We start from the raw sequence: 142544 nt of genomic DNA on the forward strand, positions 1-142544 counted from the left end.
CAGTATCTCGGGAACACCTTCAGAGAATTTCTTCAAATTTGACAGCGTGAGCGTGGTTGTTTTTGCAGAAAGAGGTCAGGAGATGTTCTGTCTTCAGTTAAGGATATTTATTAACACACTGATAAAATAGAGAACATGTACATGTATCTCAATCTTTTGGGAAATCGCAGTCTGCAAGCAGTTAGCTGCAACCACCCGCCAGAATGAGAATACCTGATTTACGATTATAAGATTATAAGAAATGTGCAGCTATCTGATTGGTCAAAACAGGTGGTGATCATCGTGGTTTAGACTTTAGTGCTCCCTCCTTGGTCCACAGGCTGGTCCCAGCCTGTTGGCATACGACCCATCCAATCCATAGGAGACAGCACCCTGAAAGAGAAGATAGCTAGACCCCCCCATATGTAAATTATGTGTTACCTGACACGAGATATGTTAAGTTGTGTTTTCTGTGTTTTCTGAGGTTACTAAAGGTCATATTGTCTGTGTGGCTTTGTGTGCGCAGCTTACAGTTACTGTAGGGCACGTTGGTTGTGTTACCATGTGTATGTAGCTTATTAAGAGATGAGAGTAAATATGTAACAACAGAAATGTTCACTTTGTCTCAAAGATGAACTGAGTAGATTTTGGTGCTCAAAGGTCACTGTGACCACACAAAACACACACCACTTGGGTTGTAATTCAAGAATTTACCAGCCTCAAATGATAAAATGATGAATGAATACAATGAATTTGTATCTTCTTTGCAGCAGCATCCATATTTGAAGCATTGTCGTCCACCACAAGCTCACTGGTTTTGCTGATATTGAGCTTCAGGTGATTGTCAGTGATGAAGCTCTCTGTGAAGTGAAGTGAAGACAGCATGTTTCTCACTGGAGTCATACATATCGACATAGTGATGACTTCCATGTGAGGCAGTGATTCTAGTTTCTATATGTTACTAAGTATCACCTCTTTACAGACAGACAGACAGACAGACAGACAGACAGACAGACAGACAGACAGACAGACAGACAGACAGACAGACAGACAGACAGACAGACAGACAGACAGACAGACAGACAGACAGACAGACAGATAGATCGTACTTATTGATCTGTGTGTTATTGAATTTACACCAAAGAGTGAAAGTTACCCACCCTGACTTCCTGTATTTTGATCCTGACCTACCCGTGATACATCCTATTTTTCAAGTATGAAGCTCTGGAATGGATTCTGTCATCTGATTCATTGTGGTGTATAACCTCTCGTAAAGGTCATCCTTAAACATTTTTAATTGAAAATATAACTGTCTGCTGTCAATTAGAAGCTTACTACCTCTTCCTACCACATCACACCTTTTTAGCATTTAGGGGGTGCTTTGCTTTCAGTAGTTTCTTAGTTCACACCAGCAGGACAAGCTGTCAATATGGCAGCATCAAAGCTTTAAATGTACATCAGCAGACGTGGAGAAACCAGTTTACATAGACACATCTTTGTCTTATGACGGCACAATTCATCTAACCTTTCTTAAAAGGCCTTTTGCACAGCAGATGTTTATTAATAACATGAATGGAGCATAGTCATTGTAAATGATATTAGCTCCACCTGTGATTTTCCTGCTATGACAAGCCAACATGTCTGCTGTGAAAGACGTGTGACAGAAAAAGTTTGGAAACCACCGAACTAAGCTTTTATCAGGACATGATACAAAACTGCAAAGCACTTCAGTTTCAGTCCATCAAGCAGATTCTGGTCAGACTATCTGGCAAAGCGAACGGCCGATCACCTGCTTCATTTCTGTACACACACGCAGTCACACTGATACACGGCTGCTTGCATTTGGAGGGAGATCAGTTGTCGTAGTTGTTAGGCATTCCACTCAAAGGTGTTTATTTTTAGACCGCAGCCATGATCCCCCTTTATCTGGACCTGTGCAATTGTTGCAGAGACAGATTGTATTACTGCTTTACTGTAGTAAACCAAAGTACACAGCACATCGAACAACAGAAGGACCACATCGATGGGAAATTACAAATCAAGACCATCTCAGACGTGTACAGGTAATGTCTTGTTTGTGATTGTGTGAGAATATTTTAATGCACAGCACTGAGAGTGGGGCTGGCATTGAAGAAGGAAAGCCTGGAGGGGTGGGTTTTACTGTTGGCTGCCACCACTCTCAATCTCACACACTGAAAGGTTGTGCACGCCTTTTTAAAACTCAGTGACCGACCAATAGTTCTGCTCAATTATAGTGTAATATAAAGTTGTTTGGACTCACTTTTATGCAACTTTAACGTTAGAATATGTGGGCAATAACAAGCAGTGGAAATGATTAAATTGTTGTGGTTCACCCTGATGATGGGGCTGTGAAGATGAGTGGAAGAAGAAGGTTGGCGAGTCGTACTCTGTGATCCTGGAGAAGTTGGAGGACGACCTCCAGGTCAAAGACAGCGAGCTTGTGGATCTCAGACTTGCTTTCAGGTGATTTTTTTTGTGTGTGTGAGTCACAGTATAAACCACACTTAATTCAAGCTGTGTTCTCGTCAGGCTGCTCACCTTTCCTTTCTGAGTCAGCCGGGTTTGATTTGTCACAAGCGGGCGATGTTGATTTTCTGTTTCTCAGCTCTGATGAGGCTTTTCAGAAGGTGAACGTGAGCTACCGAACAGAGAAGGGGCTGTCTCTGCTGCATCTCTGCTGCGTATGTGGAGGTATGCATGACTTTTACAGTCTATTTATAACTCCTCAACAAAGTGTGACAGTGGAAGGAAGGATTACTGTGGACTGACCGACATTATTGTCTGAAGATGACCTCAAACGCACATGAAGCAGTCAACAGATTCCCTGCTTCTTAGATTTAGTGGATTATTCTGCCTTGTTCTTTCATTCACAATAAACATGATGTTTTGTTGAGTGAAATATTTTACCAGCTCATAATGTTTTATATTTGTGACCAGGTAACAAGGCTCATATCCGCACCCTGATGCTCAAAGGCCTGCGTCCTTCCAGACTGTCCAGGAATGGATTCACTGCGCTCCACCTTGCTGCTTACAAGGTAAAACGTCCTTCATACATTTCCAGCCGCAATCTATATCATTGTGCTGTGTGGTAAAGAGCTGTCCAAGTTTTACCACATGGTGGAGTGCAAGCACTCACAGAGCCAGCATGATTAGCTGCATCTCTTTATTGTGACGTCAATGCCGGCCTGTGGTAAAGGCAGAACAATCACGGCTGTGTAAAGTTAAAGTGAGGCTTTGAATCAGCAGTTATGGTTTGCGTGTTTGTTTCTGTACCACAGGATAATGCTGAGCTGTTGACTGCACTTCTTCATGGAGGGTCAGACGTGCAGCAGGTGGGCTATGGTGCCCTCACCGCCCTGCATGTGGCCACGCTGGCCGGGCACCATGAGGTGAGAGCTGGGCTATTTTTTGTTGTCTTTTAAATGATCAACAGATTTGGACTTTTCATTGCTTTTGCACATTCAGAAGTTGCATTTTTTCCCATCAGGCAGCAGATATACTCCTGCAGCATGGAGCTTATGTGAATGTTCAGGATGCTGTGTTTTTCACCCCACTGCATATCGCGTCTTATAACGGCCACGAGCAGGTAAGTTGCTCATCACCTCTGCATCCTTAACTGATCGCGGAAAAACTGATCGGAAAAGTGACTGAAGTTTTTTATTTTTTTGTCGCTCTCTCCTTTTCAGGTGGCAAAGCTGCTGCTGAAGTTTGGGGCAGATGTGAATGCGGGCGGTGAAGTGGGCGACCGGCCGCTGCACCTGGCTGCAGCCAGAGGTTTCCTCAGCATCATCAAACTGCTGATGGGAGAGGGGAGCAAAGCTAACAGTGAGACCACCTGAGACATCAAGAGTGCTTCCCCACATTTATCTCAGATTCACTTGAATCAAAGAAATGAAACATAAGAGCATAGATTACATACTTTATTTGCCCGTGGTTGTAAAACAGCCCTATTACTTCAACACATCCACTGGCTGAACTGACTCCCTTCTTAGTAAGATAATTCAATCTGCATTAAAGATGAACTTTTCTGCTCGTCTCTCTCAGTAAACACCCAGGACAACGAGGATCATGTTCCTCTCCACTTCTGTGCTCGCTTCGGTCACCACGAGCTTGTTCGCTTCCTCCTGCAGGCCAACTCTGATGTGCAGCCTCACTCTGTCAACATCTATGGGGACACGCCATTACACTTGTAAATGGTTTGCAGTGTCAGTCGCCTTTTATACCGTAAGTGTTTGGTAGGTGACATGAAGTGGACCTGAAGTGCTGTATTGAATGTTTCATCAGGGCCTGCTATAATGGAAAATATGAGGCAGTGAGGGAGATTATACAGCTGTCTGGCACAGAGAGTCTGTCAAAGGAGAACATATTCAGCGAGACAGCGCTTCACAGGTATAGTCCCACACTGTATTAATAATCTGTGAAACACATACAGAGCACATACTGCACATTGGCACGTTTAATTTCTGAGCGTTGCTTTTCTTTGAACTTGTGCTCTGAGGTGATAATGAGTCTTGTGTCACAGTGCGTGCACTTATGGTAAAGACCTGGAGATGGTGAAGTTCTTGTTGAGCCAGAACGCCATGAGCATCAACCATCAGGGCAGAGATGGACACACAGGTGACTTCAACACCCGTGGTGGAATGTAACTAAGTACATTTAGTCAAGTACTGTGCTTGAGTATGAATTTGAGGAATTTTACTTGAGCAGTCCTACATCATAACTTTATATACTTCTGTGCCACTACTTTTACAGCATGGTATTAGTACTTTTACTGAAGTAAAGTATCTGAATACTTCCTCCACCACTGTGTAAAACTCCTCTCCTCACATGTGCTGTTAAATATAGTGCAGGAGCAGTTTTTAATGCTTCCATATTTAATGTTTGTGTGTTTGCTGTCATTCTCTTCAGCACTTCACAGCGCCTGTTTTCACGGCCACATCCGCCTGGTGCAGTTCCTGCTGGACAGCGGGGCAGACATGAACCTGGTTGCCTGTGACCCCAGCAGGTCCAGCGGGGAGAAGGACGAGCAGACCTGCCTGATGTGGGCTTATGAAAAAGGTCTGTTTGTGTGAGGATGAGCTTAGCTGTCAGGAAAGATCTGATGAACACTAATACTGTCACTTTCTGCCTCAGGTCACGATGCCATCGTCACTTTACTGAAACACTACAAACGTCCAGATGAGTTCCCTTGCAATGAGTACTCCCAGCCAGGAGGGGGTGAGCCACCCCTCTAGATATGTTTATCTGAACTAAAAATCACACAGTTCCTCCCATTAATGAGTCTGAACTTGCCGGCTCTCTTCCAGATGGGTCCTATGTTTCTGTCCCGTCTCCTCTGGGAAAGATCAAAAGCATGACTAAAGGTAGTGAAGTGCAGTGAAGCACGGCAGATTCTCCCACACTTCACATCACTGTCAGCTCACATGACAGCACACACTGTCAGTGACACCGGGGGTGGCACGAACAGCAGATCTGTCTCTGGCTGTGTGATATCCGTACTTAATATCTTCAAAATGTGAAAGCCTCCAAGACCTGAAATTGTCTGTGGAGCTACTGTATGTGCTAAAAAGGCGCCTATGAACAGTCAATATAGCTTTAGTTATTCAGTTGTAGTGCCTTATTTCTATTTATGCACTTGATGGCTCCTTAAGTCTTGGCAGAAAAATAGAATATCTTTAGCTCCTTCAATCAGCCACATCTAGCAAAGATTTTGACAAATAAACAGCTTTAAACAGATTTTAGTTGGCAAACATGCAGTAGTATACCCACATTTCATTTATACTTTCTACTCTGACCATCATCTGCATGTCCTTTGATCTGAGCATGAACCATGTTTTTACCATGTACCTGATGCAGATTCACCTGTAAAGACAGGCTAAATTAAAAAGAGGTGACCTTTCTTTGGGGGTAATGATGCATTAATCAGATAAAGTTTTCTAAAAATGTTATTTTCAGAGAAAGCAGAGGTTCTCCTCCTCAGGGCCAGCCTCCCATCTCATTTCCATCTTCAGCTTTCCGAGCTGGAGTTCAACGAGATTATTGGATCAGGTAACTCTCCTTATATTTTCTGTTCAATTAAAGGTCCAGTGAGTAGGATTAATTGGGATCTATATGCAGAGATGGAATGTAATATTCATAAGTATGTTTCCATTACTGTAAAATCACCTGAAAATAAGAATTGATGTGTTTTTGCTAGCTTAGAATGAGCTCTTTATATCTTCAGAGGGAGTCCGCTTCCACTGGTCCGCCATGTTTCTACAGAGGCTCAGAAGGGACAAATCAAACACTGGCTCTAGAGCGAGGTTTTTACATTTTTCGCGATTGGTAGTCAGTTGGCTGCAGTATGTAAACTCACCACTAGATGCCACTAAATCCCACACACTGGTCCATCAATGTGCTTCAGATAATCAAATAATATTATTGAGCATCACATGTGTTTCACACTCAGGCTCCTTTGGAAGAGTCTACAAAGGCAAATGCCGAAACAAAATTGTTGCCATAAAACGGTACTTTAATTTGACGACCCTCGAAATTTGACATTTTGCATCCCACCTTTGGTAAGAGGAGTTCTTCAATGGTTGCTGTCGTTTGCAGCTATCGAGCCAACACGTACTGCTCGAAGTCAGACGTGGACATGTTCTGCAGAGAGGTCTCCATCCTCTGTCGCCTCAACCACCCCTGCATCATCCAGTTTGTGGGGGCGTGTCTGGATGACCCCAGCCAGTTTGCCATTGTGACCCAGTATGTGTCTGGAGGCTCTCTGTTCTCTCTGCTGCACGAGCAGAAGAGGTGAGGAAGTGTGTGTTTACTCACTGGAGTTTATTATACCACCGTTAACAGCCCTCATCCAATGCCCTTTGAACCACAAAAGCTCTGAAACTAACAACCGTACACATGTGCAACCACACAAAGAGCAGCATCATTTAAGATTTGCTTGGTTAAAGTCATGGCGGGCTAACATCAGCTTTAAAACAAAACCGCTGCAGTCATCCAACACAACAGTCTCATAATGAATTAGGCCTGAAACGAGACGTCGATCAGTCAAGCTGTCAACTGACAGAAAATTAAATCAGTTCAATCAACAGCAATTTTGATAATCCACTTATCATTTAAGTCATTAATCAAGCATGAATGTCAAACATTATGTTTCCTGTTTCTCATGTGAGTATGTGCTACTTCATTTCATGTAATTAAAAAGAAAAAAAGGTCCATAGAGGTCAAAAACTCAGGAAAAGCTCAACATTTTAATTAAGTTATTATTCACTGAAGGGCCCTTGTATTACATCTCATTCCATTTTCAAGGTATTTCTGTTAAACTAGTGTTAAAATAATCAAAGGAAGCTTCAAAACCCAAGAAGAAGTTTTAGTTAAGTCCTGAGCGGTGAAGTGTGTTGACATCAGTTCACTAGATGTTCGATTCCTCACACATTTAGATCTAAAAAGAGCTCAAACCGCCTTCAGGAGTGACTCTGTGTCTGTTTGCACAGCACAGCCGGCTGTTTCAGGTCTCACTATCCTCCTTGGAAGTGTCCCCTCACCCCTCAGCCGTGATCATCATTGATCCAGATGAAGTGTTCCTCTAACTGTGTGGCCAGGTGCTGTCTTTATAGACTGTCCTATTGATCTGTGTAAAGTGGTGTGTGTGATTGGCAGGGACCATTGATCTGGAGCTAAGTGGCTGCTGCTTTAATGATGTGTCAATGGACAGGCTTATCGACCTGCAGTCCAAGCTCATCATTGCCATCGACGTGGCCAAGGGCATGGAGTACCTGCACAATCTCACCCAGCCTATCATCCACAGGGACCTCAACAGGTGGGCGCCACAGTAGCAGCGCATGTGTTGGGATGGAAATGGCAGGCTGAAGTAACTGTTGTCATTACTAATAACACACGTGTTCCCTCCAGCCACAATATTCTGCTGTATGAGGACGGACACGCAGTGGTGGCTGATTTTGGAGGTAAGGGACATTTTGCAGTTTTTTTATTTGCTGTTCAAGAAAATTAAAGCTGCATTAAGTATTCTCTTAAAAAAACTAAATCAAATGACTTGAGAGTGAAACTGCACCTCTCAAGAGAAGAAATAACTTCTCTTTTGCAAGAGAATCTGTTGATATTATCAGGAGTAAATCTCACCCCTGCTCACTTTAATCCTCTACAGCCTCACCTTATCTGGTATGACCAGGAGCTTATGGATGCTAATGTTAGCTAATTTTAACCAACTTTCAATATATATTGGAGTGCAACACCAATTCCAAAAAAGTTTGCCACACTTTGTAAAACATGACTAAAAACAGAAGGCAGTCATTTGCAAATAAACTGTGTTAACAGACAACAGTTTAACAAAGTGTTCCTGAGCTCATGTACTATCATATGTTCACAAAGTGGTGAACTTCTCTTCATCCTCGCTTGTGAGCGACTGAGCCTTTCCAGGATGCCCCTTTCATACCCAATCATGATACTATCACCTGTTACCAATGATTACCTGTGGAATGATCTAAAAAGGTGTTTTTGGAGGAATTCAACAACTTTCCCAGTCTTTAGTTGCTCCTGTCCCAGCTTGTTATTCAGAATTAGCATTTATTTACAAAAATCAATGAAGCTGATGGTCAAACATGAAATATATTGTCTTTGTGCTGTGTTCTGTTGAGTATATGTCACAAAGTTACACGCAAGTTATCATATTCTGTTTTATTTATGTTTCACACAGCGTGCAAGCTTTTTGAAATCAAGGTTTTATAGCTCACATTACTAAGTCAGTGTATTTACTTTATGAATCTTCTCCACTTGTCTAGAGAAGTTTTTTATAGCCTAACTTTGAAGTCATGGACCAGCACTGTTTGCAGCTCATCGTAAACAGCATCAACCAGTTTAATCTTTTGCTGTTTCTTAGCCAATATCGTGTTATTTTAAAATCATTGTTGCTATATGAAATATATTTGCTGTCATCCATCTTTAAATTCATGGGTAACATGAAGTCTGGCAGCCATATTTCTGTTAGTTTCTTGAAAGAATGGCAATCAAAGGTTTATTCACTGGCTCTGCTCAGCGTGACTGAGTCTAGATGAAAGTCCAGATGAATGACCCAGTGTGGATGTACATTGGTCAACTGTGCTTCACCCCCCCTGCAGAATCTAGATTTCTACAATCTGTGGACGAAGATAACATGACCAAGCAGCCGGGGGTCAGTGCCGTTTCCTCCTTTTGATTTATTTGATGATGCTCATAAAACCTTTTGAAAAGAGTTTTTCTCCCTGAATTTGGCCAGAAACGCTCACACCATCTGCATCTTCCGTGGAAGAATAAGCCACTTTGGATTAAAGTGTGTGCTGTTGTGCTGCTGGCTTCTGCCATCAATTACCCACCAAAAAAAAAAACAAAAAACTGCCTTCATGCAGATTTTGTCTCCATGTGCTGACTCATCACTACCCAGAGTGCCTGGCATGCAGTTTGATGTTAAGTGTGTTACGTCTCTTGGGAACTGCCTGTTGTGAGGAACTACTTGCCCTTGCTGGGACACAGTGTTTATGTCAGTAATTGGGCCTCATTTATGTGAGTGTGTGTGTGTTCATGATGGCCTGATGTCTTGAAATACCACACTGCCATGATGCTTTTTGAATGTCAGGATATTTTTCTGTTTGCATGTTTGTGTGTCTGTGCAGAACCTGCGGTGGATGGCTCCTGAGGTGTTCACCCAGTGCACTCGCTACTCGGTGAAGGCCGACATGTTTAGCTACGCCCTCTGTCTCTGGGAGCTGCTGACTGGAGAAATTCCTTTCGCTCACTTGAAACCTGGTATTTTTTCTTTCACTGAAGAGGTTTTGAATTCGCACTAAACACAAAGTACAGCTGAGGCTGTAAGGAGTGTCCTAAGTGTTGTGGGTATTTGGTCATAAATATAATATATTGGCCAAAACACAAACTATTAGATTATAAGACAAATAAAAAAATTGACCTGATGGTGGCGCTAGAGAAGTTAAAGAATCACCAAATTAATCCAATGGGAGAGATGAACGTCTGCACCAGATTTTCTTGGCAATCCACTCAACAGTTTTTGAGAAACTTCACTCAAAACCACAAATGTCAACCTCAAGTCAGGGAGTTTGATGCATCATCTGCTGACCACGAATGTCTGTTTGATAAAATATGTTGTAAATCCAAACAAGAAAGCTACTTTAGTCCACAAACACAGAACAGAAAGGCCGTCAGACGTCAAGACGTGTCCTTCTGTCTTCAGCTGCTGCAGCAGCAGACATGGCCTACCATCACATCCGGCCTCCTATTGGCTACTCCATCCCCAAGCCCATCTCTGCACTGCTGATGAGAGGCTGGTACGCCTGTCCAGAGGTAACTGACCCCATTTCACCTCTTTCTGAATTTCATTTGAGCTCTGATTGTCTGAAATAGTCACTGAAATAATAACTTGTTCTCAGTGAATTTCCATTTTATACAATAGTGCACAGTGTCGCTGACTGTCAAGCATGCACTCAAACTACTTGCTTTGTGGTTTCAAACTAAAATGATCTCACCACAATCCTTCCATGTCATTAGCTGTTTAGACATGCTGAAGCTCGGAGAGGCAATTGACGCTGAGTCAGCAGCTCCTGAAAAACCGTGCAGCAGTAATGAACGGCACCGCCGCGTCCCCAGATGATACATTATTGCACAGCTGTTCACATTCAGGAGCAACACACGACCGGGATGATCCTCCCTCAGCACTGTGATGTTCTCAATTAGCCAGGCGTTGTTTTTTTTCCCGGCCTCATTAAAAGACATTATAACACGGCCGAGCGTGTTGGCACATTTCTCCCTCTGTGGTACACCTCCTTCCTGTTTGCCAACCAGTTGCTCGCTCTCTCAGCGATCACCTCGTCCCCGTACAGCTCGGAGTGTGATCTCCATAGGCCGCCACAAAGTTTCATGTGCATGCATCTCTCGTGGTGCCTCACCTGTGCAGTACAGCAGCTCCTGTGGGGTTTGGAGTAGGACACAATGTGCCGTGTTTGCACTGTATAATGTATTTGTAAAAGCCTGAGACCATGAATGCAGCAGGGTAAGCTGATTTTGCATCATTGCTCTCAGGTGAGCACTTTTTTTCTGGGACTTTGTGTCATTTGAAATGTTTTCCACAACAGACAGGTCTTACATGAGTGTTGTCAAAACTGTCAAGATCAAAAACATACAGAAAAGTCTTTTTTTAAAGGAGCAGAAAGTGTTTGATTACTGTCAAAAACTACCTTTCCAGCCATGGTGTCATGTTAGGTTTTCACTGCGCTGTCTTCATTTCCCCGTTCTGCATTGAAGCTGTATGCAGACAGACGTTGGCCTCTATCTGAGGATGTGATGTATAATTGAACAGCTCCAGGGTGGCAGTGTTTGTTCTTTTACAGTGAGGCAAGAGATCTAAGAGAGCTGCTTTTGAAGCAGAGTTCACCTTTGCTTCATGTGTGGGTGGACCAAAATGAGCTCAACGTACGGGACAGTGTTTGACGCGTGTCCTTGTCTGATGCATCTGACTGAAATCATTATAATCAGCTTTCTCCACTTCAGGACAGGCCCGAGTTCTCTGAAGTGGTTTCCAACCTGGAGGAATGTTTATGCAATGTTGAGGTATATATTATTCCCCATATTCCTAAATGTATATAAGTTCTGATAATTAAATTCTCTAACTTGGGACGATATTTCTGTTATTTCAGCTGATGTCTCCAGCCTCCAGTAACAGCAGCGGCTCCCTGTCGCCCTCCTCCTCCTCTGACTGTCTGCTGGGGCGAGGAGGACCCGGCCGGAGCCACGTGGCCGCCCTGCGCTCCCGTTTTGAACTCGAGTACGCTCTCAACACGCGCGCCTACGCCTTCTGGACTCAGAGGTAAGAGAGCTCAAGCACCTCCACGGGCCCAGAGGAGGATCATTGAGTGCACAATGGCCACATTCACACCAAATAACTCAGCTACTGGTTGCGGCCGAGCCAAGTTATAGCTTTAATCATCAATCATTTAATCTTTAGCTGATTTCATGAAGCTTTGATATACTTTATGTTTCTTGATTGCCTCACAATTTAACAACAGCTGGAGCCTCTCATGTCTAATCAGGGCTGTTTTGTAAATGCAGAAATAAAGCAATAAGACTTCCTTCCTCTAAATATTGTCACCAATTGATGAAATCTCCACAAGCTTGCCATGTCACGCTAGGTTTAGGAGAGTAGATGCACACTTCCTTCTGTGCAGTGATACAGTTGGCAGGTGTAGTTTGGTAGAAAGGAAATAGTTCCTACTTGAAGCTGCCTACTGAGCTCTGTGGATTGATTTTGGGGTGAACTGCCTCTTTAAAATTAAATTCCCCTGTCATTTTGGTGTATGGTTTGGGAGGAATTTGACAAAGTTTCAGGAACAGATGCCACGGCGTTGCCCTGCCAGATTTACTGGATATTATTTATATTGGATTTGTCGTACGACCCTGATTCCAAAAATTTTTGCACGCTGTGTAAAGCATAAATATACAGAACGTGATAACTTGCGAATTGTTTTTGACATTTACTAAATTTAAAACAGCACGAAGACAATATATTTAATGTTTGACCTCATCCGCTTCATTGATTTTTGTAAATATCTGCTTATTCTGAATTTGATGCTGCAACACATTTCACACAAGTTTGGACATGAGCAACAAAAGACTGAGAGAGTTGATGAATGCTCCAAAAATACCTGTTTGGATCATTCCACAGGTGAACAGGCTCATTGGTAACAGGTGGTAATATCATGATTGGGTCTGAAAGGGGCATCCTGGAAAGGCTCAGTCTTTCACAAGCGAGGATGGAGTGAAGGATATTACTACATGGGCTCAGGAACGCTTCGTAAAACACAGTTTGAATATGGTTGTATTCTGTTGGGATTGTACACTCAAACAAGCAATCAGCCTAATTTGGAAATGCTGGAATCCACTGGAGTGTTTACAGCACGACAACATCTGTGACAGTTTCCTTCCACAAATACAACGTCACTGCAGTCGACTAAATTCTCCTTCCAAGACCTTGATTAGTTGAAAATGTTTGTGTGTTTTGTCTCTGCAGCCAAATAAATCAAGCATAGATGTTGTTTTTACGGTCATCACAGTAGAGGGAACACAGATGTTCAAATTTCTTAGTCATTTATGTGGTTAATTACCTCTGAAGTTAGCGTGTGGATAAGCCTCAAAAAGTAGTTAAAAAAAGCTTAAATTTGTTTTTCACTGAAGGTAGCTCAATTAAATATTTTTGGCTAAATCCTCTAACAGGAATTCCACAGATATCGTGCCTGGGCTTGCTCTAATTTGTACAAACGACCCTCTCTGAACAACTGTTATGCCGGTAACACGCAGACCAGTTAAGATACTTACTGTGACAGTGTGGAGAGGAGTTGCTTGGATACTGAACGGGAAACAAAGCAAAGCAAATGCAATAAAACATGCATGGCATTCTGACCGAGGAGGAAGGCCTCCATTAGACGCCTGGCTTTGAGTCTGAACTCTGTGTGTGTGTGTGTGTGTGTGTCGGAGGACTTGGAGCCTGGTAACAGTGTGTCGGAGGACTTGGAGCCTGGTAACAGTCGCTATGAACCCAGGTGGGCTTATTGTGGCGTGGCAGTGACTTGTCAGTATTTCCCTGGTGCTCCATCAAAAGTTAGACAAGACCTTTCTGGATGTTCATATCTCAGAGAATCAATGATCATGACTACAAATATATTTTATTTCATGAAGTGTGCAGAGAGTGTGTGTGTGTGTGTTAGCGTGTGTGTGTGTGTTCATCCCATCAAACCTGTCATCAATTTTGTATACTGTACTCCTGCAGAGAAAGTGAGAGCAGCCGGCATTAGGTCGGACATTACATATTGAATTTCTTCTGCTTCCATCTGGATCCATCTCATCTGTCTCCCTCCATGTAAATGAGGCAGTATATATTTCCACACTCGTGGATTCACGTGTTGGGTTTGTGTTTATTGTATTTTTCAGCGAGCAGCGCCGTGCGTCCGGAGGCCTTTCGCTGGAGGAACTCCGAAAGAACATGCAGTTTTCTCCCATCGATCGAAACGGTTTGTTACTGTGCAGTGACTGACTGTGGTTCAGAGTGAAGCTGGAGCAGTTTAACTTTTCAGGGCCGTGTCGGGATTGATCGTTGCTTCTGCAAAGACTCGTTCTTATGCAGTGTTGATTTCGTTTTGTTTGAGTTTTTTTTTTTATACTGATGTTTATGTTTCAGTCTTTTTTTAATGTAGTTCTTCATATTGTTCACTTGTTGCAAAAACAAACTAAGTGCTGCTCTTCAGTCATACATAGTAAGTTAAAACATAAGGTTTTGCTCAACAAATCCCATGAAAAAGACCAAAACCAACACATTTTTAGGCTTCTCTGCTCTGTCTGAAGCACTCAAATATATGGATTCATTTTAAAAAAAGACTCAGTAATTTCCTTTAACAGCTGGGAACTGTAGTTTTTTTAGCAAACATGACTCAAACAGGAATAAAAGGTGCACTGGTTGGGGACTATTTTCAGCAGCGGATGAATACACATTTGGTGCTCTAGTGAGTATTTCTAGCAGCAGGATGATTCATGTGGGACTTTCATCTTCTTAGTAGGAGCAAGTCATTATTTTGGGTATTTTCACAGAATTTATTTCAGTAAGAATAATACCCAACTTCACTTGCCTTTGTCTCTTTTTCAGGGTACGTGTCTGATCCCATGAGCACCATGAGATTCTGTTCGTCTTTCAGCAGCAGTGGCAGCTTCGAGGACAGTAACTAAACCTGCGTGGAGCTCCTAGCCCTCTTTATTATTAGCGTATTAAGTGATTTGATTCATTTTAACTGTATAAACTGATGGTAGAAGCAGTAGATTTTGCTGATTTAACTGTACTTAGGTGTCATATATTGTATATGGATGAGTTGTTTTGTGGGTTTACAGTTCACTCTCAGTCTGCAATGTCTAGTTTGTGTTGATTTATTTGCTACGAACAGTTTTTTAAGGGGCTTTTAGATCTTGTAAATACTGTGTGTGTGTCAAGAAAAATGTGTTGTTTGCATAAATTTGACATACAAGCTTGGAATTTCAGTCAGTGTGTGCGTTAATTCAATGTACACACATGTTCATTTAAGGAAAAAACCAGCAGAAAGTCACGATCCGTCTCACTGCTTTTATTTTTTGAGCGCCAAATCACACAAGCGTCCGGTCACTGACAGATATCAAATGAACAGATGAAGCCACACGAGCCATAAAATCGGATGAAAAGGCAATACAAATAAATATTAAGTGTATGTTTTCTTTAACGAGAGGTAGTGTTAGCAGCATGACACAAATCAGTGCCTAGATGTGACATTTCACGACATTACCACTGTTTCGTTGAACTAATAAGCAGCCTAATGACGAGTGAATCATCCACGTTAGCGTTCCTGCTGCACGTTCGGCGGGAAGTCATTCAAACAGACGATTTGAAAGCACTGAAAGACTAAAGCTGTCATTGCTGCAGACACAGTGCGACTACAGATCTCTGATCAGTCCTGCACCGTCGCGCTTGTGCCCTGTCTGTGGAAATGTAAAGTGTGCTAAGCCGTGGGAGTCCAACAACTATGAATTATTCAATCATTTGTGAGTGTGAGTGGAGGAGTATCTGTTTACAGGTAATGGGTGATAGCAGCTGTACTCGATACCGCACACAAACTATGACTCTTTGTAAGCAACAATAGAAGGAGATGGCCTATTGTAAACTTTTTGTACAGCAGTCAAAACTCATTATCTTCTGTTTGGTGACTGAAGGATGAAGACTATCGAAGAGGTCCTTATAAACACAAACCACAAGACACTTGAGGGCCAAAACTAGAATCATCTTGTACTCACTGTTTCTATTTCTTGATGCAGACGTCTGATTGTCTAATCGCTGTGCAAAAGCACTTTCTATTGAATGCAATTTCAACTTCTTTTCTGCTGCTTTTATGTGTTTTTCTTATAAGATGAATGATGAAATAACGCTTAAGTACCTTAATGCCACTCTGAGGTGTGCGGCTCTAATGTCCGCTCTCTGTTCTCGCAGCAGCCAACAGAGGATATGAGCTTGGGCCGAACAATGTTTCATCCACTAAGAAAGTGCTCAGCCGCTCTTTACTGAGCGTGTGCTGGATGTCTCGGATCAGCTGCACGTCTCTTCTGTCTCCGTTGATGCTCTCGTCTGACGGTTTGGGCTCAGTCTCTCTATGGTGGGACTCCTCCTGGCTTCCGTCGTCTGACCTGGACGCCGTAAACGCAGTTATTTCTGTAACTTCGCGACTTTTCTCGCAGGGTTCTGAGAGCCCCTCTGGACTCGTCGAATGCTCAGGACGCTCTTCTTTTTCAGATGGAGGTAGAGGATCTGTCGCCTCTTCAACTGTTGCTGGTATTTCATTCACGCCTGGACCGTTTTCAACAGTTTGGTTCTCAGAGATGCTCTCAGGTCTGCCGCTGGTTACTGAGCGATGAGTGCCTGCAATGCTTTCCACCTCAGTTTTAGACACAACAGTTTTCTCAGCGGTATCCTGCATTAAACCCTCTTGAACAGCGTCTTCTTCCAGCGATGCCCTGCTTCCTTTGTGCTCTTCTGATCGCCCTTTCACAGACTCTTTATCGTGTTGTTCACTCTCTGCTTCTGGTATTAAGTCCTGTACCTCTGTCTCCTCCTCCTGCGGTGTGTCTTTGTTGGGATTCTTCTCACATGGTTCACCGTCCGCAGACTGATTGCTCCCTGGTTCAGACTCCACAGCTACCTCTTTGCTTTTCTCCCTTGACTCATTTACATCTTTTGCCGTTTGCTCTTGTTCTGCATTTTCAGACATCTTCAGTGGACTGGCTGATCTCGGCAGCTCTGTAGATGGCGTCGCTTCTTCGCTTGAGTTGGACGCTTGAGCGTTTGGTTCCTTCAAGTCTTCCAAAGGCTCCACAAACGTCTCAAAAAACTTGGATGTTTGATGCTTGGTCACCCAGTTTGAAACCAGATCCGTGCTGTCTTCTCTCGTTAAGGCCTCCGGGGTTTCTTTCCCGGCTGTGTTTTCAGCCTCGTTGTTTTGTGATGGCTGCGCTGGAGGTTTGAGCAGCACACTCGCTCCTTCCTCCGAGGCCTTGCTCGCCTCCTCTGTGTCTCCGTGCTCTCCGTCTGCACCAGAGAGGTCGACGGCGGCTGCGTTTTCATCAGCATGTGGATGCTTGTCCATCTCTACGTCAGACAGTGCAGGCGACCCGTCTAACTTGTGAGCTGTACCGTCTAAATCCACAGCGATGGGTGTTGAGGATTGCACCTGATCTCCTGATGAAGCAGCTATCACTTCGTTGACGTCACTCTGGACGTTATCTCTGGTTTCATCATCGCCATCAGATATTTTGCCATTTTCACCCTGTTTTGTTTCTGATTTGGACTCCTCTTGTATTTCCTCTCCAGGTGTCTCTGGCTCACAGTTGCTTTCAGGAGATTCATCTCGCTTTTCCTCCTTCTCCTTAGCCCCACTTTCTCCAACATCGCCCTCAGCAGCTTGATCAACCTCAGCATCTTCGTGTCTTTCAGCACCGTCTCCAGACTCCACAGTTTCTTCTTGTACCTCAGTGCTCTCGTCTTCTGTAGGTTCCTCCATTTTTATCTCTTCTTCTGCTGTTTTCTCATCATTTTTGCCCTCAGATTGAGCCTCAACCTCGCAAATTTTGTTCTCCGCTCCGTTAGAGATTTCTCCATTTTCAGCATCAATTTCTCCATTTTCACTGGCCCTGCTTCCTCTTTCACTTTCTTTCTTTGCATCTTCAGCCTGCACCTCGTTGTTTAGCGTCTCCTCAGTTGTTAAAGTGTCCTCTGCTACATTTGCTGCCTCGCTGTCACCGACATCCTCTGACTCAACAGTATTTTCATCAGATATTTTCACATCATCTTTGTCTGAGTCTGCATGTGCAGCTTTCTCAGGTTCTTCCGCAGTCTCAGATTTTCCCTCTCCCTCTATAGTCTCTGTGTCTTTTTTCTCCTCACGTCCTTCATCGTCTTTACTCATCGCAGCTTCATTTTGCTCAGCTTTGTTCTCATCCTGATCTTTTCCTCCCTCATCATCCTTTTCTTCATCAGCGGCTGTGTTTGTCTCATCGATCTTTTCACCCTCGTTAGCTTTATCAACTACCTTTTCTTCAGATTCTTCCACGTCATTTTCATTCTTGGGACATTCGCTGTCTTCGTCTTTCTCTGTCTTTTCTGGCTCGTCTGCCTTCTCCGCTTTGTCTTCGCTGTGGGTTTTCTCAGCTTGTTCTTCTGCCTTTCCTTCAGTGTTTGAGTCTGTTTTAATCAACTCTGAAATGTTTTCCTTGCTTTCGACCCTCTCCTCTGTCTTATTCTTGTTATTGTCTTCCTCTTCTGTCTCATCGTCCACTTCTCTGTCCCCGCTCTTGTCACCTTCTGCTATCTCATCTGGATTTATTTGCTTTTCTTCCTCTTTATCTTCCTCTGCGTTATCGTCTCTCTCCACTGATTTTTCTGTCTCCTCTTCTCCCAGATCACACCTTTCCTGTTGATTTTCATCCTTCCTGGCATCTACTGCTGACACTTCCTCTTTTTTAATATCACCCTTATTGCTCTCATCTTTTACATTGTCCTCACTTGTTTCTGCTGTTTTTTCGACTGTGGTGTCTCCGCTCCCCTCCAGCGAGCTGCCTGAATTCTCCGCTGTTTCTGATTCTGCGGCTGTGTCTTCGCTGTCTCCCCGCTGCCTCTTCTCTGTGTTGGTTACAGGTCCCTCTTCACAGCTGAGGGCCTCTCGCTCCTCTGAGGGATCTGCTTTCATCTCCATTGTCTCGCTCGCTGTCATCGCCTCCGCCTCTGCATTACCTGCCGCTGCTGTCTCATCAGTCTTTTTATTCGGCTCTGATGCCAATGACTCATCCTCCTCGCTGCTTTTTGCCCCTTGCCCCGTCTCGTCGGGGTGCGTGTCAGCCTCCACTGCAGTTTTCTCCTCGTCTTCCTCTGCACCATCAGTGGGTTTCGCTGCTGCTTCTTCTTGAGGCTCTGAGGTCTTGTCATCCTCAGCCATTTCCTCTTCAGATACAGTCTGCAGACCCGGATCTGCAGAGTCATCTAATTTATCGTTCTCTGCTGTGTCTTCTCCTGCTGCAGCCTTTTCATCTTCCTCATCTTTAGTACTATCTCTGCTCTGGCGGGGCTCTTGTTCAGTTTCATCCTCTCGTTCTTTTGGATCAGATGTCTCGCCCTGATTTTGTACCACCGCTTCAGCTTCACCAACAGGACCTTCCTCACACATTGTCTCCCCTGTGAGTTTGTGCTGCTGTTCTGTAAATGTCACTGATTTCTCTGGAACTGCATCTGCAAAAGCAATTGAGAGATCATTCAGGAAAATATGTTTTTTACTGCAAGAGTTGTCTGGAAATGAAAATGTGGTACCTTTGTTGTCCTGTTCAGGGCTTTTATCTGTGGACTCCTCCTCAGTACTGGTGTTGCTCAGCTGGGACTCCTTCGGTACATCCTCTGCCAGCTTCTCTTGCACAGATTTGGCTTAGGAAACAAAAAGGGGCATTAAGCAAACATTTAAGCAAGCACACGATGAACTGCTGAGCCACTCAAGGCCCGAACGTTAAATGAAAGAGGCAGAATTTGAACAATGCAAATGCAATGAGAGACCTGAGCCAATGAAGAAACATACAGCCAATAACAACAAAAAGTCTTTAATTTTTACAGGTGCAAACATAAGGGAGCAACACAACATGCAAACTGATAACGTGCAAAGAAAGAAACACATAAAGAAGCGCGATTTAGTGCACAGCCAAACCAGAAGCACAACGCAAACCTAGAAGCCTGTTTTAGACCGGCTTTGTGTTCGATGTGACTCTGAAATTCTAGATGATGAAACATTTAAAGAAAGGAAATGACTTCAATTTGGCACTGGAGTGTTTTATACAAACACAGTCCAGGAGCACAGTTTGAATGCAGAAATAGTTTTGGTTGAGGAAACTGGTTTTATTAATAATACATTTTCTAAACACATCTGAGTTGTACACCCTATACCTGAATATGAAGTAGTTTTTTAAATTCTGGGACTTGTACAGATGAAAATGTATGTAATTTTAGATCAGTGGCAGCTTCCTCTTCCAACTGCATTTTCACCCCCTTCAGATGTTTCCCTTTGTTTTCCGAGCTATATTTTGAAATGTTGAAATTTCATTCGTTTCACATCATTTTTGATTCAACCAGAACTTCACAGCGCAACGTTAAGACAGATAAACTGAATGAAAAGCAAACATTAATTGGAAGGTTTTCGAAGGCCAAAAACATTGCCAGGAGTGACAAAAAATACAATCAAAATGTTGTTATAGGCAAGAATTTGTTATTAATATTCAAACATCTCAAAACCCATTTGGAGAATAGAACTAACCTTTGACATAAAAAGTGCACTGGAAAGAAAATCACACAAAAACAAAAGAAAATGAAAATAAAATGCCAAAAAACAACAACACACAAGTAATTTTTCCACTATTAGATTTTACATAATGTTACTTTAAATTTAACAAACTGACAGTTGAACTGCTGTCAGGGTTGAACACACCTGCTCCTGGCACTGACTCACATAAAGTGATGTACTCGACAGCACCTGGATGTTATAATAGTGGAAAAACCTCCATTCAAGATGGATTTTCTCACTCAGGCGAAAGCTCCAGAGCTGTATTTGTTGGTTTATACTCACCCCTCTCCTCCTCCTCTTCCTCCTCTTCCTCATCCTGTTTGCGCTCATCTACCGTTTTCTCAGCCTCTCTGTCTCCTGAGGTGTCGGCACTCGGTTTATTCTCGTTCCCTGCAGGGACGCTGGTGTCAGAGATGTCTGTCTCTTTGCCGTCCCCACCATTGTTCTGTACGTCAGAGTCTTTAGCCGCAGCAGACTCGGCCTCAGTGGCTGCAGCTTCTTCTGGGATTGCTTCGTCCTTCTCATCTGGTGGAACAACAGTTTCCTCCTCATCGACCTCTTCAGCTTGCTTTGCTTTCTCGTCCTCTCTGGGGTCTTCGGCATCACTGTCCTCTCGGTCGCTGCCTGAGGAGCTGGAGCCTGAACGAGACCTGATGTCTTCTGTTGAAGAAAGATGAAGCATTTTAAAAACACTCTCCAAACTTCCAATTTAAACTGTAAATAAACGAAGATGACATAGATGACACACTGTAATTGATGTATTTAAAGTTCAGCTCCATAGATCAGCAGAAAATATATTGAGTGAGTCTGTTTTGCTGTATTTGCTGCAGTTGTCAGATGAATAAACGATGCCTTTAACTCACAGTCATTTATTCAGACGAGATATTTCACCCACCGTCCTTCTCGTCCTCTTCAGTCTCAGACGTCTCTCTCTCTTTAACCTGCCTTTGCTTTTCACGGGATGGAGACGGGGATTTCTTTTCCTCATCTTCCACAGGGCCTTCATCGTCTGCTTCAAAGTCTTCCTCATAATCTGAAGAGGAAGACGTGGAGAAAAATCACTGTATGGAAAAGATGTGTGAAGTCTGGCATCTATTCGTTTCTTACTGACGCAGGTCTTATACCATCTCTGACTCTGTCGTCCTCGGCTGCTGTTTCTTCTTTGACTTGAGTCTCCATGGTTTCATTTTCTGAATGGGATGCAGCCTCATCTCCAGTCCTCTCGGCCTTCATCTCAAGAGCATCCTTTGGGCTGATGACTGGCCCCTCTCTTCTTCCATCCTCTTTGACCCTCTTTGGTGGAGGAGTGGGCTTTTTGTCCAATCCCACTGCTATGATGCACCTGAGAAATGAGTATTATGTACTGTAAGAACACAGTTTGCAGTGGTACTCCCCAAGACCCGTAAACAGACTTTTATGTGTAAAATCTGGGGAGTTCCCCTTTAAACACACAGTGTGAGACCTTACTTGTAGCAGGGAGAGGCCCCCTCTACGCTGGAGAAGCCAAAGTGTCCGTGCCTGCCGCCGAGTCTGGAGCCCCTCCTGTGTTTGAACTCGCAGCAGGAACTGAGCCGCTCCACCTGCAGCCCGTTCAGGAAGAAGGTCAGGCTGAACGGGAAACCTCTGTGTCGCCTTGAAATGAACTGGAAAGTCTCTGAGGGAAAGATTGAGGCTGTAGATGAGCGGTGGGAACATTTTCAAACGAAGATCATCAAATCGGCGACCTTGGTGTTGCACGATACGCAGCTCAATTAAAGATAGAAAAATAACTTCATTTTAAAGTTATTGTGTAGACTGTTACGACCTTCCTCCCTGGATTTTCCTTTATTCGTGTGCGCAGTCACACATATCTGACAAACACAATCACATATCCTCACACTGACCTCCCTCACGGAGCAGGCCCTTGTAAACACACAAGTTCTCTCCTCCACAGTGCTGCTGAAACACTTTGACCTCATCCCTCATGTCGGTCAGGTCGTGGGCGAGATGCACCGTTTTGCCGAAGTACATCATGTTCACGCACACTCTGCTCTGGTGCACAGAGCTCCTCAGCATGGGGGAGTCCTGGATGGGAAAAAGGGCAGTTTGGTGTCACATTTACATGGATTCAACCCAGTTTAGGTAATGCCTTTAATTTCTGTGCTCTTCTGTATTTGCATATTGGCAGAGTTTAGACATACAAATTTATCAAAGCCACACAAAAAGACATATAATATCGCCTCCTCCTGCTGAATCTTGCAAAAGTCACTGCATCTCCTGGACATTGTCAGTGTTGTTTTTAATTAATCCTAAAGGGCTGAAGCTTACAAGTTTGTTTTGGAAAGTTTTGTTTCCAGGGAAAACATGAAGAAAGATAAAGACCTCGTTGACGTCAGCTCCGCTGGAGGCGGTGGTAGCACGCAGTCTGCGGCCTCTGAGCGTGCCGCTGAGAGTGACCTTTCCCCCCCTCTCTTTCCTCTTCGTGGCTGGAGGCACTGGGGTGACAAAGTTGTTGATGACTGGGAGGCAGTAGGGTGAGATGCCATGGGAGGCCTCCTTTGTGGTCCAACGGCTGCGGCACTCCTTTTCCATCTGGAAGTTAATGAAGCCATGTTGTGAAAAGACTTCAGTGTGTCTGTAACGTCTGTGCGTGGGCTTGTAAAAACAGTCAGACATAAAAGTTTATATTTATGATACAGTTCAGTATTTTCACACTTGCTTGCAACTATAAAGTTTCTACATCTCTAAAGAGTTTCTAAACAATGTGACCGAAGGTAGATGATCCTGGTCTGATTTAGAAGTAGTGTCACACAGCCAGACCATCTGCACCCTTTGTTTTAATGCTGTATCAGTGCTAGAGAAAGGTCTGAGCCCACTATCATTCTGGTACAGGGGGAATAAAAAAGCGTTGGCTTTTTGCTTCTCTTTAAACCAATCACAATCCCAGGATGCAGCGACAATGCCTTTGCAAAACAGTGCCGGGGGGAACTTGTTTTGGTGGAACATTTGCTCATTGGGAGGCGAGCCTTGGCATTAAAATGGCTCAGGTGACAGCTGCTAGCTTTTTTACATTCGTAATGTTAGGAACCCGGTTAGGGAAGCTAGCCATTTTCAGTGTGAAGATTGCTCGCTCGGAAGCTACTAACCTCCAGGCCTGAAAAATCAAGCCACCGCGCAAGTGTCAAAAACCGCAGTTCCTTGAATGACCACTTGAGGCTGGCTCAAAAAGTGCGTCAGTCCTCATAGACCCCCATATCAAAATCTTTATAGCAGAAATAAACATGTTCACAGCCTGGTACAAAAAGTGCCTTTGGTCGCTAATTTCCCCGTTCATGACGACTGTACTGTAGAATGTTTTGTCTGTATGACCAAAAGTCAACGCTGCCTCATTATTTTAATTTAGTTTTCAGTATTCAGTCTCAGTTTCACTACATTTAGGCACCAAAACTACTTGTTCAGGTTTAGAAAAAGATCATGGTTTGGGTTAAAAGAGCCCCAAATTAATGGGTGAATGAATAAGAAAGTGTCTCACAGTGCAGCTGAACAGCTGGTCGTTGTCATTGGAGGACTCGAGGAGTCTGTAAGGGGAGCTGCGCCTGAGCGACGCCGTGGTGCTGTTGCTGTGGATCGGCTTCAGACGCACCGGCCTCTGCATCTTCCCTGGAGCCGTGTTGGGTCGAGACGAGCCCGGCTGCAGCGTCCGTAACACACATACAGTTAGCATTCATGCTAAGAACAAACATTGTATATGTATTGCTATGGAAAGCAGTAAAGATCAGGGTAAAATTTAATTCAATACAGTGAAAACAAACCAACTTATACAAAGCTGTGAATTCAAATTTCCACTTTTCACCATTTTTCTTACTTACTATCCACAAGCAGTAATTAGAAGATTATTGGGTGAAAATTCTTAGTTAATGGCCCAGTAGTTGTAGAATCTGGTCATGCAAAATAAGGTTTTGCACATCAACTATATGTACGTGCTGCAATATAATGTAATACTAAATATGTTGTGGTATTTCAGTTGAATGTAGTCTGTTATAGTTCTCATTTATAGCACTATACAGATTTCCTTTGCTTTTTTTGGCCGCAGTTCATGCTAAATGACACGACAGGTGTCTGCAAATGCACATTAGTTATCTTCCTTGACATTTTATTCACCATATCGCCGTCGATGTATTTCAAACAAGACGCTGCCTGCTGAAGTGTGAGGTGTTTGCAGACGTGAGAGGAGAGGGATTTCACAGGGTAAACTGAGATCAGGGCCAGGATTACCAGCTCTATATATTCTGGCATCATGCTCTGTGACTTTTTATATTTCAAAGATAACACACTTCTAATCCCACCGCTTCACTTGAAACACTCCTGTTTGCACACAGAGCAAACAGCAGCGGAGGCAGCTCTTCAAACTTAAGTGTCAGTGTAAACACGCACAGATCATCAGCATGCAGGGATAATGATTTTCATTACAGGCTTAAGCTCATCGCCTGAAAGAATATCTTGGATTTAGACACCGTTCAGCTGTGACTGACTTTGGCTGATTAAAGCAGATCTTTATTTTTTGGTCCATTGAAGTGAAATTGTGAGTGTTTGACTGCAGATCAGACTGTGTTTGTTCATCCGTCCATCAAGTTTGTTGAATTTTTTGACATAATTCAGATGGATGATGCAAAGACTACACTGACTGGTCAAATGTACTGCAATTAAAGGAACAGTTCAACATTTTGGGAAATTATTTTCTTAGTCAAGACAAACATGTCTGCGTGAAGATAAATTTGACCTGGAAACCTGATTATTTTCATAATAATTGGTTATCAAAACGGTTGCCAATTAATCTTCTTTGGACCAACTAATCGATAAATCAATGTTAATTTTGACCCTGTTTTTCAGGCAATACAAAAATCTTACTGATGAGGGCGCCGCAATTAAAATTAAACCTCTTTTTTTGTCTCGTAAAACACAAGTCCATCTCAAGCTGATGGGCCTAATAAACTAATTAAGAAAAGGTCAACGCATTTCAAAAAACCTCCTTTGCATGATGAAGATGCTGAAATTAAAGGTCACATTTCAAAGGCGCTTGATTAAGAACTTGGATGAGTGGCGCTCCTGATAGGGTTTCCCGTCTCATTCACAGGTGACAACATCTTAAATGTGACATTACAGACATTACATCCACTGGATGTTTTGACTCACAGACTCGGAGGATTCGGAGTGCTCCCCCTCTGGCCCAGAGTGCTGCTTCTGGATGCCCCTGGCCCCCGTGGGTGGGCGTGGAGACAGGATGCGGATGAGGTCTTCTTCATACCTTTTGGAGCGCTCCAACTTCCAAACAAGACCGTTCATTAATGTTGTTGCCATTTTTTGTGTAGCTATACAACGACTTTTGTTCCAAATTGAGAATAATTTATATAAAATTACTTATTATTAATGACACTGCAAACAATGGTAATGGGGTAATGGGCTGCATTTAGTTAGCGCTTCTCTAGTCTTACCAACCACTAAAAGCCAGCATTCACCCATTCACACACACATTCATACGCTGGCTGCAGAGGCTACTGGGAGCAGTCAGTCAGTATCTTGGCCAAGGACACTTCAACATGGTAATGTAAATGCTAATAACGGAAAATAAAGACTGCACACTGAAGATGATTTCCTGAGTCATTCGTTCACAAAACAGGGCGGCTGAGGAGCGTTTACATGGAAATGATGTACCTTGATCTTATGCACTCTTTCCCTCCTTGCAAACTCCTCCAGCCTCCTTTTGATCTCTATTTGATGCACACGCTGTATGGGAGAGGCACAGAACAAATGACCACCATTTATTATGCAAGTAGAGGCAGAGATTAGCTCAGTGTTTTGACTGCTTTTTCCTCCGGCACATGTGTTCGGCCCACCTCCATCTCCAGCACCTTGTGGAAAATGGCCTGGGCCAGGCATTCTCGAACGTGCCTCTGGTGGGCTCTCTGGATCAGCTTGTGTCTGTACTCCTTGTCTGGAACAATACGCCCACTCCTGGTGATCTGATAACAGTGACAGTGTCAATGGATGTTGGTTTTTGAAGGTGGTTAACAGTGTTTTCAAACTGAGGTCACCGACAGCTGATATTTGTGCAGAAATAAGACATCCTGAAAGGCCCTGAAATGTATTCTCTCACAGTGACTGAACACAATGCCTTGTCAAAGAACAGGTTTTTTTTTACTGCTTTAAACGTGATTTTTCCTACTGGTTTAACTGGCTTGGCTGGGAAAAGGTGAAAAAGCAACAATCACTTTTGCAACTTCTGAATAAGGCACTGATGACAGTTTTTGACTGTTAACTAACCTTAAACTACATTTAAAGGACATTTCCGTGTGACTTTTACACAACGTTTCATGTCGCTGTGCTCAGGGAGGAACTTTGTTCTAATTGAGGTAAACTACCTGACAGCCATATTTAATAAAACATGACCACTCGATCGCAATATCAGCAACTGAACACAATTTCACTCACTGAGTGACGACAGGCTGTAAAATGAGCGATACTGTTTGTGACAATGAAGCTCTCAGAAGTTGGACAGACCCAAGTTTGCAGGCAGTTTTCACTGTCTCACCATCATCAGAGCCACGGCAAAGATTTCATAAAGACTAAATGAGGTCATACTTTCACATCTGCTGGGCATCAACCCAACATCCCTGCTGGTTAAATGTATTATTTTGATGCATTTAACTATCCATTCATCCATCCATTGTCTATACCTGACTATCCCTTTCGGGGTTGCGGGGGGGCTGGAGCCTATCCCAGCTGTCGATGGGCGAGAGGCGGGGTACACCCTGAGCCGGTTGCCAGCCGATCGCAGGGCAACGTATACAAACAAACAACCATTCACGCTCACACTCACACCTAAGGACAATTTAGAGTCACCAATTAACCTAATGAGCATGTTTTTGGTCTGTGGGAGGAAGCCGGAGTACCCAGAGAGAACCCACGCATGCACGGGAAGAACATGCAAACGTCACACAGAAAGGCCTGACCCGGGGATCGACTTGGTGACCTTCTTGCTGTGAGGCACACGCACTACCTGCTGCGCCACCGTGCCACCCTGCATTTAACTATTCAAATATATTTTCTGTACATTTTGTCTCCCTAAATACTGTTTCAAATCGTTCATACTGCCCAGGTAAAATTCTTTAATGTGTCTTAATTTTATTTGACACCTTTAGTTTATAATTATTTAGCTGTAAAAATCAGCCTTCAAGTGTCATTTCACTGCAACTATAGAAAGTAAATAATTTTTCAGGTTATTAAATTCCCAAATAAAATACAGATGACAGGACGTACCAGTCCCGCTCTCTGCAGGTGTCTCCTGATCCGAGTGTTGCTGAAGTATCCAGCGAGGTGTTTGTCCGTGAGACTGTTGTAGGCTGAAATAAGTCTACAGGCCAATAAAAGACACAAAAGAGACACTGGATTAATTAAAAAGACAAAGAAACTAAAACAAAAAGTGTCACTTTGTGAAGAACATCCAGCCTTTAAATTTTCCTCCAGAGTAACTCGAGAAGTCTTGATTACAGTTAACAGAAAACCAGAATCTCAATCAAATGGGACACAACACCATGTTTGTTTGTTTGTTGTCCTCATTAATGGGACATCAGGTCGTCACAGCCGGGCTCGCCTGAGAGCGTTTTTCCAACACAGATTTGATTTCCTGCAGCATTTGTGCGCGACACAACAGGATCTTACAACTATAGGGTCTGTTACCGGAGTCTGATTACCAACAGGAATTAGACGGGACGGCACACTTAACCCTGTCTGCCTCCTCTTTGTGCAGCTGGCTCGTCGGTGTGTGCTGCTCCTCAGCTTTGGCTGCAAACTCTTTTGCAAACTCAAACACTTTCTTTTCTGACACAGTTATGCTTGGAGTCAGAAAACTAGTTCATTATGTCTCTGTGGTGACTACAATGGTGATATATTTTTGGAAAGAAGTTAATCAGGTTCTTCAGCAACTAAATCGAGTGCTTTAAAAAAGTAAAACATACTGTAAGTTCGACTGCTCCTAATACTTAAAGTGGGTTAAATGCAAAGAAAGAATCTCCCTATGAGGATCAATAAGGTTAAATTAACTTAATATTAATATGTGAGCAGCACTTTCTCTCTCTCTCTATGGAGGTGGAGCTCATTTTAATCTTTTATCTTCAGGTTGTGTTTAATAACATTTGCTGTTCAAAGTGAAGCAGTTTCAGAAAACTGCTGTTTGAAACGTTTTTATTGATTAGTAATGGCAGTCTGTTGGAAGACAACCTAACAGTAGCCTCAGCATAGGTTTTAGGCTGGATTAAAAGTACAGAATTAGGCCTCTGTAGTGACTGTTTTTTATATAGTCACATTTTACTCAATTTATTTGTATTATTACATTTATTTTACTGTTTTTTTTAAAGATGGCAGGTTTAAGTAAAACAAACACATCACTCCGACCTGAATGCACTTTGGGTCTAACTTGAAGACAATATAGGCTGGACTAAGTTCACTGCAGTTTAACTAAAACCGGGACCTGGATATTAAAAATGGACGTACCCTGGGTTGAGGTGACTCATGGCTTTCAGCTCGCGCCCTCCTCAGAAACCCCCCCTCGGTGTTTCAGGTATGAAGGGTCGTGGACTCGGTCGTCTCTGGAACGGGTCGAGGCCGGTGTGGAGTCAGGTGCAGCCGGCAGAGTTGCAGTGAGGAGCGGCAGTGAACGCAGCGGAGGCGGACTGAGGCTGCGCTCCTCCCGCAGCGGAACTGATGACACGCGCCGGTTGCCATGGCAGATCACGTGACGATGCTGCCGGTTTGATGAGGCTGGTTTCTGTTTACAGTCCCTCTAACAGAGGAACAGATCCTTTACTTTGGTAAAAATAGCAATACAACACTATGGAAATACTGCTAAGAGCACTGCATCAACACATTTTATTTAAGTGATCAAAAGTAAAAGTACTCATTCTGCAGTGAAAGGGTCCCTGCCTGTGTTTTAGTGTTGGATAAATACTACTGGTGTATTAATGTGTAACTACTTTATATACTGCTGGGTAGTTTAATCTATAAGCAAGTACTTCATTTAAGTACACTTCTGAAGTGCCTTTTGGGGGGAAATATTGCACTTTTTATGTCACTACATTTAGTCACTTTGTGGAATCTGATTGTTAACACAAAATATAATCAACCAATAAATTATGATGTATTATCATATTATAGATTAAGATAAAAATTTTGAATTAAATTTAAAACGAGCTCTGGTTTTACATGTGATGCACACATCGATGTATCAGTATCATAGTGTCATATATATTAATCTGAAATGGGCCATGCTTGTACTGCTTATACTGCTTGTATCATCATATGTTTGTAGCTCTGCTGTCCTGTGAGAACCAGCTTTAGAAAAGTCAGCTTTATATGAGCTCAGCTGCAGCTATATGAGAGTCTGTTTTAAACCTTTGTGATGATGCATTTACAGATAATCCAAGAATGTTTTTAAATTGTTTATTTAGCTTAAGAAGTGGGAGATTTTCAACTCACTAACTAACCAGCACAATACACTCACTGCAAACTACTTGTTTTTCGACTCCTTACTGCACTAACTGTGCTCGACTCCACTCTTGTACTTATAAGGTATGAAAGTGAAAGTACTTGTTCTGCAGACAAATGCTTCATGTCAATGAGATATTATTATGATGCATGAATACATAAGCAGCATTTTAGTCCAGTGGTTCCCAGGCTAGGGGTCGGGCCCCTTCTAACTGGTCACCAGATGATTCATGTACTAGTCTAATCTTTGCCTTTTTGTGAAATATTGGATGATTTTACATTTGTTGCCCTATAACTGTGATTTAAATGAACCTGTCTGAAAAGTTTAGAGGAAAAAAATCTCTTAGACATCTGAAAGGTGACAGGGGGCCCGAACTAAACACTGATATGTTCTAAATAAGGGAATACAAGCCAAAAAAGGGGAACCACTGGATTAATCTTCAACAATGTGTACATGTTTTGTGTGTGTATGTATTTTTGGCAATGCTGGTGCTGTATATTGTCATTATATTGTACCCATCAAGCAAAATATAAAACTGTAGGATCCTGAAACAATCTGCTAAAAAATACATTTTTTGTTTGCTTTCACAGACCAGCTGGTTAAAATCAAATCAAATCAGAGCTCTGACTTCTGATTGATGAAACACATGAATTGCAGACCAACCAGCACACTGATAACGTCACTGACTCAGAGGCAGAGCCGCCTGTCCTCATCTCAGAAAAGACATCCACAGCTGAGCAGGACGAGCTTCAGCTGCAGGTCCTCTGTGGCCCTCTTGTGGAAAAAAGGAAAATTGTTTTTGCCAGGACACGGCATCACTTTCACATTTTCTATTAGTGTATGAAAAACACACCTGAGCCACCTCTTATGTGACACTTATTCAAGCTACATTAAGTCTATGCAACAGATAATCACGATGGTATATTTGGTCAGATCTTCTATATTTCTTAGAACTGCAGCGGCTTTGCTTGCTGCTGTGTATTCCTGTCTCACTGCCTTGATATTGTGTTGAAGTATCATGCAAAACATCAGAGATAGGCTTTGAATTTTGTGGCATAAACTCAGCTCATTTTCATAATTGAAGAGTTTGTCAGTTCCAGAGTTGACCAGTAAGAGGAGCCATGTTTCTGTCTCAAGATGTGACAAAGCCTGGGAGTCTCACTCCTCCAGGATCACTGATGAATACATTTAGGAGGAAGAGGAGAAGATTGTCTTGTGGCTGTGTCCTTTAGGGGCACCTATCCTGTCCAAAGATGCAACAGGAGACACAGATACCCCAAAATGAAAATTTTAAATGAACATGCAACATAATGTAGAGTAAATTTGACATGAAACTTAAAGGAAAGTCAGGTGTTAAAGGTCTTTCACAACTACACTTGACCATGATGCTGGACATAGGAGGCTGGACACAGGGTCTCTGCTGAACAAGCTGTCCAGCCGCTGAGAAATGTCTCAGCTGGCTCAAATGTGATGCCATGTAAACAATCATTATTTTTGACATTTTGGAGACGGTCAACTTTTCTTTAAATTATGTAAAAGTTGGACCACAATGTAATAAAACCAGCACTTCCCTTCTCTCACAAATCCAAAGATACATTTAAGTACATTTTTGTCCTTTTAAATGCATTTTTTATTCAAGCAAGCAAGCTATGGAGGCTTCAAAGTGGATGACATTGATGTAGAATAAATGTATTGTATGCACATTGAAAGGGTATAATATGACAATATAATGGATTTTCTATAAAGCATGCAGGGAAAGAGGCTGTCTGCTACATTTTATTAACTGTTTACCTGCTTTTTAATTCAAAGTGGAGCTAAATGGCTCTGTTTACTTGGTTGTGTACATGTGTACGACTTTAACGGGTCATGACTATTTGCATCTGCAAAGGGTCTTTGACACAGTAACTGTAAAACATGAGGTTGAGGTATTTCTTACTGAAAGAAGAGAGACCTACACAGTTAGGTATTTGGAGCTGTGTGTTAACATGAAGTGACATACGGAGTTTCTGTGGCAGTGCCCTCCACAGAGGTCTTGTTTCACTTTCAACACTGATTTTGATGGTGGTTCATCAAACCATGTGATTCATGTAAACAGACACACAGCTGACCGTTATGCTGCTAAAAAAATAACAGAAGCAAAATTTGTTACTCTGCTTCATGGTTACAAACATCTCCTGAAATATATTTATCCCAAGCATAAATCGACAGTACAAGAAACTAAACAAACTAGAAAGCTTCATTTAATTTGTGATAATATAATATTATTTTTTCTCATTTCTTTGTTTTCTTTTGACGGGCTGAGCTTTGCACGGTGGACGTGAGATGATCAGAAATGTGTTAGTTGCTCGATATCCACCAGCATCTCCGCATTGCTCTCTTTTACTTCTGTTTCACATCAGGACACCAACACACACCTGTGGATGTTTGAGACAGCCATAAAAAAAAAAAAAAAAAACAAACACAAAAACTGAGTGATAACATGGGTCACAGATAGCATCAATGTGCCTGTTTGCATAGTCACAAATCTTCTAGTTATAAGACATTTTAATTGTGCTGAGAGCCCCAGAAGGCACTGTTCAAATGCTTATTTACAATAATAATATTAATATTCTTTAGACATGAGATATGTAACTGTCACTAAAACAGGCAAAGTACAAAATACACACAGTGTGAAACAGTTATTGCAATTTCCTTCCACATGGCATATTCAGAAATATCCATATTACTACAACGACTGCTACTGTCATTAGTGTGATACTGTGAGTACTAATGAAATAAGAGCAGGGTGACAGCGGGTGTGGCCAAATCTAGATACACATGTGGCTCAGTGTGAATGAATGTGACATATGAAATAAACTAAGAGCCTTAAAAATGCTGCTTCAGGACCATCTCATTAAGGAGACTCGAGATGAAACTAAACTTGATTATCGGAGTGTTTCATGAATCATCAGGGCTGCACAGAGCGTGCTTTGCAGAGCTTCATCGCCTCTGCGCTGACAGATGTGCACTGCAGCAGCTCTCTCTCACACTAAGCAGTGGACGAGAACTAAGGTGAGCAGCCAGGTGGATGATAGGCTACCTGTTTAAACATTCACTACCTGTCAAGTCGGTGCAATTGAGATGGATATGCCTTCAATGCTGGCAATGAACACAGTAATCAAGGCAGGCATTTCACCAGCACTAAATGTCTAATACACGACGCAAGTCTTAAAATAACAATTAGGGTAGAAATAGAGGAGGGGTGATTATAAATTCCATTCAGGAAAGGGTCTTGGCTGTAAGCTGGGAGGTGGCGGGGAGATGTCGGGGAGTCATGCGGCTCTGAGATGGGAGGGGGGGAGGGCAGGAGTTTTTGCAATCAGTGTTAAATAGAGCAGTTTTGTGCCTGTGTGATTGTCAAGTGGGCCATTACTCGTTGATAAGAGTACTTTTTCCTTATGCCGCTCTGATTGGGCTGAGCATGCTGCTCCCTCTCACATGCTGTCCCAATGCAATCAGGCCCCTCTTTCACTGCACTGCCATTTTCACTGCTGTGATTTCCACCCAATCCCCCCATTGGCCCCCAGCCAACGCAACTCCCACCCCCCCCCACCCCCGTCCACCAGCACCCCACCTCCCCCTTCAGATTCAATGAGTACCCATTTACAGCAAGGAGAAAAGGTCATGCCAAACTCGTTGTGTCAATTGTAAACCACCCCAATTCGCACTGATTTCAATGAAATAAATGAGTAGGTGCAGCCTCAAAGAAAGCAAAGGTCCATGTGGAAGTGGCAAATTAGGAGATTTTCTCAGAGGCTTGTCAGGGCCAAACGCTCAGCGCTTCTCTTGGAGAGAGTGTCCCACGTTCCTTGTTCTTACTGTATCTGGGTGTCCTGTGTGTCGTCGCAGAGAAAACTTTTTTTAAGTATAAAAAGATCTTTTTGCATACAGAAACAGGCAAAGCAGGACCAATTTTGCATCATGTCAGGATGATAATGGACCAAACAGGTTTCATTATTTCCAGTAATACAATATTTACAGAATCATGTCTTGTCAGTGACGGTCTTTCTGTTTGCAGCACTGGACTCTACTTCTTAAATTTATTAAACTGTTGTGCTCCTTGTTGGAGCAATTACATTCACCTTTGTGCTTTGTTGACATCAGCTTTACCTTTGCTGCAAATGGGGCTTGTGATTAAGGAGACAAAATACAGAAATTATACCAAATAAGGAATTCTTACAAGTTCTATATTTAATATGGATTATGAATAACTAAATACATACATGCAAAAAGTCCTTCACACACAAATAAATGTGCAGTGTGTTATCTTACACAGTGATGTTACTTAAGTTTGGGGTCCTTTAATGCACTACCTTTGGGGAGGGGTTGTGCTGCTATTGTTAAAACCAGTCACAGATAGAAATCCACTGGGTCATTTTCTGTGGCAGTTTTCGGGAATATGTCAGTTCAAAGGCGTGTTTATAAGCAATTAGAGAAATCCATGAAATTTTAAGCTGATAAAACAACACTTTGTATGTTTTTGGAGCTGTTAAAGGGGGGCAGGATCTCCAGGACCCCAAAGTGAACATTAGAGTTAAAAAGAGTTAAGCAGCTTTATTAAGTCTGTTGCTCTAACGCTATAATGTATGGTAACAGTTGCAGCTGAGCTGAGCTCCTCTGTGCCTCTCACACCTGACGATACAGCATCCATGGATGTACAGCAGCAGCCTCACACACGGCCGGCCGCGGAGCTGCACAGCAGCACAGCAAGTTTGCAAGTATGTTGATAGATGAGACATTTGTTTTTGTCTGGTCCACATCACGCAAAACATTTACCAAGTCAGCCATGCAATGTGGAAAATGAAAACATGCAACCGTTACACAGTCAGATTTCCATCTTTCCCAGCTTCATATCAGGTATTCTACAGATTCTACAGCGATAAAGACTTTCATGTCTGAGAAAGGATTTGTCTTCTCATGATAAAACACTCTATAGGTAGCTCTTATTTGTTTTGGTGCTATATTCCACAGTAGCACTCTGGCAGGCATTACGTCTCTCCTCTCACCTTTGACCTCTCTGACTGAACGCATCACCGAGGTCAGAGTGAAGCAGCTTCTCAGGACTTTTGCCTAATTTAAAGTGTGACAGAGTTCTGCAGCATTAAGGGCCGAGGAGTGTTTGTCTCACAGGCTGCTTTAGTGAACTCTGCTCTGCAGCTTGCAACGCTTGAGATGTGTCATCTGATAAAAAAAAAAAAGCATTCATCTCCACCAGGTGGAACAGGACACATCTCAATGGAGGCACGCTAACTCCTTTATCCCTCTGCGATGGTGCGATAAGGATGCAGACTCATGCCGGTGCAGGTCGGACTGTTATCCCATCAGAACAGAAAATGGCCTTTTGCTGCGTGTGTGTGGCGGCTGGGATGGAAGGCTGTGTGTGTGTTTCGGCTGGGATGGAAGGGTGTGTGTGTGTGTGTTTCGGCTGGGATGGAAGGGTGTGTGTGTGTGTGGCGGTTGCGATGGTTGGGTTTGCGTGAGCTACTGGCTTGAATGAGTAAAAAGATAAAAAGAAGCAAGTTGGCAGCTGTGTGTTTTCTGTCACTCCTGTTCCTCCAATCCCTCTAAAGTATCTGCGTTACCTCTTAAAAACCTGTCAGTGCTTGATGTAGACTGGAGGTTGACATGATTTGCATACAGATTTAAAGCAGGTGAGCTGCTGATTTTCTATGCTGTGATGCAGCAGAAGAGGCAAAAACAATGTGAGAGCCAAAGAGCAGTGGTGGAAAGTAATGAAGTACATTTACTCGAGTAGATGAAACCCTCATGTTTGGTTGACGCTGATTTTATTTCCTCAGTTTGGGATCCCATGGACGAACCACGCTGCTGTGTGTGGACAAATAGTAATAATCGCATCAAATATTTTCTTTACTTTTTTTTCCCTTTTCTTCAAACCTTAAAACTTAATATGCAGATAGGTATTGACGTGGTTACTCTTCCTTTTGCTACAAGCATGCAGCAGTGTCATCACACCACAGAAGGAAATCTATTTGATGCTACAGTTCTTTGTGATTCAACTTGATTTCAGAGGGACATGATGTATATTAGAAATTAGACTTGTCTCTACTTTGCTGTATATAATAATACATATCCTGTATCATTAGTACTTTCAATTTTGAGGCTGAAAGTACATTTTGCTTACTTACTTATTGTTTTTAGGTCTACCTGAAGTATTTTCACATGGTGGTATTTAAAGGATCTGAATGCTGCAGTGAGAGGAGATGATGTGAGTGCAGGCTGTGATGTTACCTTAACATCTGTTGAGAGGACGCTGTTCAGATCACACATGACCAGTGTGTGTGTAAGTGAGTGTAGAAATAACGTGGGATCAACTGACTCATTCATTGTAAGGCCACATGCTGCTGTTTTGACAGGAGATCACTTCTAGACGATACATAATCACACTAATGCAACAAAAACTGAACATTATAACCTTGATGAAGGTGAGATTTATTACACATCTGTTGTATTTGGATTACTGACAGGGTCCCAGAGGGGATCCAAAAGTCAGTGTTTCACTGCAGGTAAAATGTTTTTAGCAATTTTAAGATGAGCTTAGCCTTTGTGTGAGTGCTCCCAAACAGGGACCAGCTGCACTCGAAGGCAGCTGATGTTGGTGGCATCTGGAGGATGACAGAGGAAACGAGAAGGTGGCTGATGAGACACGTTGGTACAACTGCCATAATCCATCTCGTTCAGTTTTATATTCAAACTGTGCAAAATTTCTGAACTTCTCCACATTCCTGAGCTTAACTTCTCTCTGGAAATTGCCAGAAAACTTGCAGAAATGTACAAATCAATTGTAATGCAAGCCAGGCATAATCCAGAAGGGGATTATGTGTGTGTGTGTGTGTGTGTGTTTGTGTGTGCGGCTAACCTCACATACCATTGGATCTATCAGTCTAATGTTATTTGTGCACATTTATGACTGTATGCTCAAAGACTCTCACAGTTGCCGCCATTCACAATTATTGACAAACCTCTTTTATCGACTGTTGTGTTTCATATCACCACTGACTGCTGACTCCTTGCTCCTCTTAGCCGGCCGGTCGAGGCCACAAACGATCAATTGCCTCAGCTTGGAATCTCGTTACTGCTGGGGAAAACGTACTGGGTGGTCATTGAAGTGTTGGTGGATTCTTTTGTGCTTTAGTTTGCTGTCACTTTAAATTTTGACACTTTATTTTGGAACCTGAATATTGTCTCCCGCTTCACTCCTCTTGTACATACACACACTGGACACACAGCCTGTCCTGCACTCCCTCTTCTCCACCCACCTGCCCCCCGGACACACCTGGCAGACATCTACACTCTACTGAGTGCGCTCTCCTAGTTGTAAAATGTAAAAAAGCAACCCTGTATCAAAATCTATTTTAAAGAGCTTTATTACTTTAGGCTGTTTTGCACTCACATGTTTCCATATTCCTAATTAGAGGTCCATGGTGTAGGATTTAGGGGAAGGCAAATATAATGTTCAGTTTTCATTAGTGTATAATCACCTGAAAATATGAAACTTTGTGTTTTTGTTACCTCAGAACGAGGGGGGGGACAGGTCCTCTTCCACGGAGTCCACCATGTTGCACCGCCATGTTTCTGCCACAGCCCAGAACGGACAAACCAAACACTGGCTCTTTCCAGGGGCGTTCATGTTCTTCATGCTTTAGGCAGCCACCGTAGAGGAGGGTGAAGAGAGGCAGATTCAGTTGGTTGCAGTCTGTAACCTCACAGCTAGATGCTACTAAATCCTACATACTGGGCCTTTAAGCTGTGTTTAATCACATTACTGCAAAGTAAACACAAATCAAGGGTTGTGAGATGATTGACAGGATTGGAAAGCAGAAATAAAACTTATTTCTGCGACATTAAATGTTTTTGGTTTTTTTTTTCAGATTTTACTGTAATGATTACTTTTTTGCTCTTGTGATTTACAGAATAATGTAATGTCTTTGGGCATCATGCTCATGGGGCAAGGTGAGCGTGGTTCATAAGAAAAATAATTAAATACAAGTAAAAGTCCTGTACCTGGATTTTTTTTGAGGTAAAAGTGCATAAATATTACGAACAAAATGCACTTCAAGTAAATACTCACTATGAAGAATGGCTCCTTTTCAGAGTGTTATATTATTATAATATTAGTGGATCATTATTGTTGATGTATTAATGTGTAATGGGCATGTTGTAGTTTTTTTTTTTATGTAATTTAATCTCTAATAATGCATCATATTTTATTCATGTTTTGTGCAGAAGATGATAATGTGAAAACCAGTCACTATTCAGGTGAATAGTGTAGCAAAAAGCACAATATTGACCTCAGAAATATCGAATAATTTGAATATTCACGTAAAGTACAAGTACTTCACACTTAAAGTACAGCAGTAAATGTGGTGGTTCGAACTTATTAAAACGCACTGTGGGTCATCTAAAGGTCTTATGTGGAGGCAAATCAATGATTTATTTGAAAATATCTCTGCGAATGTAACTGACAGCCGTTTTTTTTTTTTTTTTTTTTTAAAAAAAGCTTGAATAAAACCACAGAACAAAAGTTCATTTCCACGGGGAGGCGCGGCCAAAGAGGACAGGGAAATATGAATTATGATCCGCCCTCTGGAAGCAGCCCAGGACGCACTGACAGAGGAATCCTGGAGGAGAAAGAAAGAATAAGAGCACTTTTCCTTTGAAACTGGGAAGCTTCACACTTCCGCACAGACATGCGCTGGAAAAGTGAAGTAAAAGTTGGCTGTTGCATCGTGGCCGAGGACGACAGCGGATCTCTGCTGTCCAGCGATGAGGTGAGTCCTGGCGGTTAGAGAGCGCGGCAGGCTGCGGGGAGAGCGCGCACCCCGACGGAGACTAAATTGCTCTGCCAATTAAATCAAAGCGTCATTAAAGCCGGCCGTCAGCACGCTGACAGCTCAGTATTTTCACAATTTGACGAAATGTCGAAGAAAATTACCCCTCCCTGAATTCTGCAATTAAAACTCAAGTAGTTAATGAGACCTCTTCACCTTTTGGTTGCCCCGGTTAGACGTTTGTGGCGAACTTAGCCTTTTAATTGCCGTTATTAAAAAAATCAATCCCCCTTTTCCCCGAGACCTCGCGCTGGCTTTTTGATTGGCACGTGAAATTGCCGTGTTGGGGTTTAACCGCGGCACGCGCGCCGGCAGCGAGCAGAATCCCCCAAATGCAGATCTCAAGAACATAATGCACATAGGACAAGTATTAGTTCAAGTGTTGTCTGTTTTTGTAAGTAATGACTATCCTTCTCTTTTAAATGTCATTGTGGTAATGGCCGGGCGTTGTCATGGTGAAAAGTGAAAGGCATGATATTTATGGGATGGAGCAGGGGGCATTTAAGGCAGCTGCCACAGTCTGACAGAGAGACATCCTCTGCCTGCTGTAGCTTCTCGTCATGTGTGAAGATTGCAAAGGAGACGAGGAGCTGCTAAGCAAATGCACTGAGGACAGAAGAGACATAATGGTAGGAACGGAGCGGAAAACTTCATTTATTCTGGAAAATTAACCACAGGCCAGTTTTGTGGACGGGTAAAGTTTGCGGATAAGAAAAATTTGAAAGATTTGGGGCAAATATCGAGACTCGATTTACTTCAAATTAACTTCTAAAAGGAGAATTAGGAGGCAAAATCAAACCAAACTTTTGGCTAAAAGAGATTTTTGCCTAAATAGATTTTGTTTTAAAAAAAAACCTTTCTGTTAGAAACATTTTGCCATGTTTGACAAAAAAATAAGTTCAGCCGAAAAGAATCCGAGGATGGCTGATGTCCTCTGAGGTTTATCATGAGGTTGGTGTCAGTGACAGGTGGAGATATATTATGTGAGCCCCGCCGCACTGGAGGCACGGGGTGGATGCGTTCCTGTGCGTAATTTTCTAACCGCGGGTCTGGTCCCTTCAGGGCGCACCGGTGGAGGTTCTGGATGAAGACGCGTCCTCGCTGCAGGCGATGGCATCTGCGCCTCTGTTAGGCAGAGCTGTGTGCGCGAGCTGCAACGAGGAAATAGTGGATAAATATTTATTAAAGGTAAAAACTGCCGGCCGTTTTTTTTTGTGTTTGTGTGTGAAACTTCTTTCCCCTCTTTTCCCCCATTGGTTTGTCTTTCATTAAATTTTGGATGCCTTTCTCCTCGTTTGGATTTGTGTGGTTTAGAGGCTCGCGCTGGTATTCATGCGTGTGTATACAGCAGGTCTGGATACCTCGGAGCTGATTGGCTTCTGCTAATTTCTCCTGTCTCTGCTTTAGGTTAACGACTTGTGCTGGCATGTGCGCTGTCTGTCCTGCAGCGTGTGCCAGACTTCACTTGGCAGCCACACGAGCTGTTACATCAAAGAAAAAGAGGTTTTCTGTAAACTGGATTACTTTCGGTATGTGCATCGATTTTTACTTGTGCTGCTCTAACGACAATCGAAGCTGCCGATGTCAAAATTAACCGACCCCCCGCTTAACAATTACGCATTATATTGTAAATTTAGGAATAATACTAATAATAGTTGCTGGACTTGATATTTCTCCCTGCTTTGGCTGGATATTTAATTTGAATTGTAATTATTTACATTGAGTTGATGGTCAATAAAGGCATCATTAATCTTTAAATAAAAATGACTACTGGATAGACAGATACTTATTTATTAATTTAATTCAGGGCCTACTTTATCTGAATTTCTGCACAAGGGCATCTGTATGTCAGAGTTTCCCTGCAATGGTCCAGGTTTAAATCACTCAGTTCTTTAATTGGTGGCCTTAAAAAGTACAAATGAAAGTTAAAAAAAATAAAAAAAATTAATTAATTAATTAAAAAATGCATTCTGCCTTTAAAATGCCGATGCGACACACGTCTTCCGTGCTGAAGCCTTTAAATGCCCCCAGAGTGCTACTGCGTGTGTGGGTGTCTGATTTGCTCACCTTGACCTTCACCTGCAGAAGATACGGCACGTGGTGCGCGTGCTGCGGCCGGAACATCCACTCCACAGACTGGGTCCGCCGGGCCAAAGGCAACGTGTACCACCTGGCCTGCTTCGCCTGCTTCTCCTGCAAGAGGCAGCTGTCCACCGGGGAGGAGTTCGCTCTGGTGGAGGAGAAGGTGCTCTGCAGGGTTCACTACGACTGCATGCTGGACAACCTCAAGCGGGCCGTGGAGAGAGGTGAGCCGGCCGGTCGGGGGTCCGCTGGAGGGGCCCGCTTCTTAATCCAGGAAACTTTTTGAATGCAGTTTTTAGTTTAAGCCTATTTCCTAGAGGCTGGGACAGTAACTTAAATCGCTTTTCTCCAGATTTGTTACATTTTGCCATAAAAAGACAAATATTTCCCTTATTGCATATAAAAAAAAAAAAAAAAACAGATATTTATCTCAAAATCAATCATTCCTTTCACTTCAAGATGCTGAAAGATAATTAGTTTGTCTCATTTTTTTTTTAATGATAATAGATCATTAAGTCTATATGAGAGTTACAAAAAGGCCTAAACTGAATTTACACAGGTTTCCAACATGTACAACAATCCTGGGAATAGTAATCTATATTTGAAATAAAAGTGAATTTGCCCCTTTTTTAAAATAGCTTGGTGTTAGTTTATTAGTATCTTAAAGTAAAATTGATTTCTAATTCTGTGCTAAATATTTCAGGATGTTTTCATATGAGAGTCTGCTCTTGTTCCAGGAAACAGTGTTAACATGGAGGGGGCTGTTCCCACTGAACAGGAGATTAACCAGCCAAAACCCTCCAAGAGAGCTCGGACCAGCTTCACCGCCGACCAGCTGCAGGTTAACCTCCATCATCACATTACAGACAGATTGATAAATAACGGAAAGTGGGATTTTGAACACTGAATTATTTTTTGGGGGCCTGAAAATGAGCCTAAAAACATTGGCCTCACCCTTTAAAATGTTATATATTCTGTGAAACGCACATCTTTTCTGAATTTGTTCAGGCAGATAAAGGAGGGATCCAAACCACATGATTTTAAACATGTTATAATGTGTACAGGCATGGCATATGTAGTGACCACACTGCATGCTGGTGTGCAAAAAACACTGCAGCGTCTCTCGTGTTTGAGCCCTGACAGATTACTGGATCCAAAAAGACTTTATGAAAACATGATACTAAGTATTATTTATATTATTATGATATCAGGTGTTGATTTTAATAAACTAGTAAATGCAGAATAGCATTGTTTTAATAAAGTAGATGCAAGGCAGCTGGAATGCCACAAACAAGGATACTGTTTTTTTCCTACATATTTTTAAAACTGTTTTCCTCTCTAAATATTACTGCTAATAATAATTATTATTATGTGTATTGTTCAGGGGACAATAATTTCAATTTTCAAGTTAAAGCAATATAATATATGAACAGCATTAAGGCCATGTAGAGCAAGACAAATGTACAAAATTACCCATACTGTTTATATTTTCTGTTACTTAAAGTAATTCTTAATATCAGGGCAACAAAGTAACTGTGTCTGATATCTGACTGACTGACTGATCTACCTTTGAACATGCAGGTGATGCAGGCCCAGTTTGCTCAGGACAACAATCCAGATGCTCAAACGCTGCAGAAACTGGCGGAGCAGACGGGCCTCAGCCGACGAGTCATACAGGTCAGTGAAGGACGGGTGCATGAAGGGAATATACTGATGCTACTATTTAGAGAGAAGCAAGAGTTAAAACTCAGAGGTATAGTTACACATTGGCAATACATGTGCAAAACCAAAGGAAAAACAGCAATTCTACCATGAAATAAAATATGTTTACGTGTACAATTAAAAAAAAATGCCATAAGTTTATAGTTTATCCTGATCAAAGGCTTTCTCCAGCCAACTAATGATAATTATTTATGATTGATTGTGCATTTTAATGGCGCTTTAATATCCTGCTGCATAACTTAATCCAAAACAGTGCATCACATTTTATAAGCTGATCATACAGTTTTAATTATATGTAAAATATTAATCGACAAAGTATCCAGTAACTGTGGGTGACAGGTAAATGTACTGATACAAATTACAGTATCCCCTTCTGAAATGTAGTGGAGCAGAAGTACAAAGTAGCATACTGTAGAAATACTCAAGTTAAGTAAAGGTACTGTGTTGCTTTAAACCACTTGCAAAAGGTGCATATGTGAGAACTATTACCACATTATTAGCTTTAAATGGATGTTTGTGGGACTTAAACCTCAGTTTCCACTGCTAACAGAGGTTCTTCCAGCAGAAGCTTAGTTTGACAGTGACACTTTTGGGAAAACACATCTTGGGGCAGATTTGTCCTTCACTATGTCAGCCTAGCTAGAGTCTCTGGTAAGGATGTATGACGAAGTTAGCTTGTACAGTTTACAAGCTACCACGGCCACCCACAGCATCCATCTTTGTTTTTGCTTCTTTCAAATGCAGCCTGACAGACGGTGTTTGTCCTGTTAACTCAGGTCTGGTTCCAGAACTGCCGAGCACGCCACAAGAAGCACGTGAGCCCCAACCACACCTCCAGCACCCCCATGACCTCACTGCAGCCCAGTGGCCTGTCCCAGCCCACCCCGACCCCCGAGGAGCTGCAGTACACAGCTTACGGAGGCCCAGAGGGATCGATGCTCTCTGCACTACACTCCTTCATAGACAGTGAGCACCAGACTTTTTCATGACGTTTTGTTTACTGTGCTTTACTGCTTAAAAAAAGTTATTTCTATTTTAACACTTGAAATGTGATCTTGTTTTTCAGTGTACATAAAACGCCCCAAACCCACGTATACCTACGTGTGAATTTATCACATTTAAAATGAGAAATCAACAAAAAAAGCATGTTAATTTTTTTCCTTTGTGATATTTTATAGTTCACATGCAAATTAACTAAGAACCAAATTTACATGTAAAATGTGTTTCATGTGAAATGCCAAGAGGCAAAAATTAGTGACCAATTTTTAAAATTATACATAAATTATTTAATTATTATTGTACTGGTTTAATTAAAGATTTACCTTCAACTGGAAGGAGTGAGTGGCATAAATGTAGCCAAAGAAAAATTTGAGCTTAGTTTATTTGCTGATGATTTGATGGTATATTTGAGTAACAGTAAGAAAAACAAAAAACAAACAAAAAAAACACAGATGAGCATCAAATCATTTTAAGAAGAAGAGATTTTCTACAAATTCTGAGAAAAAAATACAAACATAATATCTTCTCGTTGATTAATCAACTTAACAATAACATTAATGAATAGTCAGACTTGATAAATATTAAAAATATGATTGTCCATTTTTGGTGGCACTCTTTCCTCAGTTAGCTCACAGTGACATCAGTGCTCATGAAACGCACTCAGCTCTTCTATTTATTCCAAACCAGAGTTGTTTCTGTTAGCTAACATAATACAACATTTGTCCTTCCAGTCACCAGGAGTTTAGAGGAGGAAAAATAAAAGCTTTCACAAAACCGTCATAATAGCTGCTCTCTGTTCAGTACGAGGAAAACAGCCATTTTGTGAAAATAAAGATGATTTTAAAAAGGCAAAATTCAAACAATCAGCATCTTTTTATTATGAATAATCTACATATTTAAAAAAAACTAAAAATTAAAAAAACTAAGAAAATACAATACTGAAGCTTTTACTAATGTCTTATTTAAAATGGTTATATATTTGAATATGTATTATGGAAAGTGTAATGACTCCAGTGCTCTCTCTGTGTGCCAACAGTACACTCCCCTCCATCCATGTTTCAACCGCTGCTGCCCGCCCACGCCATGACCTCCCTGCCTGTGTCTCACACCTGAGCTGCTCGCTCTCTCTCTCTCTCTCTCTCTCTCTCTCTCTCTCTCTCTCCCTCTCTCTCTCTCTCATATACACACACACACACACACACACACACACACACACACACACACACACACACACACACACACACACACACACACACACACACGGTCCGTCATTAGCTGCCGCAGTATTCAGATCTCCATGGTAAATATAATTTCATTTTAAGTGAACCATAAGCCTTTCCTTTTACATGTTGACATTCTTTGAAAACACTTGAAATCCATAATAAGCTCAACACGCTGTTGAGCTTATTATGGATGACTATAATTAACAGTCCTAAATGTACTGTATAATGTGGACATGGAAAGGTTTCATTGTACCTCATAGGATTGTGACATTCTAGATTTCTATTTGTTTGTGTAGTTGGTGACAGTTTGACCATGGTACTCTAAGTGAAAGCCACCAGACCCAAAATGTCAACTCATTATGAAGGTGAACTTGAAATTGTTTGTGTTTGAATATTGCAATTTAATTTATTTATTGTATGTCAAGTCTGCTTTGAAAATAAATGTCTACTTTCACAAACCTGTGAGATGAATGAATGACAAGAGACATTTTACACAGCAGGTGACATGCTGCTGCGCTCAGACCTCAGTATGCATATTTAGAATGTAGGAAGTAAGTGCAAAGTAGATAAACAATTTATTGATGAAGATGGAAGTAACGAAACATCTATATTTTCATGAACATACACACAGGCAATATACTGTTAAAAACATGCATTTTTTGTGGTATAAATTAATATATGACAGAGACATTTCTCCACAAAGGAGCAACAATAAATAAAAGAGTTTGGAGTGTCGACAGGTCGGAGCACTGCATTTTCAGAGTTTGACTTTTAAGAGTTTGCGGTAAGAAAACTGACGCCCAAGTTTTACTTGTGTCTACTTGTTGACTGTGGTTGACCAAAAGAATCTAATTTCCAGACATGCGAGGGTGGGGGAGGCATATAAAAACACAGTTTTTACTTCACTTATCAGATCTCAGGTATTCACCCTCATGGGAAGGAAACTGAACCTGAGCAGCATGCACATAAAGATACAAAACACGACCGGGAGCACAGTGGTTATTCAGTGTAAGAAAGGAATAACAACACGCTACATGTGGAATATGCCACGTTTAGCACTATATGCATCATTTCTCTCCTTTTCAGATACACAAGCTGAGTTGTTTGGCTTTTACTGAATGCTTACGTTGTACGTGTTTCAGCGTGTTCAGCTCAAACGGGGCACAAGGTGTGCAGCTCTGGCAGTGCTGTCACTCTGAGGCACCATGAGGGCAGGTTCTCAGGTTTGACAAACATCGTACAAAGACTCACAAGCATGAGTCACATCTCCAAGATCTAAAGGTGAGCACTGTGCCAAGAGATGAATGACTACATTTAGGAAAAAGAAGACCTCACCAGAAGTTTGAAGTCTGTGAAATACAAGGATACAGTGTGAAGGTGCCAACAACTGCGTCACTCATTTAGTTCATCAGTCACATGACAAACAACCTGGTGATACCTAAGCCTGGCTCACTGGTGATACACACAATCAGGCAAACTGACCTGACATCAGTCGTTTCACAAAGGCATGTACGCTTTGTCTGTTGCCGCAGATGTCCATGAACAACCAATGGAAAACATTGGTAATCAGGAAATCAATCAGCTTAATAAACAAAAGTTCTCTTTCACTAGTATTTAAAAACTCACTAGTGCGATGCAGGACCAGCCCCGCTTTGATTAACAACAGGAAGTGCTGTTTCAAATGAGGTTCCTAACTGCAACAAGAAATGTTGGTTCAATAATTCTAGAAAGTCCTCAAACCTCTCCAGCAGCTCAAACACACCTCTATGCTCTGCTTCAGTCTCTTTGAAACACACACTTCTTTGATGAAACAGCTGAAGACACTGCCTCCGTTTCCAGCATATGCAGGTGTGGTTCAGACATACAAAGCATACAGATGGACAGCAGAGAGCAGGTGAGTGATACTGCAGGTGGAGCTCGAGAAATTTCTGACGACATTATGATCATTTTTCATGCTGTGAAAACGCACTAGTATTGGCGCGCAGGAATTCACTTTTTACAGTCACCTTTAAAACCTACAGCTGGTGACTCTCTAATACTATGAAGATACATTTTGGGGGAGTATCGCCTTAAGAGCTGCTGAGTGACACACAGGTGCTCAGCAGCAGCAGGTTAGAAAACAAAGCAATAACAAGTGTAACAGGTAGAGCAAAGCTCTGTGTTTTTGGTGGTTAGAATAACAGGATGGTGCTGAGAATAAACCTGCGACTTTAGGGTTAAGTGACGTTCTTCTAAATCAGCTTCTATTCCTACACCTCACATTTGGAAAAGACAAGAACCTCCATCACTAGCTGCTGACTATCCCTTTCTTAAAAAAAAAAAAAAATCAGACAAGCATGTTTAAATGTAAACTATGTAGCTGCAAGATGCAGTTAGACACCCAATGAGGCAATTCTAAGAAAAGGCACTTCAAGAGCAAAGCACCTCAAACTGCTACGCCATTATGTCCTTGACAGTGAAATAAGGAAACAGTGGACACTAAGTGGCGAACACGTTTCTCAATGTGAGACAATGTGAGGTCAAAAACTGTGATAACACAATACATATACGAGCTGACGTTTGACCATTTCATGGAAACACTGGTTCAATCAACAGTACGCAGAAGACGTCTGGTGATCACTGGCACCACCAAGTGGTGAAAACTGGCAGCTACAAGAGATTTGGAGCAAAAACATCTGATGTTTCCCACAATCTCAATAAAAAAAGAATCACTTGTTCCAGTAGAAACTAACTATGGCTGTAAAACATACGCAAAAAAAACAGATTTTAAAAACCTTGGTGTGATTTTTTTTTTTTTTAAGAGAAACTGCCTTCTGCAGTTATAAATACCAAACAACTATCAAGTCCATCATCTGTGAGCAAGTGGGTGAATCTAATTATTAGAGTTGCTTATCTACAGTTTGTTCATTATAGTGTACAGCTGCAACATGTGTACACTTTTTATTAGAATCGTATTTGGCAAATTCTTATTGCCACACAGGCTTGTACCTAGCTTTGGTAAATGATCTCAAGTCTGTCTCCTTCCCCCACCTTTTCTATATTTCCTGCTGGCCTTCTTGACGTTCTTCTTGTCCAGGATGTGGCGCAGGGTTTTGTTCATGTAGAAGGGCCGGTCGGCAGAGCCGTCGTTCACCTCCAGGTCCCACACTAAGAGGCAGCAGTGGCAATATGTTACAAACCAAAGCACAGCTGAGACAATCACCTCAAACATAAAGCCTGACATCTCTGATCATCGTTTCTATTCAAAACCACAAGCGAGGTACTTTGAAAATGCACTGGACAGTACTTAAACCATTTATGTTTATTCAAAAAAATGATTCACATTTTCATTGGATTTCATTGATAAAAAAAATTCTCCTATACAAAAAGAACACTGAATACCCTCCAGACAGATGTGTGTATTATACTTAGTATTAAAACAGCATTACATCTGAACCATCCAATAAAAAATTTACCAAAAATGGCTTTGACATCCTTTTATAAACTGTATCGCAAAAGGTTCCTGGTGTTAGGTCTAAAACCACAGAATAAGAGGAACAATTTATATTTTTTTCACAACTAGGCACATAAACTAGTGGCTGCATTCAGAAGTTTCCTGAAAACTGTCAGCTTCTGTTCAGATTTTAAGCAAAAGAAACATAAAATGTCTTTTGTAGTCTTGACCTCCCACAAAAGTCTGGTTTACAGTACATCAATGACCGTGATGGAAACTCTGAAATGATTGTGACCTTAAAATAAGAGAAACCTGTTTTGCTAAGTGCAGGATTACACACCATTTTTGGATCTGTGTCTGTGTTAGTATAAATATGGTGGATCAAAACAACCTATAAAACCAATGGTAAACATCAACAGCCAGCAAAATAATCATGCTAGACAGAAGAAATAAATCACATGGTTCTTTTCCCATATGTGAAAGTGCATACACTTTTACACTAGAAGACCAAAGTGCGACAAGAGGGTGCCCCATAAGTCCACCACTTTTTCATGGTGATGCCTTATGCCGTAGTCCGTCAGTGGCGTCTGTACATGTTAAGGTCCTCATGTTTGTTTGGGTAAAAATTATCGCATCATATTCATCTCAGCCTGTGCGTCCGTCCTGCGAGTTGACACGTACCCTCTCAGTAAGGCAGAGGTCAGCAGAGAATGCAAAGAAGAAAAAGAGAGAACATAAGCGTGGCAGAAAAAAAGGCAAGTATCTGAGTTGGCTCAAGAGAGGAAGTAAACAGAGGTCTTTTTCTAGTCCCCCATGCCTTTCCTGTGAGGAACTGGAGTAAAAGCATGTCCTTTCACATCCAGGCCATCCCTGACCAGGCTGGGATGCATCCAGTGTTGATGTTTAGCCCTACAGCACTTGCTCTCAAACGTCCAGACCCCCCACACATACAGTAGATATGGAGAAGTGAATGAGAGAGTCATCAGTTCAGTAAAACGGCCGCACATCGCTCAGGAGGCAGCGCTTAGTTTGGCACCCTCCTCTCCTTTGCGCAGGATCCTGTGCAGGCCAGGAGACATGTAGTAGGGCCTGGAGGAAGAACCATCATTCCTCTCCAGGTCTTCACCTGAGGCCAGTTCGCAGCGTGGGAGAGGAGGAGCAGGAATAGCAGACAGCGAGCAGGCAGTGACAGGCAGAAGGAGAAAGGAAAGCAAAGACTTAGTAGAGAAAAATGGAAACTAAAGAGAGCTCACTGAGCAGGAATCAGTTTCAGTTTGTCATTTAGAGCCAGTTTTTTCGAGGGGAAGAGTTAGATTCAGCTGCTGACAGGCTACAAGGCATTTAATCTTTAACCATCAGAGCATTACTCAGCACAAGTAGTCCCATTCTCACAGTGTGCCATGAAAAGTGCTGAAAACCAACAGCATACTTACAAAAGCACAGGAACAATGTGTCCACACACACGGCATAGACGTTAAAAAAGCCATGTGCAATCATGTAGGATCCAAATATCACCGTCTGAAAGAATGAGCAGGTCGCAGTCAATATGTTACATTATCCACAATTGCTCTGCATTCCAACAAACACCAAAAAGAAGAAGAATATGAACCGCTGAGTCAGAAATCCTGTGCAAATCTCTATTCTGATGTAAATAACTAGACTGACTGAAATGGTGTTAAATGTATCTTCCACAACTAAGAAAAAATGAGGAAGTGTGTGTTCTCTCTCTTCTTTGGATGGGTGAGGTATTAGACATGGTGTTCGAGAGGATGAGGACATAAATCAGATCCCACTGCCTGGGCCTGCCTCTAGGTCTTCATGGAAATGAGCAGAGTCATCCAGAACAAACTGTCTCTAAATCAGTTCTAAACGGTCACATTTCATCAGTGCCATCCTTTGCAATAATGGGACTAATGTCAAGGCATAAAATGTCAATATATAATATTCGTGATATATTGTGTGAGAAAAGAAGATCATTTTTATTTCATATATTTGCAAAACTAATGCTCCAGCTGCATTTTAATCTTCCTCTGCAGTTACTTTAACAAAACATTATTACAGGAGCAATATACTTAAAGGCAGCGACTGAGCCAGAGGCATAAAAAGAGGAGAAATACATTGAATGACTTTCCACCATACAAATAGGAAGGTTTTGAATAAAACTAAGCTCCTTTTGTGTGCGCAGTGAATAGTCAAAGTCAGAATACAAACATATCTCAACCTCCCCAAGAAACTTGTTTCAGGCTTGGCTGTTATTGCTGGTGGAATCAGGCAGAGCACGATGTCAGGGCTGGATGGTGTTACAGCCACGCCATACATCTGCGTAGCCCCAGTTAAGCCCACTCAAGCGCTTTAGGATTTTCTTTATTTTTAAATAAAGAAATATGTGAAAGCTAAAACTAGGCTTTCTGTTCCCAATCCAAGCCCTGACTGCAAGCTTGTGCTGTGAGTCTACCATCTGACATGTATGTTTGTGGGCTGGGGGGTGGTCTGGTGTGTGTGCTTGCACATATTTGGCCACATTATGAGAGCGATGGACCATTTCCTGATCAAGGGAAGAGTGCAGGTAGAAAAAGAAAATCCAGGCCCAGACCCCGTCTGCGGACTTTCAAGAATCTTTGCAATAGAAATACAATAACTAAGATTGTGATGATAGCAGCTAGAGTGTGCACAGGTGACAGGCATAGGCTAAATGCATTGTACATCACACTGTGGCTGCACTTTGGATATTATTCATTTCATTTCTGACATTGTGATAGACATTTAATCCATAACATTACAACCAATGCACAGCAGGGTGCATGTATATCATTGGCCGCAAAGTTATATTTGTTAGCAGTAGAAATATAATCACTAAGGTTATGGCGACAGCCAGTCTGTCCTACCTGTGTGTGCGTAGTTAAGAGGCATAGGCTAAATGCATTGCACTTCACTGTGTAGCTGCACTTTGGATATTACTGATGTCATTTCTGATGTTGTGCAAACCATTTCATCCAAAACATTATCACCAATGCACGGTTGTCTGATTGGCATATGGAGCACATGCACTTCCTATTGTCATGGCATTTTGGATTTGCTGTCTGGTGCTGAACCACTGCATGTGAAAGATGCTTCTGCCCTTTCCATGTGGCCATCTGTATCAGGCTTATGGCTATTTTGTTGAACATTCTTTGGCCGAATACAATTAAAAACTACATTTATATTGAATGTGCTGTTGCCACACCTGTCTTTCATTGAAAAAATAACTTTCTTATGAAATTGCTCAAAGTCATGAAAATTTTCTCAGCACCCCACATATTGATCAAAATCCCTCTTGGCACCAGGACAGAAAAAATCCTGGTGCCAGCCATGGGTAGAATTACTCATTTCATACCCCATATTATAATTCCTTACCAGAAGGGGGACCCAGTAGTAATTTAGGGATGGCACCTCCTCTTGAATTACTGGTATTTTACGTGTGAAGAAGAAAAATGCAAGAACACCTGAAAAACATAAAAAAAGAGACAAGCAGAGATAAGAAAGAACGTGGGATACATCAATGGAGACAGATCACAATAACACACTGTGGCTGTGTACTGTACCAGAAAGAGAGAGAGAGAAAGAGTTCATCAACAGCATCATGTCAATTTTTTAAATTTCCACTTAGAATGCTGCAAACCTAGTGGAAACTCAGTATGTATGTGCGTGGCAAAAAGCAACCGGGAGCGAGATGATTTATCATCCTCTTTATATTCAGGAGGCCGTCTCATCCTGTCTCTTCAGCAATTTTTAATAAGTTTAAGTTTATGTCACTCCACAGGCTGCGGGTGACGTTAAACTCACCGACACTTCCTGAAATAAGCAGTTTTCCCAAGAAGAGCAGAAAGTCTGTCACCTTGTCCAGGACAGCCACCCTACAGTGGACGCAGAGAAAAGCCAGAGTAGAGAAGCATAGACACGACAGAACGGAGGAGGCAATGTCACGCACTGAGACACAGACTCAGGAGAGATCTATGGAAGCACACACACCACTAAACACACGATGGCGGGCAGGCTAGTCAGGACAAATGTGCTGCTGCTAGAAACACTCAATCCTTGATTGTTTCATTGACTTGCATACACTTAATCCACAATTTCTTCAATTGTTTTTTTTTTTGTCAGAATCTGAACATATATTATTTTGTCAATCTGGCATGTTAACAAACAAACAATATGGAAAAATGAAAGCTTATGCTATGCTAAGCAGCAATGAGAGCATATCTCAGTGGCAAGTAATCTATACTCTGACCTTTAAATGCGTGGCTCTGACACAGACTTACAGATTCTAGAATGTTCTTACCGAATAACATTCCTCATCAAGAGGAAGAAAGCGTCCTTGGAAGAGGTGCAGAAGTTCTTCCCATATATTGCTATCTGTTGGTGAGAAAAAAACAGTGCTTGGCATGGGGTAATGAAGCACTGACGTGCAAGTCAAGCCAACTAACAGCTGAACTGCTAACAGATTGCGATAAATCAGTCCAAACTATCGGCAATGCTGATGTGTCTTAACTCACCATAATGTACGCATTTCTGTTTATAAACTTGATGAAATGTTCCAGGCACCAGAAGCAGCATTTGAGGCAACAAAGCAGGAATCGAGCGCAGGCATTTTGAGAACCTGGGAAAACAGCATCAGTCAGCAACATCTCATTCAGAACAATCACTAAATTGTTACAGAGTGGGAAGACTGCTGTTTTTAGGAGTTATAGCTTACCCTTCAGCTTGTGATCCAGGTATTCGAGAACTACTCGGACCATCTGCACCACAGCAAGGATCAGAGAGCCAAAGGCAAGAGAACCTGTGTGGTAACTGCAACACACGAAACCAAATGGAATAGATATTTGTGTAGAAATCTAAGCTTTTCAACAGATGCTTGTACTGGGAAATATCTATTTTGAGGAGGAGGGGCTGGTTATCTCAGCCAGCAGTCAAGCTTACAAGCATGGACCAAATTTTAAGATCCAAGGCAAACTAAAATAAAGTTAGGCTATGGAGAATGCTTTCGTTTTATCTTATTTGTAATAATTCACTATTAGCTTAACAAGCAAGCTGCGTTCAACAGGTGGCAATATCGCTTTTCTACTTTTTCTTCAAGTTGTCGTCAATTTGTGTAAAAAGTTACCTTCACTTCACCTGTTGCACTGTGGCCTATTGCCCTGTGTGTGTGTGTGTGTGTGTGTGTGTGTGTGTGTGTGTATGTGTGTGTGTGTGTGTGTGTGTGTTGGAGCTTAGCCCACAGTGAGACCTCCTTCAAAGCTTGCGCAACCATACATATATTTTATGCGATCCGCTTCATTCACATGGGTCACATTTTCAGGTTGCAAAATCCACAATTCTGGCTTAATTCAGAAAAATCACATCCCTGGAAAACAGATATTTGTACAGCACCGGACATCGTAACTGTGACATGTACTACAGTGGCCTGTTAAAGCTCCCTACCGTATGGCTCTGCTAAAAGAAGAGTAGAGCGGGCAGGCGGGGATGTCGTTTGGCTTCTTCAGGGCCCAGTAGTAGGACGCGAAGGCCCCGGCCAGGGTGCACTGGCCCAGCGCGATGGTGAAGTTGACCAGCCAGAGGAACACGAACAGGTTACACAGATGGAGGACTAATATATAGCGGTGGTACACACTCTCTCCGCCGTAGAAGGCAAACATGCACTGTGAGCCGGGGCACACTTTGGTAATATTAGTCTGACTGAAGGTCTGAAAGAAAGCAACAGATTTGATCCTGATGTGTAGTCGGAAAACAGCGATGCTTTGAAACTACTCAATCACAGAAAAACACTGGTGTCACCTCTCTTCTTCTAACACTCTGGCATGTTAATGAATCATTTCACAATGTATGGCTTTCAGGTAATCCTGCGTTTACTAAAAGCTGTGTGACCGCACAGCATATAAATCCTTTTAGACGCTCACTTTACCTTACACAAACCAGGGAGGGTGGGCGCGCTGACAGAAACATCTGTCACATAAACACACAAAGCTTTCAGCCATTAACGTGAACTGTATTTACAATAGAAACATTAGAGACTGAACGGTTGTCACACAGAACTCACTGCCAGCAACCAGATTTGACTTGTAGCCAATAAGAAGAAGCTATTAAGTTCGTTTTGATTGATTACAGCTGGGAGTGTGATGAAAGCCTGACCACAAAATATTTCACAGAACAAGAAGTGGCAGACAACTTATAGAGTGATGAAAACAAAGAATCAGTGACACAAGTGTTTCTCTGAAAACAAAACATCAGTATTTCTCCAGCAAATGCACCTCATTGTGGGGGACACAGCGGGGGACTAACCTTTGGACTGCATGTGAGGTTGGCATACATGCATTTATCGTCGGTAGGTGTGACCTTGTAGACTGCGTTACCAGATGATGCTAAGAAGCTGAGGGCAAACGAGTCAAGGTCAAAACAAAGTGAAGTTTCTTCCACACAACGATACATATAGCTTTGTTATATGGATTTGCTTGTCAGCTTTGTTTTATTACTTTGGTTGCATGGCACTTACACATAGTCATCTCATTCATCCAGGCATCACAACACAAGGTCTAAGACATCAGGCACAACAACAGCTTGTTTCCATTTCGCGCTTGCTTTCAAAAACATAAAACACTGTGTAAAAGAAGCACTATTCACTCTTTAGAACTGTATCTGCTACAGTAGTGCGTGATCCATTTACTGTTTTCTATATACAATCTGGTGCATAATCTTATTGAACTCAGTGCAGTGTTTCTACAGTAAAACAACCACAGACTGCATGAAAGCAGCAGAATTCCTCTACTACTCTGGATAAATAGTTCATCAAGTACTGCAGCTGGAAGGATACACTGCAGTGACGGCCCAGTAAGCGATGCAGATGGCCAGAAGGAAAAAGGTGACGACAGGGAAGAAGAGGGTGGACATGATGTAGCTGATGGCCCTGGAATAAAGAAAAGATCAACAATCTTTTTGAAGTGTGGTGTGCATGAAAAAGAGAGTCAAACACATGTTTTCATTCTTAAGGCCTCAACAGAGCTTTTAGCCATACTTACCTGCTTCCCTCCTCTAATAATGCAATAGCGATGCGCAGCCTCATCCTCAGAAAAATCAGCATAATCACAATGATGGCCTCAATCACAGAAAGTGAGATCACTGCAAAACAAACATGTTTAATTATTAGCCAACGCTCATCTGTTTTAACATGTTATTTTAGCATTTAAAGTTAACGTATGGTAGTGGATGACAACGTACTAAAGATGAGCCACGTTTGGCTGAGCTGAAGGTAAATGCTGAAGTCTGTGTGGAAGCCAATATCAGAGATGGTAACGTTAGCGCCTGGCTTCCCGCTCAGAGTACTGTACTCCCAGTAGCAGTGCCAGATACCTGAGAGACCCAGAGAGACAGAGAGACAGAATGAAGGCCAGGAAACGGATGCAACTGGCCTTCAAGGTCGGAAAAATCGAAATCTGCCTTGGTTTGCTATGACAACAGAACCACTAACAGCAAGATAGGTGAGAAAGTCAGATGCAGGCAACATCTCCAACAAGTATACAGTAGCCAATGGCAATGTGGGTCACTGTATATGCTGCACACTTACCGTAGCCAACCACAGTGATGACACCAAAGATAATGAGCCACAGGAGCACACCAGCAGTGTAGCGCAGCAGCAGGATAAAGAGCAGGCTGACCAACATGGTTATCACCAGACCCCTGCAACAACAGCAACACATACAGTACATCCTGGCATCTGACCCATATTAGACAGAAAAAACACAATTTAGACTTTAATAATCAATTTGGGAAGATGTTCTGCAAATATGAAAAATTATCAGGTGCGATTTGAATCATCACCATCACCAATTTCACTGATGGGTAGGAGAAGTTTCTCCACCCACAGAGGAGCACCATAATCCACAGACAAGTGAAAACATCAACATCACCAAAAGCCACAGCCATTCTTACATGAGGATCCAGTCCCAGGAGTTTGCATAATCCTCAAAGATCTTCATGCCAACTTCTTTGGCATTCAGCAGACTGGCCATACCTCTGTGATGAAGAAACAAGGTGAGATGGGAGACAGAAGAGGTGACAGAAAAATGATTTAACAGAGGCACAGAGAGGGGCTGTGGCATGTTTGTGCTGCTGCTTTTAAATGTTTAATTACTTGGGCTTCTCAAAAACATTTTGACACTTTCTTTATTTTTCATGTTGTCACTGTAAAACAAAGATGAATACATCTTCAAAATGTTTTTGATATTATCAGGTTATGAGGAAGAAACTATTTCAGTTTCATACCAAAGAGCCACAAATCAGCATTAGTGTTACTGACGCACTACTGAGCAATAGTTCCTTTAGTATGGCGGCAAATGGTAGAGCAGTGTGTTACTTACTACGGTACAGAGGAGCACCTAGTAGAAAAGCACATATGGATGTGTCAAGTCAAGAACTGATTCATTTCTATTCATAGCACAGGTAAGTGTTCAATACCCAACAAGTACTTTGAATATTCAACATAAAAGACTCAATACGATTAGGGTCTTTTAAATTGGTTTTCCGTGTCTCTTGCATTCATCTTTATTTAAGACTGTGTTTTAAGCCTCAAAATGACTATAACTGCACCTTCCACTGATATCTTTCCAGACACACTGTTCTATGACTGACTATAAATCTCTACAGTACAGAGGGGGAAAGAGGACATGCTGACATTGCTATGGGACAAACAGAACACTGAAAGCAGTTCTGAAAACAACCTTATGACGAAGAGCTCTAATGCAGCTCCCTAAAGGTCACTGAAACCCTCCCCACACACAAGAGTTTGGCTCTTATCCAGCACTGTTATGCAAACTTGCATTATTATCTATGCACATATCTGCATCAAAACAGCAAACCCAATGACCACCAGGGGGCACCATGTCCCTCTCTATTTTATTTGACACACATTGTGCAGAGCCACTCACACTGGCTTGATGTTTTGAGGTTGATACGTGCCACGAAAAATGAGATTAATCTTTCTTAATTCCTGTACGATATTGACGCAGGAATAGATTATTTATGATGGAAAGCACGAATGGGAGGGTTAGTCTACACATAGCTACTAGGTACAACATGGTAGAGGCAGAGTTAAAAAGCTGAAATAAATCATTTTTGAGACCTTTCCACTCCTTGCTGCATGGCAGTTACTTGGCTACAAAGAGAAAAGCATTAAATCACATTATATTTTCCAGGCAATTCGGGGGAAGACAAAAGTTGAGCAAACACAGAATCATGTATGTTTAGAACGTCAGCTCAATGGTTTAAATACATGATTTCACTGCTCATCTCAAATTTGCTATCTCAGGCCATTAACATGTTCATAGCGTAGATTTGCAAAGCAGCTGTTCTAAGCTTGTCGGCACCCCTGAAGTTCTACTTGTGAACTTTCGGGTGAGCTGTACTTTCATGCAATTAACATGCAAATGACTGAATGTGGTTGGACACATTCTTGGGCATCAGTGACATCAGTGACATGCCCACTTGTCCTACCCTGTAAAATCTGTCCAGAACTCTCTGGGTGCAGAGTTGGCAGCCCTATTGACAGTATAACAGTTTTAAAACACTTTATTTTAAAGGATAGATTATTTATGCATATGCTTTTACAACAGCAAGAGTGCCAATTCTCAATCTAAGACATGTGACTTTTCGTCTTGCGTAACTGAACTGGTTGAACAACAAGGATAAAAACATAGCAGGGAAGCAGATCTTACTTGGCAGCATCTTTGAGGTCGCTGACACTTCTCTCGTTATTGTGCCCGTCTTTGAAGATGGTCTGATTGGCTACAGTTAAAATTCCATTTCTTGTAATGAAATCAGGGAAGCACCGCTGAAGGACTGAAACACATTTTGAAACATTTCTTTGTCCGTAATAGCTTGGCAAACAAATAATGAGCCGTTGTGGGTTACTATTTACAGTTATTCAGATTCACTTACAAGGTCTGCTTGGCACGATCATAGATGGGCAGTCTTCATCTCGTATGACTTCGGCGATGGACTGAAAGGGAAGACGATGATTCAAATAACTGAAAACAAGAGATTTATCGCTGACCATTCATTCATCACAGTATTAATCACAATTAGAGACAGGGTGGAGAGCTTTTTCCATTCATTAAATGATCTTTCCCATCGTGTTGGTTTCTGTATTTATGGAAAACCAAGCAATACAATTTGTGTTATGAAAAACAATGATTTTAATCCAAATGTAACTAAATCTCAATTAAAATTCTTTGTTGCTTATGAAATGATACATTAGATTTTGGATTTGTTAGATAAAAATACCAGCTGTATGATTAATACCATTATTCCTGAACAACACTAAGAAGTCAGATGTGACAGAGTTGGCTTGAATCCTGTCTGATGTAACATTGTCATACTTGATGATGTGGGAAAAGAAATCAATGATTCAGTTCAAACAGTATGACAGAGCTGTTAGGTGCTCCCACACACCACCTCACTCTGGTTCTTACACACCATCATGCCAACGTCACCATCACTGAACTGCTGCCAGCCGACAGAACGGGGCTGTGATGTGCATCAGTGCACTGCGAGCTCACTTCTGCCTGACTCTCAAAGCACATTCAAATGAGCTCTTCATTAAAATGACTAGTGAAATCTGAGGATGGGTGTTTGAAAGCTACACTGAGCATGATTTTATTGTTTCTAGTCAAAATCATATTTGATCAAAAAGTGTGTCTACAACAGAAAAAGCAGTTCTAAACTCTAATTAAGTCATGGGGCCCATTAAATATACTTTCATCTCGTTTACAAAAAGGCAAAATGGACCTCTAACCGCTGACTCTCACCTTACTGCCAATCTCGAAGCCCGGCTTGCAGAATTGCTTGTAATATTCCCAGTTTTTGGTATTCCACGCATCCAGGAGAGTTGCAAATCTGTCAGGGCACTTGCAGACGCAGAGCTGCAGGAGGCAACACGTCCTCTTAATGAGAAAGCCCATCAATCTTGCATAATCAAGCGTGGAGGAAAAGTTGGAGAGGAACATAAAGCAGTGTAAAAATGTGCTGCTAGAGGGGGCATCACTCCGTCTCTTACCTGGGTTGTAGGGCACTGGAGGTTAATTAAAACTGCAGGATTGGCACATTTCAACATGTTGAAGTAGAATAATATGGCTTTGTTTCTGTGGAGACAAAATGATGAAGACAGCGAGAGGGGTCCGATTAGAAAGATTCAAAAGATTGAGAAATTAGTGCATTACTGTGCAGCGTTTTATCAGCAAGCGCTTCAGCACACACACACACACACACACACACACACACACACACACACACACACACACACACACACACACACACACACACACACACACACACACACACACACACACACACACACACACACACACACACACACACACACACACACACACACTCAGAGAGAGAGAGGGACAGAGTGTACCGTGCCTGCTATAATTAATCAAAAACCATCTCCATGTATTGTGGTCAAAGCCTTTTGTCAGTGCAAAGATAACAATGGAAGGCTGACAGACAATTTGGGGAACATAATTATTCCAGTGTACAACAATTTAAGAACAGACATTTCTCCACTTACGCATTGGGGGTGTTCTGGTGGCCACAGAACTGACCGTGGCTGTCGGTTGGATAGACGACCTTCCTGGGGTCGCCATGAATCCAGGCTGAAAACATACCACAAGGGGTTTTTTTGTTTGAAGTGCATGGATTTCAACATGTGTAGTCATACTTGTCACACACTCTGGAAAGTGTCAGTGTTACAGTGGTCAACACATTACCAGGTTTTCAGACTCTATGGTCCTAGATGACACATGCCTCTGCATGTAGCATCATCTAGCTTGTCTATTTTTTGTGAAACTGAGATAATTATGAGCTACTTAAATTATCATTCATGTCTAAATCAATAGAATTCCTCAATTTTATGAGTGCATCAGGATATGGTCAAGTGTGTCTATTGTTGTCTTCTTAAACCAATTAAGAAGACAACAAGGGAAATTTATTGGGAGGACTGCATGTACGCATGTCAATTAAAAAGAAACATCTACACACGTACAAAGACAAACAACAAAATCAATCCAGTTAAATTTGTTTTCTTCTGTTTCTCTAGACAGAAGTAGCAGTAACCCTGAAATTCAATTTACTAAGCAATTCTTGCGTTTCATTTATTTGCCCAACCTGAACGACACAGTGTTAAGGTCTTTCACCTTGTCAGTCAATGATGGGCTGCGCTGAACGTGAGCCAGCACAACAAAGGCAGTCTACAGGTCTTAGACAGAACAAGGATGATGAAACTGAAAACATTACGCAGAAAGAACACCGAGTTCTCCAGCTGATTGCAGACATGTCCATGTCTATTTCAAGTCACATCCATTGTCATGGCTCCTGCTCCTTTCAAATTATTGGGAAACAGTAAGTTCTTCCCATGCTCCATGCCCAGATTGAGACGTGACTCCACTAACAACGAGCTGGCAAGGGATGGCACTTTGGTGACAGAATTGGGACTTAATTTTCCCAAATTTGTGATGTATATCATATCAGTGAAGAAGGGAGAAAAGAATTGTGCGTGTGTTGTGTTGGATAAAAGAGGATATGCATTTGTATGTATGGCAGAGCAGAAAAAAATAAGAGAGAGGACTAAAGGCAGAGAGAAAAGGAAGAAAAATCAAAGGGAAAACTTGAAGAGCGGAGAAAGAGAAAAGTGTAAAGAGCAAGACAGAATGAAAAGGAGAGCTGATGGGCAGATTCACAAGACTGCATGACCTCAGTCGGCCAGACAAAGTGGACTCTCTGTCACACTCCAGTGAACTAAATGGCTTCAAGAAAATTTGAATGAAATGAGAGCCACAGGGAATCACTGGTCACCCAGTCAAAAACTCAACAGGGACATCAAAACAGCTTTGCTGACATGATCAGCTCACCCAGAGTGAGCCATACAAGTTGCGGTGGAACTCCCACTCCTTAAAAGAATAGCCCATTCTCTGGGGGAGCTGCATTTCTCAACTCCTCCACACTTTTAACAATCAGACATTTTGCTGAATAGCCCACCATGAAATTATGAATAAGTTGAACAACAACAAAACCAGATTTAGTACGTTGTGATTGTATGGCTCTGCCAAGTTGCACTTTACATCCCTGTCTGTCCAGACTCATATAATATATGGAGTGAAGACTCAATAAACAGCATTCAATAAGAGGCATTATTGTTTAGGATATTATAATATTATTCATATTCATATTTATATTCATACATGTTGTTTTTTTTTGGCAAAATGGAAGTTATCACACCTGTCTTCACTTATAGACTGTTTTTACACACTATTTTTAAAGATTGTACCATACAGCAGAGCAGGAGGAGTGAACAAGTCACACTTCCAGACCACGACCGGGCCAGACCATATCACTGCTGTCCTGCATGTGTGCATTTGTGTGTGCGGGTTGTGTGTGATTAGGGAAGTTTGAGTGATGTAATCAGCAGCAATTTGTCAAACTCACCGACGGTGCCCAGAGCGATGTAGCCGAGGATGACGATGATGAAAATAACACAGCAAACCACATCAGTACAGCTCCTGTGATAAAGAAATAAGCGTAAGAACAAAGACGAGATGTGTAACATGGGAAACCCAAGATTAGAGAAGGAAATTAAGGCTATCTATGAATGGCTGGTCATTGAGCAAACACACGTACTAATGTGTCTCCCTGGGAATTTGTCTCATCTGGAGGAAAAAAATGTGCATTTTGTTTGTTTAACCATTTCGTTGTTGGTAATCATGACATAGCTGCTGTATCGCAAGTGAGTTTGAGCTCTTTATCTGGGTGCAGTGCTTGCTACCAGGCCTGACAAGGTGTCATCTGTATACTGTGCTTTCAGAGAAACCGTAGTGGAGCTCTACTGACTTTCTAATGAGACCCTGAATCCCCCCCTAGAGTTAAGTGTCCCACAGGCACAGAGGCAGCTACTTGAAGATTGCTTCTCTTTTCGCAGTAGCCTACATCTACTAGTTTAAAGCAGTCTCTCTTAGTCTTTCTTCACAATCTCGCTATCTGTCTCCCATAACAAGCTTTCTTCTACTCCTTTCCATCCTGACAGAAGCTGTCAGTCCAGCGCCTTCTTAGCCCTCTTTCAAAATCCAGACTATGAGTACTGACTGAGCCCAGCCTTGAATAAAGCCAAGTTCAATGCACTGTGCTCAGTAGTACCATACAAGGGACAATATATATATGATACACTACACAAACTGACTTGAGACCCTCATCTCCTCCAGCTTTCAGCCCTTCTCCTCTTTCATCCACAGAAGCTAGGCCAATGTCAAAAGGAGGCCCGAGCTCAGAGATGTGACAGTGTTTCCTCTGTGTAGTTCTTTGAAGAGTCGATTGTCCTTGTTTTGTATGCAGCATGGTTACATGGTTCAATACAGGAGCCACAAATGCAAGTTGCTTTTCAGCCTCCAAATACCATTTTATGATGAGCTAGCAGACAGTCAAGTGAGACTACAGCACTGGTACACACAGAGGATACTATGGATATCAGCTGAGGATCAACCCATACAAAGAGGTTTAGAATAGCTTAATTAGACACAAATGAATTTATACTAAGATGCAAAAAGGAACAAGCGAAACTATTTAAACTGTTTGTGCAATGTAGCATCTTAGATTTATGGTCAGTAGTGTAAGAACTTTTGTATGATCCTGCATTAATAACTGCAGTAAAGCCTGCAAACTATGTTAACAGGCTGCTCTGGTAGATTGCAGAACTTCGCCAATATAGAGGACTGGGGATGTTTTCTGACCCAGCGGGGCTGCTAAGCTCCTTGTTTCTCATTTCAGAAAAAAGATGATTCAGTTATCACCACGCTTATTCAAATTAAATTACGACTGTAAATACCTGCAAATTCATAATGTGATACCTCTGCTCATAACCAGCACATGTGGAGCTGATAATAACTGACTCATAGAGCATGTGCTCTGTATCCTCAGGCAAACAACTCAACATCAGTTGAAGCCTCCAAGAGATGACACTGGATGAGAACACACTAAAAGAGCAGTTGACTGCCATGAGAAATAAGGCTTAGGGACCTGCGACACATACCGAGGTGTAAACCATTTTTCAGAAAGCGTAGCAATTATTTTCTGGAGATAATAGGGAAACAAACGGAGCTTTGTGAGCACCACTCTGAATGGTGAAGACAGCAGCTTTTTTTTAAACTGACAGAGAATATGAGGAGCATAAAGACAACCTGCCGCACTACCTGCAAAGCTGTTGCTGATATTGTGCATATTATTAACAAAGGGAGACAAGGGAGTACCATTTCATTTCATTCAACAAAGAACAAAGGGAAGAGCTGTCTGGGTTGCCATGGCGATGGCTGCATTCCTTGTCTTTGAGTCCCTCCCCATCCTTTAGCTGGTAGATAAGTTGGCTATCACTCAGCCACACATCACAGGTGATTAAAGGTGGGATGGATGTGAGGGGTGGGAGTCTAGAGCCGACCTTGCCTCTCCTCCAATGTAATGGGACTGTTACTGTAGATCTGTCTTGTCTCCCACCTCCCTTATATGGACACGACTGCATTAATAAGACAAACTGCAAACACAGCACCACAGTGCTCACATAGTAAAAAGTCACCTTTGAAGCATAGGTTGAGCGTTGAAGGGAGGCTGACAAAATGAGGAGAGTGAAAACAATTCTGCTTTGCTCTCTTATCTCAGGAAAGCAGGCCACATGGACTGCAAGTCAGACCCAAAATATAGCCAAACAGCAAATCTTTTCGGACCCAACCTGGCCTCGCTCCCAAACTTCAGATCTCCTCAGATGTCACTTACACATACTTTCACAGGGACCAAAGCTTCGCCTTGCTTGTCTACTGTACTGGCAGGCAGTGCTGCTTTGAAAGAAAAGGAAATCAGTACTGGAAGCTGTCAGTACAATAAGAAACTTTTGTGTCAGTGTTATATTTGCAGGGCTGATATTCCGCAGGAGCCAAGGTGACACAGATGGCAGCAGTGCCACAGAATAGCATGGGTGCCATTGTGGTGTGAATCTGCCAGCCTGTCCCTGCTTTGTCACAGACAGTTAACAGGAAGGTATATTTAGAAGGCCACAAAAGGGATATTTCTCACGGTCAAGAGAGCAAAGAGGGACACTGATTCAAGTGAGCAGCTTTTCTGACAAACACAGAGCTCCTTTAGATAAGTTGTTCCATGTGCTGTGAAGGCAGAGGGCACCTGATTTGTTTGTGACTGCACATTCATAATAAACCACGCTGGACAGGACACTATAAAAGGCATTACTACGTTACATTATGCTTGTAGACTTGTGGCTCATCTATGTATATTTTTGACACCAATTATATTCATGTAATATATTGTAACACTATGCCGTGTCCACTTATGTCTGGTGTATAGAGGACTGCTCAATAACCACAGATAGGGTTACTTCATTTAGGCATTGAGTTTGCATGAAAACAAGACGACCGCAGAGTCTGTTCACTCCCAGCTCTCATTAAGAAAAGCCTCTGAGCTACAGAAACATCAAAGTATCCTTGGTGCCTTCACCCAGCTGTAGCAGTGAAATGGGCTGAAGAGGGTGGGATAAAGAGACACAGGAGGACTGAAACATGCCTTCACTGCAGCCTGCCAAACTGACATTGAACATAAAAGAGATAACAGCCTACATTACCTCAGAAAATGACTAAATCATGAAGAAAAGCCTATGGTGACACCCTTGAGGGGTTTTGCTTTATTGCAAAATTCTGCTCTTCATTATGCTCAAGAAATCAGGTAGTCTTAAAATGTAGACTTCATTTTATACCATATCCCATTCATGTATGGAGGGACGATTTTCAAGCCAAAGTTTATACCTCTGTGTTTTCTTAACGCAGAGGATCAAATCTGTTAAGCACCATCATTTTTCACATTTGGGGCCTGCAATCATTTTTGGCGTGTGCCCTCATTTATACATAACGGCATTGTCTAAACTAAATCAATGTTTGACGTGGTTGAAAGTGCTTTTATGTGTTTTAGTTTGGTTTAATCAATCTATACTATAACTAACTGTGATGTGTCTGGAATTGTAGCTCTCAAGAGGCAGATATCAGACTGTAGTTCATCAGGAGAAGTGCTGCTGTGCCGGCGGTTGAAAAACAGGAGGCATTTCACTATCTCCCTGCGATAGCCAAGGTGATGTGTGGACTACATCAGTTTTGGGTGTATCTGTCTGGTTAATAGTGTGTGTCATTGGGCTAACTCCAGCCACCAGCTTGACTTATGGCCATTGATCTGTGTGGTGGAGTGGAGAGAGCTGCCAGCACTCTGCCTCGATCTTTATTAACGTAGCCTGACAAATGATCAATCTATCAGCACCCCGGATAGTCATGTGTGCCAAAAAGATTATACAATGGGCAAAATCAATCCACATGTAAGAATCAGATGTTGTCCTCATGGTATTTATATGGAAAAGTACATATACTTTTATATTTATTGAAATTTCAGACATGCTTGGAGATTTCTACCTCCATTGCAATGCAATGCAGGTGAATGGATTTTTGTTTTCTGTTCTGTTAAGCAATGACAATATGTTTCACAAATGTTTGTGAAACATATTAGTAATGCAGAGACACGGTTGTACATGTATTTTAGTTCCTTCATACACTGCTACATTAACAATAAAGCAAAAAGTGGTAGTGTTGAGTATATGTCGTACCTGCTATGGACAGGGCCTCTGAAGTTCGGGTCAAACTTGCGTGGCTCACCTATAAGACAAGCAGAGTATGGTGAGTTTAGTTAGCAAGAAGAGAGTCAAATAGAACAAGAATACATTTCATTGACAGACTGCATATAAAGAAGATAGATGACATAACAGCAGACTTAGACAGATTAGATTATCCTTTATTGTCTCCCTAAGGAGAGATCTGTCTTGAGTGTTTGCGAGACAGTCTACATGCAGTATCACACCCAGATCTGTGAACACCAGAATATACACAGCATGATACAGCACACTGCCAACAAGTAAGATAAAAGACTGTTTTTATGATGCTTCTACTTTCTTGAAAAGTGTAATTGAGAGCATAAGGAAACACTGATGAGACACAGAGAATAACATATTTAAACGGCTGTGAGCAATATTTCACGACTTACACCATATATTCCAGTAATAATGTGTCACAAGTTAACCTGCTGTGCCATTCAACTGGCTAACACAAACTAGGCCATTTCACAGCGCAGGTCTCCTATAGTAGCACCACTGGGATGAAGGGGGATGATTATACAAAGCTAAAGCAGTAAAGCAAAAACAGTGCAGCTAACACAGAAATGTAATTAATCATACGAACAACTCTTAAACAAACTGCTTATCTGGGTCATGGTGAGGATTTCCTATTTGACCCAGCAGAGTACGTACTGAACCACGGCTACAAGCATCATCAGTCACTAACTCAGCGGCTAAGTCTGACTGCGTGTACTTGTAGGTGTGAGGGACCACATGCATTTGCACACATCGCTGGCTGCTTCATTGGTTCCCCAGTAGTCTCTACCCCAGTTGAAACAAAGTATGACGTGTTCTTGAGGACCTATTAATCATCACACATGGAGCATAATATCTCCAAGCAGCTGGGGCAGACTTAGGGGCAGCATGAGTGAGCCTATCTCCCATCTGCCCATTCCCCAGACTGATCCTGTCAGAGACGTACACGCCAGCCTTGCTTCTGAAAGTGTGAGGAATTAGTACACTGTACTACGTACATGCAAATCTGGTGGGCCCTGAATGTACTATAAAACTGAACATTAAAGTCCTCGATATAACCAGCACCTTTTTATTTCCAATGGTACAGCCAAAATCAAAAGCTAATTTATCCTAATAACAAATATTGTTTGTGCCTGATTTAGCTGATGCCTCTATCCTACAGAGCTCCACAATCATCCAAAAACAATTAAAAACATATTAAAAAGCCATATTTCTGTTCTAGGTGATCTAATCGGTCATTATAACAAAACACGGGCAGTGTAGTGTATTCTGGAAAAACTGCACAACTGCATTTTTGATCTCTGGAGGGAAGCTCATCTGAAGACATCAGTTCTGTTTAGCGTCTGTAAGATGATGAATACATTTTTTTAGCGCTTCAAACCCCCAAAATGAGCCTTTATTATCAGAATTTTTTGATAACATTTAGGAAGTCTAGAAGGGCTGTATGATTCAATTATTGTACCCTATTCATGTGTGTGGAGAGCCAACGAGAACTCAGCCAGAACTATGGCAGATCACTGTATGTGAAAAAGGGTCGAGATTGGTCAACAGCTGATATAATCAGCAATGCAGCAAAAACCCAAAAAAGACCCCTCTGTCTAAAACAAGCTTCTATTGATGACCAGAAAAAAATGCATCTACGTACGTATGAAAGCTTGGTGATCAGATTTCTACAGCACCCAGACTGGACACAATTGCAGCAACACACAGATGCAATACGGTAAACCGTGCAATACAACGATGTATGCAAAAAAACTTTAAAAAACCCTTCTTTCTACCTAGAAACATAACTCAGCACAGTAAAGCCTGGCAGCTGCTCCTCACAAACTGCTAGATTTACATCCCTTAATGAATCACTGAGTTACAACAATTGACAATTATCCGGCCACGGTGGAATTTCTTCATGCTGTAGCAAAAAAGATTTCTGAAGTCAATATTTCAGCATGAAGATACCAAATTAAAAAGCTAGGATGTTGCACACGTGTGAAAGCATCTATATTCATAGCTGCTTTTCCCAACTGTGATTCATCTACAACAGCAGTGATGGAGGGATAGAGATGGTAAATCTCTAGGTCAACATTAATATAATGTCAGGAAATATGACGCCGCAACAGTTTTCGCTCACCAACAATCCAGGTGTCCATTAACTGCACAGTCAGCAGCAAAAAATGCACTGGACCAGAAATGTACATGAATCTAAGGGAGTTGGCATTGTCACATTTATTTATTTTTGTTCATTTTTACAACGTATACTGGAGAGCAGCAGATGGAGAGCTGCATGTGTCAAACGTTATAGTTTAGTTTAAAACATGAGCTGGTCCCCTGGCTGCGGGGGGTTATGGACAATCACGAGGACACTCCTTAAGTACAGTGAAGGTGTGATTCTGACCATTTCAGCTTTGTCATCAAAGTGGTGTGAGCTGCAAACCTTTTTTTTTTTTTTAAAGACATCTGATATGAGAGGCTCCATGTCCCTATTTCTTTTGTCCTTGCTGTTAAAACCCCCATTTTACTGCCATCTGTTTGGCTGTCACTGAAAGTCTCTCACTTGAGTGGTGTTTCAGGTCTAAAAATGGGAGATGTTCTGGGTTAAGTGTGTGAATTCCTCAGCCAAGGACACAATGTCACCAGACCAGGTGCTCACTGCAGAATTTGCAGAGCACTTGCATTGAAAATGAGAGGATGCTACACTCTATTTCAAGTAAGTAATCTGTACAGAATATGCACAAATTATGTATCAGGCACATAATCCTGTACAGCGTTACAGATTGAAACACTCATGACTAATAAGGTGTTTTTCAACAGTTTTATACAATTTGAGAGTATGAACCATGCTGCTCACTGACCAATTACCACAGTACACCGGAGGTTACTGAACTGCTGAGTGACTTGAAGCTCCATACCAGTTTTTAATTTGGACCTTTTAAAGTAACAGCTGTGTCCAATGTACTGACAGAGTGAATTATTCCCGTGGAGCACCTCAAGTTGCCTCCAATTGCTTTTATATCTCAGTGGATGTTGATACATCCACTTGACCAGCACACTGCATCATATTAACTCACTTCAGAGGTAATTAGTGGTACAACTACCGGAGCTGAGCAGGATACGTAGCTGGCTTTTAGAGTGGATCCAATGCAAGCTGAATTTCTATGGATTTTAAAAACATCCTTTCATTGATCTTTCTCGGTTGTGCAAATATTCAAAACACATGCAGGTCTCCATAGTGCGGGAGCAATTGTGATAAAATCAGGTTACTGCATATGGTGAGCACAAGCTGAATCACACTGCGATCAAGGAGAGCCAGTGGTGAGCGGACAGATTGTGGTGCAGTGAGTGTCAGGGAGCAGAGCTTTTTTTCAGTAACGTCACAGGTTGCTTGATCAGCCTACTGTTTGGAGATGCAGAGCCTGACAGTAAGTCCACCAAGAGGACCAGCAGGCAGCAAGATCCCCTGCCAGCTGATGAAAAATGAGGGCAGTCGCTATGTTGATCAAAACTCAGAAAACAAAACCATCAAGACAGTATGACAGGGAACTGAAAAAGAAATGTGTGCTTGTGCAATTGTACAACAAAAACATTTTATAATATAATGTACACCCATCTAAAATATTCTTGGGGATTACAATCCCCTTCATTCTGACACAATAACATCCAGGTGACAGAACATGTGCTTATTCAGCTAAGCTTAATTTAGTTTCAGATGCTATTCCTACTCACTACATCAGCTTCACTACTTCCACCAGGCTGTTGTACTTTCCTCTGTCCCACAAAACAGATTTCAATGAAGGGTTAAAGAGAGCGGTGAAAATCATCAGTGATGCCTGGACACCAGCAGACTCTGCATTAGATGACGGCTGTTTAGACTGCACTGCAGTCTGCCAGTGCAGGAGATGAGGCTGGTGGACTGGATGTGTGCTGCTGCTGTAGTCAGGCTGAATGAGGGTCTGTAGTCAACAACATTCGGAAAAAGCCTGGCAGGCATGCTACACTGGGACAGCTAGAGTCACTGTTAGCTCCACTAACTGCTCGTCTCCTCTATTGACATAGTGTTGGGTAATGCCACCGTGTCCTGCTGTTACTGAAAGATTTATGCATAACGCAACACTCATGGTGGTAATCAAAGGCTCTGAGGCAATGAGGCTGGACGGGGTGAGGAATTACACATCAGGATCAGACAAAGGCTTTGGCAGTAATCTTCACTCTCCAATCCCATTTCCATTTGCAGCTAGTCTGCCATAGCAACAAGATTTATGGATCAATTTACAGTGGCAAGGACCTAACATCACATTATGTCTGTGACACACATAAAAAAACTGTGTTGAAATTCCCTCCACCAACAGAGGTTTAATAAGAGCTCTAAAAAGATTGAAAGACACTGTTACAATGCCTCAATTTGAAGTCTGTACCTCCTGTCAGACAGATTCTGAAATATGTTCTGAGATTGACTGCTGAGAATCAGCTTCATAGGGCCTGTGCTAGAAGAGCGCCAGATGTAACAACTCGGCCTGGGGTGATAAAGCTTCAGGGGAAAGTCACAAAGGCAGTTCATCGACTTCTATTTCACAATTTGGGAGGAGACTAAATTGCACTCTTATCTCCTGTGGCTCACTTTATCACAAGGTTAGACTGTTCAAGGATTATGTAGGTGGGTGTTTGTGCACGCGTGCACACACATATATTAGTGATAGATCAATTAATTGGTCGGCCAATTAACCTGGCATTTTGAGATAAACAGCACTAGCTGAAGCTTGCGTTTACAAAGCCAATTAAACAAAATGTCAAGGAGACAATTGGCTTTTTTTTTTCATTTAGAAATACTATTTTGGGTTCAAGGGAATAATACATATGTGTTAAATAAATGTTCACTGGGACAAAAAAACAAAGAGACACTGCTGCGTGCTATTGTGTGCACAAACATTATTTAACAAATTTTCATCAGTTGTTAAGTGCACTAAAACTTTATTTTTCATTCATTAAGGTTTTTTAATTTAAATTAGTTTTTTTTGATTACTCAGGAACATTCATTTAGTTGATACATTTTTGTATTTTAATCAGTGCACAGCAGAAAATACAAATCTACTTGAGCAAATAGCGTTTAATATATGTTGATTTAACTTCGACATCAATTTTAACTGATTTGGAGAATATGACAACTTTGACGACTGGGATGCAGCTGAAGAAAGAACAACTGACAGGGGAGGAAAAGGGAGAAATGGCAGAAATGGGCAGTTAATACACTGAGACTAAAATGAATGGACTCCAACTTCTAAAGCTACAACAATGATGCTTTCAATGAGACCCTGTCAAAATTTAATGCTGCTATCTAGTCCACCGAGACAAGGGTGGGGAGTACAGCCTTGCCAGGAGTCTGAGGACCGGTATTAATTATCATTTCACGGAATTCCATGTCACGACTGACAGATTCAAGGCCAGCAATGCAGTGTTTAAAGCCATAATTAAATGCTACAGGAAAAGCATTAAATGTACCAGATACCAGGTACTGGCTGGATAGCTAGATAGTCCTGTCGTTAAACACAGCACCTGTTATCAACCGTACGTAGTGTTATTGACTTTCGAACTTTCTAGCGTAAGGTTAGCTTTCTGGTTCGCAGCAGAGCAGACTGGAAATATCTCCTGTTGCAAAGTTATATGAGGTTTGTCTTATCTACTGGAGTAGTGAAGCATGTTTTGAACCTCAGGGGAAGGTAATGATTGTTCCAGGTATTAATCAAACCCTAAGGTGTGACCATGGAAACTGGGGGATGGCTTGCAAAAACCTTTACATTTTGATTGCAAAAGGCATGAAAATACAAATTAATGGTCTTAATTTTCTCTTTGGTAAGTGACCGTAGTATAAGCAGGTTAATGCTATTCGAGGTGTCCAGTATCAGGAATTAATGGATGATGTGAAGGCCAGCGTGTTGGACAGTTACCTCTGTGGAGTCCAATATATGTAAGGGGCATTACAGTACATACTGTATGGAAAATCAAGACATTCAGAAAGTCAAGAAGTCAAGAAATTTAAGCACATAAAACACAAAACTGGAATATTAATCATACAGTGCAGCGCTGTCGTCACTCCCTCCACAGTAAAACTTTGAATAAAACTTTCTTCACTTTCTCCAGTTTCCACAGCCCCACTTCCCAGAGTTTCTCAGCTCGTCTCCGTAAACACATCGAGTACAGACACATCAATGCGGGCGGACACAGGCACCAGTGTCCACAGGCTCCACTGTCCAACACAGGCCTCTTTCATACCGTGGTCAGGCAAACAGCTCGAACACCGCAGGTGCTCTACATGGGTTGGGTCAGAGGGGGCATTGGGAAAGGACTTTTTTTGTTGTTATTGTTGTTTTCACAATGTTTTGCTGATTCACATTTCCAAGACCTGGAGAGACTGAAGTTTTGGGAGATTTCACTTCTGTCAGAGCTATGCTGGGCTTAGATCCAGCGTCAGATAAACAAAAAAAGAGGAAACAGAAATGTAAAAAATTCAGCATAATGACGTGGCTCAGCAGAGTAGGCGCAGTCTGTAAGTCTGAATGCTATGCTGTATGTTCATTCATATTTGATGAAAGCACTGGCTTCTGCCTATCCATAGAGGAAAGCAACATCAGTAACATGGCTTTGGGACTCCTGCGTTTTCCTCTAGTCTGTATTTTAAAAATTAGTAGTGCTCAGGTTTCTCCTGCGACATAAGTGCTGAAACAGAGCTGCTTGGATGGATCACTGCCATTAAGATAAAGGGGCCACTGAAGCTGTGATAGGATAAGGGACTGGGAGGAGGTCATAGGGTAGACTGTAGGGCAGAGATTCACTGTCAAGGTCTCACAGTTGAATCGGAAAAACACACGCACAAATTGAGATGAATTGAGAGGGACATGGGGGGCAGAAAATTACTGGCAAGGTTTCACTTGAGTCAGGCAACACTCCCACATCCCACTAACCCTCACACACACGCACACGCACACGCACACGCACACACACACACACACACACACACACACACACACACACACACACACACACACACACACACGACAAACACATTCACTATTGGGAACAGCATCATGATCACACAAGTCTCCCACACTCCCCAGAAAAGGAAAAAAAAGATTTGGAGCCTATCTCTGAAATAATCAAAGCAGTTAAAAAGCTCCAGATGGCTCCCCTTTTTATAATATTAAAATGTGTAGAGATAATACACGCAAACACTCTCCATCTAGCCTCATAACTCTCTTTTCTGTGCCTTTCTTCTATTGCCCTTCAGTTTCCAAAAAAAAAATCTTTCCTGCCTTGCTCTTATTTTCCCTCTCTGGAGAACAGTACAACCTTTAAAGTGCTTGTCTCCTTACTGAGACAAGACAACAACATCCAGATCTCTGGTTTTGGTTTTCTGAGCAGAATCCCTCGGGATCCTCTCAACTATTAGCAGATGGTCGAGGACTGAGTACTTGGCATATCTGGTTTGGTAGCCCACTGGGTTAACTCCTATCAGTGCATGAACAGTGCATATGTACAGTGTTTACTGTACATATTTTCAGAGGGAGGCAAAGACACATTGCTAGCTGACATCCCCTAAAATGCCGAGAATAGTGGGATGCGGGCTGGGATTCGACCCCCAGGAGGCGAGTTAGCATCTGAGAGTGTCAGCTGCTGACAGCTAGCCTGCTGCTCGGAGCAGAGAAGTAGCAGTATTGTGGCTGGGGCTTTGTGACCTTGGTTACTTCTGTGGAAGCCTCCAGGCATGTCAGTGTTCCTGTGAAACGAGACTCACTGCTGCTACTGTAGATCAGTGACAGGCTCAACCAGCTTTGGCCTGGATTTATAAAGACTTAAACATAAGAGGACAGGCCACATCTTGATATCCAAATATGCAATATTGGCACTAAGGTGAAGAAAAACACTTGCACGCCTAAACAACTCAGATCAGTGTCAAAGTCACTAAAACCCTGATGTATCTAAGCAAACCTGCAAGGTGCAATGCAAGGACCTCAATTGTGCAAATAAAAGCATGTTTACAACACCAGAACACCATGTCTCTTTTGTTCTTAGGATAATGATTCATTTGTTTCGATAAAGCTAGCTGCATCGGTTAGCACATTAGACCTATCAAAAGTCACTTCGAGTCTCCCTGTGCACCCGAGACTCAAAACCTACGTGCCTAGCATTAATGTAGCTCTGCATCTCTCACTCATTTTCCAGTGCATCTTTGGGTTGTTTTTCATAAATCACTGACAATGTCACTTAGCCTTCTAGTCACAAACCAACACTGACTATATTTGTACTGCAAATTGGAAATTTAAAGTCCCCTTGCCGTCGCCTAGACAGCCTCGTCGCAACTAAATGTCCCATTTTCACAGACCTGAACAAAAAACCATCCAGTGCTTGCCACTGTACAGAAGTGAATCTCTGAAATTATTTACTGACTCACCCTATCATTAGTGTGAATAATATACTTCAAACTTTCACTCACTGACACTGCGATCTCTTGAGAAAAGACACATGAAATTAGTAGCAAAGGAACATAACCTTGTTAAAAATAATGAGCAGAAATGCCATAAAGACTAATAAAATGTGTACAAGCACCATGGAGTGAGTATCAGTCTTAATTTGAGATGAGTATTTGCAGAGGACAGTGACACTTAAAAAGCCCATAACAGCACTTAGTCTTGGGTGCGAAATGGGCCATTCGAGCCACAACCTTCTCTGACTGCAATTTCACAGGAAGAGGCTGTGAATGTTTGATTCTAAACCACGGCTCTCAGCTTTCTGTCAAGACTCTGCATTGACTCAGTATAAAAATGCAGCGTTTAGGGAAGCTGCCCATGCGAGAAATTTGTTAATTAACAGTGTGCCCGACTCAACACTTTCTGTGGTGAATGGAACTCATATCTAAATTGTTACTTACAAACCTGTCACAGAATGATTATGAGCTATTTTTCTACTTTTCTGACTGAGCGAACATTTCAGCAGTACAGTATAAGCCCACTGAACACTTGCTACATAGTTAGAAACATTATATAATATACTAGCCACAAGAGTACACTTGAATCTGGGATGTAGAGCAAGTGGGGAACTGCTGAACGTGAATGATGGGATGGCAAGCAGTTCGACCAGCGGCTCAAACAAGGCTCACTTATGCTTCGTCAAGTGTTTTTGCTGCTTTATATGAGGGTACGTGCAATTTATGTTCACTGAAAGAATAGAAGCTATCCCACTTACTGATCTGGAAACAATATACTGGACAGAATCATCCACTTTATCTTTTGAAATTGAGAGAAATAAACCACTATAGGAAGCCAAAAATGCTGGGTACGTTACCAGCAACAGAAAATGTGATTTTCTTTACTATGCACTCCACATTTAGTCCACATTTAAACAAATGCAGAGTGTGAAACATTAGTTGCGGGGGAAGAGCATGCCGATATAAAATTTGTCTTTTTGTCTTGTCATTCTCTGCTCAGCTGGGAGTCCAAAATACTCTCAATTGCATTTTTGCCAAGCTAGCTGACGGAACGAAAGCTCCAAGGAGCCAATAATATAAAGCAGCTGACCTAAACACAGGGAGACACCATAACTCCATCACATGCTACACTAGCTAGGTTGTTGGATGCTGTTAGGGCAAAATTATGTTCCTTAATTAAACTGTCTCACTATATTCCATGCAATTCTCTGGAGAGAAGCACTTGAGTCGAAGCAAAAGAAGACAATGTAAGTCCATGTATATATTAGCCCCTGTAATGGTGCACATTCACTATACCTAATTAATGTATATAATAATAATGATACACAGGCTCTTTTTTGTGTTTTAGTCCAAACCTGCACTAAGCTGTTTACTTACAACACTTAACACGTAATCTCTAATGTACGATTTATGTTACACTGTAAAGTACCATCTTGAACTTTTGAAAAGGAAGTGATGGGGTAGGAAGGCTCTGATGGTGAGCTGCATGTCTGCAGAGAGCAGCAAGAAGCAACTACAGCTGTCAGGCTGCAGTCGTGATTGGCAGAGTGCTGTAGTCATGAGGTCTGTTGGGCGCACGGGGTCAGCATGTAGGGAAAAAACAGGAAGACACAGCGGCTTTTCCCATCAAAAGTCGTCAGCAGGAGACTTGAAAATGCCCATGCCACTCTAACACTGTACAGCTACAGTATGTAAGGATCAAGCCTCCCTGATATTTGCTGGAATCTTTTACATCAGACAGGGATGATATGATGCTTTTGTAACCGATAATGATGTAAGACTTTGCTGACACTGACAACCGTGGTACAAGAATGTTAAAGTTATATTGTTATGAGATTTGCTTGTTAATATGAGATATGGATCTTGGATTGGATACGACTGAAGTTACTCCTTAACAACAGCCCAAAAAAAGCATTTAATATCTGAAATGACATTTTATTGTCTGTGGAGCTTTTTTTGATAATGTTTTTGTTAAAAAATGTTTAATTGAAAGCAACCATTATTTGCTCTGACAGTGTGATAAATAGCTTAGCCTGGGCTTCAATGCCACATTAGTTTCAGTGATAGTCTTACACAGTCGTAGGCTGAGAGTAGCTCTACAGTGACACAAGAATACCATTGTGCAACAAGCAGTTAATACTCATTTTTCAATGATTCAATAGAAGATTACTGAATATAGAACAAAATATTTTAGCTGTTCAACTATTAAGACTGGCATCAAACCTAGAAAAGCCATCCGTGTGATGAAAATCACCAGCGTTAGTGACTCTTTGTTTCAGAGGAAGGACACTGCGTGGCATCTGGTGATAATAAAGGATTATATTGCTGTGATAAACAACATGATTACTACCGCAGGCTAATGGACAGAAAATCTGCCCATGGATTAAATATATCCATAATGCCACTTGGAGACAATAAATCCTTTGTTATCAACACTGCTCCTCACTAACTGCACTACCTGGACTGCAGTTGTTTCACTGTTGTAATTATCCTCCATGTGGGCGAGAAGAGGAGGAAAGTGGAGATAAGACTCATTGTGTCTCTCAACGTGAGCACTTCTGTTTTTACACATATAAACAATACAAGGCACACAACTAGCAGTCAACTATGGCTATTTTTTTTACAGAAAAATCTATGGCATTTAGCTGATGTCAGCCTTTAAATGGACAACTGACAACGTCCGTTCAGCTGAGGGTCCTGCAACTCTTTTGATTGTCAATTAATCGTTTAAATCTTTCAGCCAAAAATACCGAATTCATAAAATGTGTATATAATATTCTAAAGCTAATTCTAATTCCTCAGTTTGGACGACTGACGTTAGCTTTCCGCTTTTCTTTGTCTTGCACTGACTATCTTCGGGTTTTGGACTGGTGTTGGAACAAAACAAAGCGGTATGATGGCATCATCCTCGGCTTTGGGAGATAGTGATGGGCATTTTTTTTAAACAATACTCTGACGATTATGGTCGTCGACTGCAGCTCTAACGAAGACAACGTCAACGCTAATGTTATATTCTGTTGTCACAGCGTTACACAGTAGTTAAGCGAGCTAATGAGGAGAAATATCTCTGCGTGTAACGTAACAAAGGCGAAGTGACGCCAAGTGGACGAGCGAAGTGGTAAGACTTATTGTTGAGGACAGGCGCCTGTCGTGAAGACTTTTCCACCAGGTAAACAATGATTTTGATGTGATATCTTTGGACATAACCGGGTAACGCCGTGAATATGTATAATTCACGAGGCAGACTGAAGAAACACACGATGAGGGACGTTCGGCTAACGTTACTTATCCCAACGTAAAAAAAAAAAAAACGTTTAAAACGTTATCCTACCGTTACTGCGTATTTCATATCAACCGTTAAATAGCCTCTAAATAGTTAGCAACTGACAATGTAAGCTAGCTATCGTCCCTGTAAATCACAGCAAGGGGTCAAACATCATTCGCGCTAAAGAAGATACCGATATATCCCGCTGTCATAACGTTGCACACTACAGAGGAAAAATATCTTGGCGTTTACAACAAAGACGAACCGACTCACCATAGTACGAGGAGGGGATGTCCGTCTTTCTAGCCATGGCACTTACGACAGATGCAGCACCGTCGTCTTGGTTTTGGAGACCGCATATGAGAGTCGAGGTGAACCGCAGTTATTTTAGTGCCTTTCGACGGTCCCGTCGAGGAATAAACACGGGAACCTGGAGAGGTCTTGGGCTCTTGGAGGATGCTTCGGCCACGCAGCTGAGCGTCAGTCGTGTTTACAGCGCGACGTCATTAATTATTCCAAAACGGTCTTAAAGGGGACGTCGCGCGCCGCCGCCGCTGCTACTGCTGCTGCTTCTCCTCTGTGTCCTGTTCCTCCTTTGTTAGGATACGATTCAAGGCACAAACCCACATCGTTTTGTTCAGTTTTTTCAGCAGACATGAACATGTGTGGGATTTATAAAAAACAATGCAAACGAACAGAGGGGCTTGTGCACTGTCTGTGGCTGCAAGATGAGCGGTGATGTCCAGGTTTTTGGTTGATTAATAATACAGCCAATGTTGCAGGTATTATTTTTAGGTGACAGCTCTGTCCACTCTGTGGCATCCGATGGAGAAACACCGACCTCAGCTGGGTTTTCCGTGACATTGCAAATACTTGTTCTCTCTGCAACCCCTCCTTCACTTGAGCAGAGGCATTCATGTCTGTTTGTCTCTTTATATGCTGCTCGGGGGTGCATATCCGTAGCAAGCATGACAAGGGATAGTGTCAGACCTGTCAAGGCATAAGCCTCAGGTGCAAGTGGAGTCATCATGTATTAATATTGAAGCCACAGGCAATCTGTTCGTCTGAAGCTGGATGGAGCAATGCCAGAATCACATATTATCACCAAATCTCAAGAACTATAATGATAATGATAAAGTTGTAACTTCTCTCACCCCAAAACATGCAGGCAGAGATGTAATGTAAACAGTGCATCGCATTTTACAAGCTATATGCATTGCAGATAAAATATTGTTCTGCATGAATTGCAGTGGAGTAAATGTAGTGAGTCCTGGAAAGCAAAAACACTTAGCCTTCCATATCTGCACTCCCACGCAGACAGAGATTGATCATGGGTTTTGAGAGTCCACTATAGTGACTATGACCAGGAAGTGGCAGCAGAGACTGGAAATCATGTACAGTGACTGACTGATCCAAGAGCTGCAGGGTGAGATTTTCATACAATATTAACAAAGTGAGATCGAGAACGAAACATGTTTCATCTGTGACAGCTGCAGCCAGAGGGATTCAACCTGGGTGTTGCCTCAATGATAAGTGCACATCGGCAAACATTTTCCTTTTTTAATGACAGAATATCTAAAATGTTAATATTTCATGCACTTAATATAAGATTGGATTAGAAATGGGTCAGGTGATTTGTATCACACACTGACATCTAAAAAGAGATGTCTCTCTCAGCGCTCTGTGGATGAAAGTAATGAGAGCTCAGGTTGCTAAAGGCCAGTCATTAAGAAGGGATTGACTTCCCTTGGGACAGATCATATGTTGATGTGGGAGAATCACTGTAGCACACAGAGAGAATTAGGATCACATTATTGCCAAGTGCAGGACAGCTAATGTGGAACAATTTGAATTACAGTATTAGAGTGGTTAGAAGAAATTCAAAGGATTGTTTCTCAGTCCTGTGATTTTCAGGGAATTTCTAATGCATCTTTAACACTTCTGTTTATCGATGTTTGAAGCAGTTGGTTTTGATGCTATAAATAGATTGATACCACAGCCAGATGGACCCTGGATTTTTATAGCTCAGTTGGAAACTGAGTGCTATTGTGTGCATTCCTGCATTGTTAGAAGTGAATAGTGTTGGTGTATTATGTCTTTGCAATAATTAGTAAGTTAAGGAGGTTGATAGAGTTTGGAAATTTGTTTTCCATCTACCTATGTTCCTTTTTCAGCTAATGTTCATTTTCTTAATGAACAGGTCTGAATACAGCATTGTGTTATCACATGTGACAAGGTCAAGCAATCCTGCAAGAACTGAACAAGGACAATGACATTTCATAGGTGATTTTTTTCCCCTCTCTAAGAATAATTGTATTTTCCAGAGTTGCCAGCCCATCTGCTTGTCATTCAGTGAAAATGATGGATGCTAACAGCTTGCTAATTACATAACCAAGAGGGTGCACCACAGATACAGTCACATTTTGTGCTTGGTTTGCTTTGCAGCCTTTTTCCACTTTCTGAAACAAAAGGTAATTTATTCCTCTCTGGCAGTTGTCCATTTGCTGTTTGGATAGTGAGGGTTTTTTTCACAATCAGAGGCAGAAGGAGATGCTCTCAACACAATCACCCTTTTTCTTATTCATTGAGTGGTTACTATTGCTGCAGATGCGATCAACCCTGCTGACTCCTAAAAATTGAAATCCCCCAAGTTCCACCATAAAGGAGGTGATTTAGTAAGCGTGTACAGCAGTAGCATCACTGCATAAATGAGCAACAGAGATATAGAGTGCGCTAGGTGATTGGAAGTCTTGTTTTTTTTTTGTTTTTTTTTTCAATCAATTGGATAAACTCAATTTTGAGAAACATATATTGCACCCTGGGAACAGGAAATTCCATCTGTGGTTGGTAGGGCTGCCAGGCGATGAGTCAATGATTTGTCTGTAAATGGAGACAATTTGCAAAGAGAATGAACGTGTTTTATCTCTTGGGCCTGAAAATGCAGGACATAAAACTTGAGTCTATCCCCCGGTGCTCTCTTTTTAAACTTGTGTCACAGCTGAAGTGCACAGTATTTGTCTGGACTGGAGACTACAATAATATTTCACCACACTGCCACCTCCACCTTTGTTTTCTACAGGTGCATTAGTGAGATTTATATTGGTATTGCAGTTAGATTTATACAGACTCTCCCCCCTTTCATATGTCAAATTACTGCTCTCTCTTGCTTATATAAGCAGTCTGTTAGAGTATATTACATTGAAATAATCACAGTATAAGAGTCAGCTGAACCAAACCTCCACTGTCACTGAGCATCTGATAGCATGGTATAACATATACTGTACCACAGTAACAGCACTTTAACATGAACAGATTTGGGGATGTGCTCAAAATCCCTTGCCTTTCAGTATTAGTTTAGTTTCTTAGTTAAGACACCCAGAGACACCTACTCTTCAAGTTGGGGACATTATAATGAATAAAACAAACAGCTTTTGGCACAGGAAACAGGTGCAAACAGCACATTTCACACATGTATTGTATTTGGCTCAGCATAGGCAGACAGCTGTCTGGCACCTCACTGGATAGGAGGATCGAGTTAATTAAAAAAGGTTGTGTTCTGCAGACAGTTTTCTTGCCTATGTGTGTGTGCTGTGTGTGTTCCCCTGGAGTTGTGTTTTGAGATGCATTTGAGACCTCAGGGACACCTCTAATCAAAACACACAGACTGCGAGCCAGCTAATCCTCTGAATTCACAATGACGGGGTGCATTATGAGGCACTGCTCCACAGTGATACAGATAATTTGGTCATTAAAATTATTCTACCGATGATATGGCCATATGGCGTCAAAGAAAACAGGGAAGAGGCAGAAAAATGGGAATGTTACATACTGCATATCTTTTGGAAATAATCAGTATAGCTGTAATGTTTCCAACATCATGGTTTTATATGAAGATGTATGCTAACACTAATATAAACAGGGAACTGTGAGTCATTAGATGTTAGTCCATTTGTTTCTCAGCTATTCTACAACACTTCAGACTGGCTTTATGTTACCAAAAGAAGTGTTATCTACATTTTAGCAGCCTCACACCTGTCTCTCCTCTTATATGTAGTACTGAATTTAAAACTGTATCTTCAAAGCAAAAACAAATGACCTGCCTCTATAATGGGCTCTATTTCAGAGTTGTTGTCCTCTGAAGCTTGGGTCAGTAGATGCCGGGTTTAACTGTTACAAAGGCTGAGTTAAAGACCAAATGCAAATGAGCTTAAAGGTGGACACAGGCAGATTGACAGCCAGTATATGTGCTGCAGGGCTGATGAGGGAATGAGGTGAACCTCAGGTGTGCCAAAAACTGCAGTTCCTCACATGGCCACTTGAAGCTGGCTCCAAAAGCAAGTCAATCCCCATAGACCCCCATATTAAAATGCCCAACGTTACAGCAGAAATAAGCATGTTCACAGCCTGGTACAAAAAAACAGTTGTGGTCTATACCCTGTTCATGACAACTGTACAGGGGTTGAATTTTTATGTCACTAACTCGTTTAAATTAAGGCTTAAAATCATGCATAATTATGGGCATGATCAGCTCCACCCACGCTCCACCTCTTTGTCCATCTTTGGATTAGCTGCGAGGTTGGCACTGCCAAGATGGAGACGACTGAAGTTGCTGTCATTTAGCTTCACAATGGCCCTTCATAAACCTGTGTGACGTCATGGAGACTATGTCCACGTTTTACACACTCTGTGGTAAAATGTGAATAAAAGGAAAAAAGGGCGTCTGTTGGACAAGTACAATACGGCCCAGTCAGCAGAATAAAATGTTGGCATTGATTGTATATTTCTGTAGACTGCAGATACATTAAAAAAAAACATTTTTTGTGCCTAAACCTAACATAAAATTGCAAATTGCAATGTAATTTTTCAACACATTTATTCTGTCAATTGAGTTGTATAGTAACAGTGGTCAGAGTTGTAGAAGTGGGAGGTGGCTGGAGGGAGCGACAGAGAGTGCATATGTGTTTTTATTCGCTTGTATTGAAGCACTACTTACTTGCCTTGAGACAAACATTCATTATTTTTACTCAACTAACTTTCTTTTATGATTATATGTAATGTATTCCTGATGTGTTTGTGCTACTGGGCACTGGTTGCAAACCTTTTTTTGGCTTGTGACCCTGTACAACCAAAAGAGCGCAGCCTTCTCGAGACCCCTCGTCACATGCCCGGGAGCTGAGAGAAGTTCAACCAAAGAGTGATGTGCCCTTCTTAGATTATTTCATTTTTAATTCTTTTAGACGAAAAACTTTGCAGTGCTTCTCAAAGAAAAAAATAAACCTCAGATAAATAACCATAATTCTCTGTTGCAGAAATCACTGCTCAGACCTCTGACTTTAAGCATTGTTTGGCTCAAGATAATCTAATGTCAACAAAAAATCTAAATTGGGAAGTACTGATGGAATTTAATTTGATTATATCACTGTGGCCTGTTTCATATTAGTTTGTCTTGCTTCATATCCACGTGGTATCATATCACATTGCATGTTATCATACATTGCACTGTGTTGTAATTTGTTGCGTCGACCTGTATCACAGATAAATCACTTTATCTGGCTTTCAGACAGAAAGCTAATTAGTCTAAAAAGACAGTTGTTTTAACTTGAGTAAATCTGGGACAAAAACATAAAAGGGAAGGCATGCTGTTCCTGCTGTAGCTTTTAAGTAGGCTACCCTGATTTTTCTTACAGCATCTGGTCCGACAGTGATATTCTGTTGTTTTTGAGATACATTACTTATCAATTCACAAAAAGCCAACAGATACATTTCAGTTTATGAAGGGAGACTTTCTGAGGAATGACTAGAACAACACATTAGAGAATGAGCACAATGATGCCAGCTCAGAGAGCGTCTATAAAAAGACTCATTTCCTATTTCCGAGCTCCTTCTGACTAGATTTTAGCCTCAAGCAAATCTGTCTCCCATGAGGAGCTTTAGTTGCTCACGTTGCCATGACAAATGAGGAAAAATACTTTCCTGTCCTTAAATGGGATGTCCCAAAATCTCCTTGGATGCCAAAAAAGGTGAGGACCAGTTGTCAGTATGGCTTATAGCCCCAACATCCTTTGAAGAACAATAGTAATCTTATCAAAACTAAGATAAGGCAACAAAATAAAATTTTTTCTCAACATCTTAAGCACATTTCATGACACTCTTCTACAGTTCAGAAAACATTAAATGCTGTTCACTGTCAAGCACAAGACCTCATCTGACCTACAAAAGGCTGTCACTCACTCAAAATATTTAAATCATGTTGACATTTGAGAAAAAGTACCATCAGCCTGTGAATCACTGCTATCAAAATGAAATTTCCATTTATCACTGTGCAACTCAGAAACTGTCAACATGAGAGAGAATTCATTGGATTTATGTTTCTGTATTTGATTTCTTTTTCAGACATTTCTCTCTGTCAGTAAGCATTTGTACAGTGGGCACATTACACCAACGTTATGTTGACAAATATTCAAAGCGGGAAATATTTAATGGAAGCTGTGGTAGCATTGCACAGTAAATAAAAATGTTTCTCACCTTGCATCTGATAGCTGTTAACCACAGGCAACATTCATTCCTTCCAGCAGAGATGTATGTTCATGTGGAGGATGATGATTATTCACCTACTGTCTCCATGAAGAACAGAAATCCTCAGCTGGACTTACAAATGGGGAAACTGATTAACACATCTGAAGATAATACCTGTCATTAGAAAAAATGTTTTACCTGTTTTGATCATCACCGCTGAATACAGAACGGGGCCATTTGAAAATAATTGTGATTCTGACTCAAACCCATATACTGTTGTGAGAAAATGAGCTGTTTCACACAATGTGTTGACAATGATGACTGTTATTTGATCTGTGCCAAGAAAAAACTTTGAGGGAAAACTATATTAAACTGATATCGGGATTGCAGCAGTACACCGCTTCACAATATACCACGGTATGAAAATTGATGGTTATCAAATCATGCACATTCGCTTATTTCATGCTATTTATTTCTACCATAATAATGTGAATCCCCTTCTGTTTTTATTCATTAAAGGGTCATTATAACTGATAATAATAATTATAATTATAAAACACTGTGATACTCTTAAACTGTAACAGTAGTTTCTGAGATGGTTATCCTACCATGATGCAACCCTAACCCTAACTAGACACATATGTTATAATGTCACAATAAACACGCATGAGAACCACAGAGCGCCCGTAATATTGAGTAGGCGTAGCCTATTACCGTGAACATTGTCATAATATCCAATTACCATCTCATGAACCCCCTGTGAACCCTGAAACTGAGGTGAACGGGGGATGCGGGTTGTTTAGGACCATGAGGAGCGCAGCGCTGAGTGAGGGCGCCCCTTTGGAGGAGAGCATGGGAAAGGAGTAGTGGAGCGTCGTTTTCTTTCGCTGCGCGCTGATCCCAAGGATGCTGCCGCTCAAGTGTTGCATGCTGAAGAGTGCCGACGCTCTGTGAGAGAGCTTTGGCCCCGATAGGATGAAGGCTCGGTCTGTGGTGGGAAACGAGGGGCAATGAAGATGAAGATAAGAGTGGTAATTATGAATGAGAGCTGGAGGGAACATCACTGTGATGTCCCTTTGTTGGGGGGGGTTTGCTGTTTTTGCTGCTCAGAAGTGAGTAACAGGCTGAGCTGTGCCATTAGTCTACTGTGACCTAATTGCACTTTGTGGTATTTTATTTCCATCTTCTGCTGTCTGTTTCTCATTCCTTTAGTTATAAAAATAATCCTTTCGGAGCCACCGGTTTAAAGATTCTTTTTATTTTTGCAAGGGGGGGAAGTAATTGTGAAATTCTGAATTCTGCAGCCTAATGCTGTTTTGCACCACTCTTTGAAAAATGTTGAAAGAGAGACAGAGAGTGTTTGAATGGCACAGCTGACATTTCGTTTGCAGCCTTGCACTGGGAAAGAGCAGCTGTTGTTAGTGAGTTGCTTAAGCTTTGAACGCTGACATTTAATTAGCTGTGCATTCTTGACCAAAACTGCAGCTCTGAGGCTTATTTTCTAAATCGAGAGCTCTGGCTCCATGTTGCTTTCAGGTCTTTTTGAAGTTTTCTCTTTCACATGTCTCACCAGTGCCAAGGGGTGAGTGGCATCATCATCGTCACCATGGTTACCAGTTTTATGTTGGTGTATAACAGCAGCTCTGGTGGCAGATCATCTCCCTCGTCGGCGTCATCGTTATCGCCCCACCGTTTAGACCGTGTTCCATCCACAAAAAAGCCAGCGAGACCACAGGGAGTCCCAACATCAACGCTTGAGGGGTACACAGGTGTCATGGATCACAAGGTAAATTTGCACCATCTGTGCCCTGGGAGACGATTTCGTAGACAATGACGAGGTTGCAACTGGTTCTTTCTTTACAGCATGAAAGTAGTTCTCTTATTTCATGTCCAGACTGTCGTCTGATTTTCATAAAAGCCACTAAAGAAGCCAGAAGGAAGACGAACACCTGGATGATAATTTATTTTATGAAACATGGCATGTCATATTTTGGTTGCCTTCTTTGAACAGCAAAGCCAAAATCTTTCCAACTTCCAAATAACTGTAACATGCAGTAAAGGTTGAACCTCAGCTTGGTTGTGTGTTCCAGCAGAAACGATGGTGGCGTTCGGGGTGAGGGATCAGGTTCTTGTCAGTGCATTAGGTGCCTGTGGGGAGAGGTGAGTGGGACTGAGGGAGCAGCATTATTGGCTTGTTTTGGAAGAAGCACATGGAGGCCAGCAGTGGAGATATGACTGACAGTAGCATATGGGGACTCTGTCGTACCAAACTGAGGAGAAAAACTGCAGAAAAAGGAGCATTAAAGTCACTTTAAACACCTTGATATTGTCTGGGATGTGCGTTTTTTGCTCGCTTCAGTCACTGCTTGACACACAGCGGCTGTAATTTAACATGACAGTAACCTCACTCTCCTGCAGTTCTGCAGCAAGGAGTCTTGATTTACTCATTGCATTTGGAAATATTTGTCGGTAACTTGTTTGTGACATATATGTCGAGCACCTAGCCCTGGAATACAACGCTGATTGCCGTGACACTTGGGTGCATATGTAATACACACTGCACCTAATCTGTATGCTGCTGTCATCTAGGTAAAGCAGAGAGACTGGCATGTAAATGTAGAGTTCAGGTATGCGCTGAAAATGTTTTTTTTTTTTTAAGCTTTGGAGGTGTTTCCAGGAGGTGTTTCTGACTTGTGTACTACATTATGGCCTCACAGCTGAATCTGATGTTCAGTTTGGGTAATGCATTAATTATTGGTATATTTTTTGCATTTCATTTTTATGTCTGTAAGGTACTAAAGTTCTCTAAAGGTGTTAATGGAAATCGTGTAGCAATTTCTGTTAATGAGGAAAAGCTTCACAATAAACAGGAATTTATTGCAGGTTTATTGCCCCCTGTAAGGCTATAATAATATCAATTAATCTCTTAAACACTGAACTTAAAAGGCAAATTTACTGTGGCAGTACCATCTCTAAATTCTCTCTGTAGTTTACTCCGTTTCTTGATTCATAATTAATGGGTCCACCATGAAATATTTAGCGACAAAAGCACTTAAAAGAGGATGGATTTCTTCTCGAACAGCTACCCTAGACATCAGCGCTGTAATCTTTCGGTCATATAAACGCCACAGTCAGTGTTATTGTAATGCAGAGGCCTATCAGTCAGACCGAGGACAGCGTTACAGACGGTTCATTCAGATAGATAGATGATTCAGACAGCGTCCTGTCTCCCCTCAGTGAGAAAGATGCGCAGTGATGCACAGCAGAGTGGAAAAGACATTATGTTGTTCAGGCGGCACTAGCCAGGAGAGGATTTGGAGGGAAGAAAGTGATGGCTACAGTTCACCTTTCTGTGATTAATGATCAGTGACATGAGAGTTTGAGAGCGATGTTGGCTTGGACAGAGATTTGATCCAGCTGAGGCTTCCTTGAACTCTGTTTCTTGACTTAGCCATAGGTTCAGGGCTCCTCTGAGATGTTGTAACCCTCATCAGAACCCTTTAAAGGCAACAAAAAAGAAACATTCATCTACATATTCTTAAGAGAGATGAGAGGCAGCTGGATTTTTTTTTTTTGCGGTGCAGGCACTTTATAATTCAGTCTTTCCTGGCCGTCAACCTCCTCCTGGTTGACGGCTGATTCATGATGGGTCCACACTGCGACGTTTTCGTACTGCTTAGTGTCACTCTGCCCCCCTCTCCCATGGGGGCTTCCAGCTCTGCTGCTGCTGCACCCTCAGACAGAGCCAGAGCAGACCTGCTGTAGGATCTGTGGCGTGGGTGGATCAGTCCGTACTGCTCACTTCAGGGTCATCTGAGGTCTGCTGCTGGAGGGAATCTTGGCTTTGACACACACACACACACACACACACACACACACACACACACACACACACACACACACACACACACACACACACACACACACACACACACACACGGGGGTAACACATATTCATAGAGCATGCATGCAGAAAACCCCATGCAAATGCCCAGACTGGTTGTTAAAATTTTATGCCCTCATCAGAGCCAGGGATGCTTGAAAATGTGAGGAGAGCTCTGTCTAATGCGCTTTTTTATGGCTCTTATTAACTTCTGTGCATATCTTGTTTGCATGGGCTGTGATTTCACTAAGGTGGGTGGTGGGCTGTAGATGCTTCACTCATTTATGTGTCACTTAGGAGGATGCAAAAAAACAAACAAACAAACAAAAAACAGCACGCATTAATCACTAAGACCGTGCTGCTTCATGTGGCTGAGGGTTAAAGGCTAGACATTTGGCTTTTCCTTCAGTCTTTTCAGTGCTTAATGGCAATATGAACACAATAAGAAACAGTGTTGAAAGCCACAAATCTATATACTGTGAGATCAGACTTCAAAGGTATAGTGCACTGCATTTATGTGGGGTATCTGGAGCGACTGGGTAAGAGTTTCAGTGTTCATTATGTTTCTCTCTGTCTGTCTTGTGCAAAGTCTGCAGGTTTTTGAGACGTCCTCCTCTCGCGTGCATTTCTTTTCTTTGACGAGCTACAGTAATTAGAGCTGCGGAGTTGGACAGACCCTTTCAAACACATGCATCCGCACACGCGTTCGAGTTTGAACACCTAAACAGACAGCCGCTCCCTTCTTCTGCTTCACCCCTCGTCTTCTCTCCCTCTGATGTTTTGCCGATTGCAGTTAAAGAGATGTTGACCTTTGAAGAACTGTCAGCAGAATCAATCTACAATGGCCTTTATGTGCTCTAATCCCAAAGTCTGTGTGAGAGCATGAATGTGGATTGTGTGCTTGTGCCAGTTTATGATGTACCTACTTATTATGGGCAATACCTTTCTATGCTCTGACAGCCTTTAATGCAGCCAGCCATGGAGAAATGGGTGCCATTAGAAAGTCAGCTATGCATCCTATCTACGCCAACTCCTTTTCTAAAGGACAATTTAAGCTGTCTTATAAAGTATGTATGTTAACATACAGCCTACTTAATGCATGAATTCCCCGGATATGCAAATTTTAATTCCACTCAAAGTAAGGGAGCACCCCTGGCAAAACAGATTATATTATCCGGTATCATCCTCAGAGAGTGAAATTACATAACACAGATTGCCAGTCATGCTCATATACCTTAAGGTCCCATTTACACCTGGTAGTAACATGTGATCTGTATTCGTAAACAGTGTCTGGATCATGAAATCCATTGCATGGGTCTTTGCACTGACACCTGGTATTAAAACGTGACCGTGTCCACAGCGTAATCAGATTCCATGTGCTGCTAACGAGGCTATGTCTTCTGAGATGCAGCCACCCCCCCATCTCTGTCTGAGGTTGACTGGATAAAGAAGAAAACAAGCGCCTTGATTAACTCGCCTTCATTCCCTTAAATTGAGAACAGGGCAAGTTTTTGTGACTTGAATGTGTGCCAGCGGGAGGAGCTTAACGAGACGTCAACTGTCAGGAGGATTTCGGTGTAATTAATTGGCCTCGGCAGAAAGCGGCGCTGATCATTAAACCCTCACGCCACACAACAGGTGCCACTCATTGCACCTCTGCTCTCAGTCGAGCCTAATTCTGTACATTTCAGAAAGTGTACAGTTACTGTTCTGATAATGACCAACGTCTAAATAATTTGTGGCTCTGCCAGCAAATACAGTCTTCACGTTTCCTCCCACAGCTGTTCATATCAAAAGTTTAATATGTTACATTCCCACATCAAAATGTGAAACAACTAGATATATGTTATGTATTTTGTTGAGCTGTGTACTTAAACTATCCCAGATGTTTCCAACAATGTTCAAACCCAGAGAAACACAGAATGTTTAGTTGCCTGTCAATAGTGCTGTATCCCCTTTACGCCCTCTAACATCTGAGGAAACTCTGAAAACAGCAGAGAGTGAGGAAGGAGGTCGGTCGATGAATATGACTAAACATAGCATGAATAAATACAAAACCTCACCTTTGAACTTGAGTTCTTCCGGAGTCAGACAGATTTTTGGCAACGGTGGTTGTTTAACAATGGAGACACGTGATCCCATGCTACTTCCCAATGTCATCAAACTCCTTTAACTGTGAAGGATGAAGTTGGAGATATTCTATATTTTTCTTATTGCCAATAAAGCCTATAAAAAGACCGAAGCCAACAATAAATTGATCCTCTTAATAGATTTCCACTGATGTCCAAAAACCAATTCCAAACATAAATGATGCACTGGGTCACATGTGATGAACATGAGCACTGTAGTTTATTTGTCAATCCCACATACGTCAACTTTTCAGAGATAAATACTCACTAACACAGCAAATGTGCCATGATGGTGATTTGTGCATCAATAAGATCTGAAGCAATGCTTTCTGGGATTGTTAGCAGAAAATATTGAATATGTCATGGATGCTACTTTTTCTGCTCCACTCTGGCTATTTTTTGAGGGCATCATTTTGTCCAGAAAAGTCGCTCTCTGAAGTTTGACGCTCAGTAAATATAGTGCACTGCACAGTAAATACTTTGAAATCATGGTTAATAATGACAATATAGCCTTTTTTGTTCAGCGCTAATGACTCCTCTGTGACCTCTAAAGCCTCTGAAGTCTTTTTCCCTATAGGTTTGTACTCTCTCCCCTTCTTAAACTGACAGGGGTTCAGGCAGAGGCTGGTGGATTGGAGGCACATTGGAGGCTTTGGTGCAGTATATTAGAGGCTGACTGATGGGGTTTCCTCTGAAAGCAATTATGATCCTGGGTCCCCCTGGGAAGCATATAAACAGGATCATACTGATGAGTCTGGAGTCAGCGTGTTTGCTGTAATTGACTGCTCCATCTTCTTCTTCTGCTGTGCAGAACACCATGACTTTATTTTTAACGCTATACAAAAGAAAGAACCTCAACATACAGAAACAGCCATGAAAAAAAAGCCCTCAATGTCACACACAAATATGTCTGCTTTCTGAAACACACGCCCCCCCACCCAGCAAATCCCTCCCTCTCCAGCTGGCTACGACAATACATGCAAAATGTAAAATAATAGACTAATAATAAAAAAGCAGGAAGTAAAAATTGTCCATATTTTGCTAAAATGATCCAACTTTCCTCAAACCAGACGTGTGCCTCACAGCAAGAAGGTCGCCAGTTCGATCCCCGGGTTGGGTGGGGCCTGTGAAGTTTGCATGTTCTTGCCGTGCATGCGTGGGTTCTCTCCGGCTTCCTCCCACATACAAAAAACATGCTCATTAGGTTAATTGGTGACTCTGAATTGTCCTTAGGTGTGAGTGTGAGCGTGAATCGTTGTCTGTCTGTATATGTTGCGATCGACTGGTGACCGGTCCAGGGTGTACCCTGCCTCTCGCCCGTTGATAGCTGGGATAGGCTCCAGCCCCCCCGCAACCCCAAAAAGGGATAGTCAGGTTTAGAAAATGAATGAATGAATGAATGAATGTTCTCGAGTGAAGCTTGATATCTTTCAGTCACTTGGCCTGAGAAGGGGGATTTAATTTTTCAAATTAAATTAATGGTACAGGCACATAAATGCAACAGCTTTTTAAATATTCATAGAGCAGGCAGCATTTTCTGGTACACTAAAAATGCGTTTTAAAGGATTTGGTTGTGGGCATCGCTTAGAAATTTGAAGATTGAGCCCCATAAATTCTCCCAATCAGGACAAAACCTGAGCGTATGAATCAGAGTAGGTGGAGGCGATTACATCTGTCACATGTGGGATCTAAATTTGGATATATTCTGGCTTTTGTTTAATACTTAAATGTGCAAGATGCTAAAGAGAGAAGGAGACATTTGTAGGACTCTGCCATAACCAACCTTAGGATGTTTTCATCTGAATCATCCCTGATCCAGAAGATGACCTTTTGGATGTTACACGCCCAGAAATAATGAAAGAGACTGTGCATGGCTGTATGTTCTTCATTCTCATGTCTCTTCAGTGGCTCGAAATCCCCTCAAAGGAAAATCTAAAGATGGAATCTTTTTGCCAGCTGGTTATATGGGATATGATTCGCTCAGATTTAGTTTGTAGCCAGACAATTCCCAAACTGACTGAGTTTAGCTAGAATGGAAGGAATTGATGATACAGAGTGACTGACGAGCACGAGACATAAAATGCTATTTCATACAATTCATTTTCTTGAGTTATCCCTTCAAATGCATGGCTCTGTCGCAATGAAACACCAAGCTGCTCAATTACTAAATTTCCCAGGTGTGGGGTCAATAAAGTCTTATCTTATCTTATCTTATCTTATCTTATCTTATCTTATCTTATCTTATCTTATTACCGGATCCAACAGTAATGGGGAAAGGGGACAACAATGTCTTGTCCCTCTCTGACGAGCATTTTGAAGGAAGGGTCAGCATTATCAGATCCATTTTATCTCAAGTCTCCTATATGCCTTCAGAAAGCTCCTTCAGTTTAACAGTTTTATTTTGTCCTATCTGCCAAATAGCTGATAATTTGCCAGCGTATGTATGCTTTTAATGTTCCCTGTAGGAGTCCCTGATATGTATCTGGAGAGACATTAGTCAACATTAAAAGCTTCACTACTTAAAATTTGGTTAAACTTCTGAAAAGGTCAGCGTAGATGTCATGTCCCACAAGCAGGTGTAAATTCTCAGAAATGTATGTGCGGAGGTGGAAGAAGGATATTTAAATCTCAGGGGTCACACAAACCTAACTGTGCAGTAAAATTCTTTAAAAGAGAGGACTTTTTATGATATATAAGTAGATCTGGTTGATGAGCGATCTAGTTCAGGATGTGAAGTGCAGTGGAAATCCTCCCATTACAAGAGAGTTATTATCTGTATTTGGTACGAGGAAAAGCCATAAATAATATCTTCATCATCCCAGTTGGCAGCATAAATACTTGCCAGTTTCAGGTTTGTTGAGGAGTTTTCCAGAGCATATTTCTGCCGTTCGACACAATTTTGCCTGCTTCAAAGAGGATGCCTTCATGAATAACTATGGCTGCGCCTCTGGTCCTAGAATCAAATCTAGAATGATAAATTGTCCAATTTTTATGTATCCTTCCAATATCTCCATTAAAAAGATGTGTTTCCTGCAGAAATGCGATACCTACATTAAGTTGCAGAAGGTGGGTTGAAATTTGGTTCCTTTTCCAAATATTACTCTCCCCTTTACTATTCTGTGATGTCGAGATAGCTTTCCCATTACTTATTCTATTCATTAATAGAAAACATACAGTATATGGCACCAGACCCAGAACAGTCAGTAGTGGGTGCTTAAAGTGCAAAGTAATTATTGGATCTGTACTTGCAGTTGCCGAAACCTTCATTAAACATAGATTACAAAAATAATGATTGCATAATAGAATGTTGTAGCCCTCCCACCTCCCAATCTCCCACACTTACCCAGCAAGGTGCAGCAGAACCTATAATTTTGCAATACACTCAGTGGTAACTTTAAATTAAAGTGAAATAGAACAAGTCAGTATATATATATAAAAAAGCCTTAAGCAGAAAGAAACCGGTAGCATTAAAATGATATTATATTAAACAGCTTTTGTGTATGACAGACATAAATTGCATCCATGTATTAATCAAAAAAGAGAACAAATTCAGTTCAGCATCACCAATGAGACCAAATTAAGACCAACTACAGAGAACACATAAAGCTGCAATGTACAGTGCGACAGAGTGTAATGTAGCTACTCACTAAACATCATCCAGTATTATCTCAGTATTCTAAGAGATGGCATCCAAACTTCTAACATTACACCAACAAAACATGTTTGTTCAGTAACGATTCCAATAATGAGTCAGTCCAACCAAAGTCCAGGCACATTTAATGGCATTTTAAAATATATCGAATAAACTGTTTATTTTTGTTTGTGTTAGGCGAAGGCGGTATATTTATGCATGATCAGAGCCGAATTCGAACCCTGTGAATGTGTTAACACATAAGCCATTAAAAAGAGATAAAGGAAAACATCATTCACCGGTGTGCCATTCAGTTCGTGGGGCTGCACAAACACATACGATAAGTGCATGTGGAGACGTCTTCATGCCGGCATGAGTCCCGCCGCTGCTCTCTTTAATCCAGTCGGCATTGCATCAGGGTTCACTCTCATAATGCCTTTTTGTATCATGTTTATCCGGAAAAATGGACTGCTGTTGAGGTTATGCATTATTGATCAAGGTAGACAGCCCTCTATCCTCATGATAAACTGCAGATTGAGTGTGAGTGCAGGAGTCGTCAAGTGCACAAATGCTAGTTGGTTCACAAATTAAAGGACCAGTGTGTTAATATAAGGTCGATAATGACTAAAAATCTACCTGTAATGTGCAAGACATCACACTCATTCATTTATTCATGCATTCAACAGTCTGTGGGGTGCATCTTCAGCTGTCTCCATTTGAAATAGTCTCGATCTGATTCTAAAAGCCCCTCTCAGTGTGATACACGGTCTGAAAGTGGCTATTTCCCAGCGTCGTCAAGCTGTCAGAAGCTCTGGGAACAGGCACTGGAGCTTCAACATCACTGTCAAGGACACTTTTATTATTTCACAGGCACTTTAAAATACACTGGCCCTGCAACCTTCAATTGCCTTTTACTCGTTTAACTCATTCTCTAACTTTCGAAATGATTAAAAGTTGCTCGGGAGTAATTGTTTGGACAGCGCTGAGGGGAAAATGCACTCTGTTGTACGTAGAGGAAGAAACAGCTAAGAGCTCTGTGATTTTTCCCAGCCAAGTCAGGGTGGGTGTGTTTGTGCAGCGAAGCGCATTATTCGCTACAGCTTACCTGTTACTGAGGGAGGGGGTCTGCATATAGAGAGTGCAAACACACTCCAACAGGAAATGGTTTGTTTTGGGCGATGCACCGGAGAACAGAAATACCTGTTCCTCAATGCATAGAGGCTGTGATTGTGTGTGTTTGCGTGTGTCGAGGGGATTATGACTGGGTTTGTTTCTCGACGCTTTTTAGACAGCTGCAGACTCTTGCCAGACAAACGTGAGCGTATTAGATGTCTGTGGTCACATCGAGCTCTGCACAAAGATTTAAGTGCATCCACAGACACCACCCACACACCCCCACCTACACACATGCTGTACAGATGCAGAACCACACATACACACATGAGGCAATCATTCAGTGTGGGGTCACAGAGATAGTGGAAGAGTATTATAAATATAGCAGTGGGAGCAGCACAGCCTTCGGCGCTGGTAATATCACCTGTATGCACACACACACACTCACACACGCGCGGACTAACACATACTTTCCCACCTCAGAACCTGATGGAGTGTGAAGCTCAGAGCACAGTTCAGAATGCCAATGTAGCTCCCTATTAAGGTTGGGAATAATTCATGTGAAGAGCGTCTGGGTTTTTGCTGTCGGACCATTCAATCCAAGCTCCCCTTTTTCAGCATTGAAAACCTGGCTGGACACAACAACATGTATACCTGGTCAATATCATTCAAAACAGTACAACAGCCCAGCAATACAGCATACTTTTACAAAGCTGATGTACACGAATGATCTTGTGACTGAATTGGATTTTGCATAACGGAGCATGTTCTTCATCTACTGTACATTTATCTCATGTTACATGGAAGACAGCATGGCTCTGAGGCTGTCTTTGACTGAATAAATGTACAGGCTTATGTGTATTCATGATTTCCCTACAAAATCAAAGTACTGCACAGAATAGCCCGTGCACTGTCAGCCATGATAATCTGCAGTGAATTTGAATAATAGGATACCTGACAGTGCAGCCCATTACCAGCCTAGCTGCTTGATTCTGTGCCAGTTGCACTTTATTCTGGCCCTACTCGGTTATCATCGTGTGTGCGCTCGATGAAAAACTACATTAACCTGTGAATATAAATAGAAAAAAAGCCTGGGATTAAATCCCAAACTCTTGGCTTCTTTGCTCGAGATGCTTTATATCAAGCCTGAGGAAAGTGTGCAGTTGTACAGACTGTGCTGAGCTCTTTCAGGGTCATGTTTTTTTTTTTCCTCTTTGGCAGCCAGATTTTAACATCAAACCAAGGATCTCTGCAAGACTTGACCTTGATAGCTGCAGGTTACAGATTCATCCCTTTTGCCTCTGGCTACTTTGGCTGTTGCTACTTTACCTTTTAGCTACTTATAGTGTTGTGGACCTATGGATGGCGATGTCAGTCTTTCTGACGTTTCCTCTGGCACCTCCATGAGGCTGACGTGGTTTTGAGTGAAATCTTAACAACTATTGACTGAACTTCCATGAAGTGTTGAGCAGACATTCACGTTCCCTTTAATGATCCCTTATGTTTTTCCTTGAGTGGAGTTCGCAGGTAGATTTAACATGCTAAACTAAGTTGGTGAGCATGCCTTCCAAACATCATTCTATTAGCATTGTCATTGTTAGCAAGGAGCATGCACCTTTTATATTGCCTCTCAGTGTGTGTTATATATTGTCATTTTTTAAAGGTTTTTAGTGGCTGAAACACAAAACTGACTCTCTAGAGAAAATGTAGTGGCTTCATAAGACTACACTCTTGATTAAAATGACCTTTTTGCAGCCCATATTCAATCTTCTCTGAATGCAACTACAATTATTTCTGACCTTTGTCCTTTCACCTCCACAGCCTCTGAAGATGCACTGCAGGACCTGTGCCCTGGTGACCAGCTCTGGCCAGCTAACTGGGAGCAAGAGAGGTGAAGAAATTGACCGCTCTGAGTGTGTAATCCGCATGAATGATGCTCCCAGCATAGGCTACCAGCAGGATGTTGGCCATCGCACCAGCCTGCGTGTCATAGCTCACTCCAGCCTGCAGAGGGTGCTGCGGAGCCGACAGGAGCTGCTCAATGCCAGCCAAGACACCGTGTTCATCTTCTGGGGACCCAGCAGCTGCATGAGACGGGATGGAAAAGGCCAAGTTTACAACAGCCTCAAGCTGCTAAACCAGCTACTGCCCAAACTTAAAGTCTACGTCATTTCCCGGCTCAAAATGCTGAAGTTTGATGAACTATTTCAAAAGGAAACAGGGATCGATAGGTAAACGTTCACAGAATCAGTCCTGTCTTTGTGAGGTTTATTTTGGTGCGACCTAAATATAATGGAAAAAACAAAAGAGGGGCAAACAGAAACAACTCTTTAGCTCAAGTCTTGCTCACTGAAGAATAAGTTCTAAGAGCTCCAAACGCGGTGTGTTATTAACAGGATTTAGATTAAAATTTGCTTGTTATGTCTGGAAGGATTTTAAGGGATTTGATTCATACCAAATTCACAGTTGTCCCACTAATGCCAGGCTTAGGGAGAGTATTGCGTAGTATTTTCTTATATACCATGTAGTAAGACATCTACAGAAGTGTCTTACCATCAGAAAGAAATATATTTTACTTCAGTGCCATTTGGACTCTTCCAGAAGAATTGTGCCCCCTCAGAAAACAACATGGTGACTAAGCATAACTCACTATCTTGCAGCAGGAGCACAAATTATTTACTGAAAGGGACGAATTAAAAACTAGGGCTTCAAATGCAACAGACAGAACACAGATGAACGACGCTTGCACAACACATCCAAATGTTGTGCAGTATCGGAACGGCTTTCATGACGAGGTGATGATGGGGAGTGGCTGGATGCCGGGTCCTAACAGACTCAGCCTGCCCTCACGCTGCCGCTCTGCTTAGCAGCATTAGTATCTTTATGCAAGGAAGTGCCGCAGCTGCCAAGATATTCTCGCTTTAGTAAGACATTAGCCTTAGTGCACAGCCTCACACGCATATGCTTTTTTCTGAGAGGAGGATATAATAAATGTATTCAGATTGTTGTGGTCTTGATGCAGAGACACAACTTACATAAAGATAACAGGACATCCCATGCATTAATAGTATGTAATAAATGTCATATATATGCATATATATTGTGTAATAAGTCCCTGCAGAAGCTGTTCTACTTCTTAAATGAGGTACTCTAGGCTTAGCATTTGATATTTTCAGAGGAAGTTTCAGTGCTTAGTGTAGAACAAACAGAACACATTTTTATCACTATACATACAGAGCATATGGGCATACCATAAGACTTTTCATATGAGGTACCAGTTCCTGTGCTGCAGAAAAATGGCTGACTGAATATGAGCTTACAAAATAAGAACGAAACATCTAAAGGCCTCACGACAATCCAGCCTTTCATATACTGATTTGCATGTGAACTGTAAACCTCCGGGAAGATAAGAGGATGTTGCCTTTGAAAGGAGAATCCAATCACTTCAGCCTCCATGTAAGCATATTCATGTCTGAATAAATGTCATACTCATGGATATTTCCTATATTGTTGTGTACAAGGTGTAGAAACAAAGACAGTCCTTCTTCAACCTGTCATTTCGCCTTTAAGTGTATTTATCTCTGAAGAGATGATTGATCCGATGAAATAGAATTATGGCTTTATGGCTTTAATCTCATCTCAGTATATATATATATTACATGAGTGTGGTTTCACTAAAAATTATGACCTTGTCTTGTCTTTCAGGAAGAGTTCCAACTCCTGGCTGAGTACCGGCTGGTTCACCATGGCCATAGCCCTGGAGCTGTGTGACAGGACCAACGTGTTTGGCATGGTGCCACCTGATTTCTGCAGGTACAGTCAGAATCAGATCATTGTTGAATCCAAGACTTTAGGTGCACAGATATATTAATTCAACTTTACACACAAGGAGGATGCAACAAATAGCATAATACCAAGATTATGTGCTATTGGCACTCTCTCAGACTTTTGTATTTGCTTAGCCAAAGGCAATAATATTTTGTTCAATTATTTAAGCTTATTAACGCAACTTTCTTTCACTTACACTTTAAGCCTGCGTTCCATGATTTTTTGCGACTTGCAGCCAGTAGAAACCACGTGGCAAAGAATGAAGCCAAAGTGGAAATACCAAAAAAGTGCAGTTCCTCATATAGCCAGTTGAGGCTGGCTCCAAAAGTAAGTCAGCCCCATAGACCCCTTTATTAAAAAACCCAACTGTACAGCAGGAATAAACATTTTACCAGTCTGGTTAAAAAAGAACAGTTTTCCTTGTTCTTGACAACTGCACGACTGTGAATTTTTACATAACTCACTCTTTTAAATTATATTAAGGCTTAAAGTTATTGGACATAGCCGCTTTGATTAACAGCTAGCTGCTCGGTTTCAGCAACCAGGTTTCATTCGGCCCCCCTCAACTCCACCCACGCTCCACCCTTTGCCCTCAATGGCTCCTCAGAAGCCAATAGGTGACATCACAGAGACTGCTTCTATGTTTTATGCAATCTAAGGTGGAAACATATTTATTATGACGGCATTAGGAAACTTGTCTTGCAGCCTGGTGAAAAAGAGAACATTAAAATACAAATAACACATATAATGTACAGTAAATATGTAAAATATATGCTAATATCAAGTCATTTTGTGTTGTCTTACTGGTTCCTTACTTCTTAAGAAGTAACTTTTAGAAAGTGTTAGAGCCTATGAATTCTTGTCTTCATCATCTTCAGTATCTTAAACTCAACTACACTGAAAACACAAAATCATTAACCATGATGACAAACATGTCTGCTTCTTTTGTCGGTTTCCAAGCAACAGTGTTCACATGACTTGAGCCACCTCAATGCCAAGAATATGGTGTTCTTGAGTTTTCAGAACAAACATACTATCTCACAAGTTTCATGCGAAGGCGTCATATGTTTGAATGAAATGAAAAAAGTTGATCTCAGCTTGTTCATTATTATTATAGATAAGCCAATTTCAGGTTAACTTCCATGTACTAATTTTCAACAAATGGCAAAAAAGCCTTTGACTTTTTAGTTCTCATATTTATTTAAAAAACATTATACTGACTCATACAGAGAAATAATGTGGTAGTGAATTTCCACCAAATAATAGTAAATAATAATTAATAAACAAAAAAATACTACAGCAGATTTTTTTGATTAAAGACACGAAGACTTCAATGTTATAACCAAACATTTTTGAGCAGTCGCCCTGTAACATCCTGCATGATCTGTTGAATTATACATCCACGACACCATCGAAATCCCTTATCCTCAGGCCTTAAGTTTTCAGTTTGTCACTTCCTGTTTGAGCAAGTGGGCCAAATAGTGCATGAGCTGCAGCTCCACTCTTTGACAACATGGGTGTTTTTCTGCATAAAAATCTTGTCTAGTGCATCTTTAATGGTGTCTTCGACTTATAATGACAATATAACATTTTCCTCCCCGCAGTGAGAAGTTCAAGTGTCTTTTATTGCCATGAGGAGTGAATGACTGTGATTCTGTTGCCATTGGAAACATTCATCTTGACATTCTTACAACAAAAATAAGATATTTCGCTGAATTGGTGTAAAGTGCAGCGGTTTAATATGTAACATTCTAGGTCATTGGAAATAGAAGAATGATTTAGCTAACATTGTTCTCTACAAGGCACAAAGGACAGTCTGACACATTTGGATATTCACAGAAAAATTGTGTGCGGATTGAAGTGACTCTCATGTGGCTGAGTCTTCCACTGAGCTCGCTGTGTCCGCGAGTATCACAGAAATAAGATGGTGTATTATGAACACATCTGTGAGCCCACGTTCTTCTGATCTATCTGTTTTTCTTTGTTGCCGTCTCCATCTTCTTCCCTGCTGTGACTCGCTTCCTCTCCCCCACCCTCATCTCTTAATTATCACTCTATTTCCACATCCCTCCCTCACACTTTGACTTTCATGCCTTTTCATGCTTTACTCCTCTCTCCTCTCCCCTCCCCGGCTCCCGTGTAGATCCTCCTCTCATCCCTCCGTGCCGTATCATTACTATGAGCCCTCTGGGCCCAACGAGTGCTCCATGTATCTCTCCCACGAGAGGAGCCGGCGAGGAAGCCACCACCGCTTCATCACAGAGAAGACGGTGTTTGCAAACTGGGCTCGAACCCTCAACGTCCGCTTTTACCAGCCAGACTGGAAGCCCGCTGCTGTCATCGCCAACAAGAACAGCTCATACGCTCCAACTCCAGCTGGATCCTGAGATTCACTCCAGAAAGGATCCCCAGAGGTGTAGAATATGTGTGCGGACAGCCTCCAGTGTGCAGCCTCCCTCTCTGGCTGATATGTGAATGCTTGAGACAGCAGTAGGACAGAGCAAACCACTGTTGTGGCTGTTAGCCTACTGCCTAAGCAGCTTGGCACAATGGGATCATTGCTTAATAAGCAGCACAAAGCCTCAACAATGTTTTGGAAGTGTAATTATAATAGGATGAATTTAATAGTGGAATCAAAGCCATGGAGCTTGCCTCAAGTGTGTTTTTTTTACTCTGCATAGAGCTGCTTTAATAACACTCAAGCTGTCAGAGAGGAGACAGGCAATGAGTCAGTACACCCCTGCAATAACTGCAGTATGATTGATTCATTTTCATAAAACTGAAAACAGATTCATTGAGGACACTGAGGTCATGTCCTCATTGTGTTCAAGACAGTGACAGTTTTATTGAGCTGTGGAGGAGTTTATACTTCACACGCAAGTTAAACAGTGATATTTTTAGAGTCACTATCTTTGATTTTTTAAACACTTTATCTATACATTTATCCGGTTTCAAAACTGCTATATTCACAACACAGGCAAAAAGGTGTGACAGCTGCAATTACAGACACATCATATTTAGGGTATAGCCTATTCATACTGAATATGTCAGTGACAGAACAGCCCATCATGTTGCAGTATATATCACAAACATTGAGTATACTGCAATAAATTCAAGGATTTATGTGAAAGAAATAGGCTTTTTCAGAGCCTTCATATAGAGTAAGGTCTTCACATGTCTTGTTTTGATCCCACAAACAGTAAACAGGATATTCAGCTTTGCAATTAAAAACAAATATAAACAAATTGACAATGGAGAATCAGTCAGCAAACTCGCGTTTCAGCGCTAGTTTTGTCACAAATATATGAGAACACTTCAAATATTAAGACGCAGCAATGATTTAAATAGATGCAGGGCCAGAACGTATGGTCCATTAGTGCTGAAGACTGGTGACATCTGGGACAGCTGGCGGACAGCAGAACTGGAATTTATGGACACATTTTCTCCTGTAAAATAGAGACACTAACTTTCAGTTTTTAGAAAAAATAATTGTTATTACTGATAAAAAAGACTGCTGGAATGTAGCCTTTCTGCAGCAGATATATTCCAGAGGAAGGCTTAGGAACGCATTTAGACCATCACCATCATACGATACTCAGCTAGCTTTGCCCTGGGGCCACTTTTATGAAATGACAGGGGGCCAGGGGCAATTTAATAAACAAACATTGATAATATTTAGCGGATAAATGAATAAACATTAAAACCCTATACATCATCTTTCTTTGAAATCCTTTTTTTCCCCCAAGTTAGCTGACTTACTAACTTATTACATAAATTAACTTGGCAGAAGGGTTGACACTATAGGCCTTTCTGACTGTAAATGTAAATGTAATGTAAATGCTTTGGTCACATTTGCTAGCGTTTATAAAGCATTTAACATAGCTGGAACCTCTTCTATCATACAATCACTCGGATGTTGGAATGATTCATAAACCATAAACATGAACTGCTCCTTTTAGAGACAGAATGAAAAGCACATTTAACCTCTTTTTGTGTGAAATACATATTTATTGGGTCAGAAATATCCTCACTTCTGTGCAACTTTTGTTCCTCTTCAGCTTATAGTTGCCCTCCTGCAGAACTCACCATCAGATCCTATTGCACTTTGCACAGTCTGAAAGGTCATCAGACAAAAATCAGCCTTCAGCCCCTCCTCACTCCCTACCCGTTGCATACAGATGTGTGGTCAGGACTCCTTGGCATCACATTTTAAGGCACTGAATGCCCCTGTAGCATGATGTTTTAATGTGAAGGGTAGTCTGATAGACTTCTGTAGATAGACTGTTTACTCCCAACATGTCAAATGCAGAAGTCCTCGTTTGGAGGCGGGTGGAGTGGCTGGATGGGTCGAGTACAAGACTTTCACCCAGGAGACTGGGGTTCATGTTTCCTGTGAAGCCAAAAGTGAGGGTTGATTTCTCATGCAAGTGAAATAATGTAAACATCATGGCTATTTTCAGCCAAATCAAGATCTTTTCCTAAACCTAACCAAATAATTTTTGTTGCCTAAACCTAACCAAAGTGCAACTGTTTCACACAAACCACGTGTTAATTATTGTTCTCAGCAAAATTTTTTATGTGGTTGGTGGGTCGCCTGGCACCCTATCTGGCCCACAGTCCCTAAGCTGAGCATCATCAAATGTTAAAAATGTACAATGTAAAAACCACAATTAGGAGTTTTGTTCACAGAAGTGAGATGCTTGGTCTGATTTCATTGTACATACTCGTGTATAAAAATCATGTGTAAATATAATCCCCCTAAAATCAAATGTAGACTCAGTCCAGATTAAAAGGGCATGTTAAGAAGACATTATTTTGTTGTCTTGCTCTGCAGCAGATGGCCCCCAGAAAAACCCATGTGTCTGATCCTCTAGGCCATGATTTGTCCTGTTATTAAAGCCAAATGTCAGAACAAGCCCTCAAAGGCATTCTCCCTGACTACAGAGCAAGTCAGCCTCTGCAATAGTGATACAAATGATTACATCAAAGTGTCCTGAGCAGCCTCTTCAATCCTGACCCACAGGCTTCTGTCTCAGCCTCTTCAGCATACAGAGGGGAGCTGGCTGTTAGCAAGGGATTATACTGTGCCGTCCAACCTTATCTCCAGGGTGAGGGGAGCAGGAAGACTTTTGCAGAATTCAAGATGTGCTGTCCTGCAGAGGGGGCTGCTAAAAAAGCCACCGACTGCTGCCTGTTCCTGTGTTCATTCAGATTTTACCATGAAAGCCTGTACCCATGTGGAATTTTAATGTTGTAATGCTCTCAGGTGCTCTGAGAAAAGCCCATGCGGTGGTGGGGTGTCATGCTAAGTGCACTCGCTGCTCCTGAGATCTGCATTGTGTGCTCTGCACACCAATTACTGGCGCTTCAGGTAGAAAGGTTGGATTTTAAAGGCTTCAAAGGACAAGCTGGCTGCAAATGAGGCTGCCCTCTGTCTTAAACACATGCTGGAGGAATCATTGACCTTGGAAACCTGATGAGAAAAACAATGATACTGAGGTGCTTTGGGCAAAATTGAGACCTAGATATTAAATATTTAGGTCTCAATTTTGCTTTTAGGCTCTTGATGTATGATAGGAATTTCCTTCTTGATGTATTTATACATTATCAATTTCAGTTGTTATTGACGTGGTGAATGTGATTTAAACTGACCAAAACCTTATTAAAACAATTGTTTGAAATTCTGGGAGATGCTGAGAGTTCAAGTCTGTACTGCAAATATCAAACATGAGAGCCAGCACCTGGTTAGCTTAGCTTAGCTTAACTTAGCTTAGCATAAAGACTGGAAACAGGGGCAAACATCTGGACTGCCTCTGTTTGAAAGTAATAGAGTCTGCCTACCAGCACTCCTTCATGCTAAGCTGAGCTAACAGGCTGCTGGCTTCAGCCACACATTACTGAACAGATGTGATAGAGACATCAATCTTGGTGGTGGTTTCATAACTCAGTATGTTTTTGTGCATCATGCCTGATGTTTCCAGTCAATGTAGTCAATGAAATACTTGTATTTTACCAGATCCTACCCCTGCCTTTAAGATTCTTTTTTGTGGCATTTCTGCTTTATTCGATAGTGATAGCAGAGAGGATCTGGAACAGCAGGGGGGAGAGAGAGAGAGAGGGAATGACATATAGCAAAATCTCCGAGCAGGATTTAAACCCAGGCCACTGCGGTAAGGACTAAGCCTTGATATGTGGTGTGTGTTCTACCAGGTGAGCTACAGGGGTACCTGCCAGATCCCTTTTAGTGAAGACAAAACAAACTTAGAGCTTGGCAAAACCAATCAGATATGGTGACAAAAACAGGACTAATCATCTAATGCTAATTCCCCATCACTACATTCTTGCACTTGCTCAGCCTTGTACTGAACAGAACAATATGATATATTAGATGATTTACTGATGCAGTATTAATGCAGCTCTCATTGGTTGGAAATACTTCAGCTTGTAGACAGAAAGGTTTTAATGCAGGTTGACAACAGTTTTAGGGCTGATTATTCAACATCAGAAACAGTGTGAAGCATATTAAATCCTTTATATTTCCTAAAGAATAAATCTCAACATAATCCCCAAATTCTTAATTTCCATTAGCAATGCTCCAGTCTCATGTGTGTTTAATATTCCTAGACATCCCTGTGTGTTTGGCCGTGCCACCTTTGTAAACAGAACAGCAGGATACACTCACACTTTCATCTTCTCAGCAGCAATTTTGATTGCGGCAAGTGTCAGACACACTGTAACCACATACCTGCTGTTGATAAGCCCAGTGTCTGAAACCGCCTGAGTTACAGATCTGCCCTGTTCATGAAAGGCATTGTGGAGCTTTATCAGTAAGCCTGCGAAAACACCTTAATCGAAGAGATAAGAAGTCATGAATGAGCCCTCTCTGATTTATAACATATCACAGAGTAACCCCAAACTTTTACAAAGTCAAGTCTTTTTTATGGCCAGAATCCAATAAAAGAAGTCGTTAAAATGAACCTTTTTTAATGTAAAAGCAGGATATGTGTCATGAGTCTGCACTGACACCTGGTGGTCTTGGGTGTCTCAGCATTTTCTGTCCATGCCTCCACAACCTAAACCCATGAAGAAATCAGAGAAAAACAATTTGAGACCGTGTGAATGGTTTAGAAACAGACTGGATGGTTCAAGGCTGTCTTCTGGCCTTGGTGGCTTAGTGCTGCTACATTGCTTTATCTTTATTCATAAGCCAAGTCAGTTTTATTTATATAGCCCATTATCAGAAATCACAGTTTGCCTGAAGGGGCTTTTCAACCTGTACAGCACACGACACCCTCTGTCCTAAGACCTTCGATTTGGATAAGGACACACTCTTCCAAATAAACCTCTTTAAAAAGGGAAAAAAGATGACAGTCTTATCAATCATATGACCATTTTTAAAATCACTAGCCACTTAATTGCAGTGTCAATAGTAAGTCTTTTATTGCTTGCTATAACTATTTGATTAGATTTAATTAAAGGTGCAATACTATGCTGTATGTAAGAATCAGCCACCTGTCAAATTCATACTCCAAACAAACAGGGGGCAGCATACAGTATCACCACAGTAACCGCTAACTGCTGCTAAGTGTGGCTGCCGTTAGCTAGTTTGTTCAGTTAGCCGTGTAGTTAGCAGTCCTATTAGCTGACTCTGCCTGGACAGGTAGCTAGGAGGGTTCAGGCGGGGACAGGAAAGGTGAAGGTGAAGCAGGATAGGAGCAAGAGGGTTTCAGAGTCCAAGTGTCAGTAGTACTGTCAAAGACCTTTAAAAGGACTCTTGTGTGTAAAATAGATGGAGTTTAAAGACCCCATCTGCAGGATTTGAATATGTTTGACTTTAGCCAGTCTTACAGGTAGCTTAAAAAAGATGCTATGGCAGATAGCATCAAAGGTTTTGCGTAACAAAGTTTGCCGACAACTGGGTCAAACAATCTTAAAACCTTAACAGATGTGACTAAAACCACAAGCACATGGGAGAAGGTTGGTTTAAGTGCAAGTCCTGGTAAAACCTGGTAAAATGGCCTTTTAAACTGTTTCAGGTGTTGTGTCTGAATAAAAAATCCAAAAACATTCAGGAAAAATAAAGTGCTTTACTACTGCTTTGCTGATGGTATTAATCACACATCTCATTTGGTTGGTTGTACAACACTACAATAGGACACTTGTTTGCCCAATTTCCATTAAGTAAACATTGACTTCTTAAACCAAATTAATTTCAGTTTTTGGCCTCTGCATTGATGAGATCATTTTCAGTGCCTGCTCTCCTTTCGTCGTTTGCATATTCATTTACATTTTCATTATCAGGACGACTAGAATGAGCTGGAAACTAAACTTGACCAGGATTGCTGTCATTTGACTTAATATTGCATTATTTTGACATACCATGAGCCATTTTAGCTGAGTTTAAATTGTGCTTTATTGGTAAGAATACAAATTTGGAGTTACCACCAAAATAAAACCTATACTTGAATCTTCATGCATTTTTTGTGTACACCTTAAAAACTTCTGCTGCTGCATCGGTCAACGTTGCATGGATGGTGCACAAGGTAATGTTTCTTATTACCTTTTACCATTTATTGTTACTTCTGTTTTGATTTTTTTTTTATATTCAGCAACATTTAGTAGTTGTGGCAAGTGAGTCAGAGCACTCAAACAATACTGTAAAATATACACAAACATGCATGGATATCTTTGTCTGATATATAACATGCATTAATTACATCATAGATTGCAGTGTAACGTATCTAATTAGGTCAAATTCACATATGCAATATCACTGCATACTAATCTGGGTGATATCAATATTTCCTATGTGCAATAATGTGAATTCACGTCTGTTTCACTTATTATATTAGTTACTTATTTGTCATACCACGTTTTTTTACTGATACTTCTTGTTATTACACTAACCCCTTTGTTGCTGTAACACTGCAAATATCCCCACTTAATAAAGGATTATCACTTCACCTTAAATCCAGCAGATAGAGAATCAATATCATAGATTTTCTTCCTTTACTGTGGTATCAGAGAGCTGCTTTGTTTGCAACATGCTGTTCAGGTTTGCACTATCTGCAGAACTGTCAGAAAGGTTTTTACTCATCAGCAAGTTGAGGTAAATGACCAAATGTACCTCCACTGCCTTTAGTCTGGGGTAACAGTGTGTAAGGGGTTTCCATAACGCTCCTCATTCCTTACGGCTGCATGTTTGCTTTTCTCTGAGGATCATTAGTTTCTCCATGATCACTGAACCTGACTGTCCTGCTGGCTTAATGTCCAGAAAACACCAATCTACACAGTGGTCTGTTTCTCCTTTGTTATTTAGTTGTTACGTCAATGTTGCAGACTCAGTTCAAGTCCCATTAAAGATTAACAGGACACTTAGGAGTACAGTAGCATTTTCTGGCCAAAAATGTGAATAAAATGTCTTTTATTTGAACTACAAGCTCCTCATGCTCTGAGTTGTCTGCGAAGACGAGATTATTTAAATTCAAACACAAAACAACCTAACAACCATTCAAGCTGGGGTAAAAAAAAACAAAAAAAACAAGAAAAACAAAGAAATATGGGAAACAGCAGCTGTGTGTCTTATCTTTCTGGTCTAGATCAGAACATTTTATTTACCTTTCTTATACCTTTTTTGTGTTCGGTGCTAATTAGCTAGCTAACATGCTAACATAAAACAGTAAATGTTGTCAACATTACAACTGCTAAACATCATTATCTAAACATCTGCATGTTAGCATTGACATTGTGAGCAGGCTAGCATGCTGTTAGCGTTTAGCTCAAACTATAGCCACACATTACTGCTAGCGTGGCTGTAGTCTCTTTATGCCTGGTATCAACCACAGGATAATAAATACAAGGATAACTGATGGCATAACTTTGACATGATGTTGCCAGTTTAGCAACAGTTAAAGTTTGGTAGACCAGCATCAACAAGCCAAGACTCGTTCAGTACCTTTGAAGACATAAAACAGTACATTAACAGCAGTTATGAGATGTAACTGATCCCTTCATTTAACCTCTATAAATGGTTGCACCACAAATCCCGACCCGCCTCAAGTCACAGTGTAATTGATTTCCCCACAAAGCTCGGCTTTTCTGCCACCCAGCTGAGTTTCATGCCTTCATAAAGGTCAGATCTTAGGTTGAGTCTCACACACTCTGTGGGACTAAAAATTACTTACTGACACAACCTCTGCTCTTTAGTTTCCCTGATGTCTGTTTTGATGATATGTGAGTTTGCCATCTGGGAGGCCAGGACCTGACAGCTGTTCTCTTATTCCCACTTGTTCAGTTGCTGCCAAGTTTCTTGACCTTTCAGGAACAGATTTGTGGTGTGTCTTGGAAATGTGAGATATTAGCGAAGAATGTGAATTTGTGGTGACGGCAGCACGAATGAACTGACCCAACTTGTGTTCAAACTGCTGAAGATTTGTTTTTCTCTAAAACAGATTGCTTTTCATTACTTGTCCCTACTTGGCACCAACTCTGCTCCATTAACCGTTTACAAAATGAGGGCTATCATTTGGTCAGGGTGACAGACAGATATAAGGAATGATGAGAGGGACACGATGAGCCAGAGCAGAAGAAGAGCACTTTTGTTACCTGTGAATCTTGGCACAGGAGAGTCTTTTGTGATTAGATGGAGACGTGAAGGAGGAAGCGGCAGTGCTGCTGGCAAAAAGGCTTGCATTATGGGTTATTTTCCCATCTTGCTCTATCTACTCCCAGCTCCATCTGAACCCACTGAGGCAGTCAGTCTATTACAACAGCCCCATTTGATGCAGCCAACAAAAGAATATGATTGCGCTCCCATGCCTGTGCTTGTCTTGTATTGTAAGATTCCGCTCCGCTGCTGGTCATTACAGCCTACAGCAGATATTGTATGACACCACACTTGAAGGTGTAATGTCACCTGGGAGAATATTTAATCAGGAGCCACCTTGTCAGATAATAAGTGACCATTTGACTGCATGAAAAAGCTTCAGGGGTGGGAAAACTTAGTTTTCTTAGTAGAAAATTTTTCAACATCTTTTGAGGGATATGCTAAACTATCGAACCCATGCATCACACTAACCAGTGCAATGGCTGGACCTGTTACTCTTTGGCGAGGCATCTGATGTCAGATGGTAGTGATGATGATGATGATGATGATGATGATGATAAGTACTCGCAGGTTTTCCAGGTGTGAGTGAGTCTTTGTTAGAGTCAGATGTGAGAGGAGCCACAAGTAGTTTTTTGCAAATATGTTCAGTTCCTTTTGTTTACTTTTCATGTCCTGGAGCCTCTCACCAAATGTTTGGAGTTTTCACTCAGCAGAGTGTTCAGATGTCATAGCAGGCTTTTGTTCTTGCAGAGTAGGAAAATACACAGTGTTTCCTCTTTCCAATTTCACTTGCCACAGCTTTGATTTCACTTCAAATGATTTTGCATTTGAAAGCAGAGAGCTGAGGAGCTGCTGGAGCTTGAGGTTCAGCTCTGAGAGCTTCAAGGTAATTTCCACCATGAAGACCACATCACACAGACACCGCAGCAGGTTTTCCTTCATCTCCATGACCTATTCCAGACAAAGTGACACTTTGGGACACTGTCTGGTATTAGCAGCTCCACAGCAGCAACAAGACTCTCCTTCACAATTTCTTCCTCTGAATGAGGTTTCAGCTTCTTAGCTATTAGCTCACTCACTGCAAAACTTGCCTGCATAACGACTGAGGTCCTTCAACATCTGCTGGACTATGCTCAGGATTTTCTATGAGTCTGTGGTGGATAGTGCTATTCTCTACGCTGTTGCGTGCTGGGGCAGCAGGCTGAGGATGGCAGACGCCAACAGACTCAACAGGCGTTGTGGGGATGCAGTGTGACTCTCTAACGGTGGTGTCAGAGAGGAGAATGCTGACTAAGCTACGGACTATAATGAACAACGTCTCACACCCACTTCATGATGTGCTGGCCAGGCACAGGAGTACGTTCAGTGAAAGACTCATACCACCAAAACTAAGGACTGAACACTACAGGAAATCATTCCTGCCTGTGGCCATCAACCTACACAACTCCTCCCTCTGAATGGCCCTTGGACTTTCACTGTCACTGTCTGTTCTGATGTATATTTTCCAATTTCAGTTTCTGCACATCCAATTTAATTTTGCACACTCAATATTCAGTATATATAGTAATTCTAATATATATTTTCCATTTCAATTTTGCACATCCTACTTCAATTTTTTGCTCAATTGCTCAGCATATATATTTGTTTTATTGCTGTACATTTTATTGTGTTGTATATTTTTTATTTACATATATCCTTAGTATTAATATTCTGGGTTTTTTTAAATATATATATTGCCTTTATATATATATTTCTTTCTCGTTCTTTCTTTCTAATTTTATTCTAATCTATAATTCTATCTTGTATGGAGCACTGTTACAAAAAACAATTTCCCCTCGGGGATCAATAAAGGAACTCTGAACTGAACTGAACTGGTGATAGCTGCTTGTCAGGCATTCAAACTCCGCCACACTTTATCCGAGCACATCCGTCCTTGGAGCTCATCCCCTTTAGCATGTTTGTAGCCATAGTGACCATTAAGATCGGACTTTTTCATCACTGCAAGGTCGTCCACACAAACCAATGTAGGCACACAGGCTTGCTTGTTTACTTCAACAAAAAATGCAATCATTTATCCATTTCTCTTAAAAAGCAATACATTCTGCATCTACAGCATTGACACCATATCAACCACAATGTGTGTGGTGCCTTCAGGCACTGCTTGGAACAAAATCTTTGTTATTATTTTATGTTACTCTCTTTATCACTGAAAAAAGTACTTGCGGGCTGTATAGCCCAGAGGCCAGTTATTCCCCACCCCTGGCTTAGAAGAAGGTTTCATGACTCCAGTAACAGGACAAGATATTCATTTTGTTTTAAGTGAGAACAGACATAAAAAAAATCGATTCACTGTAAATGAAAAGAAATGCATATTTTTTCGTTTGCTGTCTAAAACTTATGAGCAGATACATTTTTTACATGTAAGCTGTGAAGCTGCTGGATCATCTCATGCCAGGGGAGTGAATTAAATTTGTCCATACCGGGGGGTGCAGCAAATGTTGGAAAATTACTCCACTTTCTTATCAAGCTTAGCCACTCGCTTTCGAAACCTTATGAGAATACCCTTAGTAACATCATACTCATACACAGCAGTGAGTTTGAACCAGAAAATACGAAAAGACTTACTGTGAGAGCAACAGAATAATAGATTTTCTGTTTGCAAAATAACTCAATAATCAGACCAGTTTCCTAATTATAATTATTGCTAAAATATATTCAGGATGATGAAAGCTTTGGTTTATGTGCACATGTGGGGTGATATTTGCTTCGAGTTGATGTTTGACCCAGAGGTTGGCTGACTCACTTGTCTGGCACCGCAGCTGATGTTCAAGGACTATTTTGTTAAATTATTCCAGACACTGGGTTGACGTCAGAAGACTATTAATCAAAACGCTGACCCCATCGTCTATGGGCATGGTAGGCGAAGTGGGTCTGCACTGTCTTCGGAACTTAAATGACTTGTTCATTCTGTCTGCTATTTGCCTCTTCCAACAACTTTTGTTCCCCACTGTTAACATTTGCTCCTTGTGAGCACGGAGGCACGGCATAAGAAGGCGACTTGGCTTCCTCATCAAAGTAATCTCACAATCATCATCTAAAAGCTCAAACTTCCTCCCTGCTCGGACAAAATATCTCTCAGACATATCCTGTCTAGATAGCAAGTGCTCTCCATAGCTGAGGAAGTGCTAACCAAGCGCCTAAGTGTGTGTAAACAGCTACAGCAAGCAGATGGTCATGTTCTGCCAGGAGAGAGAAGCTCCAGAATTAAATTGCGTTTGCAGCACATGTGAAAACCCGCCAAAAAACAATTTAGGGAGAGCTGTGGAGTGGGCAGCCAATAAAAAACACAAAATACATTCCCACTGGAGATGATCTGCCCCATGCAGAGCCAGGAGAAGCTGCGGCATTGCAGGAAGATTGAAAGAAGAAATTGAGAAAGCGTTCGATGGCATAATATGATATAATATGTAACATACAGTACAACATTGTTTAGAGCTGATGAATGTGATGCCTTTCTGGAGGCATCACAGGCCCAATGGCACGGATGGAAGAAGGGACATCAAGGCTGCCAAAGACATGTAAGTTTGAACAATTTGGAGCTTATTGGCTATCTGCATAATTATCGCTGTTCTGTGGAAACCATGTGTCTCCAAAATGTCAGCTTTTCCTCAGCTAAGACAAACAGCCGCGTGTTTATGCTTTTTCACCTGATCCAGTGGATCGGTTTATTTAGCTTAAAGGGGAACTTTAACACACATCGAAGTCAGTTTGCAGGTCTTGTAGATTACTACTGTATGTGATAAAATTGAATAAAGCCTCCTGTGGCTCCAGAGAGGCCTGATTGAAACCTGATAAACTGTCTCAAGTGATGTCACTTAAGTCACGCAAACAACAACAGTTTTCTGAAGTGTTCCTGAGCTCATGCAGTAATATCCGTCATACAATCACATGTTCACAAAGTGCTAACCCTCTATGTTTACACTTAGGGAAAATGCATATGTTTTCATGCGGTTTGGCCTCTCGTTTACACGCAAACTGAGTTTTTTTCACGGGAAACGATCATATTTAAAAACTCCGGCCAAAGTGGAGATTTCTGAAAACGCCAGTCATGTGTTGCCGTGTGAACAGGGTTAAACTGCGTTTTAGGTTCCGAAACGTCATGTGAGCGACCTATGTTTACACTCGTGCCCATAGGTTTGGCATAGTTACAGTATGATGGCGCTCGACGGCGTATTTATCCGGGTTCATGTAAACAACAACATTTTTGAAAACGATGTTGTGTGCACGAGGTTATTTTTGGAAACAGAGGGGCTAAAATACCCGTTTTCCAAAATACCCTGCTACGTGTAAACATAGGCTGAGCCTTTCCAGGATGCCCCTTTCATACCCAGGCGTGATACTATCACCTGTTACCAATGAACCTGTTTACCTTTGGAACAATCCAAACAGGTGTTTTTGGAGCATTTCAGTCTTTTGTTGCTCCTGTCCAAACTTGTTTGAAACCTGTTGCTGCACCAAATTCAGAATAAGCAGATATTTACAAAATTCAATGAAGTTGATGAGGTCACACTTTGAATATATTGCACTGTTTTCACTTGAGCATATGTCAAAAAATACATAAAAAATATATTGTATGTCTATGATCAGTGTGGTATATGGTGCTGAGCCTGGGAGGAGGGGCCAACCCAGTCTCCTAAAAGAAGTGACCTAGCAGATGTCAGCAGGCTGCTCCTCATCTCTGCTGGAGGCTCGCAGCTTGAGGCTGCATTAACCACTACTACTATAACACACACACAAATCTCTGACAAAACTGTCAGAGGTCAAGTTGCATTGTGGGTGATGTAGGCACCAGGTTTTCACAAGGAAAAATAATTTGTGGAATGAAAAAGAGAAGTTTTCTGCTGGAACAAACAGTCACTCGAGAACAAAGCTTATGTCAGACTGCTGCTGTTGAATGGCTAATTATTGACCTAAATGTCTAATTTGCTGTATTTCTCTGCTCAGGTGAACTATCCACTCATGACTTTATTCAAAGGAAAATTCAGTTCTGCCCTTCCTGCATCTGCTTCAGGATTTCATGTACTCCTCTCTCATCTGTCTTAAATTGCCATTTCACACAAAAGTCAATAATTTGCTCTCCCCTGGGTCTGACCCAGTACGCTTAATTTTTTGTTTGAGAGTCTTTTGTTTGGCCCCTGACCCTTTCTCCTTTTAGGAGCACTTTGTCTTCCTTTTATGTGCTTTCTATTGTACTTAATTTGAAGCTGTTTCTAGTCTGTCAGCAACATTTGAGTCTGACTCAGGTCTCTCTGGGAAAAGAAGAGACTGCTCATTTCACGGGGGCAGCGAGGTGAAAAAGCCTTAATAGTTTAAAATGACATCAGTGATTATGTTCTAGTTCATTTGATGTTTGTTTGGGCATCAGTGACCAAATGATCCTTTTTAATCGAAGACTGTAAATCCTGTCTGATAATTAAGCAGAAACTGTGCTCTCTGGAACACCGTATCACCTCCTGATCTCCAAAGAGCAACTTCCATATCACTTCTTCATTATTCAGAAATCAGGAAAAAAAAAAAAAAAAAAAACCAGCATTTGATGCATTAAAGTGAAGCATGCCCGCCCCTGTCCTTTTAATTAAGAGCAGTGTTTGCATTTAATCACTTACTGTATACTGTAGAATGTCACCAGAAAACACAAAGGGTGTGATTCATAAGTTAGACTGCATCGACTGAAAGGATGTTGCTTTGAACCACGTCCCAACACTCTGTCCTGTCCAGGCTGAGTTCTGGTGTTGCACAGGAACAAGACATTTTGTTCTCTCACTGGCTCAGACATGTTCTTCTTATCACATTATAACATGGCATTGTTAAAGCCACAGAACTGGAAAACCTTTGTTTGCTCTGGTAATATGTTGATGCCAAAGCAGTGGCATTGGACAATGAATGTTGAAACTGCTTCAAATGGCAGTGGATAATATTCTCTCCTGCTGTTACACACATGGAGGAGGTGATAGATGCAACACACGAACAGCAAATTAATAAATAATAATTAAAAACACAATGGCATCTTAGCAAAATAATCCCTTTTCTACACTTGAAATTCGATTTTGGTGCATATGATGGAGAAAATACATGTCAATCTTGTTTTTAATCTATATGATAAAGTATAAACAAAATGACTTCAGGTGGTTTCATGCTGTCACACAGCCTGAACTTATAGAACAACTTAAAGAAGTCAGCCTGCAGCAGGATGATCCAACAACACGCAATAACCCAGTCTATTTGCAGAAAATAACACGTAATATAAAGATACAGAAGATAATAGCGACCTTTAGATGCTCTCATATGACCCACAAACATACCAACACATAAACGTAAGGCAGCCATGCGTAATTACAAGAATTAGTGGCGTGCGTATTTTGGCTACAGTTTATCAGCGCAAAGTTTTTGTCGTATCAATGACAAAGACTTGCGTATGTTTTTGCAGAATGTGACAAGTGTGCACAGCCTCTGAGGCGCGTTTGAGTCTGAAACTCGTCCGCCTTCACTGACTTGGCACCAGCGGAGCGGAGCGCAGACGGAGCAAGTTGCACGCGTTTAAGGCTCGACAGAAACATTGAGTAGAGCAGTTTGGAGACTTTCAACGGCGTTTACTGGCGGGCGAGGAAGACGTTGATTTGTTTCATTGACTGAGTGAAGGGGATGTTGACAATGGCGAGTTGCGTGAGAGAAACCCAAACCTGAGGTAAGGAGCTATGCCGGATTTTGACCAGACTCGAACGTGTTATTGTAGAAGAATGTAATTTTTTTTTTTATATATATTAAGATAGTATTATATTTTATTTTATTTGATGAAAGTCACTGCATTTCAGCTGAATGCCCTGACAATGATTCCTGGAAATGTGAATGGAAAATAGGCATCGCAGTTGCTGATACCGTACCGTACAAACACTGCAGAGGAAGTTTACCACAGTCACACCCAGAACTGCGTGTAGTCACTTTATTATAAAGTTAACTCCATTTTTTCAGTCTGTGAAGTTTTATTCCAAGTATGTTGTTCAAATGAATCATACGTTTATCCTCCTCTCCAGATTTCATGTCCAACATGTCAGCCAATGGGAGCTCAGAGACAGGTTGCAGGTCAGACGTCAGACCAAGCAACAACACCTGCAGCCAGAGGGAAGTGTCTGTCACCGCCTCTGCAGTCTCCATGACCGTGGGCATCTTCTCCAACAGCCTCGCCCTCGTTATTCTCGTCAAATCCTACAACCGCATCCGGATCAAGTCCAAGGCGTCCTTCCTGCTGTTTGCCAGCAGCCTGGTGGTCACAGACCTGCTGGGTCACCTCATCAACGGCTCCCTGGTGCTTTTCGTCTACAGCTCCCACCACAAATGGGAGACGTTTGACCCTCACCACATCGTGTGCAGCGTCTTTGGTGCGTGCATGGTGTTCTTTGGCTTGAGCCCTTTGTTCCTTGGGAGCGCCATGGCGGTGGAGCGCTGCATTGGAGTGACCAGGCCTATTTTCCACTCCACAGCATTAGCTTCCTACCACATGAAAATGCTGCTGGGACTCACCTGGCTGCTCGCCGCCCTGGTGGCTGTGCTGCCTGTGCTGCTGTGGAGGCCCTATGAGGTTCAGAGCTCCAGGAGCTGGTGCTTCTACCATATAGAGGAACCCAAAGACTGGCTGGACATGCTCCTTCCTCTGCTTTTCTCTATGCTCGGGCTGCTGGCCCTGCTGCTCTCCATTGTGTGCAATACACTGACAAGCTGCACTCTGCTGCAGGCCAGGCTGCGCCACAAGCAACACTGCACAGGCACGTCCCACCATATAGAAATGATCTGCCAGCTGCTGGCTATCATGTTCGTGTCCTGCATGTGCTGGAGTCCTTTACTGGTAAGAATGTCTCCCCAGTAGACCTTTAATTCAGCTATATAAGAGCTGTCCACACTCACTTTGAGCTGTAGACTGACTTTTAATCTTCGGAAATTACTTCAGGATGATTATTATTATGTGAATTACTTTCTGGAGCTATTTATTATGCCCAAGATATGAGATTACATTGTGTGCATTTCACTTTGATGAATATCACTTTTAATTGTTGTAGTAACCGTTTCTTCCCGTGGGTACCATCAGTTGACCTTTTTATCTCATGTTAATAGTTCATGGTGAGGTGAGGAGATTTGAGACAGATCTGTTGAAAGGGTTCATAAAAGCTGAAAGGATTCATAAAAGGAAGACATGTTTAACATATTTTCTATTGCATTTTGCACAGATTGTATTATTCTCAGTATTGCAGTGGGCACAATTAATTCATTGATCTTAATTTGTTATTAACCATCCATCTATCTTACATTTGCATTCCCATATACCTTCATTTTTCTGATCATCAAACACATCTGCTGCCTGTCCGTGTGTGTCTGTCATGGATTTTGAACACTGGTAAGTACAAAGTGACTGCCTAGAGACCGTAAAATGGGTTTTGAAATGAGACAGAAACCTGGCAGGTTTGATTATCCATGATGTGTGAGGATTGTTTTTAAGTTTTTCGCACTACTGCTTTTCATCTTCAATCCGTCCATCCCTGTCATTCTTTGGTGCTGAAGCTCTCATCCATTCATTCATGACATCAAGGCTCAAGTACATCAGTAGTTGTATGACTTTTCCACTTAACTCCTAAAAAGCTGCAATATGTCCAGGCATCTTATCCGCTTGCTCCTGGTTGAACAAGCATTTCAAGCTTTTTCTCCTTTTCCCTTCATCCTTCTTTTTGCTGCTCCAAAACTGTGATCTACCACCCCGATTTTCAGGTTTTTTGAGGATTTGCCCCAAGCTCTGATCACATACCAACCACCTCTTCAAGCACAGTTTGAATTGAACCAGTTATTTTCTGTTCCATTGTTTCATGCTCCGCCAGATCCGTGTCATCGTGCTGACCACCAGAGCCAAGGACGAGCCCACGTCTTTCAGTCTCCTGATGGTGGTACGTATAGCCACATGGAACCAGATCCTGGACCCCTGGGTCTACATCCTGCTGAGGAAGGCTGTTCTGAAAAAAATCTTCACGTTGTTCCACGGCTGCCCAAAGTCTCATGGCCAACACCGCTGGCAGCGCAGTACGCTCCGCAGCTCGATGGAGACCACCAACTTGGGTGTAAGCCCGGTGACTGGGCTTACACCCTTGGGTGACTGCCGCTGCTTCGGTAGATTACCTCTGCCAGACACTGCGATCAAATCTATTACCTGAACCCTGGTCACAGTGATCGATCATCTATGAGAAGATCAGGAAGAACTTGGAATACAGACAGAGTTCATCTGACATAAACTACCATTATAATGTTGGTTTTAATGTTCAATTTGAAGTTGTAAAATGATCACCATGAACTGACAGTATTGTGATCTATCGTATAATGTGGGATTAACTTTTTGTTCCCAACATTCAAATCTTCTTTTATGCATAATTTGTATGCGCTGAAATGTTCACAGTCAGTCATTCCTTTATGGTCCTTCTTCTGCTGGGAAAGTTTCTGTCTTTGTTTTTAATGCTACTGAAACCTCTCTATCCACCTATCTTGCCTGTTTGAAGCATGTACATCGTGCTGCTTCATGCTACATTGTTTCCAGAAGCTTTCATACGACCATGACAGAATGAAGTCAGACAAAACAAGTGTCAGTCTGTCACTGGCCTGCTTGTAGGCAATTAATGTAAATATAATGTTCTGCACAAGTGCTTTGGTGGCATGTCACCCCTCTCTTGTCAAATCTTGAGCTGAGCAGTGTAATAAAGGCAAAAATGGCAAAACAAACAACTCTTCAAAATGATAGGATAATGTCAGTTAGGAGGAAGCTGTTTTCCACCAAAAACATCTTTTGAGAAGGAGGTCTGTGTTTGTCTCTATGGACTGTGACACAGGGATAATTACTCACTTTTTCAGTGTTAAATCATAATTATCCAATTCCAGTGAATTATAATAATTATGATTAATCAATCATGATACATTTTAAAATGCAATTATGGGTTGATTAATTTGGATTTTAACTGTGTGCATCATGAAACAAAGTAGGAAAAAAGACTGGCAGTTAGGTGTTGGCATAACTCCTGCTAATCACAGCTCCTGCTGCCACTCGGGGGGTTAATTAGATTTAACTTTTAGGAGGCACACTGCTTGTACATCTCTGAGAGCCATTCATTAATTACACTTCAGTGTTCACAAAATGCAAACAGTGACTATTACAGTAAAGTGAACAACAAATAAAGTGTGAGATGAAATATAATCAGCAGACACAAGGAAACTTATTAAACTTATTTAATTTGGTTTTTACTACATTTTATTTGCTGCGAGTTTTAAAATCTTCGTTAATTTGATTCAATTTACATTTACAACAGCTTTCTAAAAAGTTATTGTAAATTATAGCCGAGAAGCGCTTTTTTGGTGTAATTTATAAAGTGTCCTGTAGGTGGCAGCATGATACCCGAATCGCTCCAGCTGCTTGGAAAAGACAGAAGAAGAACAAGAATCCGTATGGTATGTGACGTAATCCCTTCCTCATAACCTCCATCTTTCGCTGCTGCATGCCTCTGTGGATATTTGAGCAGGTTTGGGATGATTTATGTTGATTTGTGTGAAATGTGCCGCGGTTGTGGAGCGTGTGGTCATCGGTGTGCGGTCGGAGCAGAGCTATCGGACTGAGCGGGGCGGTGACAGACTGTGTGTTCTGGCTGTGTGTTGTGTTTTCATCTCTGCAGCTGCTAACCAGACACACACTCTCTCACACACATACACAGCAGGCAGTGCTGATAAGTTAGAGCTAGTCTGAGTGAACGTTGCATCAGCGTGGTCTAAATGTACCGTCTCTTTGGTGCCTTTTTATCGGTTCGTCTTCTTGATATAAATACGTTTTTTCTGTGAACGTTAGCATGTTTTTAACCAGCTAGCTAGGTGACTGTCTGTCATATTGTTGTTCAAGCTAATGCTGCAGCCCTCAGTAGCAGATAGGGGCAGCATTAGCACGCTAGCTGTTCAGTCAGCTACACAACATTCATGTGTTTTCAACATTATCGCCATTTTTCTCTTAATGTAGGTGAGAACATGAATCAAGAAAAACTGGCAAAACTTCAAGCGCAGGTCCGGATAGGAGGAAAGGTAAGGTGGCACCCAGGAAGAGGTCTGATGTTTTGATTGGGTGGTGGAAGGTGTGATGTTGTGAGACGAGGCTATGTCAAATAAACTGTGCTTAACCAAAACCTACAATACACCTAGACAGAAAAAGTGGTATGTGCATTTTTTTTCTTACATTTTATTATTAACAGCATTTACTAAACATTGCTGGATTTGGTATTTCAGGGTAGTGACATGACACATTTTCAGCACAGCAGAGAAAATGAAAGTGTGCCTCACAACCAGATGATCAGAGCTTAAACCCAAAGTTATTAAAATAATAATACTTAGAGATATACTATTTGACCTTTGTCATCAAATTATATAGAGCAATAGAGCTATAGAGCATAGATTCAAAGTATGAATCAGTATTTGCATTATGATGCATTTTAATGGAGAAAAATAAATGGTGTCTTAGATTGTGCCTTACGTTTCCCCTTTCAGATTATTATAGCTAACTTTTACATTTATTAAAATATAATATTTGAGTCTTTGCAAAGAAATTATGGAGCCTGACCAACTGTACAATTAGACAAAAAAGTGTTTGTTGACATAAACTCAACCTGAAGGCTGCAGCAGAGCTCAACCAATAAACCTCCCAGGCCGATATATCAGCTTATGTTAGGTTACTGGATGATAACGAGAAATTGCAATGCAAAAATGCCAAAAATATGTGACCAGAAAAGACCACTGACAGGTTTAACAACAAGGCCTGTGTTGCTCCTGTAGCCTTTCATTTTTCTCCTGTCCTGTTTGGTTTTAGGGATCTGCACGCAGGAAGAAGAAGGTGGTACACAGAACTGCAACAGCTGATGACAAAAAGCTGCAGAGTTCACTAAAGAAGTTGGCTGTGAACAACATTGCTGGAATTGAGGAGGTAAATTGGTATGGATCGTCTTTATGAAGAAGCACTCAATGTTGGCTTTGGAGACCAGCTTTCAGGTTTTGCACATTTCTGTGTTTCTTGATGAATGATGTGCAGATTATGGTCACATTAGGGCGCTTTCTCACCTAACCTGTTTGGTTTGGTGCATTTGCCCCATTAGTGCAGTCCATTTGAGCTGGTGTGAAAGCTGTCAATCAAATCCTGGTGCGGACCAAACAACAGGGCTGAAACCTTCTGAGGGGGTCTTGGTCTGGTCCCAAACAGACTGTGGAATGGTTCATTTGTGATGGAAACATGATCCGATCCAGCTATTAGCAGCACTCTGCAAATGTGAGCTTTGCATGGTGGGATGTGGATGAGCGACTTCAGCAGTTGCTACTAAAGAGCTGGAGAATGAGTCAAGTCACACCTTTACTACTGCAATGTACTAAATTATATTTTGTCAGAGGCAGTCCCTCAGGAGGTCTTGCTCCCTCCCCAGACACATCAAGTTCACCAACTCATCAGCTGATTTGGACCAGAGCAAACAAACTATAGGTGTGAAAATGCCCTTCGCCGTAGCTGTAAAAACTGAGCGCTCTTCTCCTCTTAGGTGAACATGATCAAGGATGACGGGACTGTGATCCACTTCAACAACCCCAAAGTTCAGGCCTCTCTGTCCGCCAACACCTTCGCCATCACGGGCCACGCTGAGACCAAGCAGCTGACGGAGATGCTTCCCGGCATCCTCAGTCAGCTGGGAGCAGACAGCCTCAGCAGCCTGCGCAAACTGGCAGAACAATTCCCCCGGCAAGGTGGGTGTGCCTCGACCTCTTAGACCTGTGGCGTTTCACAGTCACTGTGAAAGAGGACGGTGAGGAGTTCTGTCTTACCAGCATGGAGCGTGCTGTAGTTGTGTGATTGGGCTTGATTTAAAGGTGCAGTAAGCAGATTTAGAGGTGAGAGGTGACCGGCCACTGAAGTTTTTAGCAAACTTTACAAACAGGAGTGAAGAGTGCATTTGTTGGGGACTGTTTTAACACACATTTGGTGCTCTAGTGAGTATTTCCAGCAGCAGGATGTGTGTGTGGCATCACCTCAAAGTGAACTGTAGAGTCCATGGTCATGATAATGAAGCAATAGTCACCCTGTGTAAATGTGTGGCTCAGTGATGTGTTTTAAATAGTTTTTTGACAAAAATGGAGCTCTGTGGTACAGAGGAATGAGATATCCACACAGAAGATATTTATTAGTAGAACAAATGCATTTTGGTTTTGCTCTGTCTGTTTTTGTGGCGATAAAAGAAAATATTACATATCTGGTTAGTCATTTAATCGCTTACAATCAATCTAAAACAGTGTTTTTTTTAATTTGCACACTTCATCTCAGCTCTCGACAGCAAGGCTCCGAAGGCAGAGGACATTGAGGAAGAGGATGACGATGTTCCAGGTAGGGACCATGATATGTACAGAAGTCAGACAGTTAAATGTTTTTTTAACTGATTGTGACGATGCTCTCCAGGATTTAATCTTTTAAATGGTTAACAAAATTTTAAAATTCTGCAGTCTATTATTGGGTTAATTAAGAACATCCACACTGTAGAGGTGATATTTTGTCTACTGCATTCCTTGAAAAGAATAAAATCACCTGCATTTGATATTATTTTTGGAGAGTATCATGCAAAACTGCTGTCTTCCAGTGTAATAATTCACAATATGTCCTGCAGATCTGGTGGAGAACTTCGATGAGGCGTCGAAGAACGAGGCAAACTGACACACATGAAGCTCGTGCACACGGACTGAACTGCAATGAAGCGAGAAACCTCCTGTGTTTTTTAGTCTAGTCATCCAGACATATCAGACACTACCAGAGACTTTTCTATTTTATGATGGCCCACGGATGTCCGAGTCAGACTGGCTTGTGCACTTATTAAAAAACAAAGAAACCACTCCCTTCTGGTAAATGGTTAAATCCCTTCACCACATTGTCAGTCATGGTCAGGATCACAGTGGTCATTAAAGCAAGTCTTAAGACTCTTTGTTTATCAAACAAAATAAAGGTGGTTAACATTTTTTAGATGGTGCTGTGGTCATTGACGAGATTTTGTAAATGTAGATGCTCCTTCCATGCAGTTTAGTATGGAAATGATCTGGTTCAATGATGCTGACTTGCTGAAACCTGAGATATTCCAGACAGTATGACAGAGTGTGCATGCAGACGGCTCTTCATATCTGGCATCATCGCCCTGTTGTGTTGGCCTGCGCGCTGTCCTGCGGGCTGTGTAGACAGCAAACTGGGGAGGGACATTTCTGCACACCTCTTGAGTTTCTTCAAAGAGCTGCAGAGAGACACGGGGGAGGAGGGAGATCTGGGGTAGAGAGGCGAAACCATCCCATCCTCCGCTTGTGAGCAAGGCACTGCTGCTCGAATCCGTTTTCCTCGCCTCTCAGATGTAGCAGGATAAAATGCTGAAGTTCTTCTCTGCGCGGGATGACGAGAATGAAAGCCTTTTGGGAGCCATAACAGAGGGTAAGAAATGCATTGATTGCGTTTGGGTGGGGATGTTTTACTCCCCGTTAATTGCCTGCGCGATACAGGACGATGATACTGCGCGCCTGTGTTTGTCACAGAAAACCGCTGATACAGCATTTGGCTGCGCGCATAGTCCGCATCATCTGAAACGCACGTGTGTGTGTGTGTGTGTGTGTGTGTGTGTGTGTGTGTGTGTGTGTGTGTGTGTGTGTGTGTGTGTGTGTGTGTGTGTGTGTGTGTGTGTATGCTGCGCACATTCTCGTGTGAAGACAGGCTGCGTACATAGGCGCGCTGTCCGCAGACCTCTCATATGCCTCGGTAAATAACACCTCAGTGAAGTGTCCTGCTGGATCTGATGTAACGGGACGCGGCGTGAGTGTCGCATTGCCGCCGGCCTCGCTGCCTGCGAGCGGATTAAACATTTGCACGTGTGTTGAATGCGTCACTGTCCCGGGAAGCGATCGCTCCAGTCAGGCAGATCGGTGCAGCCCCGCCGCCGTTTTCGGCAAATCTTCACTCTGTAGCCCGCATCAGGAACGGCCCGACCCGCCTTTCTTTTTATGGTTTCTGTAAGGGCTGCAATGCAGTTTAACCTGGGAAATGAATTATCAGACTAAATCCTTTCCATCAAATATCCTTTTGCATATTTTTGTGCCGAACCACATCTCAGCCTGTGCAGCAAAATAATATCAACCGAGCAGCCTGTAAAACGCGGGCTGCAGCGCCTACTGTATGATTTCTAGTGTTTAAGTCCTCTTACTCCTGAGTCATAACTATTCATGAATCACTGGGTGCTACAGCTCAATGGAACATCAGCTGTAGACACATTAACTGGCGCTGCATTGCGTGCTGGTCATTTACAGTAATGGTTATTACGTGACTAACATACAAGGGAAGGATGGATGTTGATCCAGTAAGTGGCTGTAATCAGAGATCCTAATTGCCTTGATGTGGAATCTCATGTTGAGACGTTATGAATAGAGTCATTTCAGAAGCAAACGGCTGATCTGACTATATTTACAGTCCTTTGCAGAGGGCTCATCTGATCATTATGTGCACATTCAGGCAATAAGTGGGAAACTTGGATCAAAACTCAAATGTGTCTACCACAAAGGTGCACAACAAATGGGCAAATATACAGAACCAACAAAGGTTTTAGAGTGAACACATGCAAACAATAAAAGAGTCTGTAGATCTTCATCCTGCAGAGCCAATTAAACACAGAACCACTATTGAACTTTTTATTCTCTGGGGAACCATCAGGTATGTGGTACCACCAATTGCAGATCCACTATTGGTTTTACGTCAGTAGCCAGTCCACAATAAACATTTCCCTCTTCTTTTAACATCTAGTCTGTTCTGTGATCAGCTCAATGCACCTCTCAAGGGCACCTGAGTGTCAATGCTGCCTTTAGTGATGATTGAAAGCAGTGAGGTATGTATGAGGTCAGGAAATAGGTTATCACATGCTGCTAAATGGCCACTTAGCACATGTGAACACAGCTTTTCTGCCCGGTGAGACATTATTAATGACCATGCATGCTTAGTGTGTGTACATGTGTGTGTGTGTGTGTGTGTGTGTGTGCGTGTGTGTGTGTATGCTTGAAAGCAAGACAGACAGAGACATTTTGATATCATCCTAACAGATGAAGGAGACAATCCGACTGTTCAGGACACTAAGCACCACTGGCTGAACAGACCCTGCCTGCTGGTGCTCAAAGATGGGGACGTGTCAAAACCAGGACTGGGCTGCGGCCAAATACGACCAGAATCTCCATCTAAGACCTCCTCAGACGCGTCCGTCAGAAGCAGCTTGGGGCCATGTGAGCAGAAACCATCTAAGCATCCTGCCATAACTGCTTCCCCCTCCCAGCTGGAGGAGGGCAGCTGCACTGTGACCGCCATCTCCACATGGGGTGAGAGTTGTTTCGGGGAGCCTTCCAGCCCCCTGGTGCTGAGCCCTGCCGAGGCTGCGTGGCCAGAGGAGGAGAAGTTGTCAGAGGAAAAAAAGCCCCAGGTTCTCCCATCAAAGGAGGACTCTGTGATCGAGGAGAAGGAGCTGGAGGAGAGCAGGTTGGAGCAGCAAGAGCAGTCCTGCAGCTCAGAGGCGACTGCAGCACCCTCTGCTCTCTCACATGAGGAGACTCACGGCAGGGAGCTCCAGAGCCAGTTTAAGATGGTCAGATCTAACGGGGGAGATGAGACAGACAGCAGCAGGGCTCAGGCAGCCAGTGGGGAGGGAGCGATGGGAGACTACGCAGCTTCCCCTGCGGATCCTGACAACGAGTCTGAGTTGAGCCCTGTTGGTATCCTGTCCAAGGACAAAGGCACTGTCCTCGGGGACGTAGCTCCAGTGTGGATCCCTGATGCTCAGGCGCTGGTGTGCATGAAGTGTGGGGTCAAGTTTACCTTTACTAAGAGGAGGCACCACTGCCGTGCTTGTGGGAAGGTGAGGAAAAAATTCTAAGTTTCTAAGTTGTGCAGCATTAGAGATGTTCTCAGGTAACTTGCTGACGTGTGTCTGTCCTCATTTGTTGTGTGTATGTTTGCATCGGCAGGTTTTTTGTGCGCTTTGCTCCAGTCTGAAGTTCAGACTCACACACCTGGATGGCAAGGAGGGCCGAGTTTGTATTTCCTGTCATTCAACCCTCATCAAAAGTGAGCACAGATCACAGTTTTCTTTTTGAACTGAAAATCATAAGTAATAAGCGTAACTCATTCTTACATTGTCTCCTCAGGGACACCTCCACGGGGGAAAAGGAGGGTGTGGTTTGCAGATGAAATCCTCAATAAGCAGTCAGAGTCCGCTCCGACCACACCAGTCAGAGGACCTACGTTCTCACCGCTGATGAGACGAGCGCTCGGCGGGCAGGTTAAGAGTCCTATGGGTTCGCCACAGATCAGGAGAGCCTTGCGGACACAAGGGACAGACATTAATGTAGGATCACCCAAAACATACGACAGAACATTTCTCACTCCTAGCTCATAGCTCACTCCTCTGCCTCCCTCTTCCTCTAGGAGGCCTGTGGTCCTTACAGCCGAGGAACCACAGCGTTAGTGAGCAGCTCTGCCAACCTCATCCCCCTGGATGGTCTGCCACCCATCCTCACCTCCACAGGAGTCAAAGGAGGTAAGACAACTTCCATCCAGTTTGGGGGCGCGAGTCAAAGATTTAGCAACATTGCTTTGTGTATTCTTTTTTCCTGACCTTTAAATTTGCTTCGCCTGTTTTTTGGTGTTCTCATGTGTTGCACCGTGTGCAAAGATAGGAGGAGGGGCACAACAGAAAGGAGCTCCGTTCAAATCAGGCAGCATAAAACACTGAAATTTGGTCTCTGACAATTTAGTGATGACAAAAAGAAGAACAAAGTGAAGAGTCACAATGAAGTGACAGTAGCGATTTCAGCGTGATGCTGAATAACCTGAATGAACACTTTCAAGCTTGTGTGTCTGAATGAAAGATTAATTAGTGATTCCTGCTGGGTGTCTTTGTTGCATTTAAAAAGCACGGTGATTCTTTGTGAGCACCTGATAAATTCAAGCACAACCGACACCAGACTGGTGCATCATAATCGCGCAGACATTATAACTTCCTCTCTGATTTATATTCAACATCATCCAACTAAGAGCAAACCGTAAGGGAAATTAGGAGGTGCACTGGGACACTCCCTCATTGTCATTGTGCAGTATGACCTAAATAAAGCCTTTATGTTTTGATTCTCCAACTTAAAAGTCACTGCTACTTCCTGGCTAAACAGGGGCGTTTCAAAATAATAGCATTAATAAAAACTACCTGTCCTTGCATCTTATTTAGGACAAGACTTAGACAATGGTTATCAGTCCTCACATAACTGTGGGCTCATTTTCAAAGGATAAAAGTACAAAGTCAGAAAAATACTCAGCAGTCGCAGAGGTTACTGCAGTCTAACAGCTGTGTCGTGTTTTTTCCCGTCAGACTACACCGTGGAGGAGCAGCCCTCTGAGATGTTGCTCATTCAGGACTTGGAGAGCGGCAGGGCTAAGCCTCTGGTGTTTGTCCTCAATGCCAACCTGCTTGCTATGGTCAAGCTGGTCAACTGTATGTTTCTTTTTTATTTTCATCCTGCATGATAAAATGCATGAAAACCGCACACCAGCAACACGTTGCACACACTTCCAATCAAGTATTTGGCTGCTATGATCCCGCAGATAAAATCATGCAGCTTTGAGAATGAAGAAAATTAGCTCATTTGAAAATTCAAACAGAAAAACAGCACTTTTATGCTTTTTATGGCTCATTCATCCACATTTCTACACTCTGTTTATCATTATTCAAATCTGACTAGAAAAAAGAGATGACCGCATGTGTTTAGGCTTGGATTGTCTCTGTAGACCCCTGAGGTTGTGCCTTGGTTGTGTGACAGATGTTAACAGGAAATGCTGGTGCGTGACGACAAAGGGGATGCACGCCGTGGGTCAGGTGGAGGTGGTGGTGCTGCTGCAGTGCTTGCCTGAAGAGAAAAGCTTCCCCAAAGACATTTTCAGCCACTTCATCCAGCTGTACAGGGACTCCCTCACAGGTCGCCCCCCCCCACACACACACAGAGTAAACACACAGTAAAATGCTCATGCAGTAACTTTCAACCAGTTATATAATAGCAGTGACCTGTTATATTGAATTTGTCCAGTTTTGGGCTCTTGATTACTCGTGTCCTTCGCCTCTGTATTTCTGTAGGAAAGGTTGTGAAGCATCTGTCGCTGTCCTTGTTCGGCAGCAGTTTTCTGGGCAGTGAGGAGCATGCCGGCTTCCTGTACATTCGCTCCACTCTCCAGTCCCTTCAAGGTCTACCTCTGCCCAACCAGCCCTACCTCTTTGGCCTGCTGGTCCACAGAGCAGAGGTGGCCTGGGCCAAAGCCTTTCCCTTGCGTCTCATGCTGCGGTTGGGGGCCGAATACAGATGTAAGCAAGGCCCTCATGTGAAATGCTACATCTGTACTGATGCAGGTTTCCCTTTCAGTCATCCTCTTTGTGTCTCGTTCCAGTTTATCCGTGTCCTCTGTACAGCGTGCGCCTTAGGAAGCCATTGTTTGGGCAAATAGGCCACACCATTATGAGACTGCTAGTGGTGAGTGTGACATTTTGTAACTACTTCTGTCTGCTGTTGTTACAAAACCACATTTCCCCATCATAAATAGGAAGTTTGGTGCTTTACTTCCCATTATTATAATGTTCCTCCCATCCTGTTGCAAAATGCTTTTTTACGCTTTTCTTTTCATGAAAGCTTTTGGAAATGTTTGATATGTTTATTTTATACTTGTTGTATTTCTTATTATCTGATCATATTCACTTAATTTTATTGTCTTTATTTCCCTCTGCTCATGTCTCTTGCCTTTATTTTTATCTGCCTTTTCTTTATTTTTATTTTGTGAAGCACTTTGTAACATTTTTAAGAAAACAGCTATATAAATCGATTTTATTATTATTATTATTATTATTATTATTATTATTATTATTATTATTATTATTATTATTATTATTATTATTATCATCATTATTATTATTATATTGCAGGACTTTAGGAATTACCGTTACAGCCTACCAATGGTACCGGGGCTCACTGTGGATCTAGAGGCTCAGAGGACCTGCATAAAGATACCGAGCACTGGGTATAATGAGGTAAGACTAAGCCTTTAAATGCCTCACAGTGTCGGTGCTAATGTTTGTGTTTTTCATCAATTAGCTTCCTTCCCTCTCTGCCCACTTGTCTCCCGTTAGCTGATGAAGGCTTTGAATAAGTCCAATGAGCATGTTCTGGCCATTGGGGCGTGCTTCAATGAGACTGCAGACTCCCACCTCATCTGTGTGCAAGGAGACGATGGCCAGTACCAGACCCAAGCCATCAGCATCCACAATCAGCCACGCAAAGGTACAACTGACTGATAAGATCATTAAACTGTCGTTTAGGGAAACTTTGGCATTTGTTTGAATCGGAACACTGGAAAAAAAAAAAAGCACACTTAGAACTGTACAAGAGCTATATTCAGGTGATTAACTAAACCTCCCAAGACCATTTGGTGCAATCGATTCATTTTAAGCCTTTTAATAAGTGTTAGTGCATTGCTGCACAAAATTCACCATTACAAGATAAATATGCTGCTATGCAACCCTTGAAATATTATTCTAAATCCCAGCGTTCCCAAAGACATTACATATTTTATTCTGTGGTACAAGGAGGAAAATTAAAAGATACATGGGGCAGCAAGGGCTCAAGCGTCCTGCTGGACTAAATATGTTAATTTCCCTATATTGAACACTAGATGGCGTTGCATGATAGTTTTTTTCTTGTCACTATAGAGAATTAGTGCCACAGATTGTGTCTCTAAAAGTTTTTTTCTCTGTCTTTTTTTTGTTTTTTTATGTTGTAGTCACTGGATCCTGCTTTTTTATATTCAGCAGTGCACTGAAAGCGTCTGCAGGATACCTTGCCAAGTCCAGTATTGTAGAAGGTAGGATGTCCACTCAGGGGGATTCAGGCTCACCGTGACTTTCCTGCCCGCTTGCAGGAAATTCATTGTTTTCATTTGCTTTGAGTAGTGCATGTTAACGCCCCTGCTTCAAAACTGCTTTATTCAGAATGTGTTGATCTTTGTATGTGTGTGTCTGTGTACATTTTAACAGACTGTTTGTCTAGGCGTGTGTACATGTTGATGCATGTGAGTGTGTGTGTGTGTGTGTGTGTGTGTGTGTGTGTGTGTGTGTGTGTGTGTGTGTGTGTGTGTGTGTGGCCATTGGTGTCTGTGTGTTTCTCCTGTATCGCTGTCCCCTCTCCCCAGATGGCCTAATGGTGCAGATCACCGTGGAGACCATGGCGGAGCTCCGCCGGTCGCTACGGGAGATGAAAGACTACACCGTCACCTGTGGACGGCTTGACCAATCAGACAGCCAGGAGCTTGTTTATGTACAGTGGGCAGAGGAAAAATGCACTGTGAATAAGGGGTGAGTGTGTCCTCATGTTTGAAGTTCATGTGGCAGCCTTAGAGTGAAGCTTTTGTGCTTAAAGAGAACAATGTAACAATCACATCTACAGGCTAATTTTCATTAAGCATTAAGCTATGCAAAATATGTAGTGAGCAATCATAACTCCCCCCAAGGCCGTGCATCCAACTGCGCTTTAATAACTGTCCTATGTTGTAAGTTACAGGTGTGTATCTGCAGCAGGTGATTTTAAGAGGGATGCATCCCCATTGTTAGCAAATGATCAAAATGAATCCCCCTTGTTAACCTGCCACCCCCTCTCCATCCCCAGATATAATCTATATCGATATCGATATCGATATCGATATCTATATCTATATCTATATCGATATCGATATAGATATATAAATGTTTCCTTTGGCAGGTGTACATGGGTTTGTGTGTTGTGTGTTGGTGTGGGGGCATTGGGGGGGGGGGGGGGGGGGGGGGGGTTCCCATTGGGACACCCCCCCTGTTAAAAATGAGCAAATCAGATACTGTTTGTTTGTGTCCTGCAGAGTTATAAGTCCCATTGACGGGAAGTCCATGGAGTCCATCAGCAGTACGAAGATGTTCCAGAAGTCAGAATACAAAGAAAACGGGAAGATCATCCGCTGGACAGAAGTACATCTGACAATCTGCTTGAAATATCAACATGCGTCCATCAGAAACAGTCTCTTCTCTTTACATTTCTGTGTGTGTCCTCTGCAGGTGTTCTTCCTGCAGAGGCAGGAGCATCCCAAAGGAGGAGCAAGTGACTCCGCTGAGCACAACCGGCTAACGGAGCGCATTGCCCGGGCCTTTTGCTTGGCACTGTGTCCACACCTCAAACTGTTGAAAGAGGACGGGATGGCCAAATTGGGACTGCGTGTCGCTTTTGAGTCTCAAGAGGTCAGAAAGGATGTTTAGTATCAGTGAGCTGAGTGACATCAATATATTGCTACTAATATGCTGGGCTGGAATAGGCCTTAGGCATCAGATGTCATGGCTGTGCCTCCTATTGGAAGGTTGCATCATGAATACTGACCTGCAGTCTGTAAATAATCAAAGTCTCCCTCTAGTCAAAAACACGTTTTTCTTCTTTTTCCTACAGTTGAACGTTCGAGCTTCACTGTGCAGATTGATGTATGTGCAGAATTTGACATGATCTGATTTTAAGAGGCAGGCCTACGAGCATTATTTGCGACATAACTAGCTGTTTGGGAGCCAATCCTGCTTCATTATTCAGCATACACAATGTGATGTGGAAACCTGAATCCTCCAGTGCGCAAACAATGAGAGTGGACTCTACAGTGAAGGAGGAGAAGTTGCATATTCATGTGCTCTGGAGATCTTATTGAGGAAGAAGGAGTTGATGCCATTTTAAGGAATTTAATGTGATGATTATACTTCTTTTCTGCAGAAGTCATGTCAGACACACATTAGACAGTAAGCCTCAAAACATGTGGAGGGGATCTGTAAGTTTATATTAAACTAATTAATCATTCATGAGTAAAATATTTAGATTCTATGCTGTAGTATATGTTAACACTGAGAATTTCATCATTGTGGGATTCAGCTGAGGGTTTTGGTGTTTTCATTAAAAAATGTTATTAAAGGTGCTCAGGGATCGTTTAGTGATAAAAAAATATTGGTTAAACTCACATGATTCATAGTTGTTAAGTTTATAGCACAGCGCTGGGTATGACCATATCAAAACTAATTAGTGGTTTGTTTTGTAATTTCAGGTGGGATTTGTGGCTGGGAGCAATGGGCAGCCCCTCCCTGCTCAGTATCTCAACGCCCTGGACAGCGTGCTGATCCCCGTCATACACAGCAGGGGTCGCAAGAGGGGCGAGGAGCCCATTGTCATGGAGCTTATCTTTTACATCCTGGAGAACATCACTTAGATTGCACACATGCCACTGTTCCACCTTTTTAACCCTGACTCTAACAACTCTGTCTCCGGCACTCCTCATCAGTGCTGCCATCGATTTCAGGGCAATAAAAGCATTCAAAGGGCGAACCAGACCACATCCAAGGTCTGCATCCATCTCATCCACTCACGAGTAGAGAGACGTGGTCTGACTCTTAGTGGTCTTCTGATCTCACCCTGTCCCCGCAGCAGACAATCTGGGTAAGCATGAAACCTAGCGTGGACCGTCAGATCAGGGTACTGCACTGTACAGTAGTAGCAGCTTCATAGCTTGATATCATTCATTTCACGATGTTCAATTTCCATACGGAGAATACCTTTAAAGTGGGAGCTGGAGTCAGCCCCACGACCTTGAAGCAAAGAGAAAAAGAGAATGACTTGAAGTACTGGATGTAGTAGATCTGTAGCAATTTGATGCACACTGAATGAATGCCTGAGGAATGTTTTCATACAGGATATATTTTAACTGATTGCTCATGACATGTAACGTCAGCCTGGAATTAAACGTGCAACAATGACTGAGTTACTGCCTGTTCACCCTTTGCTCGACACACGGGGCATTTACCCGAGTACTGTACTGTACTGCCATTTTACTACGCTTTATACTTCATTACATCTTAGAGGGAAATATTACATGTTTTTCTACATTTGGAGATAAGATTTAACACACAAAATATACAATTAATGGCCACTTCATTAGGCACACATGTAAAATGTAATGTGCACAAACAGCTGAGCCATATGTTGTACCATAAGACTGTCAGAGAGGTATTAATTTATCCATTTATTATTAAGGTTGTAGTTGGCAAGGTTTTGCCTCCTATCTACAAACAGGAGAGTGTGGAACAATATTACAAAGCCTATCAATGCAAATTCACACTCATTTCCTGCCCAAATGATCAGCTTCATAAAGCAACCATAAAGTGGGGTTAATGTTTTACAGTCGTGACATCGTATGTTGCAATAAAAGAAAAGCTCGTGTCTAACCCCAATGACCCTGCTGATGGCTGAGGCGTGTGGGTGTAGATCCGGTCTGTGGGATGCCTGGATCTTTTAAAACAAAGCAGAATGGGGCTCTTGTTTCACCTCCTACTTGCTCTGCATACTTGGGATGGCCAAGACAACAGGCACAAGCAAGCATTGCAAATACTTTTCCCTCTTTCTTGCAACACAGCACAATACCAGAGTCTTCCCCCAGCGACCTGACTACTATGACAACTGGCAGCTATCAGCTGAAACCCTTTTCAGCAAGTCACAAACACAGTGAACAAACTTGTGCTGCAAGTGAAAATAGAGACGCACAAAATAAAAGATAATTTAAAATGGAATTTATTGGCATTTTAATTTTAAATACATAATGTAACAAAAATTAGAAAGTCTAAAGCATACCAATACAATTAGTTGTTTTTCTTTTTTTTTTGGTGTTGTAAAACTATTTACAAAAAGTATTTTCAAGTCTGATATAAACTGTACAGTCATCTGTCCACAGGGGGCCAGGAGGACAGTGGATGTCAGATAAGTGGGGTGAGGGCAAGTGGGGTGATGTGAAACTGAACTAGGAGGTGCCTGCAACATCAGTGAAGATTACATTTAGGTCAGAACATCTTCTCTTCATATATTGTGATCCATAAATGGTCTCCCAACTTAGAAAGAAACAAACAAATGTGGAACCCCAACTGTGGAAATCATTGACCAGGTCATTTTCCAATGTTTTGCATATAAAACTAAAAAACAGGGAAGGAAAACAGCCAAAGATTATTTTTGGATATCCTAGGCCTTCTTCATTTTGCCAAAGTGAGAGCTGCCATTCTCGTGGCGAGTGGAGCCGTTGGTGGCCCCGTGGTTGAGGCCGTTGCCGTTCTCGTGGTGTTTGCCGTTGGTGTAGACAGCTGTGCCGTTCTGACACTGCTTAGCGTCCACTTTCGGCAACCGTTTTCCCTTCACGTAAGCCTGGATCCAGAAGTTAGAGAAGAGCACGAAGAAGAAGGTTCCATAAATCCAGATGAGGTGGATGATCATGGGGAACTGGTAGTCGCAGGTGTCCATGAAGTAATACTGGGTAACATGGAGGGATACCAGAACAAACTGGGTCTGTTGGGAAGAATCAGTCAGGAGTCAGTCAAACACTTGCTGTAAATAAATGTAGAAGAATTTGTCTTTGTGCTTTTCGGAGACTGGGGAAGGCTCAAGAGAAAAACATTCAAGCTACACAAAACTGTGCTGGTGTTGATCCCTGGAGCCAACAGTTAACAAAATTCACATTCAATGATCAAATAAAACCAGACAAAGAATAAGATGTACCAGCTGAATGGCAGTCATGTATTTCTTCCACCACAAATACTTCTGGAAGTGTGGTCCAGCAGCAGCAAGACCATAGTAGAAGTACATGATGATATGGACGGAGGAGTTCACCATGGCATGGAACGATCCCATTCCACCTGGGGTGATAAAGACAAACATCAGGATGACTCAGAAAACCAAGGACCTCTGACCTAGAGAAATGAGTCCAGGGACTTCTGGTTAATCATTTCCTTATGACCGAATAGAATCCAGTACTGAAGAGGTAGTCTGTACAAAGTTTCTTCAACAAGATAAAAGTGGAAGCGAAATGGGAGGCATCGCTACTGACTGTACAGGTCAAGAGGTTCAAGACATGTTTGCAGGATGAAGTGATGGTGCTATCAGCTGCTGGTGTTCCTGCTCCATTAATCATTTTCACTCTCTCTGACTGCTTTAGTTAATGTGTACTCACCGGGAGCGTAGCAAACACCCCACCACCAGGTCCAGGGCATGAAGGAGTGGTGGAAGATGTGTAGGAAGGTGATCTGACCGTGCTTTTTCCTCAACACGAAGAAGACCTGACCGAAAGGAGATAATGATTAGTTGAAGGAGAGCTATGGTGACCAACAGTGAACGCCATGGCTGTTGGGTAAAATGGACTGAACTTACCGTGTCGATGAGCTCAATAATCTTGGAGAACCAGAACAGCCAGGCCACACGGACCATCTGGAGAGAAGAATAAAGACTTAGATACAAATACTAATTTCACCTCATATTAATCAAGGATTGTATATGGTTGAGTTGTTAGAAGGGGCTTACTCGTAGCGCTTCGGGACTGTCAGACGTATCAACTGCGTCGCATCGCCAGGTATACGTTGTGGCCCAACCAGACATCAAGAACTACAGAGCAAAAATGTTATTTACTTGGGGACTCATCACTGTACTGAGGTTTTGGTCATAGCTACCAACCAAAACTGCACAAATGTCCATCTCAAGAGCCACACTATAAACACCAAAATGTTCAAAAAGGTGCAGAAAGTAGATTCATTGGACACTTTAGACTTTTAAGAACAGAGTCTTACTTCGTAGACGATGAATATGGACAGCGCCACCAGCATGAAATTGTAGACTACCATGGCTTCTTTTAGCTGTAAGGGCTTGCGATTGGCCATTATTCGAGGTCCGAGGTACAGTACAAAGAACAGGTAGCAAAGCAATATCGCAGACATGGGAAGAGGATTCTGCATGAGTGGATACTCCTTCACCCGCACATCTAGACAGGGAAAAAAGACAAAGCCACATTAACAAACAGGCACATATATAGCGTGAGCTTTTTGTATTTAGTCAAGTGAATCACCTACCAATTCCAGCCAAGAGGTAGTCATATATATCCATGGCGTGTGAGCCAATCTCCTGAATCCCTCGAAGCACGTTTGCCATCTTGTATCGCTGTTACCCAATTATCTGTAAAACACCCAACAGGGTCATCATGAAATATCACTGAGTGCAAGAAAACATTGCCAAAATAAATGTCTTCTTAATCCACATGCAGTCGTTTTGGATGTATTAAACTAGTTCAAACGAACAATACTCCTCCATCTGTTCTCATTCATTTTCAACAGAACCTTATGGAGCCTAAAATCCTTGTCAACCAACTTTTCCTTGATGGTGACATTTCCAGAGACATCCAACAATAAAAATCAACAGCACTCAGCTTCAAGAATGAATCACATAAAATCTTGTGGCAAAAAAAAAAATAAAAAAAATCACATGTCTTGTTCACTGCTCGGGTCTTCCCTTATGATCACCCGTGACCAATAAGGAGGAGCAATTTGTGACATTTACTTATTCAGCAGGTCTGAAATGCAATTACTGGGACAGAGCAGCTTATCGCTCACCAAGCAAACACTCCCAACAAAAATCCCAGGATGCTTTGCCCTGGCTCCAACCACTCATCAGACATGGCCTGATATTAGAGAGGAGGTGCTACAGGGAGCTGGGAGGGCATCCCTCGTCCGACAGTAAGGCGGCACTCTACTGGCTGTTTGGGTATTGTGTCCTAACATCTGGCATGACTCCTGCACACAAAGTGAAGTTAAAGATCATTGAACTGAAAACATAACCTGCAGAGCACTGATATCAAAGTTCCTTAAACCAACAGCAAATGTTCTTTCTTATGTGGCAACAGCACTCATTGGAAAACTAGCAGTGCAAACTGAATCCTAGTAATGCAACTACAAATACGGCGACAAGTATTTCACCTTGCATAATGCACACAAGAATGTTGCTATGGTTTTTCAGACTTGCGTGTTCTTCTGTTGACAAAGGCTCACCATATCAAGTGCAAACTACAAAGTGTGTTCACGAGGCAGAGGACATGCAGGGTGCGGTCTCCTCTCGCCACAGTGGACCCAGAGGAAGCCATTGTTTGATGCACAATCTACAAGGCTCTGAGTTTTCACTGCCTAAGGACTAAAGAACAGCCCTCCTTAAACCAACACAATTAAAAGCTAATAATTTCATGCTGTGGAATGAAGGGCAGGGAGCAGAGAGCATGCAGGTGCTGCAGAGGAAAACTGCAAGACGGGACGCTGTAAAGACATGTCAAGTGGAAACTTCAGCTATGTACTAAGCCAATAATGATCTAAGTTTAAGATGTGCGCTTGCTCTCAGCATCAGTCTTTTAAAAACGCTGATGCTTATCAAAGGATGGCGAAGAAGAAATGAAACTTGCAAAGAAATGTTGGAGATCAGATACGGGACACGAGTCTTTCAGTCTGCAATCGACTCACTGAATCAACGCTAAACACATCATCTGACTATGCCAGAAACTATGTTGCTCAAAAAAAAAAAAATGACGACACTGATACAGAGTTGGAGCGCTTTTTGCACAATCCAAATCAGTTGGTTTAAGCATAATATCCCTTGATCTGCTTATGTTAGTGCATTAATTGGGTCAAAGTTGACTGAACTGAGTACAAGTCTACAGTGAAAACAGATTATATCTGCTCTTTCTTTTGTAGGTCCTCCCTGCAGTTCTCTGGCGTCAGCATTCCTCAACCTCCACAGTGTCTTTCTGGTGGGTCTTACTGTGAGGCTGCCAGGTGACTGAGCCCACCGACCAATATGTGACAGCTGCACTTGGCACCACTGCCTAACTTCCTTCCGGTGACATGGTGGAAACTTTATCTGGAGTTTTGTCTTCTTGCACGCCTCAGTGTTATCACCAACAGTGCAAATGGTGGTGTTGTATAACAGATCAGATACATGACATTTCACAAAACTCTTACACAAAAAGCTGTGGCTGTTTTTGAACCGATGAAGCATTTGGTCAGGCGCCTCACATTTCAACAAGAGTATCATCATGCCTGTGGTGTAGAGTCTGTCTTGTTCTGAGGAAAAATTCTGAACAGTTAAATTGATCAGATCATCTGACCAGGTTAGTGATCATGTTCAGGTTATTGTGGCTTGGTGAATTTGAATTGTGTAGTGGCAGCTTGACCACGTCACATGGCCTAAATCTGACTTCAGAATTTGCTCGAGGTAGAATTTCAAAGCAGTTCTTAAAAGGCAATGGTAATGCATTAAATGTCAATAGTCACACAACAGCCAGTCAGATTATGTTGTAGACACAAGGTGATGGCTCAGATTTTCTATTTCTCCAAGTGTTTAAGTTGTACAAACATGTGACTCACGTCTTCTTAAAGAACTCTGGTAAATAATAAACTGATTGTTTGAGTCAGGGGGAATAGTCTCATGATCACAGCGCTAAGAAAAAGGAAACAACATGGAGTCCCAGATGAAGATGGAAGTTCAAAGAAAAATGAAGGTGAAGCCCCTTCTGCTGCGGCTCAGTGGCACCACGGAACATCCACTGGCATCGAGCAGTTTAAAGCTAAGAGCAATTACTGTGCCTCACTGCTCTGCTGCAATATTTATGGCATCTACTTATCAATGAGAGATCTTACTGCTTTTAATCTCCACTAATAAAATGCTTTCATGCTACCCTGAATCAGTAGCATACATTAACTCAATGGTTCAACGGTCATGCTGATATGATGATGATCAGCTATATCAGCAATACTCATACAGTAATTCCACAAGAGGACAGGGACTTCCTCATAGCTGTGTGAGGGGTCCAAAAGGTGTCTGCTGTATTCTTCCCATGAGAGAGTGAAGCAATCTATCTTTGGCCACATGACCACTATAGCACCAGTTTACCGTTAACCAGTGACTTCCGTCTCCTCTCAAGCAAAATGGTCATGATTTACAGCCCACAGCTACAGCAGTTCAAACTAAAACTAAATTTTAATAGCTCTGCACTGACACATCGTTATCCCTTCTCAATGTCCCACAGGCACTCATTCAGTATTAGGAAGCCTTGACAGGGAGATACAGTACAGTGGAAAGAAAGGGGAAACTTTTCCTATAAGAGTCAGTGAATCATAGAGATGGAAAAAGGGAGCTCCCCCTCGCGAGGAGGGAGTTAATGAACAAACTGGAGCAGAGAAAAGGGGAAAAAAAAAAAAAAAAAAATCAGCCAGGAGCCTATTACACAGTGAAGTCTGTCATAAAACCAGCATTTCAAACAGACCAGCCAGAGATCCTGAAACACCGAAACACCAGAAACCTTTCCGAAGGAAAAAAAAAAAAAAAAAACACCCTGAGCTGCTAAACATGTGGGCAGACTCCACACACAAGTTAGTCCACTGTCTGCGTAACATTGAGCAACTTACCTTGTTGAGACTAGAATTTACCCTTTAAAATCAGCACGGCAAAGCCTCTCTGTAATCTCTGAAGGCGGACGGGCAGGCGGGCAGGCAGGCAGGCAGGCAGGGGCAGCAGCAAGAAGGGAAAAACAGCAGAGCAGGGAGAGAGAGGGGGGGGAGAGAGAGAGAGAGAGAGAGAGATGGAGTAAGGGAATGAGAAAGTAAACTGACAAAGTGTGACTGGTACAGCAGTCTTCCAAATCCCCACCCTCCCTGAGTCACACAGTGGATGAATAACAAGCTCACAGAAGCAAAGGGAGGGAAGGAGGCAGAGCCAGAGAGAGAGAGAGAGAGAGAGAGAGAGAGAGAGGGAGAGGGAGAGGGAGAGAGGGAGAGAGAGCTGCAGAAGTACAACTGGGGTGAGAGTGAGATGGCCCCTATTTAAACCCACACCACAGAACTAAAGAAATAATCGGCGATTTGCTACAGTGTGACCGCCGCCCTGACTTCAATAAGTCAGAGACCCCCCCCCCTTTTTGACTCTCCTGGTCACACCCACCACCCACTGAAACACATGCGACTCTGGAGTGGCCCTGTAAGTTTTCTCTCAGGGGTGGGCTGATGATATTATTCACAGGCAGCGGGCGAGAAATCAGTGGCGACTCTGTTATCATGAAGGGGGCTATTGTTCCGCCTTTATTGGCTCTCGACCCGGCCAACACCCATTAAGCAAAACTGGCATCCATTTCTCTCATTTCTCTGAGCTTTCAGTTCTTTCATATGCTTTTCCTCATTTTTACTGTCTACATAAGAGAGTACAGCATTATTCAAAACTCTCTGTATTTACGGCAGATCCATGCTCGCTTCATTTTCTGGCACAGATATGGAGTCGAACGTACCGGACGAATAGATTAAGGCCAGGGAGCATCTGTGATGGTGATAAAACCTCAGTGTTTACTCAGGGTTGGATGGTACGCTCATTATAATGAGTGCTGTAAAAGGGAAGGCATGACTCATAAGATAATGTTTAAAATTCTTCCGAGTGTGTTGTGTAAGGACAGTTCGCCGATAGGAAATCGTTCATCTCGCTGCCAGGCCAAGCCCTTCTGAGAAGAACAAAACATCATAGCGATGATGAAAGACGTCAGGTTCTCTGCTCACTGGTCACTTTAGTCCAGCAGGAAAATAGCCAGTGAGGAGAAACGCATGGGAAACCCTGCCGCTTCACTCATGTCTTTCACTGTGGGCTGATTAAACAACACATAATGGCTTAAACGTTTAGAGCTCCTGAAGCTAAGGCCCGTTTATTATCACTCTACGAGGCAGCGTTCACTCTTGCAGACTAATATGAGAGTAGAACAGCCGTGTGCGGGCGATACACTGTATCTGATTGCTTGGGCTGGTTTTACCTGTCACTCTGTCCCTGCAGGGTGGTGTGGTGGCGGTGGTGGTAGGCGGGAGGGGGAGTGATGGCAGTGCTCCCTTTTTGCCCCTCCTCCAAATACTGAAAACACACCTGACAAGAAAATAGATCATCGTTCTCGCTCAGTAGGCACTGACAGAGCCATTTCAAGTATGATAGTCATCTGGTCCCGTGAAACCAACACCCCTACACACCCCGCAAAATCACCACGGACGCAAAGTCAACGAGGAAGGATGTGGTGATGCCAGCTGTGGTTGTTTCCAAAACCAAACTACGTTAAGCTTAATTAACAGAGATGTTCGCCTATAAAACTTAAGACATCTGTTCGGAAAGTCATTCATTCAAGTGGAAGATAAATGACACACTAACTTGTCTCCCTTGTGACTGTTTGCATTCACCAATTTGTGATTGATAAAGTCAAATTTTATCCAACTTTTTAGAACAAATCCCATCCTAAAGAGTGGGAAACGAAAAAAAATCAGGCTTTGTGGAGGACAAATAGGAGAATTTAGTGAGGTACAAGTCAGAGTAGTCAGAGAAACACTGAAAGCAAAAACTACAGTAACATAAGAATTGCATTTGGATAACACTTTGGCAGTGATCCATCACTGCAAGTGCTTGATGTACAGCTGTGTGAATGAATATATTGATTCCTAACTATTGATAATCTCGCTAATCAGTGCAGCAGTGAGCACAAGTCCCCTCCAGTATATATATCACAGGAGTCTGACTTTTCTCCTTAGTCCTTGTCAGTGCACAAACCTCAGGCCAAGCTCTGTTCTCAACGTGAAGAAGGTGTATAAGCGACAGATTATTCTGCTCTGAAGACTCGTCATACAGTCGAGGAACTGCCTTCAGAGGTTAATGCAAAGATGTCGGTGAAAAGTTATGACAGATGAGGTATTTGAAGTGATTAGTTCCTGCGAACATTCTGGAGAGTTTAGATTTTTTTTGGCAGGAAATATCTATTTATGTCTCTTTCTGAACAGACTACATCAGTTAAATGAATTACACTGTCGAAAAGCAAAAATAATAACACGCATTCCTATCAAGCCAACAGGATGATGAACTCATTCAAGAGAAAACAAAGGCCGCAATCAGCACGGTGCTCCCGGCTCTCAGGTGCGGTACAGTCACCTGGGGCCACGGTCTTCTCAGCCCAGATACGACTGAC

The 142544-nt window shown here is 42.0% G+C and overlaps 9 protein-coding genes across 20 annotated transcripts in view; 6 read left to right on the forward strand and 3 right to left on the reverse strand.

Moving 5' to 3' along the window:
• Positions 1-2002: 2002 nt before the first annotated feature.
• Positions 2003-14802, forward strand: tnni3k (TNNI3 interacting kinase). The gene is made up of 25 exons (XM_070960705.1): positions 2003-2042; positions 2355-2463; positions 2606-2691; positions 2938-3035; positions 3279-3389; positions 3488-3586; positions 3687-3825; positions 4045-4189; positions 4285-4389; positions 4523-4617; positions 4909-5058; positions 5134-5217; positions 5307-5363; positions 5956-6048; positions 6449-6506; positions 6595-6789; positions 7709-7813; positions 7906-7958; positions 9129-9181; positions 9660-9792; positions 10235-10344; positions 11548-11607; positions 11694-11863; positions 13981-14060; positions 14690-14802. The coding sequence occupies exons 1-25, from the start codon at positions 2003-2005 to the stop codon at positions 14767-14769; spliced, it is 2508 nt and encodes an 835-aa protein (XP_070816806.1). The 3' UTR covers positions 14770-14802.
• A 341-nt stretch (positions 14803-15143) lies between these two features.
• On the reverse strand, positions 15144-29152 carry erich3 (glutamate-rich 3). Of its 2 annotated transcripts, XM_070961877.1 has the most exons (14): positions 28959-29152; positions 27726-27819; positions 26303-26428; positions 26121-26192; positions 25602-25730; positions 23941-24099; positions 22791-23000; positions 22313-22493; positions 21897-22083; positions 21554-21771; positions 21325-21462; positions 20712-21089; positions 19415-19525; positions 15144-19336 (listed from the first exon to the last, which is right to left on the reverse strand). In XM_070961877.1, exons 1-14 carry the CDS (start codon positions 28976-28978, stop codon positions 16026-16028), a joined length of 5334 nt encoding a protein of 1777 aa, XP_070817978.1. In that variant the 5' UTR covers positions 28979-29152; the 3' UTR covers positions 15144-16025. The 2 variants fall into 2 exon arrangements, with proteins under 2 accessions (XP_070817978.1, XP_070817977.1); XM_070961876.1 differs by having other exon boundaries at positions 15144-19525; positions 28959-29139.
• Positions 29153-38589: 9437 nt separating this feature from the next.
• Positions 38590-45318, forward strand: LOC139330755 (LIM/homeobox protein Lhx8). Of its 3 annotated transcripts, XM_070961850.1 has the most exons (9): positions 38628-38777; positions 39389-39466; positions 39900-40025; positions 40245-40366; positions 40923-41143; positions 41657-41760; positions 42501-42596; positions 43418-43607; positions 44677-45318. In XM_070961850.1, exons 1-9 carry the CDS (start codon positions 38697-38699, stop codon positions 44751-44753), a joined length of 1095 nt encoding a protein of 364 aa, XP_070817951.1. In that variant the 5' UTR covers positions 38628-38696; the 3' UTR covers positions 44754-45318. The 3 variants fall into 3 exon arrangements, with proteins under 3 accessions (XP_070817949.1, XP_070817951.1, XP_070817950.1); XM_070961848.1 differs by lacking the exon at positions 39389-39466 and having other exon boundaries at positions 38590-38777; XM_070961849.1 differs by lacking the exon at positions 38628-38777 and having other exon boundaries at positions 39158-39466.
• A 2343-nt stretch (positions 45319-47661) lies between these two features.
• Positions 47662-78285, reverse strand: slc44a5b (solute carrier family 44 member 5b). Of its 3 annotated transcripts, none has more exons than XM_070960661.1 (23): positions 78057-78285; positions 66013-66061; positions 61806-61879; positions 59893-59977; positions 59377-59461; positions 59129-59242; positions 58260-58320; positions 58037-58160; positions 57445-57477; positions 56256-56339; positions 55891-56003; positions 55545-55676; positions 55346-55445; positions 55141-55233; positions 54612-54699; positions 53754-54016; positions 53029-53123; positions 52829-52932; positions 52615-52688; positions 52119-52189; positions 51690-51778; positions 49730-49814; positions 47662-48010 (listed from the first exon to the last, which is right to left on the reverse strand). In XM_070960661.1, exons 1-23 carry the CDS (start codon positions 78091-78093, stop codon positions 47871-47873), a joined length of 2193 nt encoding a protein of 730 aa, XP_070816762.1. In that variant the 5' UTR covers positions 78094-78285; the 3' UTR covers positions 47662-47870. The 3 variants fall into 3 exon arrangements, with proteins under 3 accessions (XP_070816762.1, XP_070816764.1, XP_070816765.1); XM_070960663.1 differs by lacking the exon at positions 47662-48010 and adding an exon at positions 48150-49422; XM_070960664.1 differs by lacking the exons at positions 47662-48010; positions 57445-57477 and adding an exon at positions 48150-49422.
• A 6932-nt stretch (positions 78286-85217) lies between these two features.
• Positions 85218-102071, forward strand: st6galnac5b (ST6 (alpha-N-acetyl-neuraminyl-2,3-beta-galactosyl-1,3)-N-acetylgalactosaminide alpha-2,6-sialyltransferase 5b). The gene is made up of 5 exons (XM_070961226.1): positions 85218-85330; positions 85873-86085; positions 96877-97286; positions 98761-98868; positions 101027-102071. The coding sequence occupies exons 1-5, from the start codon at positions 85310-85312 to the stop codon at positions 101268-101270; spliced, it is 996 nt and encodes a 331-aa protein (XP_070817327.1). The 5' UTR covers positions 85218-85309; the 3' UTR covers positions 101271-102071.
• Positions 102072-116586: 14515 nt separating this feature from the next.
• On the forward strand, positions 116587-119291 carry ptgfr (prostaglandin F receptor (FP)). The gene is made up of 2 exons (XM_070960208.1): positions 116587-117389; positions 118411-119291. Exons 1-2 carry the CDS (start codon positions 116595-116597, stop codon positions 118738-118740), a joined length of 1125 nt encoding a protein of 374 aa, XP_070816309.1. The 5' UTR covers positions 116587-116594; the 3' UTR covers positions 118741-119291.
• A 705-nt stretch (positions 119292-119996) lies between these two features.
• btf3l4 (basic transcription factor 3-like 4) lies at positions 119997-123593 on the forward strand. Of its 2 annotated transcripts, none has more exons than XM_070960210.1 (6): positions 119997-120090; positions 120576-120637; positions 121416-121529; positions 122131-122332; positions 122907-122966; positions 123244-123593. In XM_070960210.1, the coding sequence occupies exons 2-6, from the start codon at positions 120584-120586 to the stop codon at positions 123288-123290; spliced, it is 477 nt and encodes a 158-aa protein (XP_070816311.1). In that variant the 5' UTR covers positions 119997-120090; positions 120576-120583; the 3' UTR covers positions 123291-123593. The 2 variants fall into 2 exon arrangements, with proteins under 2 accessions (XP_070816311.1, XP_070816310.1); XM_070960209.1 differs by lacking the exon at positions 119997-120090 and adding an exon at positions 120330-120353.
• Positions 123594-123630: 37 nt separating this feature from the next.
• On the forward strand, positions 123631-133942 carry zfyve9b (zinc finger, FYVE domain containing 9b). 2 transcript variants are annotated; one of them, XM_070960205.1, is made up of 16 exons: positions 123631-124046; positions 125696-126498; positions 126608-126707; positions 126788-126987; positions 127068-127179; positions 128005-128127; positions 128453-128608; positions 128764-128988; positions 129072-129154; positions 129601-129705; positions 129805-129955; positions 130455-130535; positions 130863-131025; positions 131562-131667; positions 131755-131934; positions 132771-133942. In XM_070960205.1, the coding sequence occupies exons 1-16, from the start codon at positions 123983-123985 to the stop codon at positions 132930-132932; spliced, it is 2814 nt and encodes a 937-aa protein (XP_070816306.1). In that variant the 5' UTR covers positions 123631-123982; the 3' UTR covers positions 132933-133942. The 2 variants fall into 2 exon arrangements, 1 of the variants encoding a protein (XP_070816306.1); XR_011602100.1 differs by having other exon boundaries at positions 123683-124046; positions 130708-131025; positions 132771-133479.
• A 328-nt stretch (positions 133943-134270) lies between these two features.
• elovl1b (ELOVL fatty acid elongase 1b) overlaps positions 134271-142544 on the reverse strand; it is a 15137-nt gene continuing 6863 nt past the window's right edge. For 2 of the 5 annotated variants that reach the window (XM_070960213.1, XM_070960215.1), the window contains exons 2-8: positions 136600-136702; positions 136321-136511; positions 136058-136138; positions 135908-135964; positions 135711-135816; positions 135260-135396; positions 134271-135049 (exon numbers count right to left, since the gene is read on the reverse strand). In XM_070960213.1, the coding sequence (XP_070816314.1) occupies positions 134729-135049; positions 135260-135396; positions 135711-135816; positions 135908-135964; positions 136058-136138; positions 136321-136511; positions 136600-136678 (972 nt within the window). In that variant the 5' untranslated portion in view covers positions 136679-136702 and the 3' untranslated portion in view covers positions 134271-134728. Of the gene's footprint in view, positions 135050-135259; positions 135397-135710; positions 135817-135907; positions 135965-136057; positions 136139-136320; positions 136512-136599; positions 136703-138528; positions 138631-139974; positions 140515-142544 lie in introns of those variants that run through there. The other 3 variants (XM_070960212.1, XM_070960211.1, XM_070960214.1) reach the window with 3 other exon arrangements.

This window comes from Chaetodon trifascialis, chromosome 4 (genome assembly GCF_039877785.1).
Source record: "Chaetodon trifascialis isolate fChaTrf1 chromosome 4, fChaTrf1.hap1, whole genome shotgun sequence".
NCBI classification, from domain to species: domain Eukaryota; kingdom Metazoa; phylum Chordata; class Actinopteri; order Chaetodontiformes; family Chaetodontidae; genus Chaetodon; species Chaetodon trifascialis.

Coding starts and splice junctions, on each gene's coding strand:
- tnni3k (XM_070960705.1), top strand. CDS start 2,003: ATGGGAAATTACAAATCAAGACCATCTCAGACGTGTACAG. Junction 7,959..9,128: donor AGTGGTGGCTGATTTTGGAG/GTAAGGGACATT, acceptor CCCCCCCTGCAG/AATCTAGATTTCTACAATCT. Junction 10,345..11,547: donor GCTGGTACGCCTGTCCAGAG/GTAACTGACCCC, acceptor TCTCCACTTCAG/GACAGGCCCGAGTTCTCTGA.
- erich3 (XM_070961876.1), bottom strand. CDS start 28,978: ATGAGTCACCTCAACCCAGG. Junction 25,731..26,120: donor AAAGAGTGCATAAGATCAAG/GTACATCATTTC, acceptor CTTGTTTGGAAG/TTGGAGCGCTCCAAAAGGTA. Junction 22,084..22,312: donor GGGCCTGCTCCGTGAGGGAG/GTCAGTGTGAGG, acceptor TCTTTCCCTCAG/AGACTTTCCAGTTCATTTCA.
- LOC139330755 (XM_070961850.1), top strand. CDS start 38,697: ATGCGCTGGAAAAGTGAAGTAAAAGTTGGCTGTTGCATCGTGGCCGAG. Junction 40,026..40,244: donor TGGATAAATATTTATTAAAG/GTAAAAACTGCC, acceptor TCTCTGCTTTAG/GTTAACGACTTGTGCTGGCA. Junction 42,597..43,417: donor TCAGCCGACGAGTCATACAG/GTCAGTGAAGGA, acceptor CTGTTAACTCAG/GTCTGGTTCCAGAACTGCCG.
- slc44a5b (XM_070960661.1), bottom strand. CDS start 78,093: ATGGCTAGAAAGACGGACATCCCCTCCTCGTACTATG. Junction 52,689..52,828: donor ACAGAAATGCGTACATTATG/GTGAGTTAAGAC, acceptor TCTCACCAACAG/ATAGCAATATATGGGAAGAA. Junction 51,779..52,118: donor GCTTATTTCAGGAAGTGTCG/GTGAGTTTAACG, acceptor TATGTTTTTCAG/GTGTTCTTGCATTTTTCTTC.
- st6galnac5b (XM_070961226.1), top strand. CDS start 85,310: ATGAAGATGAAGATAAGAGTG. Junction 85,331..85,872: donor TGAAGATGAAGATAAGAGTG/GTAATTATGAAT, acceptor ATGTCTCACCAG/TGCCAAGGGGTGAGTGGCAT. Junction 98,869..101,026: donor GTGCCACCTGATTTCTGCAG/GTACAGTCAGAA, acceptor GCTCCCGTGTAG/ATCCTCCTCTCATCCCTCCG.
- ptgfr (XM_070960208.1), top strand. CDS start 116,595: ATGTCAGCCAATGGGAGCTCAGAGACAGGTTGCAGGTCAGACGTCAGA. Junction 117,390..118,410: donor TGTGCTGGAGTCCTTTACTG/GTAAGAATGTCT, acceptor ATGCTCCGCCAG/ATCCGTGTCATCGTGCTGAC.
- btf3l4 (XM_070960209.1), top strand. Junction 120,638..121,415: donor AGGTCCGGATAGGAGGAAAG/GTAAGGTGGCAC, acceptor GTTTGGTTTTAG/GGATCTGCACGCAGGAAGAA. Junction 122,967..123,243: donor AGAGGATGACGATGTTCCAG/GTAGGGACCATG, acceptor TATGTCCTGCAG/ATCTGGTGGAGAACTTCGAT.
- zfyve9b (XM_070960205.1), top strand. CDS start 123,983: ATGCTGAAGTTCTTCTCTGCGCGGGATGACGAGAATGAAAGCCTTTTG. Junction 127,180..128,004: donor CTCCACAGGAGTCAAAGGAG/GTAAGACAACTT, acceptor TTTTCCCGTCAG/ACTACACCGTGGAGGAGCAG. Junction 131,935..132,770: donor TCGCTTTTGAGTCTCAAGAG/GTCAGAAAGGAT, acceptor TTGTAATTTCAG/GTGGGATTTGTGGCTGGGAG.